Source organism: Mercurialis annua, linkage group LG2 (genome assembly GCF_937616625.2).
Source record: "Mercurialis annua linkage group LG2, ddMerAnnu1.2, whole genome shotgun sequence".
Classification (NCBI taxonomy): Eukaryota; Viridiplantae; Streptophyta; class Magnoliopsida; order Malpighiales; family Euphorbiaceae; genus Mercurialis; species Mercurialis annua.
Window position 1 is genome coordinate 49,767,742 of NC_065571.1, and position 137,466 is coordinate 49,905,207.

The 137,466-nt window shown below is 31.6% G+C and overlaps 5 protein-coding genes and 1 long non-coding RNA gene across 9 annotated transcripts; 2 read left to right on the plus strand and 4 right to left on the minus strand.

Annotated features, from left to right (window-relative positions):
• Positions 1-7,981: 7,981 nt before the first annotated feature.
• Positions 7,982-16,621, plus strand: LOC126667979 (formin-like protein 18). 4 transcript variants are annotated; one of them, XM_050361137.2, is made up of 19 exons: positions 7,984-8,463; positions 9,079-9,779; positions 10,323-10,544; positions 10,643-12,162; positions 12,269-12,398; positions 12,558-12,629; positions 12,915-13,013; positions 13,222-13,263; positions 13,357-13,437; positions 13,520-13,570; positions 13,667-13,748; positions 13,866-13,960; positions 14,073-14,144; positions 14,232-14,348; positions 15,237-15,305; positions 15,427-15,493; positions 15,853-16,023; positions 16,119-16,264; positions 16,341-16,621. In XM_050361137.2, the coding sequence occupies exons 1-18, from the start codon at positions 8,391-8,393 to the stop codon at positions 16,163-16,165; spliced, it is 3,711 nt and encodes a 1,236-aa protein (XP_050217094.1). In that variant the 5' UTR covers positions 7,984-8,390; the 3' UTR covers positions 16,166-16,264; positions 16,341-16,621. The 4 variants fall into 4 exon arrangements, with proteins under 4 accessions (XP_050217092.1, XP_050217093.1, XP_050217094.1 ...); XM_050361135.2 differs by having other exon boundaries at positions 7,982-8,463; positions 13,667-13,960; XM_050361136.2 differs by having other exon boundaries at positions 7,982-8,463; positions 13,667-13,960; positions 16,368-16,621.
• A 277-nt stretch (positions 16,622-16,898) lies between these two features.
• Positions 16,899-18,860, minus strand: LOC126667980 (probable WRKY transcription factor 40). The gene is made up of 4 exons (XM_050361140.1): positions 18,775-18,860; positions 18,449-18,676; positions 17,712-17,828; positions 16,899-17,310 (listed from the first exon to the last, which is right to left on the minus strand). Exons 2-4 carry the CDS (start codon positions 18,674-18,676, stop codon positions 16,936-16,938), a joined length of 720 nt encoding a protein of 239 aa, XP_050217097.1. The 5' UTR covers positions 18,775-18,860; the 3' UTR covers positions 16,899-16,935.
• Positions 18,861-39,343: 20,483 nt separating this feature from the next.
• LOC126666631 (probable WRKY transcription factor 40) lies at positions 39,344-41,196 on the minus strand. Its single transcript, XM_050359459.2, has 4 exons — positions 40,917-41,196; positions 40,333-40,755; positions 39,922-40,038; positions 39,344-39,813 (listed from the first exon to the last, which is right to left on the minus strand). Exons 1-4 carry the CDS (start codon positions 40,989-40,991, stop codon positions 39,475-39,477), a joined length of 954 nt encoding a protein of 317 aa, XP_050215416.1. The 5' UTR covers positions 40,992-41,196; the 3' UTR covers positions 39,344-39,474.
• Positions 41,197-82,141: 40,945 nt separating this feature from the next.
• Positions 82,142-83,865, minus strand: LOC126670237 (CBL-interacting serine/threonine-protein kinase 25). Its single transcript, XM_050363918.2, has one exon. It carries the CDS (start codon positions 83,589-83,591, stop codon positions 82,263-82,265), a length of 1,329 nt encoding a protein of 442 aa, XP_050219875.1. The 5' UTR covers positions 83,592-83,865; the 3' UTR covers positions 82,142-82,262.
• A 34,595-nt stretch (positions 83,866-118,460) lies between these two features.
• Positions 118,461-124,685, plus strand: LOC126670343 (transcription initiation factor TFIID subunit 5). Its single transcript, XM_050364047.2, has 19 exons — positions 118,461-118,686; positions 118,929-119,010; positions 119,105-119,183; positions 119,307-119,404; positions 119,486-119,542; positions 119,771-119,858; positions 119,955-120,064; positions 120,142-120,249; positions 120,362-120,504; positions 121,058-121,168; positions 121,277-121,346; positions 121,421-121,460; positions 121,893-122,051; positions 122,160-122,236; positions 122,344-122,460; positions 122,870-123,135; positions 124,019-124,114; positions 124,205-124,280; positions 124,385-124,685. The coding sequence occupies exons 1-19, from the start codon at positions 118,517-118,519 to the stop codon at positions 124,454-124,456; spliced, it is 2,019 nt and encodes a 672-aa protein (XP_050220004.1). The 5' UTR covers positions 118,461-118,516; the 3' UTR covers positions 124,457-124,685.
• Positions 124,686-125,001: 316 nt separating this feature from the next.
• LOC126667024 (uncharacterized) lies at positions 125,002-129,872 on the minus strand. The gene is made up of 3 exons (XR_007638046.1): positions 129,538-129,872; positions 127,299-127,378; positions 125,002-125,462 (listed from the first exon to the last, which is right to left on the minus strand). It is a non-coding gene; the product is annotated as an uncharacterized LOC126667024 (long non-coding RNA).
• Positions 129,873-137,466: the final 7,594 nt, after the last annotated feature.

Genomic DNA, 137,466 nt, shown 5'->3' on the forward strand with positions numbered 1-137,466 from the left:
ATAAGATTTACATTTTCCTTAATTTTTTTTAATAAAAATATAAAACTTGATTATAAACATAAATGAGCATTACAATTCAAGTATATAACTCGTATCGAAATGAATGAAATAAGAATTTCTGATGATATCAATATGATATTGATAATTGCAAATTGTTAATTGAGTATCACAACGTCTTGTGTAAACAACGAATTTATTTTTCGCCAACTGGACATCGAATTCAACATGTATGTTATTAAAAATACAATCTGTAGCTATAACAATTTCAATCTTAATTGATTATGAAAATTTGTATTTGTTATTTTTCAATTATTTAGACGAAGTTTTTTTTAATGAGCATTCTACTTGATAGTTTTTGTAAACCGCACATCAATATTTTCACTTTTAGATAGATACAATTGAAAAGCTAAAAATAAAAATTCAACTATAAACGATTCAGACACAGTATAAAAAGATTCATAAAAAAACATTTTTTTGGTATAGAAAGGAGGTAAAAGCTTAAGAAAATTTAGTAGGGAACTTTATAAGCATAGAAAATTCCTTGCAAGTCATGAACTAGCCAAGGAATAATACTGGCCCGCGGCGACTCATGCCAATCAATACCCCTCACATTATCAGAAAACATAAAAGCCAGATGGTCTGCTGCCGCATCAATTCCCTGTAGACATGCAAGATTTTGAATTCTCAATCTTGATTCAAGAGACCTTTGATGGCTGCAAGCAGATTCGAGCAACCTGCAGGCTCAACATCGTAATTGATTATATCGACGACTAACTTATTGTCCACCTCCATCATGGCTCCCAACTTCCAACCCAGCAGAATGCCATAGTGAACTCCTCTGAATTCAGCTCAAATAACGGCTTAATACATAGTTTGACCCCTGAACTTGTACCCTTTTACCCATTTAATCTCTAAACTTAACGTCTCACCTATCGAACCTCTGAACTTGTTAAATAATTTGATTTGACCCCTGAACTTGATAAATATGTAAATATTGAACCCTTCGTGTCCACCTGTCACTTGAAACATTCTAGAAGAAATTATGTACGGAGGGGTTCAATGTTTACGTATTTATCAAGTTCGGGGGTCAAATCGGGTTATTTAACAAGTTCAGGGGTTCGATGGGTGAGACGCTAAATTTGAGGGTTAGATAGGTAAAAGGGTACAAGGTCAGGGGTCAAACTATGTATTAAGCCCTCAAATAACCGAATCACTACCAATAATGCCCATAGCATAACTCCCCAACCACTTATCAAACTCATCCCTGGCTAACCCACTTGCCTTAGCAAAAATCATGGTCTGATTGAAACCTCCATCCGTGTTAATCTTGATCCATCCATAGGGTGGTCTTAACTAGCTAATAGTAGCATTCTTTATGAACTTGCACTTCACATATATTAATTGTACATGTTTAAAATTTATTTAGATTTAGTTAAATTAATTATAAATTTGAATTAGTTTTAATTTGATTATGGTTTTTAGTTAGTTTTTAAAAATATTTGTACTTTTTGAATGAAAACAAATTTAATTTGGAAACGGCTGCTAATATCCCGTAGGTTGAGGAGCAAAAGGAGAAATCCGCCCGAGGAGTGATGCGCTATCCGGTCTAGTTCAACTGATATACGATAGTCGGGTCCTTTAATGTGCAAGCCCTCTTTCGAGAACAAGAAGAGGGCATTCTCATCTTTAAACATGGTTAATTGAATCATTCATCATTTAAATAAAAAAATTGGCAAAATTTAAAAATTAGGGTACAATTGAAACAATAAAACACGAAATAAGGTAAAGTTGATAAGTTTTCAACGTCACGATAGGATCGAAAAGGGACTATAAGGTCGAAATTTTTTTAAGGCGTTAGACCTTTATTTAAAGGTTAATGGCAAAAAAAAACCCAAACCTTTACGACTTGTTGCAATTATATCCAAACCTTTTAATTTTTACAATAATATCCAAGTTGCATTATTTTGTTGCAATAATATCCAAATTGCACTTTTTATGTGATTTTTTTTTGAGTTTTTTGTCATTTTTTGGGACATTTACTATATTATTATACATCAAAACATAATAATAGTCTAATATTTTAATTAAAAACAACAAGTCTAGCCATCAATTTGACTATTATTGCTACAAAAAATACAATTTGGATATTATTGAAACCAAAAAATGCAATTTGGATATTATTGCAAAAATTAAAAGGTCTGGATATAATTGCAACAAGTCGTAAAGGTTTGGGTTTTTTTTGCCATTAGACCTTATTTAAATGGTACAAACACTCAATGTATGAATTTAAATGATTTAAATGTAAATTATATAAGCATAATTTATAGACCGTGATTATTTAACTAGTCCATATCTAGTTAATAAATTATTCATGTATATATAATATATATATAAATAGTTACTTTAGTTTAGTTTTAAAATCGTAAAAATGATACTTGGATCGAGTCGGTTCACCAAGACACAAAATGAAAATATTATCAAATGAGTTGAATGTTTTTCTATGTCCATCTGCACATGATATAATTTTAAGTTAAGCCATAAACGGATTGATCCATTTGTAGTACGAACATAATTAATTTCAATACTGTTTATATTATTTATGAATCTATTCATTTTTTTATATTATATACATTGCGTTCGCATATGTAATGATTAATTTTGACAATCTTAACAAAAGTTAAGCAGAGGCGGAACTACTTTAAGGTAAGAGTAGGTTTTTGTTCCAGTTGCGACCAATTTTTTTAAACGTAGGGGTAAGTTTATAATAAATTTAAGGTTAAATTAGGGTTAATTTTAAACTGCCGGAAAATTACATGTGAATTTAAAGGTTAAACCCGGACTAAAAAAAGAAAATATGATTCAGCCACTGAAGTTAAGGTTAATGATCTCAAGATACAATGATTAGAATATTGTTGGATATGGCTCATTTTAGACTTGTCCCACATTGTTTAGAAAAGGGACTTGTAATTGTTGAGCTATATACATATAGTGTAGAAATCCCACATTGCTTAGGAGTGGAGGGGTGAGGACTTCCTTAGCCTATAAAAGGGAGTCTCCTCTACCCATTGAAACTCATCCCACAACAAGTCTTATTAACTCCTAAGGCTTAGTTGGTTCTCTCTCGAGTTTGTATTTTGTTACAAACAATTAGTGGAGTATTTTGGGCAGTGCCCGAGGATGTAAGCCGGTCATTTCTGGCTGAACCTCGTTAAAAGGTTGGTGTTCTCTTTATTGTTTATTTATTAGCTATCGCTCAGGTTAGTTGGAGTTATATATTGTGAAGTTATTTATATCGTGTAAAATTCTGTCTAAGGAGTTTGGTACTTAAGTGGTCCGCCTGTGACCCACCATTCTTTCCTGGGAATTTTCCGGTATAATTATTTAGCACAATACGTGATTCGCTAGCGTAATCGATTGAGCTTCCGCAACAATTGGTATCAGAGCTAAGGTTCTATCCTTGGCATATCGGTTAGCTATTAAATAAAAGTTGGAGCAGAAATGTCTGGAAGCAAAAGTCTATCCACGTTGATAGCTTCCTCTTCGGGAAGAATGGCAATGTCAAATGCAAGAATTGCGGTGGAGATTTTTGATGGTACAGGACATTTCGGCATGTGGCAAAGTGAGCTTCTAGACGCTTTATTTCAGCAAGGTCTAGATGTCGCTATTGAAAAAGAGAAACCAGCAGATGTTGATGAGAGAGAATGGAGTAGCATCAATCGTTTAGCATGTGGTACCATTCGGTCATGTCTTTCCAGAGAGCAGAAATATCCTTTTTCAAAGGAAACATCTGCAAGTAGTTTGTGGAAAGCATTGGAGGAGAAATTCTTGAAAAAGAACAGTCAGAATAAGCTTCACATGAAGAAAAGGCTGTTTCGGTTCACGTATCTCCCAGGTACTACTATGAATGAGCACATCACAAATTTCAACCAATTAGTAGCCGATTTGTTGAATTTGGATGTGACGTTTGATGATGAAGATTTGGCTTTGATGTTGTTGGGATCACTTCCTGAAGAGTTTGAGTTTCTTGAAACTACTCTACTTCATGGGAAGGTTGGTGTGTCTCTTAGCGAAGTTTGCGCTGCATTATATAGTTATGAATTGAGAAGAAAAGATAAGAAAGAAAATACTAGTAGTGCAGCAGAAGCTTTGATTGTTAGAGGCCGTTTGAAAAGCCAAACAATTGGAAAGGAAGGGAGATCAAAGTCCCGACCAGAGAAAGATGAATGTGCCTTTTGTCGAGAGAAAGGGCATTGGAAAAAGGATTGTCCCAAATTGAAGAATAAAGGTAAGACTAATAAAGAAAAAGCTGAGTTTGCTTCGAATGTAGCTGAGTGTGACGACGAAGATTCAGATCTTTCATTGGTTGTTGTGTCATCGGTAAATACTCCTATTGAATGGCTTCTAGATTCGGGTTGTTGTCATCATATGTGTCCCAATCGGGAATTGTTTGTTGACTTCAAAGAGCTAGAAGGTGGAGTTGTTTACACAGCAAGTGGCAATCCTTGTTTGACCAAAGGAATTGGTTCAATTCACTTGAGGAACCATGATGGGTCAATAAGGATTCTGGAAGATGTTCGCTATGTACCGAGTTTGACGAAGAAGCTCATTTCTGTAGGAGTCCTAGAATCAAAGGGCTTTGTTGTGACTACAGTAAATGGAGTTATGAAGGTATTCTCGGGTGCACAGGTTGTCATGAAAGGAATTCGGAAGAACAATAACTTGTATTACTATCAGGGTAATGCAATTATTGGGTCAGCTATAGTTGCTTCTAGTGATGATAATGAGCTAGAAGAAATCAGTCTTTGGCATTGGCGTTTGGGGCATGATGGTGGAAAATTCTTGACGGTTCTTGCAACTCAAGGATTATTGGAGGGACTACGTCCCTGTAATTGGATATATGAAGAAGGATTTCCGAACAAGAATGATATTGGCTATAAGGCAAAGTTGGTAGCTAAAAGCTACGTTTGGACGGAAGGAATTGAGGCTATCTCTCGAGTATTTAAACATTCTTCCATTAGAATTTTGTTGGCCTTAGTAGCAAATTTGAATATGGAACTAGTTCAATTGGACGTAAAAACAGTGTTTTTACATGGATTCTTGGATGGGGAAATCAATTCGACTCAGCCAGATGGACTCAAGGTGGCTGGAGATGAAAATTGGATTCTACAGTATACTTTGAATACTGTGGATATTGGTCTAATATTTGGGCAGGACAAGAAAGATGGTCAATATGTAGTTGGGTATAATGATTCGGACTACGTTGATAAACGACGATCGACTATGGGCTATGTGTTTACACTAGCAAAGGCGTCGTTTAGTTGGAAGTCTACCTTGCAGTCAATAGTTGCTTTGTCTACCACGGAGGTAGAGTACATGGCAAGTGCAAAAGCTGTTAAGGAAGCAATTTGGCTTCATGGGTTGCTTGGTAAATTGGAAATTAAAGAGAATGACCAAGTTTACTATGCAAGGACGAAGCACATTGATGTTCGATATCATTTGGTGCCAGAGGTTATTGAAGAAGGTGGAGTCCTACTTCGGAAAATTTGGACCATGAAAATTCCTGCTGATATGATGACAAAGATTGTGAAAGCAGTCAAGTTCAAACATTGTTTGAATTTGATTAGTGTTCTCAGTATTTGAGATTTGAATGTGGCCCGGCCCACGCGATGCGTGAGGGGGGATTGGTTGCTCTGCTCGGTCATGCTATGCGTGAGGGAGAGCGTTGAAGTGGGAGCATCCCACATTGGTACTTGACTGTTACAGTTGAGAGTTGGCGCTTTTGAAGCGCAGTTGAAGGTACTATTGAAGATAGTCCAAGATGGTAGAGAGAATATTCGCCAAGGTGGAGATTTGTTGGATATGGCTCATTTTAGACTTGTCCCACATTGTTTAGAAAAGGGACTTGTAATTGTTGAGCTATATACATATAGTGTAGAAATCCCACATTGCTTAGGAGTGGAGGGGTGAGGACTTCCTTAGCCTATAAAAGGGAGTCTCCTCTACCCATTGAAACTCATCCCACAACAAGCCTTATTAACTCCTAAGGCTTAGTTGGTTCTCTCTCGAGTTTGTATTTTGTTACAAACAATTAGTGGAGTATTTTGGGCAGTGCCCGAGGATGTAAGCCGGTCATTTCTGGCTGAACCTCGTTAAAAGGTTGGTGTTCTCTTTATTGTTTATTTATTAGCTATCGCTCAGGTTAGTTGGAGTTATATATTGTGAAGTTATTTATATCGTGTGAAATTCTGTCTAAGGAGTTTGGTACTTAAGTGGTCCGCCTGTGACCCACCATTCTTTCCTGGGAATTTTCCGGTATAATTATTTAGCACAATACGTGATTCGCTAGCGTAATCGATTGAGCTTCCGCAACAAATATAACATGTTGAAAGAAAGAAATCCTCAAAACAACCAAAGATGAAAATGGAATTTTGAACGTTGAATTTTGGAATAATTATACAATGTAACGGTTATGCCATATTATTCATACAATAAAACAATGAAGCGTTAACCATGTGCAAATATTTAATGATAAAAAAAATAATAAATAAAAATTTTCTATCGTAAATTTTTACTAGTTTATTATAAAAATAACGTGACACATCCGTTGTGTGGGATAAACACTTTGAATTTTGTTGGTAAAGTTAGAAGAATGACATGTGAAGTGCAAGCTCCATGGACCGACCGACTTGCATGTTCTCCAAATTTCCAACTACAACCATATAATTCACAACCGCAACCAATACATACTTTTTTAGAATATACTCCATATACAAATTTAATTCAAATGCCCATTTTGCTTATAAGCATCTCTCACCCATGTCACTCTTGCTAAAACTCCATAAAATAATCTATTTTCCCTCCAATTATAAGATGGACCTACACAATTATATAAAATGTTACAATACTTTACATAAAGATATATTTATTTACTTATCTTTTTAAACATTTAACTATATAATTAACTAAATTAGAACTTTATGATCATTTATTTATTAATTATAATTTACAAATAGAGAAAGATATACCTATTTAGTTGTTTTATATATTTATTTATTGATGATTATAAAATGATCATACAACATTTCTAACATGTCACGTATAAAAGTCAATTGGGTTATAAAATATAAAAACATAAAAAGTTATAATTTAATAAATAATATTTCTTCGAAAGTCATTTTTTATGCGAAAGCTTTGAGTTCCGGTCTTTTTACCATTTTTTGCGATTTTAATATACTCACAAAAAAATATGTTTTATTTAAAGGTTAATGTCAAAAAAAATCACGAACTTTATACGTTTTCTCATTTTAATCACGTAGTTTAAATTCTCTCATTTTCATGCACGAACTACCACTTTTTCCCAAATTCATGCACGATGCTAACGTGACACTCATTCATTGGTGTAAAATGACCTCCACCTCAGCGAATTACACCAATGGAGTCGTGACACCTCAGCACCGTGCATGAATTTGAGAAAAAGTGGCAGTTCATGCATGAATCAGCTAGTTTAGCCCATTAACGAATTGATTTTTTAGCATAATCAATAAAAATCAGCTAGTTTAGCCCATTAACGAATGACATTTATTTTGATTTTTTTCGCGAATGGCTAAAAAAGGTTCTAAATATCAAAAATGGCTAAACTAGACAATTTTAAAAGTTTTGGATATAACTGACAAAACTCGCAAACGTTTGGTATTTTATTGAGATTAACCCAAGATAATATTACAAGGTCATTAAAATGAGTTTAGTTTTACTTTGAGATTGATTGAAGCACTTCATTTACATTAACACATCTAAAAATATAGATGATCTCATTAAAAATTTCCAACTAAAACATTAATATAACTTTAATGTTCATCCACGATGCACACACGTGAGAACAATTAGCATTAACCAACATAAAAAAAAAGGAATTAAAATTGCCAAAATTGTTAATTCGTTATAATAATCATAAATCATAATCATGCATTGCCTCCTTAACGACATTCTTTTTCAACAGACAGACAGCAACAAAACAAGAAAACGACATTAAAAAAACCCACAAAGAGACAGACAAACCCCAGATCCTCGGATTAGATCCTTAACCTTAAAAATTCTACCTAAATCAAATCTTTTTTCCGGAAAAAATATTTAGAGTAACGTAAATAATTTTAGTATTTTTTTGTCTGTTTTTTATTTCCGTGAGTATATGAAGGTGTAGGTGTTGATTGAAAGCTAAGTTTCTGAGATAAAGAGGGAACAATAGTGTGCAAAGGAAGACAATGACAATGACAATTCCCATAATGAGTACCTTAAATTCTCAGCAAAATTTATGCTTTTCTTGAACCCTTCAATGCAGCTTTGTTTATGAGCTAGAATTTGCAATTTGTAATTGTGTTTAGATCTCTTTTGCAATGGCTCTTTTTAAGAAATTCTTCTACCGGAAACCACCTGATGGGCTTTTGGAAATCTCTGAAAGGGTTTATGGTATGTTTTCTCTTTTATGAATTTGCTTTCTTGTTGTTTATCAGATTATTTGATTTTGGTATGTATACATTTGAATATTTGTAGTGCATTTGTGCACTTATTGTTTTCTTTTCATTATTGCAGTGTGTTTTGAATTTTAACTTGCATTGTTGTTTTAATTAGATTGTCAAGGTAAGCTTTGTCTGCAAAGAATGTGTCAATGTCATTAGTTTCAACTATTAAGGTAAAACTTTGGTTGATACAGCTGTTGATATTACAGCTTTTGGGTTGTAGTCTATTTGCATTATAACGAGTTGTAGTATCTCTGGGTAAATGAAGTCGTTTTTGAGTAGGCATTGAGAGCTTGTATGATTTACCGAGTTTTATAAAGTTTGACATGCAGATATGTATTTTAATTACTTATTATGATACTCTTATGGGTAATAGGAAGATAAGTTATAGTTATTTAATGGTAGTTCACATAATTTGTTGCTGTTGAAGTTTGAGTATTTTGTGTTAGAAGGGAAATTTTCTTTAGATCTTGATGTAAAAATAGTTTCTCTATTATTTCGTGTAATTAGCTCTGCGTTCTTGTGTATGTATCACTGATAAACAGTATTTTATTGGGCTATGCAGTCTTTGATTGCTGCTTTACTACGGACGTTTCGGAAGATGATGAATATAAAGTCTACATTGGAGGCATAGTGAGTCAACTTCGTGATCAATTACCGGATTCTTCCTTCATGGTGTTTAACTTCCGGGAGGGAGAGCGCCAAAGCATGATCGCGAATGTATTATCCGAGTATGATATGACTGTGATGGACTATCCCCGTCATTATGAAGGTTGTCCATTGCTTACTATGGAGATGATCCACCATTTTCTTAGATCAAGTGAAAGCTGGCTGTCACTCATGAAGCAAAATGTGATCTTAATGCATTGTGAACGAGGTGGCTGGCCAGTTTTAGCATTCATGCTTGCTTCACTCTTGATTTATAGGAAACAATTCACAGGCGAGCAGAAAACGCTAGACATGATTTATAAACAAGCACCTCGCGAGCTTTTGCAGCTGATGTCACCCCTTAATCCGCTGCCTTCACAACTGAGGTACCTGCAGTATATATCAAGACGAAATGTGGGCTCCCAGTGGCCTCCATTGGATAGGGCACTTAACCTGGACTGTGTTATTCTTAGAGCTATTCCCAATATGGATGGAGAGGGGGGTTGCCGTCCAATATTTAGGATTTATGGTCAGGATCCTCTAATGGTTGCTGATCGGACTCCCAAAGTTCTTTTCTCAACGCCAAAAAGAAGTAAACTTGTTCGACATTACAAGCAGGTAGCTCCGGGCTATGTTTATGTTTTTTAGATGCTTTGAATACTTGTGCAGCTGATGTGTGTTTGATTCAAAATTTGGTTTGTCTAACTTGCTGCATGAAAGATCTTTTTTTCCCTTAATTACTTGTATGATTTTCTTTTCAGAATTGTTCTTTATGTTTGATAATTGTTAGCCGAGGGTAACTCTCCCTTGATGCTAAGGTTTAATTTGTGACGCATATGGCATCTTATCGCAAAATCTGTTTAAGCCAGATTTGCATACCTCCTCAAAAATATTTTTGTTGCATTTTGTGAATCTTGCGCTATATAGTTTAATGTGATCAAAATGTACTTGGGCACGTAGAGAACTTCATGCGCACAATGTTTTTTATTCACTAAATGCATTTGTCTAGTCTTCTAAGTTCTAACATGTTTCTCAATGCTTTACTAGTTTACTTATTAGCATCTGATAGATTACAATCTGGTTACTTTTGGAGGGTATTCATACTTTTAAGACTTCCTGTTGAGATTGTTATGTTTTTCAATTCTTCACGTATTGCTGCAGGCAGTTTCCGATTTAATTAAAATAGACATTCATTGTCATATTCAAGGTGATGTTGTGATGGAGTGCGTTCATGTGGAGAATGATCTGGAAAGGGAACAGATGATGTTCCGTGTCATGTTCAATACAGCCTTTATAAGATCAAATATTTTGATGCTGAACCGCGAGGAAATTGACATGTTGTGGAATGTTAGAGATCAATTTCCAAAGGACTTCAGAGCAGAGGTATCCGGTTATCTTCCTTGTTATTGGATGTGTGTGTTTATTGCTATATCAGATTTAATCTGTTCCGGAGCCACTAATTTTTTTTACCATGGACGCAGGCTCTCTTTTCGGAGATGAATTCTACTTCATCTCTTGCTACAGTTGATTTGGTGCGTTTGGAGGAAAAAGGTGGCCTTTCTGAGGATGCATTTGCTAAAGTTCAAGAGTTCTTTGACTGTGTGGACTTGCTACCAGGATCTGATATGACACTAAATATTCTTCAACAACTCAATGGTAATCAAAAGAATTTAGAAACTAATTCTCTGAGAACAGAAATGGACAATATGATGCTAGAGTCAACTATTGAAAAAGTTCAAAAGGAATCAAAAAACAACATTAGTCTCTTGAGCAATTCATCTCCAGATGCAAGTTCAACTAGGGAGAAGGTTGAACCTCTGCAAGAACTGCAAGTTGCTGTCCAACGACCACCTCAGTCTAAGATCATATCTCCACGAGTACAAAAGGCTCTACGTTCTTCTCCATTTGGAACGCCCTCAACCTTTGGCATTTCTGCTTTGTTGATTGATCATGCTGCAGCTAATAGTGAAGATATTATGCGTCAAGTGACAATATCTCCCTCAGCAATTTCATCTCCTATCACCAATGTCCAGAAACCTATGCATCATGTGTCTAGTATAGGGCTGGCACCATCACCATCACCATCGCCATCGCCCCCGCCACCGCCACCCTTACCACCGTCTTCTACTTCATTGAATTCAGAAAGGTTCTCTGCTATCAGTTCTTCTCCTTCTCAGCAAACCTCAAAATCAACATATACTCATCTTAGTCATTGTTCTGAGAAGTTTTCAGAAACTAGTAAGCCATTACTTGGGCCCGCTTGCTCTCAAATATTCACCTCTTCTCCTGGACCATCTCCGGCTCTTGCACCTGATAGTTCATCTTCAACTCTCCCTCCTCCTCCACCCCCTATTTCTCCAGTCAGATCATCATTGCCCACAATTGATAGATCAGTCTCAATGCCTCCTCTTTCTTCACCCATTTCCTTTCATGGAACACCTCCATCCTTTACAGTTAAGCATCCTGCTCCGCCACCTCCCCCTGAAGTATCTTCACAGCAGTTCATGACCAACTCAAAAATTATACCCGGACCTCCTCCACCACCTCCTCCGCCTCCTCTATCTTCTCAGTCTTCATTGGGGCCTGTTAGTGTTACTTCTGTGCCATCACCACCCCCTCCTCCCGGTTCTGCTGCTAGTATTACTGCAGTACCACCATCCCTGACACCTAGATCTGCTCGTACAGATTTCTCATCTAATGATTCTGCAAAAATCCCTCCTGTGCCACCGCCACCTGCTCCTTTTGGCAAAGGGTTATCAAAACCCTGTTGTCCCCCTCTACCATCTCATATTGGAGTTGGAAATGGAAATGTGCCTCCGGTTCCTGGACCGCCTTCTAGTGCTCTATTCAGTGCAAAGGGACGGGGTATATCACGTCTAACTCCAAGAAGTCAGGCTCAACCTAAAAAAGCCAACTTGAAGCCCTATCACTGGTTAAAATTAACAAGAGCTATGCAGGGAAGTCTATGGGCTGAGACACAAAAATCTGATGAAGCTTCCAAGTCAGTGTCATTATTTTGATACTCTGTTTGTTAAAGAAACATGTTCGGCTAATATTACTCTTTAGGTATTGCTTGATATATTCTCTCTTTGTTTTCCCTGTGGCAGGGCTCCAGAATTCGACTTATCAGAACTTGAGAGTCTGTTCTCAGCAGCTGCTCCAAGTACTGGTCCTGGAAGCAATGGGGAAAAATCATCTCGCCGCTTGTTGGGGCCTAAATCTGATAGAGTGCATCTGGTAATTAGTGTATTTATGGATTGAAGCTTATCATCAATTTAATTTAATAGCATAAGTTGCAGTTTTTCCATCATTTGTACGGAGTGGTTGCATACTTAATAATTTTTCAAATAACTACCTTTTACTTCGTATTCATAATTTATGTAATTAATTCCACAGATTGAGCTCAGACGTGCATATAACTGTGAGATCATGCTTTCGAAGGTTAAAATTCCTCTGTCAGACCTAATGGTATGCTGAACATTGTTGCAGCTCTGTTTCATGTAAATACTTCTTTAAACATGTTAAAAAATGTAGCTTTAACCAATAGTTGATGTTTCTAATCTTCTAGATACAATCTCATTATTATTTCATTTAAAAAAGGTTATGCAATTGCATGCAAGACTTGTTAAATGTTTGTGATAGTGCTGTTTATTAAGAATTTTATATTCCTGCAGTATTATTTCAGTGCAGAAATTCTTACCATCATTTATTTATCGACTCTTTGGCATTCTTTCCACTGCTGATGTCTTACAGGGTGCAATTCTTGCCATGGATGATTCAGTTCTAGATGTTGATCAGGTTGATAATCTTATAAAGTTCTGTCCAACTAAAGAAGAGATGGAATTGCTTAAGGTATGAGAATGTTTTCCACGATTTTAATTTATTGTTCGACATATACTTCACCACCTCATTAATTGATAAGAATTTTATTATGCTACAGCCACTTATTCATTTCTAGCTTATAATAAGAAGTAATATGATTAGTTTTATAAATATATTTTATTCTTCTTATGTTCCTGAGTAACAACTAGGTAACCTTTTCTGGGATAATAATGTTCAGGGTTATAGTGGAGATAAGGAAAATTTGGGGAAGTGCGAACAGGTTTGTAGAGTATTGAATTTTCTCATTTTTTTACTGTATTTACCATGCTTTAGTTACTACTCCAATTAAATGACTGATGCACTTTTATTGCAGTTTTTCTTAGAATTGATGAAAGTACCGCGGGTAGAGTCGAAGCTAAGAGTTTTTTCATTCAAATTACAATTCCATCATCAGGTTGGAGGACGTTTTACTTGATTGTGGTGGTCTTCTGACATACTTTATGGATATTAATTTTTGAGCTGTTTTGCACCTTCAGGTCTCTGATCTACGAAAGAACTTACATATTGTTAATTCAGCTGCTGAAGAGGCAAGCCTGGTCTTTTAACTTCCTAGCTTTTTCCAGAAAAAGATGTTTTCTATAATTTTCATTTGTTGCCCCAATTTTAATAATGTTGTTCATCAGGTCAGGAGCTCACTCAAGTTGAAAAGGGTCATGCAGGCTATTCTCTCCCTGGGTAACGCTTTGAACCATGGAACAGCAAGAGGTAGTTGCAACTCGGTTGGTTTCGTAATAGTTATTTGTCACATAAAAACCAGAGTGATCTGTCACTTATTCTCTCCTAATATACTGGCATTAACTATTCATAATCACATTCTTTTAGGTTCTGCTGTTGGATTTCGATTGGATAGTCTCCTCAAACTCACAGATACACGAGCTATAAATAACAAGATGACTCTCATGCATTATCTTTGTAAGGTAGAACGCTAACCTACTTTACTGAGTGCAATGTATTTGCTAATTGCAGAATATAAGACTTTGAGCTTCTTAGCTCCGTAGATATGTAATAATCTGGTTTTTTGAGTTGTAGGTTCTTGCAGAAAAGCTTCCAGAGCTTCTGGATTTTAAGAAAGATCTCCAAAGTTTGGAGGCTGCGACAAAAGTACTCTTCATTTTTCCCATTTGTATTATGAAAACGCTAGTCTGTAGATTACAACAATCATTAACCAAATTAGTAATATCTATGTAGATACAATTGAAATATTTGGCTGAAGAAATGCAAGCCATTAGCAAAGGGCTGGAAAAGGTTTTGCAGGAATTAGCTGCCACGGAGAATGATGGTCCCGTGTCTGAATACTTTTGCAAGGTATGTCTGCAATAACAGCTGCTGAATTTTTATCTGAGGATCAGGTCTCAACTAAGAAGCACGGAAACTTCGATAAAGTTGCGTTTCCCGTTTCGGAAACGTTTCGAGAACCGGAAACTCTTGGACACCCGTACGAAACGTTTCGGGCCGTTTCTGTAAATAATAAAAATTAAAATTTGTAAAAAATTTAAAATTATTACCCACAAATAAAAAAATCTAACTAGTTACCCATAAATTTTATATTCGCATTGCCCACAATACAACAAATATACTTATTTGTGTTGAATTGTATTATATTTTTTATATATTTATAAAATTTTAAATATTTAGTACATTAAATTGAATTATTTTGTTAATTATCATAAATATTTAAATAATATTTTTATAAATATATCCCTAAATTTTTGTTATTTACACGTTTCCCCCACGTTTCGTGTCCTTCATTTTGAAAAACTTTCGTTTCCCCGTGTCCGTTTCGTATCGTTTCCGTTTCCCGTTTCCGTTTCCGTGCTACTTAGGGTCTCAAGAGTGTATTCTTAGGTAACTCCTGTAGATAAATGGATGCTTGAAGGCCTAATACATTTTTTAAGGAGAGTTGCTTTTTGTAGATTCTGCATTCTTGAATACCCAGTCTCTCTCCGTAGGGTAGGTTAAAGGGTTGGTCTGACATCAGAAGGACCAATTTTGAAACTTCACCTATATTTGAAACTCCGAGATCGAGTATTTTTTTATAGTCTTGACAGTCTCGTTTTGTAATTTAAATAGTCTTGCAGTGTATAGAATTTTTATTAAAATGCTCTGAAATCTCAGGCCTAATAATTGCTTCAAACTTCTGTGAACTGCATAAAATTGCTGATCATTTTCGTTTTCTCTTTTGGTTCGGCTCAGATCCTAAAGGCATTCCTTAGTTCCGCTGAAAGTGAAGTAAGGTGTTTGGCTTCTCTCTATTCCACTGTGGTACACATTGCCTCCTCCTTTCCCCTGCCTTTTTTTTTATTATTTCTGAAGGTGCACGGGCTTGTAACATTTTTACAATACAGTCAATAGTAGACTCATATCTAAATATGGATGTTTTCAGGGTAGAAATGCAGATGCTTTGGCCCTTTACTTTGGAGAAGATCCTGCACGTTGTCCGTTTGAACAAGGTATTTTACACATTTTAGATATCAGTTACTCTATTACAACAGAATAATATGAAAGGATTTTGGAAGAATTTTTACGTGTTTTGTTTTCCAAACAAATGTGTGCTAGCTTAATCATGGACTGGAATCCTGGCTGTCTTCTTTGTAGACATCATAAAAACGTGTATAGTTAGTGAATTTATAAGACATTGCCCTAAAAAAATGAAAATAAGGTGTATCCCACTTTTTCTTACTAATATAATATTTTTTACAATGTGGACGCCAAAATAATATATATTGTGATGTCTATATCGGTAATTTTTATTCCTCGGTGCGAGTTTCCAAATCTGTTAATGTACTACTTCTGTTTCTTTACTATACAGTTGTTTCTACTCTTCTGAATTTTGTGAAGATGTTAATCCGAGCACACGACGAAAATTGCAAGCAGATGGAATTGGATAGGAAAAGGGCAGCGAAGGAAGCAGAAATCGAAAAGTCGAAGATGGAACCTTCCAAAAAGGACTCTGAAACCTTGATGAGAACGCCAATGAAGAGTGGGATTTTCAGATAATCAAGTGTTATTATCTTTATTAACTTTAGTCTACCAATCAAAAACAGAAGTGGTACTCATGTAAATAATCACTTTCAGTTATCAAATGGTTCAAGACGCAACAAAACAACCAGGTGCAGCCTTAAAGATGCAAGGGAACAGGAAAAGGCATTCGTCTTGCAGCAAGAATAGATCGTGAAGGACGTTAAAATGCGTATAATAACGAGAAATGCTCATCTTAAGCAGTATGCCTACTTATACCTCTTTACCTTTTGCTTTCTATTGTTGTTTCGGTGAATTTATAACTTGTTAACGCCATAGGTTACATGTATGATGCTTTTGGAGCAGAGATCACGGCACCAAGTCCCATTCAACAAGCTACTTGCAAGGTATATCTGGAATTTTCTGTAAAAATACATACTTGGTTCTCTGTAAGTTATGCAGCAGAAGCAGTAGGTCCATTTTTGGCTAATTTTTTTAAGAATTCTGTATATTTGTAGTTATAGTGACGTAGATGTTTACTTGTAGCCCGCTTGTACAAGTATGAACAGTGTAACTTGTTTTTAACAAATAGTGAGTTTCTCAATAGGTTATTAGTTCTATATATCTGGCTACTGAACTGATAAATGTATGATTACGGTAGCTTGACGCATAAGCAACACATTGCTGCAGCTAGCATTGAGTTGAACCAAATCGTACCACAATAGAATTGAACCAGGCGGTTAGGTTGATTTTTTTGGTTCGGCTTGATTTGTACTGATATTGGACTGAATCGAAAAATTGCATTTTTTTTTACAATTTTAAACCGAACCGAATTTGTCTGTTTGGTTTGGTAATTGCACACCCCTAAATGCAGCATTTGGGGCAAAGAGAAGCCAATTGATGATATATATTTATCAATAAAGTTGAATCCTAATTAAATAAAGCAGCTATGGGTTGATAATTGGCTACTGATAGAGGTAGCAACAGCAGCAGCCAAATTGACAGTAAAGTTGGGATCTTTAGTGAGTGATGCTATATACTCTTCCAACTTGCTACTACTATTCCAATTTTTGCTTTCTCTAAAACTTTGACAATGAATAGGAGTTGAGAGAGTCAGATCAAGGCCCACGGCTGCGGCGGCCGGTTCAAAAGAAGTAGCGGCGGCCGCCGGAGAAGAATTCATGGAATCTCTTGATGGAGTATCAGGAGAATGTAAAGAGTATCTAGGTGAAGAGTTACAAGGATCATGATTGTGTTCACCCTCATAAGTTGCAATTACTATTGACTTGTCTTCTACACATCTTTGTACCTAATCAAAACCACAACAAAACTATGAATCTTGAAACTAGAAATGACAAAAATAAATAAATAACAAGTGATAGTTAAATGCAAATAAAATTATGAACTACAACATATTTTGCAATTTCGACATACATTTTAACTTTTGTAATTAGAAACACGAACTTTTATCTTTTTTATATTCAAATTACCAATTGAAAATTTGATCAGAACTCATCTTATCACATCCTTTATTTTTGGATTTCGGCATTTCACATCAGCATCGAACTGATCGAATGCTCAATTGGTGATTCGAATTGTAAGAAAAATAGAAATTCGTATATTGAACAGCAAAAACTAAAAATATGCGGTGGAATTGTAAAACACGTTATAATTCATTATTTTATTTTCATTTAAGACTATATATTATACCTTCTTTTTGACAGGACAAGTAGGAGCCATGGAGCACCTAAAGTAAGCTCTGGGTGATGGATTATCTTTAGTAACCTTCTGTCCATACTTTCTCCATTGATATCCATCTCTCACTATCTGCAACAAAATTAAAAAAACAAATCTCATATATACAACTATATTGCATGAAAATAGAAACAGAAACAGCAAAACAACTTCTTTCGTAAATATAAGAAACGAAAATGTGTACATAATAAAAATACAGAGATATATTATAAATATTAAAAATTAGAATATTTTAGATATATCAATTTTTTTAATAAAATACTAATTTTTCATGCACATAAATTACTATGTATTCATGATCATTAACAAAATTAATATTTGAATATAATTAAAATTTAAATTCATGATGATTAATAATAAAAAAAAATACTCCTATGAGTTGTGTTTTTAAGAAGAAGATGCATAATAAGATTTTTTTAGTAACTAAAAAGATGCATAATAAGGTTTTTGAGTAACTAATTAGATTCTTTTGTTGATAACTTTTAAAAGAAATTCGTAGGAAACAGATATTTAATTTTATTATTTATAGAAACGGCCTTGAAATATTTCCTATTCTGAGAATTTCAAAAACGGAAACGTTTTCCAAACAGAAAAACGCAAATTCCTCAAATTTTATGTGCACTAAAGTTATATATCACTTGCTGAAACATCACGATTAATTTTTAGAGCAAAAATGAACTAAAAATACTTACAAGGCTGTGGTCTTTTGAGTCAGTTCTAACAAAGATTTGTGATGGTTTGGAAATAGGAATAACACTCTCAGTTCTTGATCTTTTATTGCAGTCAGAGATGAAAAATGAAGAATTTATTTTGTTTTCTTGCTGAAGAAGGTTCAACTTGCTGCTCATAACTTCAACCATTAATCTCAGCCCTTCGTTTTCTTTCCGAATACGTTCCAATTCATCTCGAAGAATTTCCATCTGATCGTAAATTAATAATCACATCATCGATATCATTATACAGTGATAAAAAAAAATTAAATATAAGGAAAAATGATTATTAAGTATGCTTTAATTACCTTGTGTTTGATAGCTTGCTATGAAGGGTGTTCTTAGAAAACTAAAGCTATATTTATAATACAACAAAAAAAAAATTGAGTTCAATTCTATTTATTGTATGACCAAGAAATTTAGTGGCTGCTTTCTATTCTATTAAGTGTAATTCTCATTAGAAAAGACAAGTCAATTTTAGATTAATGAGTGAAAAGTTGTTAGAAAAATCCATGTGATTTAGAAAAATTTTAGATTAATGACTAAGATTTTGGAATTGGGTATGACAAAAATATTGTGAGGTCAGCCTTATGACATCAGTTGTGTGATGTAAGGGTCTTCTTATAAGCAGTGTATTTACAAAAATTATGACATCATCCCATCCGGAATATAACTAGACGGAAACAAATACATCGAAAAAATTCTTTCCCGGTGATATGATCCTCAAAAATGCGGAAAATTTTGGTAGTGCGGCCAATAATTTATGGTTTAACTGACTGAACAACTAATTGAACCTGCCGAATAAAATTTAAAATTATTAATATGATAAAATTTAGTATGTACACAATCATACTCTAACTACTAAATAAAAAACTGGTCGTTTTTTTTTTTGGTATAAACCCGAGATTATATTAAGCTCAAACAAACCACAAAACAAGACAAATCAAGTCCTACAAGCCAGGACTGGTCGTTTTTTATGGTTTAACTAGTTTAATTTTTATCGCTTTTTTTTTTGTATAAAGAGATTGAACCGAGATTTTGATTTAGAAAATATCAAACAAAATGATTTTTTATTTGCAGTCGAATTGGCTGATCACCAATCGGTTCGGTTTGATTCTTAATACAATGCTTTTAACTTCTAAGTTGTTATATCTTTTCGTGTGATGCAACAACAAAAATAATTGTCAAGTCTACTTTTGTTTTTTTTATATAAATACACCTAAAGTCTCCTAAGTCTTTCTTTAACTCATTTCTGATCTTAATTTCTTTAAAAGTTCCAAATTTAATAATATTAATTGTTGCATACTTTTGTATTTTTAGAATAAGTTAGTAAGTTTCCTTTATTTTGAGGACTATTTTCTACTCAAAACTTTCTATACCTAACATTTGGTTGGATGGTTACCCCTACAACATATATTATGTGCAATACGACTAATTAGGGGTGGCAACCGGGCCACGATGGTAATATGTAAATCGGTTTATAGTAGTTCGGTTTTTAAAATTAAAAATCTAAACCTGAAATTTTAAACGGTTAACCATTAAATCGATTAACCATTTAAAACGGTTCAGTTTTTCGGTTTTGCGGTTTTTAACCATGTAACCATTAAAAAATTAGATATAAAAAAGAATTTTTTAAAATATAGTCTAATAATTAAACTTTAATTTTCATTCTATTTAATTATTAAAATATAAATGTTATTTATTCCTATTTCACTTAGGTATATAAATATTTTATTAAGAAAAATAAAGTTCTTTATATATATATATACTCCTAAAATAAAAATATATTGATAAATAAACTATTTTTTAAATTTTTTTTTGTTAGAATTTTTATATGTGTAGATTATAAAAGATATTTTATTTGAATAATTAAAAACATATGTATGTATATATATATATAATTTATAAAAATATATATTATTTATAAACCGGTTAACCGTGGTTTTTAAAATTCCAAAACCTAAACCTAAACCATTAACCATAAAAATCAAAAATCAAAACCTAAACCTAAACTCTTGGACCGGTTAACTATATTTTCCGGTTCTGTTTTACGGTTTCGGTTCGGTTTTGCGGTTTGACAAGTTTTTTTGCCAACCTTACGACTAATGTATTTATTTATAATGAATTAATATGAACTATTTGATTTTTGAAATTATTAAATATCACCTTATTTTATTATTTTATTTGTGTTCAAATTTTAATTTATTTTATTTTAGAATTAAATTTTAATGTTATTTCAAGAGAAAATTTTGAAGCAGAAAATACAAACGTGAAAATACATTTTTATGTCAAAATTCATACCTATAATTGAATTTTGATAATTTTTACCTAAAAACTTGTCATATTTACATAAAATAGCAAAAGTGATCAAAAATCGATGACTAACTGACTAAATAACTAAAAAACTATTGGCCTATCTGCATTTTTGGTTAGCTACATTCATCTTAAAGTCATTATACTATTAATTTTTATTTCACTTGATCCGTAATAAATATTTACACTTAAATAGTTTTTTAACTATTTACTGTATATATCCAGTCGTTTAAGTATAAAATACTGCCATTTCATGCCAACTAAACTGATGGTATTTTTTATAATTTTATCCACATAAATACTATATGTATACAAAATAAATAGTTAAAAAACTATTTAAATATAAAATATTTATTAAGGACCGAATAAAATAAAAACTAATAATATAAAAAATTTACACTTACTTAAATAAAATAATTAAATCTAGTCATTAGAATAATCTAAAATAATAGTTTGATAATTCTAAAAATCAATTATCCAATAACATGAGTATTTAGAGTTTAGTGGTCGTTATTAAAGTTATTGGATATAAAATCTAATCATTTTGAACTTTTTGTCATTTAAAGTTCAAACCATTTAATCAGTGTTTTAAAAACCAAACCGGTGGCCTTACCGGTTCGGCCACCAGTTTTCGGTTCAACCGGTTTAATAAATTTAAAAAATTTAAAAAATTCTGGTTAACTGGTTTTTTTACCAGTTTAATCCGGTTCAACATCCGTTTTTTACTGGTCCAACATCCGTTTTTTACCGGTCCAACCCGGTTGAACCAAAAGATTCGATTTTTTACAGGTTTATATCGGACCACTTACCAGTTCGTGGTTTTAACGATCCGACCGGCCGATCAGGTCCGATTTTTAAATGACATGCAAATTTTTACAGGGTGCAAATGTTTCCTGAAATGACATGCAAATTTTCACTATTAGTAGCCCAAAAAATTTAGTAATCTCATAAATATAATTTTATAGTAGTTTTTAAAAATTAATTATTCTTACATTTTTTTTTTGAGGTTCCAATATCACATCATGCAATGTTTGTAGCATTTTATCATTTTATATTGGTTTAATTATTAAAAAAATATATTTTCAAATGATGGTCATTTTTTTAAAATGCTAATTAGTCATAGTATGTCTCGGTTATAGTCGACTATTCAATTTTCTTTGAAAAAACAAAACTTTTTTGATTTTTTTCAAGATCAAACCTGTTTTGTCAATTATAGTCTAATTTTGATAAATATCTATTAATTGAAAATATATTTTTTCCTAATAATATGCTCACTTGATTGCTATTGAACTTTACTTATTGAAATTAGATAAAAATTGATATTTTTAAAATATTGGATCGTATAAATTAAAAAAGGGTTAGTGTTCTTGCGTACGTTATTAGGCTTTTTATATTTGAATAAGTTTTGTGATACCTAAGCCTAGTAATGAAATGCAGAAAAATATTTTACTAATTAATCAGGGAAAAAGATTGAAGTCTATCAAGACTGAAGTTAGTCATATTTTTATAATCGACTTAAGTAACAATTTGCCCCTCAACTTGTAAGCAACGGACAATTAATATATAAATTAATTTTAAAGGCAAATTAGTCATGAATTTCCTGATTATGGCCAATTAGTTCCATTTTGAAAAAATAGCTTAAAATTTGATGGGGTAAATTGGCAATTGAGAGACAAATAACTTACAAGTTTAGGGAGCAAATTGTCAAATTGGGGCTAGTTTACCATAATATACAAGTTCATGACTAATTTGCCCACAAAATTAATTTATGTGTTAATTGCCATTGTTTATAAGTTGAGGGGGCAAATTGATACTTAAATCTTTTTTATAATCTGATAATATAATGTTTTTTACAAATATTAATTTTGACAAGTAGCACTGCTCAAAAGAGAAACAAAACTTGAAGATAATACTTCTATTTCTTTTCCAAACCTTATCTGGATAAGAAGAAAGTAATCAAACACTCAAATTTGGTGTTTTAATTTTATTTAAAATAAATAATCGAATTTGAATATTAAAATATTCTTTTGAGTAGAGATAGCTGAACACTAACTCTAATAAGCCCGTGAAGCTGACTTATGGAAATTAAGAATATACTTAGTAGATTATTTTTTGACGAATACTTAGTAGATTATTTAAGAGCAAATTACATTGACATTTCTGAAGTATACCATAATTAAAAATTTAATTTTTTTATTTTAAAAATTTACTTAATAATTTTTCAGTTTTATTTCTGTTAACTGAAAGATCCTTCCGTTAATTAGAGGGACTAATCATTTAAAAATGAGTTATCAAATTGTTTAATAAAATTAAAAATGAGAGACTAAACCGTTCACGAAATTAAAATTGAGATATCAAATCGTTTAATAAATATTAAAATTAACAGAAGGGTCGGATAGTTAACGGAATTAAAATTAAAGGACCATTAAATAGACTTTTAAAATAAAAAGTACTAAAATATTAATTATAATACACCTCAGAATCTTCAAAGTTATTTTCTCATTATTTAATAAGAGATTAACTAATTAATTAATCTAAACATGGTGGGAACAACAAAGTAATTAGTCTTTGTTTAACAGAAGAAAAAGAAAAAGGTTTTAGTCAATGGTACGTAGAAGTCGTGCACTCAAAACTAAAGGAAGTATTCAAATGCAATCCATGCACGACATCTATAAGACTCGCATATACGGCTTATAGTTTAACCCCTGAATTTATACCTTTTTACCCATCTAACTCCTAAATTTAACGTCTCATCTATCGAATTTCTGAATTCGTTAAATAAGCCAATTAAACCCCTGAATTCGATAAATATGTAAATGTTGAACCTTTTCGTGTCCACCTGTCACTTGAAATATTTTAGAAAAAATTATATATGGAAGGGTTCAATGTTTACGTATTCATCAATTTCAGGGATCAAATCAAATTATTTAACAAGTTTAAAGATTCGATAGATGAGACGTTAAATTTAGAAGTTAGATGGGTAAAAGGTTACAAGTTCAGAGGTCAAACTATGTATTCAGACTACAATCCATATAAAAATAGGCCAAACTCATTTTTAGATCTCTGTATTTCTAAATTTTACTTATCTAATCCTTTTTCAAATTTTTGCTTTTGTCATGTCCCTATACTCAATTTATTTTGAATTTTTAGGTCGTTTTTTGGACAAACAATGAGCGTGCACTACACTCACTGTGAAATGCGCGTGAAATAAAGTTTAAAACTCCATCTAATTTGACGGATTGATAAAATAAATCACATCAACAAACTTAAAAAGATAACATATAAATCAAAATATGTAAGTATAAGAGCCTATGCTTAAATAAAAGATCAAACAAATAAAAACTTAAAAATATAGGGTTCACTATTGACATGAATTTTTTTAACCACTCAACGACGACGACTTAATACACACATAATCTCCGTCTTAAAAAAATAGCAAAGAGATCTAATGAATTTCTAAACTTTTTTTTTTTATGAATAAAAAAAAAGTTTAGAAATTCATTAGAAAATAAATAAAAACTTAAAAATACAAAAATCTTTTGATAAGCTTATAAAAAATAGAAAATATTGAAAAATGTAGTATATATAAACTCCCGATACTGTTAAAAATACGACTCAACAGCATGAAGTTAAACAAGTTTATATTTAATAGTATAATATTTTATATTATTAATTGGATCAATTTTTACAATACAATTAATTTTATGTCTAAACAAGTATACTAGCTAATCCATTTAAACATATTTAAATGTAATTTTAATATTATTAAATTTTTGTTATGCTTATATTTTTATATTTATATATAATTAAAATGTGATTAGAAAGGTCCATTATTAAAAATGAAAGAATGTATGTAAGGCAAAATCAAACTAGTGGCTGGTTGAGTCAAGAATATACGGCTATTACGCGTATCCCACTAATTCCATACACACATGCTGGAGGATACGCAAATAGCTCGAATTCTTTGTTCAATAATTTTTTTTTAGTAAGTATTTAGCTATTATTTGCTATTTTTTTATAAATATATATAAAACATAAAGATACTTGATGGATACCGAATCCTACTGTAAGTACAATGGAGCCGAGTTGCAGGAGATCTACTCTCAGGTGACACCGGACTCCCCCTGAAGACCGAAAAGGTACGAAGGAGATGCCGAATCTCTAAGATTCGGTAACACGCTAATAAAGACCGAATCCCACATGATCCGCCAAGAGCGCGTCAGGCCCGGGATTCGGGTAAACGACTAAATATGGAAATCTTGTCCTATTTGGACACAAATACTACATATGGAAGGATAAACTCTACTTTAGGAAGATAAGACTATTTAGGAAGACGTTCCTAAATAGGACTCTTATCAGATTACGGTAGATCCCGACAAATCAGGAGAATCTCTACGATACGGCCGAATCCCTACAAAGTAGGATTCACCTGCCTAATACAACTCTACTAGGTATATTCGACTACTATAAAAGGAGCACGAGGTATGCCTAGAATCACAATTACATTCATATACTCAAAACGCTGCTCAAAGCTCTAGACTGACTTTAGCATCGGAGAGTTAATCGGACAACCACCGTCCGGTTAGCTTCTACCCTGTTTTGCAGGTTCACTCACCGGTTCAGAAGGCAGACTCCATCAATTGGCGCCGTCTGTGGGAAAAGCTTAACTAAACTTCAAAAGAAGGAGCTTTTCTGAACTCAAAAACAAATCTCATTGAAGAAGATGACTTCTGAAAGAGTAAACCTGAAGGATCAAACGTCACAGAGAAAACGAAAAGCAACAGAACTCTCAACTCCTCCTCCAGTAACTTTTGACGGGGAGGACTTCGGGAGAATAGCTGAAGAGCACAACGAAGCTCTGGTAGTGGCCATGATCATCGAACACTGGAACGTTGAGAGAATCCTGATCGATGAAGGAAGCGCAATAAACCTAATAACAAGAAAGGCCTACGAAAGCCTAGGAGGAGACCTAGCGGAACTAAAAAGAAATGCCACGCCTGTGGTAGGATTTGGGGGCTTGCCAATTAAGCCCAACGGAACAATTACCCTCGACGTCAAGCTAGGAAGGACAAGGAAAAGCGAGGAATTACCTACACGGTTTAGCGTCGTAGAAATCGACCTGCCATACAACGCAATACTGGGGAGACCATTCCTCCACGACTCAGCTGCCGTGACAAGCATAAAGGCACTAACCATGAAGATACCGACGAAACAAGGAATTATCACGATACAAGGAAACCGAGCCGAGGCGAAAAAGTGCTACGAGCAAGCAATAAAAGAATCAGGCGAAGCAATGGCAATAGAAGAAATCCTTAATCACGACATCGAAGAAAAAGAAACAGCACCAGAAGGCGAAACAAAGAAACTCCAACTCGACAAGGAGAAAAGAGTAAATCTCGGCGCAAACATGAACCCAAAGATCGAAAGCGAAATCACGGCCATGCTGAAAAACAACGTCAAAACCTTCGCTGCTAACGCATCAGAAATAGTCGGAATAGACCCCCAAGTCATTACTCATGATCTAAATGTAGCAGAAGCGGCGAACCCAGTGAAGCAAAAGAAAAGGAAGTTCTCGGAAGAAAAACAGAAAATAATCGCTGAAGAAGTAGAAAAACTGGAGAAAGCAGGATTCATACGAGAAGTCCACTACCCCGAATGGGTAGCTAACGTAGTTATCGTAAAGAAAGCCAACGGAAAAAATAGAATGTGTGTGGATTACACCGATCTAAACAAAGCGTGCCCTAAAGATAGCTACCCTCTCCCAGATATCGATCAACTCGTGGACTCTACTGCTGGACACGCGATGTATAGCCTAGCCGACGCAGCTCAAGGCTACCACCAAATTCAGATGAAGGAGCAAGACCAGGAAAAGACTTCATTCATCACGGAGGGAGGAACTTACTGCTACACGGCAATGCCTTTCGGCTTGAAAAATGCTGGAGCAACATACCAAAGACTTATGAATTTCATGTTCAAAGACGAGATAGGAAAACGAGTCCAGGTGTATGTAGACGACCTGATCATCAAGAGCGAGAAGGAAGAAACCCATGCAAAAGATCTTGAAGAAACATTCAACATACTGAATAAGTTTGGAATGAAGCTGAACCCTGACAAATGCACGTTCGGCGTACAAGGCGGGAAATTCTTGGGATTTATGATATCTCAAAGAGGAATAGAGGCGAACCCCGAAAAGATCAAGGCAATCATGGACATGAAGGCACCAAAAAGCATAAATGAAGTTCAAAAACTCAACGGGCGAATCACAGCACTCGGTAGATTCATGTCTTGCTCAGCAAAAAGATGCTTGCCTTTCTTCAAAGCCCTCAAAGGAACACAAAAATTTGAATGGAATGAAGACTGCGAGAACGCTTTTGAAGAAATAAAGAAGTTCCTTGTCACCCCTCCATTGCTAAGCAGACCGCTGAAAGGGGAGACACTATACCTATACATCAGCACCACGCACGAGACCATCGGGACGGTGCTGGTAAGGGAAGAAGATAACGAGATGAAGCCAATCTACTACATTAGTCGAGTCCTGAAGGGCGCGGAGACACGATACCCCGAGATCGAAAAAATGGCACTTGCCGTATTGACCACGGCTAAAAAGCTGAGATACTACTTCCAAAGTCACAACGTTGTGGTAAGAACAAATCAACCATTGCGAAAGGCGATCCAACGACCAGAAACTTCCGGAAGATTAGTCCACTGGTCCATCCAACTCAGCGAACACGACATAAGATACGAACCTCGTCCGACTCTAAAAGCACAAGCTTTGGCGGACTTCGTAGCAGAAATAACTCCAACCGAGACTGGCCAACCCAAACCAGCCTTGGTATGGGAACTCCACGTAGATGGAGCGTCGAATGAAAAAGGAGCTGGAGCAGGAGCCATCCTCAGAGGACCCGAAAAAATCAGAATCGAATATGGAGTAAACATCCAATTCGCCGCCAGCAACAATGTAGCTGAGTATGAAGCCCTAATCGCAGGCCTCGGCCTCGCATTAGAAATAAGAACGGAAATCCTAAAAATCTATAGCGACTCCCAGCTGGTGGTAAATCAGGTCAAGGGAGAATATCAAGCCAAAGAAACAGGGATGATCGAATACCTGAGTCAAGTCAAAACACAGCTCCAACAGCTGGAAGCACAAGGAGGACAATGGGAAATCATTCAAATCCCGAGAGAGGAAAACACCGAAGCCGACGCCATCGCCAAATCAGCGTCAGAACTCGGAGATCTATTCGCTAAAATGCAGTTAAAGGAAATTCTCGAATCGCCAAGCACCAGAAAAACAGAAGTCATGGCAATCGAGGAGGCCGACTCCTGGATGACTCCACTGATCAAATATCTAGACTGCGGCGAGTTACCAACAGACAAAGTCGAATCCATTCGCACCATCAGAAAATCTGCCAACTACTCTTTTCACAACGGAGTTCTTTACCGAACCTCATTAACTCATCCATGGTCTAGGTGCGTCTCGCCTCAGACAGGAGAATCCATCTTAAAGGAAATCCACGAAGGAATATGCGGCGCGCACGAAGGAGCAGTCACCATAGCAAGAAAAACAATACTCCAGGGATACTACTGGCCGACCATCAAAGAAGACGCAAAAGCATTAGTCAAGAAATGTGATAAATGCCAAAGACACGACAACATCAGTCGTGTACCAGCAGTGCCTCAAGGATCAATGGAAAGCCCATGGCCGTTCGCCACTTGGGGGATTGACATAGTTGGACCGTTCGAAACGGGAAAACATCAAGTGAAATTCCTAATCGTCGCAATAGAGCACTTCACAAAATGGGTAGAGGTAGCGCCTGTCGCAACCATCACCGCAGCCAAAGTAGAGGAATTCTTCAAGAACGAAGTAATATGCCGATTCGGCATACCCCACACTGTAATAGCAGACAACGGCAAACAATTCAATTGCAAGCGGTTCAAGGCATTTTGCAAAGGACTAATGATCAATTTGAAATTTACTTCGGTGGCGCACCCTCAGACAAACGGAATGACAGAAGTCACCAACCGAACCATAGCACAAGGAATAAAAAAGAGACTTTCTCAGTATAAGGAGAACTGGGCAGAAGAATTATACAGCGTCCTATGGGCATACAGAACAACTCCTAGAAAAGGAACTGGCGAAACACCTTTCAGGCTCGCCTACGGTACTGAAGCAATAATTCCAGTAGAAATTGGAATACCCAGCATCAGAGTAAACTATCTAGAAGAAGAAACTAACGAGGCTAGAACAAGGCTATGTCTAGACCTACTAGAGGAAAGAAGGGATGAAGCGGCAGCCCGAGCCGCTACATACAAGAAGCAAGCTGCAAGATACCATAACAAAAGAATGAATTTTAGAGAATTTCAAAGAGGCGACCTGGTCTTACGAAACGCGGAAGTTGGCAGAGGAAACGCAGGAGTGAAGAAAATGCAGGCTAATTGGGAAGGCCCCTATATTATAGAAGAAGCTACTGGCAAGGGCGCATATAGACTAAAGACAATAACTGGATCCATGGTACCCAGATATTGGAATATAGAGCACCTGAGAAAGTATTATCAATAGATTAATTCATGGCATGTACTTATTTCCATTTTTGAAATAAAAAGGCGATTTGGCGATAAGAAGCAAAATTTTATAGGCTCGCTCGAGACCTAATAAATACAATTTAACAAGAGTCGTTTGAATCTTAGTTAAAAAATAATTTAGACTCGTCCGAGTCAAATAAATAAAAGGATCCATTCGGACCTACAAATAAATTACACCAGCAGAAGTTTAGATTAACTTCTCAAAATAACAAACGAGTTTAGATTTACTCTACAAATAAAGAAAAGCAATGGTCAAAAGATCATTATATTCACAGAAGCAAAATTACAAAGGATCCGCCCACGATCCAATACAAAAAAAGGCGAAAGCAAAAAATACTAAAAAGCAAAAAATACAAAAAGGAGAAAATAAAAACTAAGCCTTATTCAAAGCGTCTTGCTTCTGCTTATCAAGCTTCGCCTTCACCTCCTTCGCCAAAGAAGCAGGATCCAACTGATTGACTCCAGAAAGATCGACGCCACGATTCTGCTCCCGCAGCTTTGCCCCGATCGCCAACCGGTATTGAGTCATGACTTGGGAATAAAAGCTCCCAGAGTCACCCAATCGCCGGCGGAGACGCCCCTCTTCTTTCTTCAGATCATCCCTCTCCTTAGTGAGAGCACCTGAAGAAGACTGTAGAGACTCGACTTCCTCGGACAAAGTTCGAACCCGAGCCTCTAAAGCGGAAATCTCCCGAGTCTTGGTAGATACGGAGGACCTCAGCTGTTGGATCAGACCAGTCGCCTCGCCAGCCTCCTCCTCCATCTTTTGTTTCTCGGAGAGCCAGGATTCGGAATCTCTCTGGAGCTTCTTCAATTGATCCACCGCATCCCTTCGGCGGCGCTCCAAAACAGCGATGGACTGGACCACCTGCGAAAGAAAACAACAAATAAGAAAAACAAAAGAAAAAAGGAGAAGCAAATCATAATATAAAAAAGAAAGAAGCATACCGAAAAACCGCCGAGACAGGCGAACTCAGCCAAATTATCGCCATGTTCGCGATCAATGGACTCAATGTCCTCTTTTATCATAATATTCTCCATGCAAGCATGAAGAATGGCGACATTTGAAAGACGAGGCGGATTTTGCGCGTCCGCCCAAGCAGCAAACCGAGGTGCCTCCTCAATAGACACCCCAGAAGATTTCTTCTTCTTGGGACGCTTGGTAGAAGCTCCAGCCTGGTCCTCAGCAGGACGCTTCTGGCCGGCGGTAGGCAACCCCTTCAGAGAAGGACCTGACTCCTTCGAAGGAAGCAGAGGTGACTCGGAAGTCGCAACAGGAACTTGATCGCCAGAAGCAGGATCAAGATCAGGATTCACCGAATCAGGCGTCGGATTCGGCACGGCGATTGTAGAGGGATTAGGAACGCCGCTAGTCACCTCGCCCATATCTACAGTCATATCGACATGAAAATTGTCAAGCAAATGTTCAAGAGAAGTCGACATCCTACAAAACAAAAACATAACAACAAAAGATTAGAATAATACCTTCTAAAGGAAGACCCGCCAAAAGTATTTCACGGCGACTCAAATACTGTTCTAAAAGAACGCTGTACTTGGGCTTATCAAAACGACAATCCGACAGCAAAGACAGGGCGAAGTCCTTCTCCCCATCATCCAAATCAGGTACATTAGTAAGCGAAACCTTACTAGAAGTAAAACTCCGCGAAAAAGAGGAGAAAGAAGAGTGCTGAACCAAGAAAAACTTAGGGGTCCAACCCTTCAAAGAAGAAGGAAGACTAAAAAGAGATCGATTCGGTCGACCACCAGCAAAAATAAATTCCTCACCCTTTCGGCGGGAGAAAACATAAAAATAATTAAAAAGAGCAAGCGAAGGCTCCTGCATCCGAACCCTACACGATTCCATAAAAGAACAAAGAAGGCGAATCGCGTTCGGATGCAGTTGACCCAAAGGAACACCTAAATTATGACAGACCTCTACGATTAAAGACTAAGGGAAACCTAAGACCCGCTAAAAGCTGTTCATGAAAAATTACTATCTTGGAAGGCGAATCGGTGCTATGATTCGCCCGATACGATTTTGCCGGCCTCAGAATAACATACGACTCGGGAAAGCTAAATTCCTCGGCATAACCGAGTATCTGCTCTCTTGACAAGGAGCTCCGGGTATATTCTAGCTCGTCACGAGCACCCTTCGCCCCCTCAGTTACTTCTGACATTTTAAAATTTTTAAAATGGGGGGGAAACACGGAATGATGATGAAATTAAAACTCTAAAAGATCAAAAGAAAGGAAAAGAAGAAGAACAAGACGAAGAACAAGAAGAACAGAAGGAATAAAATGAAAACTGAAAAACTACCAAGAAATTAAATTAGAGAAAAGGTAAAATACCTCGCAAGCAAATACGCAGGATCAAAAGAAAGATAAGGAGCAACTTGAAAACGAGGAATCTTGACAGCAGAAGAAGAAAACCCACAGAAAGCTTGAAGAAATCGAAGGTTTAAGCAGTTGCAGAGAAAGCAAAGGTTAAAGAAGAAAGAAAATTGAAGAAAATGAACAATTATATAGCCTAAACCAAAGAAACTGAAAAGACGAGATCCCATAATTACAAATAAGGACCAACTAATAGCGCACGAAGACACTTGTCCTTCATCCAGTCATAACCCTCTACTGATGGACAACACGTGGCAACGCAGAATCTTACTAAAGATGAAACGTCGCCCACAAACATATGAAACGACTCGCCCGGAATACAAAACGACTCGTCCGTATAAAAGAACTCAGCTCCAAAAGAGCTAAAATCCACTAAGGCATAAATGCCAAACTACTTCAGCTCACTTGCGGGGGGGCTAATGATGGATACCGAATCCTACTGTAAGTACAATGGAGCCGAGTTGCAGGAGATCTACTCTCAGGTGACACCGGACTCCCCCTGAAGACCGAAAAGGTACGAAGGAGATGCCGAATCTCTAAGATTCGGTAACACGCTAATAAAGACCGAATCCCACATGATCCGCCAAGAGCGCGTCAGGCCCGGGATTCGGGTAAACGACTAAATATGGAAATCTTGTCCTATTTGGACACAAATACTACATATGGAAGGATAAACTCTACTTTAGGAAGATAAGACTATTTAGGAAGACGTTCCTAAATAGGACTCTTATCAGATTACGGTAGATCCCGACAAATCAGGAGAATCTCTACGATACGGCCGAATCCCTACAAAGTAGGATTCACCTGCCTAATACAACTCTACTAGGTATATTCGACTACTATAAAAGGAGCACGAGGTATGCCTAGAATCACAATTACATTCATATACTCAAAACGCTGCTCAAAGCTCTAGACTGACTTTAGCATCGGAGAGTTAATCGGACAACCACCGTCCGGTTAGCTTCTACCCTGTTTTGCAGGTTCACTCACCGGTTCAGAAGGCAGACTCCATCAATACTCATAAAAAGTAATTTACTTTGTTTTCATAAAAAAACTCATTTTTCTAAAATATTTACACAAAAATGATACTTTTAATTTTTTATATATATTTTATATATAAACAAATTAATATAGTATTCATACATGCCGTCTAAATAATATTAAAATAACATATCAATATTAATCAAAAATATATATCACTTAATAACAATAATATCTTTCATTTTTTTTATAATTAAAAAGAAATAAATATATAAAGAAATTCTCATAGTTTCTTAAAAAATATACACAAACCTTTAAATAGATTTTGGGCACAGTTAAGTCCCTTTTGTTTTAAAATAGAATAAATAATCCCTTTAGTTCAGGGACGGAAGCAAATTTACGGCTGAAGTTTCAATTACCTTCTCAAATCTTTTGAAAAGTAAAATTTAGTACTTCAACTTTGAAGCATTTTTAAAATATATAGTTATTATAGTTTTATTTTTATACAATTCGCACTCTCAAAATAAATCTGTACCAACTAGCCATCCCATATTAAATTTTTTTAGTTCTGCCCCTACTTTCGTCCACCACCATTAGGAATACTCGTTAATTGCTGACATGTCTCTCATAACCATGTAGGAATAAAATTTAAAAATAATCTCAATATTTAAAATATTTATCAAATACTTGAGAGGCTAAGTGTCCAAAAATTAAATTAAAAGGTTTAAATGTTCTTTCCAAAAAATTATAAGAGTTTTTTGCACAAGACTTAAGTGACCCAGAAAAAACTAAAATAGATTATGTGTTCTTTTTGAATAACTTAAAGGGCTCTTTTATATCATTTCTCTTAAAAAATAGGATTAATTCCATAAAAAAATCACGACCTTTACACGGAGTTGTATTTTAATCACAACCTTTAAAAATTGGCATTTAAATGCACGACCTTTCATTTTATTTCAAATCTATCATTAAAATAAAATTTGGTGTATTTTTTCTGATAAAAAATTACTAATTCTACATAATCTAGCCGAAAGATAATAATATTTGGTGTCGATTTATAATTTGGGTCTTTAACTAATGATTTAATGAAGAACTTAGTAAAAAAATACATTAAAATGATAGTTCTGAAAAAAAGGTCATGATTTTATATGACAATTTTAAAGATCGTGATTAAAATGAAATTTCGTATAAAAATCGTGATATTTTATGGAATTAACCTTAAAAAATATGCATTACAAGAAACATAAAAAAAGAGAAGGTGGTCGTAGGTCGCTCTTCTAGACGCTTTTTTTACAAACATATCTTTGTAAAAATACGCTATGATCTTTTTTTTTTGTAAAATACGCTCTTTGATAGAATATTGATAGATCATTGGTCTATTCTTGTTATACGATGCATTTTTATAAAAAAAATTACAAAAAAAATATTTTACAACAGTAAAAAGTTAGAGCATATTGTTATAAATTTTTTAAAAAATATGCGAAACGTAATTTCCTCCTTCTAAAAAGCAATTCAGCCACTGAAATTATTTTTCAAAACTTTTGTGCGACGAAAGAAGCGGCATCTATCCTCGCTTCCTAGCTCGCTTCTGGGGTTTTTGATATTTGGGTGCCTCAAAGGCACCCAAATTTCTAGTCCTGTGCCTCTTTTGGAATTAATTCCAAAAGAGTGCCAGGGACCACATGTTCCGCATTCTGGGAATGCGGAACATGTGGTGTTCCGCATTCCTAGAATACGGAACATACTAATCAGATTCCTAGAGCTGGTCTCCCAACGGTAAATTAAATGCGTTCCGCATTCAAGAAATGCGGAACGCATTTAAGACCGTTGGGAGACCAGCTCCCAACGGTTGCCTATAAAAGAGGGGGGGGGGGAGTTTACTCAATTAAAAAAAACATATTAAAGGAAAGAAAAAAAAATAAGAGTATAGGGGAGAAAAAAATTAATTTCGAGGTTATATTTTGAAGAATATTTCGGGAAAAAGTTGGAAGAAGTTATATTTCGGAGCTAAACGGATCTCTTCGTGAAGTGTTATATTTTTTATTCGATACTTATTTATTTTAAAGGACTACAAGAGGTTAGTACGTGTAATTTTTTAATTATTGTATTAAATAATTTTAGTGTTTATAAATGTTAGAAATTTAATAATATGTAAAATTGTTATAAAATTAATTTTAATATAGCAAAATATTAGACTTTAATTGTAACTTAGAAATGCATGTATAATATAAAAAAATTAGGATATGTTTAATATAATTATATTAGAATATAATTAGAACATATATAATTAAAAATTTCATGTAATAAGCAAGTGTATAATTAGAAATTTCATACAATTATATTAGGATATGTTTAATTTATTTTTATTTGAAAAAAATATTAGAAATAAAGTAATAGTAATTACGATTGTTATGTTAACGCTATAAATTTAAGATTACAGACAGACGAGGGGAGTACTATGGCCCGACTCAGTACTACGGTTCCACTTCCACTTCAGCATCACAACCTTCGTGGCATCAGACCTCTTTCCCACAGGTTTCATGTCATTTATTAATTATTTTATTGCTTTTTTAACTCGTAGTTAAATATATAATTTAAATGTTGCGTTTTTAACTTTGTATTTTAGGGACCCCAGGTATCATCGTATCAGGTCCCGCCTTCGTCGATGCCGTTTTTTGAGCCGTCGTACGGACAGACAGCATATACGACTCCTCTGGGCACGCCGCCGTCTCAGTTCCACCAGGGCACACCACCGGCGTCTCAGTTCCAGCAGGCCACACCACCGGCGTCTCAGTTCCGGCAGGCCACACCACCGGCGTCTCCATTTCAGCAGACCACACCACCGCCGTTTGCTGCATCAGATCAGTATTACCGTCCAGCGCCATATACAGATGCTCAACCGTTCACGTCTTTCGATCAGTGTTACCGTCCCACGATGCCTTCGGATGATCAGTCGTCGACGTCACATTCGCGGCCATCTTCTTCTCACCAGGCTCAGGATCCATCACAACTACATTTTACACTGTCAGAGTCATGGTTATTCGGTCCGAAGATCGGTTCAGAGGCGTACGAGGAGCTTTTATCACGACCGGATCTCATAACTCCATCTTTTAGACTCCTACCGCCCACACAGGAGGAGACTGGTACTGCACCACCAGCAGCAGACGTTGAGCATTCAGTTCAGGACGAGGACGCCCACGACAGCGGCGAGAGCCCTCCGTTACCCCGACAGTTTCACTCGATTACAGACAGCTCGCGGCACCGTCGAGAGACTCACGATTTGAGGATACAGAGACCGAGGACTCGTAGATATGAGGATTAGATTTCATATTTTTGTTCACTTATCGATTTTTGTATTTTAGTATATGATGTATGTTTACTATATTCTGTATATTATAATCGTTTGTTAAAATTGTTATTTTTTTATAAGCGTCTGTTAAAATCATTAGTTAAATAAAATAAATATTTAAATCGTCTGTTAATTTTTTAATTTTTTTTATAAGTGTTTGCTAAAATCAATAGTTAAATCAAACAAGCATTTAAATCGATTATTAATATATCGTTATTATTTTAAATTGTTTTTAGTTTATAGTGTATATTAAAAAAATTAACATAATATTTTTTCTTTTTTAAATTAAAATTCTACAATGATTGGGCACTAAATGCCCAATCATTGCAGCCCCAATGATTGGGGAGACAAAACTATCTCCCCAATCATTGGGGAAGCACGTTCCGCATTCCTAGAATGCGGAACGTGCTTAAGCAGCTGATTAACAGAAGTTAATCAGCTGCTTAACCGTTCCGCATTCTAGAATTGCGGAACCCCATCTGTTCCGCATTCCTAGAATGCGGAACAGGTGGGACCAGACACTCTTTCGGAATCAATTCCGAAAAAGGCACTGATTTAGAAATTTGGGTGCCTTTGAGGCACCCAAATATCAAAAACCCTCGCTTCTGCCTGTGCCCATATATGCTATTAAAAATCAGGAGAGAGTCTAAAAATTGACTGATTCAATTTTTGTGAATATAAAATTAAGTAAAATAATTTGTCAAAATGAGTTATATTTACAAGGCCTAATGTTTTAAAAAACCCCGACCTTTTATCCCCTTTTCAATCATACCCTGACGTTGCAAATTTGTCAATTTTACCCTATTTTGCATTTTTGTGTTTCAATTGTACCCTGAAAAATTAAATTAACGTCTTTTGCGTTTGGAAATTTGTTTAAAACATTTTACATGTCTCGCATATATTAATTGTATATTTTTTAAATTTATTTAAATTAATTAAGAATTTAAATTAGTGTTAATTTGATTATGGTTTTTAGTTAGTTTTTAAAAATAAAGGATTTATTTGTACTCTTTTGAATAAAAAAGAATTTAATTTCATGTTTAGACTTAATTAATTGAATGATTTCATCATTTAAGTAAAAAAATTAACAAAAATTTAAATATTGGGGTACAATTGAAAACAGAAAATTCAAAAGTGGGTAAAATTGACAAATTTTCAACGTCGGGGTAGAATTGAAAAAAAGTTTAAAGGTGAGGGGTTTTTGAGTGATTAGGCCTATTTACAAATCTTAAAATAACTGACAAAAATTATAAATATTTGGTATTTTTTTTAGAGTTTAACCTACTTTTTTTGTCAACCTCCTTCACGGTACATTTATATAACAGTCTTTCTTCAAGCTGCAGAGTTCAGAATTTTAATTTTGATTTTAAAAGGTGCACATAACTAGAGCATAATTTTAATTTGCATGGTGCAGGGTGTGCAATTTGTATTTGAGTTGTAATAAGATGGATGAGTCAAAGTGAAGTGGAGCATAATGATTTTGACTCACATTTTGGCAATATTTCAACTCCTAATTAAATCCACTACCAAACAACTAGAAGCTTGCTACCATTCGGACCCGCGTAGAGTTCGTGTGTAAAATTTCTCACTTTAACAGATCGAACAAAAATTCAATGCAGCTTTTAAATTTGTGTCTCGGATTAAATAAATTTATTTTAAGTTTTTTAATCAGTTAGACTTAAATTTATATTTTCAGAGTCAAATAAGTCACTTGAATTAATGAAACTCCCAAGTTTATGTCTCAGGGTTAAATAAATGTACATTTGAGATGTATAATTTTAATTGGCTTAATTTAAATTAAAAAAGTTTTAGGTCTAATTGATTCAAAAAATTAAAATAGACTTATTTGATCATGCAAATATAAATTTTGGGTCTAATTAATTCAAAAAATTAAATAATTCCGAAATATAAATTTGAGGGCGCTTAACCCTTTATTCTTAATAGATCCTATCCGGCTAAATTTAATTTAGTTGGAGTAATGACTTCAAACATCAGACAATACATGCAACACAACTAATTTATCTTGCATTTCTCAAAATTAAACTGTCTTGCTATGATTTTCTTTCATACAAGGGAGTAGCAATATCAAATTCATCCGATCAAATATATTGGAGGCTGCTAAATTTTTAGGTATTTTTAAAATATATTAAATTTTAATTTATCTTTTTAAAATTATTAAACTTCAATTTTTATTTTAAAAAAATATTCCAATTTAATTTTAGGCCATCCAAATTAGAATATTAAACCATCAACAATTCAGTTACACGCCCTGTAAGTTAGTATTTATCTATTAAAATAAAATATATAATATGCTAATATTTGCCGGCGTGAAAAATATTTTTAAATTAGATGGCCACATAAATAAAATAAAATCAGAAATATTTTTACAAAATAAAAATAAAAATTTAAAAACTTTAATGAAACAAATTAATATCTAATATTATTTTTTTAAAAAAATTAAAGTTCACTTACCCAGAAAGTATTTGACCCCAATTTTCTCTCATATTTGTAAAGTCCTTCAACTTTCATTTGTAGATAATATTAGACCTTGTGTTTACACTTATCGGATTATGAACAACAAAATCTATATTTTATTGCTTTCAACTTTTTATAATTTTTAATTTATTTATTTTTAGTTAATGAACTATAATTTTATTTTACGATGAAAAGTTATTTTCAGTTCAAAATCAAATTTTGTTTACTTGATAGTTGAAATGGATATATTTACAATTATATCACATCATATCACATCTACAATTTTTATCAACCCCCGACTAAGTAAAATTGGATCTCAATTAATAAAACAATTAACTGCAAAATAGATTATGAATCTTAGTATTTTTGCAATTACGATACAAATTTAAAAATTTGACAAAGTCAGCCGCAAACTTTGAGCTTTTAGAAAATCGGAACATCGATCTATTTTCCATTGAAATAATATTGATGTAATTACCAGAACAGTGAATATTATGATGTTATATCAGCGCTTTTCTATTGAAATAGAACTTGGTGTTCTGATTTGCCAGAACATGAAAATTAGTGAATGAATTGATCAAATTTTCAAAATTCGTGTTATAATTACAAATTGCGCTAAAAGTCAGAATTCAATGTGCACTTAACCCTTGATAAAATTACTTCCAATTGAAGTTTAGTTGATTGTTGATAATCAGATTTAATTAAAATGAGAGTTCAGTGAGTTGTGCAGCTTAATCAGTATCCCTTCGTTTCCCTTGCAAATGATCAAAACTTGTCTGGCCCAATTAATGAAGCTTCTGAAGAGAAATATAAAACTATATAGTATAATGTTTGTTTTAATCATTTTAGCACTAGCTAATCTCCGACATTTATATACATAATATTAATATATCTATGAAAATCTTCATTCTACATTAATTTCACCAATTTTGCATCCGGGTCGGGTTATATCTTCCGGAAATAGCCGCTGCAAGTGCCGCCGTGAAATTTGGATCTTTCGTCAAAGAAGAAGCCATTTGTTGAACCAAAAGCTGTTGAATTGCCGGAGCTTGATCGTCAGTTTCTTGAATTCTCGGCTTCTTAGCATTACTATTCTCTTGCATTTCTCCAGTTTTGATCAGTTCAAGCGTTATTGCACTATTATGTGAAGCCGGAGCTTTCGCCGGAGGTGACATCTCCGGCTGAGCTGGTTGCATATGGTTGTGCTCTCCTTCGTAAGTTGCCACTACGATTGATGGATCTTCTGCATTTCTTTGCACCTGAATTTGAAAAAAATGGCAAATTTGCTTAGTTAGTTAATTACTAAATCAATTAATAATTAGTGAAATTTGATGAGATTTGATTGGTTGTTGTTTTTAATTAATTACCTTCTTTTTGACTGGGCAGCCCGGGGCAAATGAACACTTGAAGTAAGCTCTAGGGCATGGGTTATCTCTAGTAACCTTTTGCCCGTATTTCCTCCATTGATATCCATCTTTTACTACCTGAAAATAATCAACCAAAAACAAAAGTTAAATTAGTATAAAATTAAATTTTAGTCTAGTTTATAATTTTAACACAGGATTTTTAATTTTTTATGATTCAAAACACTATCCGATCAATTATATTGATATAGAAACTAGAATCCATCTTGTTGTGCTTTTCAATTTTAGATTCCGACATTCCACATCAGCACGGATTGATCAGATTTTTAATCGGTAACTAGAATACGATGTATGATTTTATCTATATTTTAGTCTAAGAAAATAATGAAAATATTATGGAACTTGATTAATTACCAAAGTAGTATCAGAAGGATCAGTGCGAAGATAAACATTTGAAATCTTCGTTTTGGTGTTATCTTTATCAGACTTTTTAGTAGCGGATTCCAATTCGTCGCTAGAGCTACTTTCCGTCGGTCGATTACTATTATTATTAATAATAATATTACTATAATCTTCACTCTCCGCCTTCCTTTTCCTCGCCGTCATCGACGTATCAGAATTCTTGTTCGTCGTCATCAAATCCGCCAAATGATTTTGCAAAGCATTGTAATTTTCACATAGAACACTCAACATTTCCGTCAGTTTCTTATTCTCCGAGCTTATCCTGCTCAGCTCTCGTATCAGAACGCCGGTGGACGGCATAGTTTGCTCTTCTTCCTTTATCGGTAATTGTATCCGTTCAAACCTAGAAGTTTCCGGGTCGAATCGTTCATTCTTCTGATTCATTTAAAAAATTCTTGATCAGTCGGACAATTAGATGAACTTTTTAGCAGAATCCGTTTACAGAATCCTGCTAAGCGTTATACCGTTTGAGCTATAACTCATTAGCGATTCGGATGAAAATAAAAATAAAGAAAAGAAAATGACTCAGAACTCACCGGAGTTGCGTCGATGTGGTTAGTGAAAGTGTTGATGTTGAGACCGAGAGAAGTGTTGACCCAGTTAGACTCCATGGATTGTAAGGTTTGTAATTGAATATTAAGAGAATGGGAAAAAAGGGAGGAAGAGAAGTGGAATATATAGGAGGAAGGAGAGAATGAGAGCGGCGGCAAAGCAAGTGGCGGAGGAGGAAAGTCACAAGAAGGAGCGGATAAAAGATTAGTCAAATTGCTGGCCTCAAACCGATAGATAGCTACATTTTTCAATTCTTGATTTTTAAAGTAACATCACATTTCCTACATATTTGACCCTCCAAATTTTTTTCTATACTTTAATAATAATGAATTCTGAATTAAATTATGGACCATGGAGTTTTTTTTTTCAATTCTTTTATAATTTCAAATATCATTTTCATTTTTTTTACAACTGGAGCTGATTGAAAATTTGTCACTCAATGTAGGTAAAATTTGACATTATTTTCATTAGTTAATTATGTGATACAAATAAAAAATTAAATACCATGAAATTTAATATATATTTGGTTATAAAAAAAACTGAAATAAAAATGACTTTTCTAATAATCGGCATGGAAAACGCTTATAAAATTAATTGGGCTCACGATTATTGGTGAATACAATTCCGCGCTTACACCATTAGAGTTACGATCGATTGATATAGTGATGATTAAGATAATGTCGAAATGCATGAAAAAGTCGGCAAAGAATGTTGAATTCTTGAGCGTGTCAAGGTCAAGGGAAAAGAAAGAAGAAAGTGCCCAGCTAATTAACAAACAAAAACAAGTAACGAAGACAAAAGTTGTTTCTTGTTGACCTTTTTTGTTATCTCCTACACTTTATGTCCTTCCACGATGCTTCATTTTTGCTATTAGTACTATAAATGTGTTCTTCATGCCGGACATATATATTATATTATCTTTTACTTTTTTTAATAATATATGTCAAATTTTATTAATTTAAATTATTAAAATGTCAATTAATTTAGATCCATCAATAGTATTTTTTTATATGTAAATTTAATCTTAAATAAATAAAGTACTTTAAAGACATTCAAAATACAAAAAAAAAAATTAGAATTCTAAGAGGGATGGGATATATAATTAATGTTGCATACTTAAATTCTACTGACTATGTCGACAGAGATTTGAAAAAAAATGGAGATTCCAGCTCCTCATTGATTTTAAAGACTATTGAGACGAATTCACATGTTTAAGTCGCCTACAACTTAATTTCTACTCATTTTTTATTTTTATAAAAAATAAGTTTATATTTTAAGAAATTATTGTACGAAAAGAAAAGAAATCTCATATTGTTAGAGTTTATAAGTGTGAGAGTTTAACCACCTATTAAATATTATTAATTATTTATAAGGCTTAATGTATCTTTTGACTTCTAATTTTTTCAATTAAAGATGGATATATCCTATGTTAGTTGTTAGTAGGAGTTAGCAAAAATTAATTTAAATCAGAAAAATTATGGTTTGAGGAGAATCCGGCGACCGAACTCTCGATCTCACACATATTGAATGACTTAACATCAGGTCAAGCTTTCAAATGCTACTCCTAAATTTGTATTCATTCACCCATTTAATCTCTTATCTTCAAATTAATCTATTTGACATCTCTATTTTACCTGTTTATCTTTTAAAATTGTTATTTTGGCAAGTGTTTGGCTGCGGAGTTGTATAATTTCACTCAACTACTCATCTTTCAGTTTAACATTTTTAACATTTTATTTTATTTTATGTAATATTAATATAAAAAGACTAACTCTCTATTTTATATTTAATTGTGAATTTTTAACTTTTAAAATAATTATTTTAAAAATAACTTTCACTATAAGAAATTCTGTTTTTGCAGCTAATTTTTTTTACTGCTAAATAACATTTTGTAGCATTATTTTTGAAATTTGATGCCATTAGCTAAGTTATAGCAGCAATTTACAGCAAATTTTGTTACCAATAATTTAAGGCAACGTTTTATTAGCAGCAACATGCCATAATTTTTTTTGGTTGCTATATGTTAATAGTAACAATTTTAGGATTATTAGCAGCAAAAATGTTTGCTGCTAATTTTAGTATTTCTTGTAGTGTTTTTTTATCTTTTGCAAAAGGAAAAGAAGAAAAATAAAAAATATGAAAATAAATTAATATATTAAAATAGTAATTAAAACTAAAAACTTAAATTTTTTTAAACTTAAATTTCACTTTTATTTTTATATATAAACAAATAAAATAAAGCACTCAATATTTTTTTTTTTTATATTTTACATCTCTTCATCCATTTGATCTTTCTATTTTTCAGTTTAACCTATGTATCTTTCATCCTTCTATTTTGATGAGGTATCAAATTAGTTGGTGGTCCAATTAATATTTTTTAGACACATTAGTGCGTTTGTGCCTTGCTCTTTATTTCAGAATTAAACATGCAAAATTCAAAATTTAAGATGTCAGATAGATTAAACTAAAATATGAGGGGTTTAGATAGTGAACTGATATAAGTTATGGGAGTCAACATATACATTAAGCCAATATTATAGTCAAGACTAGACTTAAACATATTCGTATGCATGTGAATTCTTACATTCTAACTCATATAGAATCAAATATTTATATCTATTAACTCAATAAAATTTTAATTCATTTTGCTTAATACTTTTAAAACGAGTTTATATAAGTTGAATTTAGCTCATGATAGTTCGTTCATAATTTTTTAAATATGATAAATCGATCATGCATTATGCAAGAAACAACTGTAAATATATTAAAATTTATATAAATCTGTATTTATTTATGTTTATATCTTTAATATTGTCGTTTTATGCATGCTCTAAAAATGTAAGAATGAGCCTGAGAGAATTTATTTCTGAAGGTTGGACTAAATAATTGAAATAAATTAAATTTAACTTAGATAAGTTCAACTATTATAAGTTTAAAGATCCAACTGACTTTTTATACACTAGTTTTATTTTTATGAATTTCTTATACACTAGTTTAATAAGAACAATAGAAAATAGGACTCGCCATTTAGATATTAAAAAAATACTTCAAAAAGGTCGTTGAGATTACAAGTGTTGGGAAAACGTTCAAATGAAATTATGGTTTAACTTCATAAAAATTGAAATCATTTTCTTGATGGGTAAACAAACCAACATAATGAGAATTGAGTTTTGGACAAGAAATTCAGTTATTGAATAATAATTAAGAGTAAACTTTTCTCAATAGAGTTGCGTTCAGGTTAATTAATCATATCATTATGTTATATAGTATAAAATTATGCACACATAAGTCAGTCCAATATAGATAGATTGATTGAGCAAATGGAAAAATATTGTGCAATTTTTAAGAATATATGGAGGATGTTCCCACCAACTACATCACTCGTCTGTATGCAGATTTTTCAATTCCTCGCATTAAGTAAATTGCTTATTCCAATAGTGTTTAGTAAGATATTTTGAATACTTTTGCTTAAACCATTAATATTACTAATAATTTTTATATGAATCATCCAATTATAGACTTCTTTACACTTTTTATTTTATTGTCAGTTAGCTAATTGATTATTGAATATATTGTGAAATTACAATTGTAAAGTTGTAAGATTTGCGAGGTCATCTAATATTTTGAATTTGAGTTTCTTCATATAGTGATAATTGTAAAATCTAGGACAGAGAATAGGGAAGAAAAAGAAGAATTGAGAAAGAAAGTTTTATGTATATTGATTCTAATAACCGTTTTGTACAAGATATGCTATATATACAGAGTAAAGTAATGCCAGATAGACTAACTAACTAAACACACATGAGGTGTGTGTTGCCAACTAAGCTAACTAATCAGTAATCATAATTATATCCAGAAACATTAGTCAACATCCCCCCAACAAGTTGAAACTTGATGAAAAACAAGGTGCAAACTGGACAAAAGGAATTGATGAGGAGCAGACCCAAAAGCTTTGGTCATAATATCAGCTAATTGAAACTTAGAAGGCATAAAGGTTGGAGCAATAAAACCTTCCTTGTATTGTTCACAAACAAGATGACGGTCTCCAAATGTTTCGTTCTCTCATGGAAAATAGGATTAGCGGCAATATGCAGGGCTGCTTTGTTATCGCAGTGAAGCACAATTGGAGAAGAAACAAAAACATGAAGGCCTCGCAATAAATATTGAAGCCAGAGAAGTTCACAAGTAGTGGCTTCCATTTACCTATACTTTGCTTCAGTAGAGGACCTAGAGATGGTAACCTACTTCTTGCTCTTCTAGGATATAAGAGAGTCCTTAAGAGATATGCAAAAACCTATCACTGACCTTCGAAGATCAAAACAAGAAGCCCAGTCTGAATCACAATACGCCTGAAGAGTCAAATCAGAAATAGCAGAATAAAACAAGCCTAAATCTTGACAACTTTTTAGGTAACGAAGTACATGGAGAGCTGATTCGCAATGTGGTAGGCGTGGAGAGCTTAGAAATTGACTTAGCACATGAACTGAAAAACTAATGTCAGGTCTTGTGATATTGAGGTAAAGTAAACGTCCAACAAATCTTTAATAAGAATTGGGATCAGGTAGAAGTTCACATTCAGTAGCAGACAACTTCAAGTGAGATTGTAGAGGAAATGAAATGGGTTTTGCACCAGTCAAACCAGAATCATCAAGTATGTCAAGGATATATCTCTTCTGATTGAGGGATATACCCTTTGAAGTACGATATCTCTAAACCAAGAAAGAACTTTAAAGGACCGATATCCTTGATTGTAAACTTGGAATGGAAAAATTGCTTAACTGCATTTAGCTGTTGTATGTCATCTCCTGCAAGTAGAACATCATCCACATACACAACACGAGCAACAAAATGACCATTTTGATGTTTAGTGAAAAGATAATTGTCATGAACTGATTGAATAAAATCCATGTCAAGAAGAGATTGGGTGAAAGCAATATTCCATTGTCTTGAGGCCTGCTTCAGGCCATATAAGGACTTGACCAACTTATAAACCTGATGAATTTTTTGCTTTAGTGTAACCTTGTGGAGGAACCATATAAACATCATCATCTAGAGTACCATGCAGAAATGCCTTATTAACATCTAATTGTCCCAGAAACCAACCACGAGAAGCAGCTAAAGAAATAAGAAGTCTAAATGTTACAAGTTTAGCAATAGGAGAAAAACTATCAGCGAAATCTAATCCTTCTATCTGATTATAGCCTTTAGCAACAAGACGGGCTGTTAATCTTTCAACTTACCATCAGGATTATGCTTAATTTTGTAAACCCATTTGGATCCTATAGCCTTCTTATTAGGAGGCAAATCAGTTAGAATCCAAGTGCCATTTTGTTCAAAAGCAAGTAATTCTTGTTGTATTGCATTAACCCATTTAATATCTTTAGTAGCTTTGTTATAAGAAAAAAGTTCTGTTATAATAGAAGTAGAGTCAACAGGATCATTAATAATGGATGAAGTTTTAGTAAGGAGGGAATAAGAAGGCAAAGGATATTGTTACCCACTAGCTAGAGTAAAAGAAAAGGCGGAATTAGATGAAGTTCTAGGATTGATAGTAGTTTCATAATCTTTGAGCCAATAGGGTAAGATTCTTGGTCTGGAGGATCTTCTTAGGATTGTTGTATTGGTTGTAGGAATAGTATGACCTGAGTTAGAAGGAAAAGAGAGACGTGGTGAATCTATAGGTTCTCGAAGAATTGGATTAAGAGGGATAGAGGACATGACTGTATCTGAATCAGAAGTAGGATTAATAGTAAGGACATCATTAATAGCAAGATAGAATTTTGCATTTGCATATAGGAAAGTGAACTCTAGAAAATGAACATCTCTGCTAGCAAAAATACTAATTGGTGGATAAGTTCATAAGTTTATATGCTTTTTGATTAGAACAATATCCAAGAAAAAGAGATATGATGCTTCTAGAATCAAACTTATCAGTAGCAGGAGATAGATTTTCAGCAAAACATAAGCATCCAACAATTCTTAGATGATTATAATCAGGACTCTTTGAATAGAATTTTTCATATGGTGATTTCTAGGATAGTAATTTCATTGGCATTCAATTAATCAAATAGGTAGCTGTCAAAAGACAATCTCCCTAAAAGTGTTTAGGAAGATTAGCATGAAGTCATAGGGCTCTAACAACTTCAAGAAAATGCATGTGTTTTCTCTCAACAACACCATTTTGTTACGGTGTGTAAGGACATGTGTGTTGGTGGATAATACCATTTTCTTGCAAGAATGAGGAAACAGTTTGGTTAAGGAATTCAAGACCATTATCAGTCCTAATGGTTTTAACTTGAGTTTAATATTAAGTAAAACCATTTTCAGAAAAGTTATCAGTACTTTAGCACAAAGTACTTTATGTGCCAATAAGAAAGTTCAAGTGACTCTAGTACAATCATCTACTATGGTAAGAAAATAATGAGAGCCTTGATTAGATGGTATTTTGTAGGGACCCAACATATCTATGTGTAGAAGGTCAAAAGATTTTGAACTTTTAATTTCAAAAATAGGAAATGATAATCTTGTTGTTCAGCTTGTGGACAAATTTCACAACAAGAAGAATGAGATGGATGATAATGAAAAGAAGGGATATGAATCATAGTAGATGTGCTAGCATGTCCTAACATAGCATGCAAAGTTGAGAAATTAACTGTGTTATGTGCAACATTCACATAAGAACAAGAAAGTGGCTCATTAATGACCTTTTTATTGATTTTGAACTGACAAATAAAATCGTTATGTTGTGAAAAAGAAGTACTTATAGAAGATTTATGAAAGGAACAACTTGAATCGAGTTTGTACAGTCCAACAATCTGTTGACCCTGAGCCGAATGACATTAGTCCTCAGGTCCTATATAAGGAAACATTTACAGAGAAATATTACCTTGAGAGGATTGGTTTGTACCAACTTGCTAACTGATAGCATATTGTATTTGAAATTTGGCATAAATAAAACATTTTTAAGAGTGAAATAAGGGGTTAGAGTAACATGACTTGATTTGTGTACAGAATTCAGTGTTCCATTAGGTAAACAGACTTTTATAGCTTTATTGAGAGTTTTTAGGTTTGAATGTAGGCTAGGATTGAAAGTCATATGGTATGAGGCTCCAGTATCTATTATCCAAGAATCTTTATCACATAAACCAAAACTACTAAAAGCATAAGATGAAATAATACCTGCAAAGCTCAAAGAATCACCATAAACTCTCTCCAGTCCCTGCAAATTTTCCAGAAAAACTAGCATTTTCTATTGTTGTTTTCTGTTTGATGAATCTCAGCATTCATGCAAGAGTATTTCCCATATGTTCATAGTTACTAAAGTTAGCTGGGTAAGTCCCATTTCTCTGTATGGTTTTCTGAAGTGTCATTATTGGTTTAATTATCATGAACAGTGTATGTCTGAGCTGTCATTCTTATGCCCTGTTGTTGTTGTCCCCTTCCTTTATTCCCTTTAAACCATTAAGGGTATCTAACAAGTTTGAAACAGCCCGACCTGATGTGGCCATCTCTATTACAGTAATCACAGTGCCCCTTTCTTTATTATCTCTTTTGTATTCTTGTCCATATTTCTTCTTGTTGTCCCAAGTTCCTCTGCCATAACCTTGTGGAGTAGCTAACAGGGTTGTGTTATCAACCATTGGGGTGTTGTTACCACTAATTTGTTTATGTTTCTCCACAGACAAAATCATAAAATAAGCTTTATTTTCATTAGGCAAGAGATTCAGAAGTAGTATTTGGTTTCTGGTGTATTCATAATCTGCATTTAACCCTATTAAAAATCATACCAGTTTATCTTGAGAGTTACATTCAGCAATTCTTTTTCCCAATTCACAAGTACATTGTTCAATTGCTCCACAAGTACAAGTAGGTAATACAATCATACAAGCTAATTCATCCCACAATTGTTTAAGCTTGGTAAAATAAACTAATATCTCATCACTGCCTTGAGTAATTAGGGTTAAATCTCGCTTCAATTGATATAATGTTGGACCATTGCTTTGGCCAAATCTTTGTTTCAAATCATCCCAAGGTTACTTAGCAGATGAAGCATAAAGAAAAGCTCCAGATAATTGTTTTGAAATTGAATTAAGTAACCAAGAGATTACCATGCAATCCACTTTAATCCACTGTTCATAGGCATCAGATTCTTCATTATGCATTTTACATTTTCCATTTATAAACCCTAATTTTGTTTTAGCTCCCGATGCTATCTTAACAGATCGACTCCAGCTGAAGTAGTTGTTAACAGTAAGTAAAGTACTCACCAGTGTTATGTTTGGATGATCCGATGATTGTAGAAGAAGAGGATCGCCATTGTAGAGGTTCGAGTTCCTCACATTGTTTCGATTCAATCCAGCATCCATAACACTGTTATCTGTTCCTTCCTCCATGAGTTCTGAAGTAGACTAGATCTATATTGTTTGTTGATTATTGTTCTTCGTTTTGAAGAATTTTCTCTCTAGGATTGAATTTTTTTCTAGAGCTCTAATACCATGTAGAATCTGGTACAAGGAATAGGGAAGAAGAAGAAGAAGAATTGAGAAAGAAAGTTTTATGTATATTGATTCTAATAACCGTTCTGTACAAGATATGCTATAAAGTAAAGTAATGTCAGCTAGAGTACCTAACTAAATACACATGAATTTTGTGTTGCCAACTAAGCTAACTAATCAGCAAATGAATCTATTCATAATTACATCCAGATACATTAGTCAATATATTTTATTTATTTCATAAATTTAACAATTAACTGTGGATTTCATTAGCTCCATCTTAATATATTTTTTCAAATTGTTCGCGTATGTATTTTCTTATTTGATAAATTTAACTTATAAATTTTAAATATAAAAAGAATATCTAGACATATAAGAATCTTATTTCATTCCCATATTTTTTTCCAAAAGTTTATTTTATAATAATAATGCCATTTCTCCGGAAAAAAAATTCAAGTAAGAATATTAGCAGCATTAGCATATCTACAAATATAAATTAAACTTTTAAAAGAATTATTTATTGATTTTTATTTTATATTTTTATTTAAAAGTTTAAGAAATGATATGTTAAATATTAAAATTAATGCTGTTCACAACAATATGAGAACGATGGAAGACTATGTGCACATTTGACCTGATTCAAATGAAAAGCTTAAAGACCAAGAATCACTTCACTTAATGCATGCCATGTCGGTAATCACATCCGATCATCTATTGCTGCCACTTGGCATGTACACGGAATAAGGAGATGAATTTAATTGGACTGACAACATTGTATACTTATTGATCTGAGAAAATACCAATACATTCATTTATGGCTAAAGAATTATCCTTCGAGAAAAAAAAATCCACTTTTAATCCTAATTCACTCACACTCTCAAAAATTATCAATTTTATTTAAATTATAATTTTCTGTTTCAATTGCACCTCCAATTATCAAATTTACCTCTTTTTATTTAAAAAAATTAAATCAATACTTTATATTTTATCATATATTCTAAACAGAGTTTAACGTTATATTTAAAATAAAAAAATTTATTCTTTCTAAAAATTATAAAATTTATTAATAATTCTTTTAAATAAATATATTTATTTTATAAAAAATCACATCCACAACCACACCGCATTGATTCCACAAGATTATTAATAATATTCCGATATTTGAACGATTCTGTCGTCACTATCCGACCCACCGGAGAAATATATCATTAAATAATTTTAAAAAATAAAACAATAAAACAATAAATTATTTTAATATAAAACATTTTTTTAAAAATAAAATAAGTAAAATTCGTTTGTCTTCCTCTGAGAAAGGCGAACAATTTTAATTATTTTAATTTTTAAATTTTTAAATTGATTATTTTCTAAAATTATTTAATTATATATTGAATTGAATTGTAGTATTTAATAAAAATTATTATTAACTTTTGAAATTTTAGGAAATATGTTTTTATTTTATTTTAATTATAACAATGAGGACTATTTAAAATATTTGTTAAAATTTAAAATATTAAAAAAAGATCAGTTTGATGCTTGAGGGTGTAATTAAAACCTAAAGGTGCGGATTTTGATGATTAAGGGTGCTATTGAAACCAAAAGATCATAATTTGAATAAAATTGGTGATTTTCAACATGAAAGTGTAAATGAATTGTGGCTAAAAGATGATTGAGTTTTTTTAAAAAATTAGCCATAGCTAAAAGTAAAAAAAAGTGCAGCTGTCTAGTACTGCGAATTAAAAAGTACATATCTATTCATAAAAAAAAGTACATATCCCGTTTTTATTTTTTTATATTAAAAGTTTAATCTATTATTTTAGTATCATTTTATATAATTTTTTTTAATTTATTCTTTCTGCTCTTTATAAAATTAATGACTATAACTCTAAACATAATTTACAAAACAACTATTTATGAAAAAAAAAATATTTTAATTTATATTCAAATAAAAATATCTCCCTAAACAAGATGGAGAAAATTTATACTTTAATTTCAATTTATAGCTCTAAATACTTGTTAATAATACAAATGGACTTAACGAATAAACACATATCAAAAATCAATTAAATGCTCAGTTACGTGAATGGATGAGAATAATTTATTTTGATTTTGTTTAATTTAATAACATCTAAAAAGAATATTATTTTTATATGGCTACTATAGACGAAACAATCATTACTGTTTTGGTAAAAGAGGATCATGGAAAAGGCATGTTTACTATATGAGCAAAGTCCTAAAAGGCCACAAGACTGGCTAATAATCATGGGTTTTTTACATAAATCCCTCAAAAGTATTATAGTGTTTCATTTTTCTCTCAACATTTTAATTTTAGCAAAAATCACTCAAAAAAAAAGAAAAGTTTTCAAAAATCTCCCATAACCCAAAATAAAAGAAAATGAGACAATATTGTCCTTACTATTTGTTAATATCTTATTGGTCTATATTTGGGTCAATAAAATGTTGACATGTGGCAAATATGAGTTTGGTTAGACTAACCAACCGATTGCAACCGACCACCGGCCGATTCCGGTCCAACCACACAGTCAACGGCGGCGGTCAACGGCCGTGGTCAACGGCGGCGGTCAACGGTGGTGGTCAACAACGGTCAACGGAGGTCGGCGGCGGCGGTCAACGCCGGTCAGCACCCGGTCAATGGCGGTCAACTATAGTGGTGAGATTTTAAAAAAATTAATAAAACACAAATTTGCTCTTGGTAGAGTTTGAACCCATGACCTCTCACTCTTTGTCTAAGTGCCTAACCACCAAGGCAAGACATGCTTGTTGTCTTTATTTACTCTTTAATAATATGCATGTTCTCTTTAATAATATATAAAAGGGTTAATTACATATAAAATCACCACCTTTACACGAATTTTCAAAAATAACACGACTTTTAAAACGTGTCAATTCAGGGCATCACCTTTCATTTCTTTTCAAAAACAACATGGGCACGTTTTTTGATAAAATTTTGCTGACTTGGACAGCCGATGAGAGTGCCACGTGTCACGCCACGTCAGCAAAAATGCCACTAAAAATGTGTCCGTGTTATTTTTGAAAAGAAATGAAAGGTGGTGCCCTGAATTGCCACGTTTTAAAGGTCGTGTTATTTTTGCAATTTCGTGTAAAGGTGGTGATTTTATATGTAATTAACCCTATATAAAAAAGCATATAAACTAAATATCAACCTATTAAAATGGTTAATTATAAATAATATATTATTATATAACACTAATAAGATATTACGCTTGTCAAAATTTAAAATAATTTATTCTAATTAAATATTAACTTAAAGTAAACTAAGTTAAAATAGATTTTATAAATTAATGTATTTAAAAACACAATCAACTTAATATCAACTCGACATAAATTCAAAAAATATATAATCTGTTAATTGAGTTGATATTAAGTTAATTTTTAAAATTATTATAATTTACTAAAAAATTTACTTTGAATTGACATGTAATTTACATTGAGTTGACATTGAGTCGACATTAGGTTTACATTGAGTTGACATTGAGTCGACATTAGTTTGACATTGAGTCGACGTTCAGTTATTAAGTTTGCATTGAGTTGATATTAATTTACATTTCAAAATTAAAATAATTTACTAAAAAATTACTTTGGATTGACATTAAGTTTACATTGAGTTGACATTGAGTCGGCATTAGGTTTACATTGAGTTAACATAAAGTCGCCATTAGGTTTACATTGAGTTGACGTTAAGTTATGAAGTTTAAATTAAGTTGATATTAATTTAGATTTAAAAATTAAATAATTTACTAAAACATTACTTCAGATTGACATTAGGTTTACATTGAGTTGACATTGAGTCGATATTAGGTTTACATTGAGTTGACATTGAGTCGACGTTGAGTTATTAAGTTTACATTGAGTTGATATTAATTTACATTTTAAAATTAAAATAATTTACTAAAAAAGTACTTCGGATTTACATTAGGTTTACATTGAGTTAATATTAGGATTACATTGAGTTGACATTGAATTGACGTTGAGTTGATATTAAATTGGCATTGAGATGATATTAAGTTAATTTTTAAAATTATACTTACTAAAATACATTAAGTTTATTGAGTTGACATTAGGTTTACATTGAGTTAATATTGGGTCGCCATTGAGTTGACATTGAGTCGATATTGAGTTGACATTAAATTTACACAAATTACTGTAATAATAATTTAAATAATTTACTTTCAATCTATTATATTTTATTTTTGAAAGTATAAATTATAGAAAAAAAAATTATATAATAATAAAAAAAATTCATATTAAATTTATAATTATTTATCAAAACAAATACTTTGAGTTAACATTCAGATTATATTGAGTTCACATTAAGTTTACTTTGAGTTTATATTGAGTTGATATTGAGTTAATATTAAGTTTATATTCAGTTCACTTATATTAAAATTACTTTCGGTTTATTTTATTTTAATAAAAGTTTAAATAATTTACTTTAAAATTGCTATTAGTTTATTTGTAATATTATAAATTATTTTTAATAGTATACATAATGAAGTTGACAGTAAGTTATCATTGATTTAACATTAAGTCGTCATTGAGTTTATATTGAGTTTTTATTGAGTTTTTGCACACTACGGGGGTCCCACTACCACATATCCGATCACGACCACTAAACCATTATATTTTTCAATTTTAAAAAGTGAAATATTTTTACTAGTTTTACTTATGTATTAATAAATTGTATATAAATATATGTATATTTTATTTTTTTATTGTATAAATATTTAATAAATAAATAAATCTACTTAGACTAATTTAATATTAAATTTATAATAAATTTAATTTAAGTTGATATTTAGTTGATATTTAATTTGTATTATAAATTAATTTCATTCTAATAAGTTAATCTAAATTTATAGTCAGTTATATATATATATTATAGAGTAAATGAAGACAACAATTAGCCTTTGCCTCAATAGCAAAGCACAAACACTCCCTTATAAGAGGTCAAGGGTTCAAATCCCCTCACCCACAAAAAGTTGTTTTATTTAATTTTTAATTATATAACTAAAATTGGTCCAACCATTAAAAATGGTTAGACCACAAACCAGTAATGGTCCAACTGTCGTTGACCGCGGTGGTCCGGCCGTTGACCGGCGTTGACCGCGGTGGTCCGGCCGTTAACCGGTCAATAATGGTCCGACCGGTGGTGGTTCGGTTAGAAGTGGCCCGGTTTATGTAAAATGAGGAGAAATTATTAGGTGTAATGAAAACACAATAGGTAAAATACACCATAAGGATAAAATAGTAATCACAACTATTAAAAGGTAGAGATGAAAAGAATCTTTTAAAATTGAGGGATTTTTGCAAAAAAAAAAAATTGGGTGATTTATACAAACTTTTGAGTTTTTGGGCGATTTGGTGTAATTTTCTCAATAATCATCGACGGTCCTCGATCTTTGCCCTAATCTTGCGTAAACCCTCTATACTTTCAAAAGCTTCCCTAAACCCCCAACCTTTATGGCGGCGCTCATTCACGGTTTTTATGGACGAAAGTACCCCTAAGCGCCGTCTTTTTTGGCGGCTACAATTCTAAAAAAAAAGACGGCGCCACGTGTCATCTGACATGTGGCAAAATATCTAAAAAAAATTGAAAAACCCAAAACACCCTTACAACTATTAAAATTTAATTAAAATAAAAATAAAAAATCAAAGCAAATCAACCCATTCAAACCACTGAATTATCGAAACCGAACCGCCACAACCGAACCCGCCTCCGGTCATCTTCTCAGGTGAGAAAACGACCAACCTCGTCGTCTTCTCACCTAGAAGACGACCGTCTTGTTGTAGGTCGGTTTAAGTAGGTCGGTTTTGAGAAAGTAATGATGCGAAAATTAATGTTATATTTCAATTCTAAATTTGGAATTGGAATTAAAAGGAAAATTGTTAAAAAAAGTCCCAAAATGAAGTTCAGGGACTAAAGTGGTAATTTAGCCACTACATCTCAAAAATGGAAATCTATAAATTTTGACGGAAAAATATTAAGATTGGGATTCATATTGTTAATTGGATATAAATAATACGTATACGAATCGATTAAAGAATTAGTCGATTAATTGATCGATTTAATTAAAGAAAAAGAAAGTTTAATAAATAATTGGTAACAAATAAAGAAAACAAGGATTAAAGTGTTCCTTTATCCATGACATATAAGGATTTCATTTGAAATGAAGAAATCAGAAGAAGGAGGAAGAAGGATCCAGACATTTCATCTCTATCACGATCATCACCGTCGTTCTTTCACGGTTTCGCCGTTCGGCGTCCGTTTCGGACGATTCTCGCAGCAAACTCTTCGGAATTGAAAGCTCTATCAATCCTAACATCTGTTTCAAGGTAAAAGGTTTGATGTTAAATTCGAAGAATAAGGGGCTGTTTTACCGTTAACGTATTTATGTTGAATTCGACGTTTTGGAGCGTTAGGGTTGATTTCGAAGTGAAAAAGTGTGTATAATGTGTTTAAATGAATTTGGTATGAGTTTTGGGAGTTTTGGAGCCCCGGAAATGGTCCGGAGGCGCCGGAAAAACGTCGCACACGTCGGTGCACGACGTGCTGCACTTCAGCACGTCGTGCTGGTGCGCGACATGCGCCATAAGGGTGCACGACGTGCACCAGTGAAGGGCACGATGTGCCAAACTGGCACGACGTGTTCTACTTCGACGCCGACCTCCGGGGGACTTCCGTGAGCGGAAAATTGGCATCTGATAGCTTGATTTGGATGTGAAACTCAGTCAAATATTTTGAAATAGATATGAGACATTATAGAAATGAACATTAACATGATGAATCATCAATATAAGTACATCGATTGAGTAAGAATCCGATTAAGAAGTTATCGAAATTGAGAAAAACGAATACGAAACGAAATGGTGATAACCTAAATCTATAACCTAGGGTTTTAGGTTTACGAGGTTCACGTTTATGTACTAAACGTGTATTTGATCTATATATGTATCAGACGTGTTAGCAAGCAGTGAGGGCATCAGACGTGGAGTAGTAAGAGCATATCATTTCATCGACCACGTCATAGGTTGGATAGCGGTTTCTGTGAGTAGCACTTTACTTTTGTGTATTGTTATTTAAAAGTTATTATTTTTATATATTACGAATAAACACATCGCATAGTATATGATTTGATATATCGCTTATCGAATTGCTTTTATCGATTATCATTTATCGTTATTATCGATTGTTATATCGTTTATCGAGTTATTATAGTTTTGAAACCAGTGTGTGATCCGAGGAAACGTGCTGCCTATTGGGCGTCAATAAGACTGTGTGATCACCGGTAAGTGTGTCAGTCTAACGTGTCTAGATTGTTATCGTGTCATAGAATTATATCGAATATCGAATATTGAACATCGTTTATCATATCGTATCGTATCGTATCGAAGTTGGAATATATATATATATATATATATATATATATATATATATATATATATATATATATATATATATATATATATATATATATATATATATATATATATATATCGAAACAAATACGAGGTTTAGCTCGGTCGAACTATCTCGGGACCTGTATCAAGTGGGTTTAACTCGGTTGAACTATCTCGGGACCCACACCTTGGGATTAAGCGATGGTAGAGGTTTAACTCGGTTGAACTATCTCGGGACCCTACCAAATGGATCGATCGATTTGATATTTATCGTTATGAATCGTATGAAACTATAGATCGTATTGAGTATCGTGAATAGGGTTTCAATCGGATCTAATACTTGGATTATATAATAGCATGTTACGTTATATTTTGATATCGAATATTGATTTTATTTATATGTTTTATCGTATGCGATGTTATGTTTTAGCAATACTGTTTGTCTCGGTCACTCATTCATAATGAAAACAGATGACTAAGGTTATCAACAGGGCAATCCTGAAGGGTTTGAAAACAAGACTTGATAATGTAAAAGGAAGATGGATGAATGAACTTTATATTTATGGTCCTATAGAACTACACAAAGAGCGGAAACCAGTTAAACACCTTTCGAGCTAACCTATGGCCGTGAGGTAGTATTCCTTGTCAAGATTGGAATGTCGACCTTGAAAGTACGTTATTTTGATAAAAAAAAACAACAACAAAAAGAGTTGGAAAATTTGCGTGGATCTCCTACAAGAGAGGAGAGAGTAAGTAGAGCGGAAACCAGTTAAACACCTTTCGAGCTAACCTATGGCCGTGAGGTAGTATTCCTTGTCAAGATTGGAATGTCGACCTTGAAAGTACATTATTTTGATTAAAAAACAACAAAAAGAGTTGGAAAATTTGCGTGGATCTCCTACAAGAGAGGAGAGAGTAAGTAGTAGTAAGAATTGAGGCGTATAAACAAAGGATGGAAGAATACCATAATCAGAGTTTTACTTATGCTCATTCCACATGGGTTTATGCCGCTTATGCTTATTTTAGCAGGGCTTATGCCACTTACAGAGAAAATAAAGGAAAAATAAACGTTTATCATCTAGAAATGCAATGATATGTGCCCAAATAGTGTTAGCCCAATCAAACAAAATTCTCACATCTCAGCCTATGAATACAAGTCGCAAACGTAATGAAGATAGTATTATAAGAAACAAGACAACATTGGACATAAATGACTGATAAACTTGGGTGGATAGAACTAGTGATAATATATTAGGGGTGAAGCAACTTCAACAGGTCATAAATATGACTAAGTCCAAAAAATGCTAATCTCGACATTAGAGGACCAAAAAACCCCACATTAAGAATATTCACAATAATAAACCTCTATCTCTAAGACATATAAGGATAATTCTGGATCAACTAATCAAGGAAGACATAAGAATAGCAGTTACAGAAGGATGAGACATAAACTAGAGCGGTATCCGCATAATAAAGGAAAACTTCAAGACTGGGCTTACATCATACTAGACATTATTTTGAAGGTAAGTTAAGCTATACACGCAGGCAAAAGAGTATAGAAAGATACTCTTAACACTAAATAGGCGTACTCTTATAACACTCGCACCTAATAATAATCGTAATAGAAAGGCAGTTCAGCTTGCGATCACGAAGAACCACCTCCTATGAAAGAAAGATTTAATGGTTGAAAAATTACCTATATAAACCATCTTATATTCAATCCCTAATATACCTTCTTTTTAATCTCATTTTACACTTATCTTTTTTTTTTCCTTTTTTTTCAGCAAATATACTTATTGATCATCAAAATAGCTCTCGAAAATCCCCTTCCAGCGTTTCTTTTACCATCATTCTCTATTTCCAGGTTCTTAGGTTGGACCATGTCAATCTTACCATTTGATTGTTGAGAAAATTACACCAAATCACCCAAAAACTCAAAAGTTTGTATAAATCACCCAACTTTTTTTTTTTTGCAAAAATCTCTCAATTTTAAAAGAATTTTTTCATCTCTACCTTTTAATAGTTGTGATTACTATTTTATCTCTATGGTGTATTTTACCTATTGTGTTTCCATTACACCTAATAATTTCTCCTCATTTTACATAAACCGGGCCAATTCAAACCGAACCACCACCGGCCAGACCATTATTGGCCGGTCAACGGCCGGACCACCGCGGTCAACGCCGGTCAACGGCCGGACCACCGCGGTCAACGCCGGTCAACGGACGGACCACCGCGGTCAACGCCGGTCAACGGCCGGACCACCGCGGTCAACGCCGGTCAACAGCCGGACCACCGCGGTCAACGCCGGTCAACGGCCGGACCACCGCGGTTAACGGCCGGACCACCGCGGTCAATGCCCAGACCACCACCATTAATGGTTTGTGGTCTAACCATTTTTAATGGTTGGACCAATTTTAGTTAGATAATTAAAAATTAAATAAAACACCATTTTGGGATTGTGGGGATTTGAACCCTTGACCTTTTATAAGAGAGAGGTTGTGCTTTGCCATTAAAGCAAAGGCTAATTGTTGTCAACATTTACTCTATAATATATATGTATAACTGATTATAAATTTAAATTAACTTATTAGAATGAAATTAATTTATAATGTAAATTAAATATCAACTAAATATCAACTTAAATTAAATTTATTATAAGTTTAATATTAAATTAGTCTAATTAAATTTATTTATTTATTAAATATTTATACAATAAAAAAATAAAATATACATATATTTATATTTTATACAATTTATTAATATATAAGTAAAACTAGTAAAAATATTTCACTTTTTAAAATTGAAAAATATAATGTTTTAGTGGTCGTAGTCGGATATGTGGTAGTGGGACCCCCGTGGTGTGCGTAAACTCAATAAGAACTCAATATAAACTCAATGACGACTTAATGTCAATTCAATGATAACTTAATGTCAACTTCATTATGTATATTATTAAAAGTAATTTATAATATAACAAATAAACTAATAGTAATTTGAAAGTAAATTATTTAAGGTTTTATTAAAATAAAATAAACCGAAAGTAATTTTAATATAAGTGAACTGAATATAAACTTAATATTAACTCAATGTGAACTCAATATAAACTCAAAGTAAACTTAATGTGAACTCAATATAAATTCAATATAAATTTAATGTTCACTGAATGTTAATTCAAAGTAAATGTTTTGATAAATAATTATAAATTTAAAATGAAATTATTTTATATTATTATATAAAATTATTTTTCTATAATTTATACTTTCAAAAACAAACTATAGTAGATTGAAAGTAAATTATTTAAGTTTTTATTACAGTAATTTGTGTGAATTTAATGTCAACTCAATATGGACTTAATGTCAACTTAATGACGACCCAATATCAACTCAATGTAAACCTAATGTCAACTCAATGTAAATTTAATGTATTTTAGTAAGTATACTTTTAAAAATTAACTTAATATCAGCTCAATGTAAATTTAATATCAACTCAATGTCAACTCAATGTAATCCTAATATCAACTCAATGTAAACCTAATGTAAATCCGAAGTAATTTTTTAGTAAATTATTTTAATTTTAAAATGTAAATTAATATCAACTCAAAGTAAACTTAATAACTCAATGTCAACTCAATGTAAACCTAATATCGACTCAATGTCAACTCAATATCAACTCAGTGTAAACCTAATGTCAATCCGAAGTAATGTTTTAGTAAATTATTTTAATTTTCAAATGTAAATTAATATCAACTCAATGTAAACTTAATAACTCAACGTCAAATCAATGTAAGCCTAATGGCGACTCTATGTCAACTCAATGTAAACCTAATGCCGACTCAATGTCAACTCAATGTAAACCTAATTTCAATCCAAAGTAATTTTTTAGTAAATTATTTTAATTTTGAAATGTAAATTAATATCAACTGAATGCAAACTTAAGAACTGAACGTCGACTCAATGTCAAACTAATGTCGACTCAATGTCAACTCAATGTAAAGCTAATGTCGACTCAATGATGACTCAATGTCAACTCAATATAAACCTAATATCAACTCAATTTAAACTTAATATAAATTAAATTTAATATCAACTCAACGTCGACTCAATGTCAAGTGAATGTAAATCTAATATAAACTCAATGTAAAATTGATGTAAACTACATGTCAATTCAAAGTAAATGTTTTAGTAAATTATTATAATTTTAAACATTAACTTAATATCAACTCAACGTCGACTTAATATCAATTTAATGACAGCTCAATGTCAACTCAATGTAAATCTAATGCCAATTCAATGTAATCCTAATGTCAACTCAGTGTAAATCTCATGTCAATGCATGCAAATCTAATGTCAACTCAGTATAAATTTAATGTCAATCCGAAATAGTAAATTATTTTAATTTTGAAATGTAACTTAATATCAACTCAACGTAAACCTAATGTCAACTCGATATAAATCTAATGTCAACTCAATGTAAACTTGATGAAGGTTACATGTCAATTTAAAGCTATTTTTTTAGTAATTTATTATAATTTTAAAAACTAACTTTATATCAACTAAATTAACTTATATAATTTATTTTGAGTTTATATCGAGTTGACATTAAGTTAATTGTGTTTCTAATACATTAATTTATAAATTTATTTTAACTTAATTTATTTTAAGTTAATATTTAATTTACACTAGTATTAATTTAATTAGAATAAATTAATTTAAATTTTAACAAGCATAATATTTTATTAGTATTTTATAATAATATATAATTTATAATCAACCATTTTAATATGTTTACATTTAGTTTAAATGCTTCCTTATACATTATTAAAGAGTATATGTATATATATTAAAGAGTAATTAAAGACAACAAACATGTCTTGCCTTGATGGTTAGACACATGGACAAAGTGTGAGAGGTCATGGGTTCTATTCCTACTAATAGCAAATTTATATTTTATTTAATTCTTTTAAAATCTCACCACTATAGTTGACTGCCGTTGACCGCGAGTTGACCGCTGTTGACCGCGGTGGTCCGGCCGTTGACCGGCGTTGACCGCGGTGGTCCGGCCGTTGACCGGCGTTGACCGCAGTGGTCCGGGCGTTGACCGGCGTTGACCGCGGTGGTCCGGCCGTTGACCGGCGTTGGCCGCGGTGGTCCGTCCGGCCGGTCGGACCGGAATTTGGCCGGTGGTCGGTGGCGGTTGGTTAGATTGTCTAACCAAATCTAGATTTGCCACGTGTCATCATTTGATTGACTCAAACATAGACCAATGAAATGTTGACAAATATCAAGGACAATATTGTCTCATTTTCTTTTATTTTGGGTTATGAGGGATTTTTGTAAACTTTTTATTTTGTTTGAGAGATTTTTGCCAAAATCAAAATGGTGAGGGAAAAGTGAAACACCATAGCATTTTTAGGGGATTTGTGTAAAAAACCCTTGATTGTTTGATTTTCAAATAGGAGGGATAAAAGTATAAATTATAATATATGCAGGAGTCCCGGAGTAATTTATTCTTTATTATGTCAATTATAAAAAAATTATAATACTTGATGATCTAACACAAAAGAACTTTGCTATATTAAAACAATACAGAAATTTGTCGAACAAATCGTTTTTTAGCAAGGAATCAACTTACAATCCTGAAAAATAATTATTACTAACTGCATGAGTAAAATAATTTTATATTGGCAAATGTTATCCACAACTTTAACTATATTTCCATATATATCATACTTGAAAAATTGTGTCATATCTTATAGGATATAAATATTGGACAACAAACTGTTGAAATCCCACAAGCGTTCTCCCTTTCTAGTTAGTAAAAAAAATAAAAAAAACAAAGAGACATAAATTTGAATACAAGCCCCAATTTTTAAATTACAAAAAAAATAAAAAATTGTGTCATATATATCATCATTTTTTCGACCTTTGCTAAGTATATATTTTCAATCGATTTGGAAATTATGTGAGATTAATTTTATACTCATAGATATATAGTATCGCACTACATCAGATTTAAACTGATTGTATGTGTATCTGATAAAAATAAAAAAAAATTGTAATATGATATGATTTGAAAACATATTATATTTAATAAACAAATTAAAGCCGTTGATAGATATAAATATTTTGTTTTTAGGTTTTTAAATGATTTGCACCATATAAACTTGATAATCCTAAGATTTCATCAAGTAATTTTAAAGGCCGGAAAATCATCCCTTTTAGTTTAAAAATTCAAATTCATGTTTAAACTTTAGTATAGAGATAATATTAGAATCATTTCGAATCAATAATTATAATCCTCCATTTATTTTTAGTTGTTACTTTAAACAAATATATTTGCCCATTAATAATTGGCCTAATTCCTTAAAAAAACCCTGATCTTTAGCCCCTTTTCAATCCTACCCTAACGTTAAAAACTGGTCAATTTTACCCTATGTTATATTTTTGTGTTTCAATTATACCCTGAAATATTAAATTGATGTTTTTTTTATTTGGAAAAAATTAAAAAATATTCTCCATGTCTAGCATATATTAATTGTATATGTTGAAAATTTATTTAAATTTAGTTAAATTAATTAAGAATTTAAATTAGTTTTAATTTGATTATGATTTTTAGTTAGTTTTTAGAAATAAAACACTTATTTGTACTTTTTTTAATGGAAATAAATTTAAATTTATCTTTAAAATTAGTTAATTAAATGATTTTATCATTTAAATAAAAAAATTATGAAAAATAAAAAAATTATGGTACAATTGAAACGAAAAAATGCGAAATATGGTAAAATTAACCGGTTTTCAACGTCAGAGTAGAATTGAAAAGGGACTAAAAGGTCGGGGGTTTTGAGGTATTAGACCTTAATAATTTTCATATTTATATGCAATTAGTCATTGCTCGATTCTGAGTAATTGATTAGTCATATTTATATGCAATTAAAATTTTACCTACCCAATAAACAAATTATGGGCGATGGTGATGCTAGCATAATTTGCATAATTCTCTTACAATTTCATATATAGATTAAACTGAAAAATATTAGACTTATAGAGGAAAAAAAATTGGCCAAACCAAAATTAATGTCTTTTCAAATAATTTCAAGTCAAAAGTCATATCAGAAGCATACAAAATGGTTGGTTTAGTGATATGTGGTAATTCATGAGATCAACACTCATTACGTGGTTATGATGATGCATGCAATGCAATACAATTTCTAGATGAAACTTTTTCAAAATAATACAACTAATTAATGATGTTTTTATTATTTATTTTCTCACTTTTGGTATTCTTCAAGAGTCGAGAACAAACCCCCGCTTATAGTCCTTAGGTCAATGTTGTTTTTATGATCATTAGACTTTATTTTTAAGTAATACTAATAATATTACAATAATTTACTATAGCACCATATAAATGAAAATATATGTCAATAGGATAGCTGATGAAATTAAATTAAACCGTCTTTAATTATACATTTTTGTAAAATAATTCTAAAATTACTTTTTAGAAGAATCTTGTGATACTTAAAATATCATAATCTAATGGTGTTAAAAAATTATCATAATATTGTAAATGTTGGAAATATATCCTGATTTAACTGATTTGCTAATAACATCTATTCAACTCTTTAGAATTATTTAATTGTACTCCCAACCAATAGCGTAGATTTCAATTTGTCCCTCTTATTTTTTTCAAAAATATGTATTTGTTAAGTATTTTTTTTAAATTTATCATGTTATTTGTACAATAATTATATATTGACCCCTTTAATTTAAATAAATTTTAGATTGCATATATTATATGATTTTTGTTTCGTCCTCCTTAATTTTGATTTCTGGCTACGTCCTGTGTCTAACATGGCAATTGAACATGTAGGTTTAACTAAAAAATTGAAAAGAACGAGTTTTTTTATATATGGTTCAGATAAATTAATTTTAAAAAGTAGTAAACCGATTTCAAAATATAGGATAAATTTTTAGCAAATTGGAAAAACTGAAATAGATTTATCATTAATATCTGAGATATGCAAAGAAATACTAGAAATGCACTCCACATCCTCCAAAGAAATTCAATAAATCCAAATTCCATTGATCCTTCCGAAACATAAGGTCTTTATTAATCAGGATAGGTTTATAAGGCCTAATTATTTAAAAACCACCTTGTAATTTTTTTTGTTTATACCATAATCTAGTAAAAAATTCAAATATATCCTATTTTAGATTTTTATGTTTCATCTTTATCCCGAAATATTAAATTGATCTCTTTTCGGGTGAAAAAAAATTTAAAATAATCTTTCATTTTTAATTTATATTCTAATTAGACGTTAATATTGTTACACGCGAGGAAAATGATGAACAGACCCAGGTCTGTTCATCTTGTCTGTAAGAAAATGAACAGGCCCTGTGTCTGTTCATCTTCTCAGGCGATGAGGAGGACGTCCTTCTCGTCGCCTGAAAAAAAAAATTAAATTTTGAAAAAGATAATTAGGTTCCGGCGGCGGCGGGTTCATAAATCGGAAAAGTACGTGATGAATTGGAACCGTTTTTTTAATTTATTTAATTTTTAATATATTTTTTAAAAAATAAATAATTACTAGGACTTATTTAATCATTTTTAAAACTTAAGGACTTGTTTGTGTGTCTTCAAATGGAAAAAGATAAGGATATAATCCTTCTATTTAGTACTTTTTAATATTTTCATCCTTAGATTAATTAAATTGTCAATTGAATCCCTTTTTAGGGTAAAGATGAAACATAAAACCCAAAAGAGGGTACAATTGAACTTTTTCCTAGATCATAGTATAAACGAAAAAAAAGTTATAAGGTGGGTGTTTTTTAAGTAATTAGGCCGATTTATAATATTTGAATGGTGTAAATAAATTTTTAAAAAGTTAGATTTTTGATAATTGGATCAAAAATAAAATAATAATACCTAACTGCCGCATGTTAATTTCTTTTTTCATCTTTTATCCTGCCTTATCTTATATAATTAATGTTTAATTTTCTTTTAAATTTACAAACCCGCATTATTTAAAATTTTCTAAAAGAAATTGTCAGTACATTTTTTTATTTCCATTCGCTCTTTCTTTTTTCTCTCTCTAATTTCTTAATTTATTGTTATTGTAATATATTTTTTTTCCGCTTCTCCTCTCAATTATACGAACAATAAATATTACTCAAATTAAAAGATATTTGAGACAAAAACAATAAATGGTGACGATAAAATGAAATTTTTGTTCGTTCTTTTATAATAGTAATAATTTACTAGCGATGAAGATGTTAATGAAATTTTTATATATACTATTTTGATTAGTTTTGTTGTTTGTATGTCTTTATTCTATTATTTTTTTCATTTGATTGAAAAAGTTACACACCACATGCTTAATAATGTAACTCACAGTTCACATAGATTTTGATTTGGTTTCAATAATATTTTTTAATATATCAGTAAGCTTCAATGGAGTATTACTAGATTTCCAGTAGTTCTGAACTTGAAATTTAATAGGTATTTCATTATGTTTTCAATACGTAATAAAAGTTTTACAGTAGTTTTGGCACAATTCCAGTAAAGTTTCAGTAAATTAATTTCAAAAAATATCAGCTAAATTTCAGTAAATTTAAATTAAGTTAACTATGAGTTAATTAATTTCAATTAAATATCTGTTAATTTATCAAAAAAAAATATCTATTAAATTAAATTAAAATAATATTTAAAGTAAATTTCAATCGAGTATTGTCTGAATATTTGGTAAATTTCTATGAGTCCCAAACATATATAGATTAAATATCAATTAAATTTAGAAAAAATTGCATCAATGACCCACATTTTTCAAGTTATACGTTAGCGACTGACAAGATTATTTTGTGCAAAATTATCTTTTTTTTAATGTTTGCAAACCTCATTATAATTTAGTCCTATTTTACCCCTTATCAAGAGTTAAGGAGTGGAAAATTAGGTGACAGTTGGACCAAAAGTGGTCTGACAGGTCGGGATGATCGTACTGTGCAGTGGTCGGTTGCCGGTCAACTACGGTAATCGGTCGGTCGACTTTAGCTATCAAAATTTAAAATAATTAAATAAAATATTCTTTTGCTTCCAATGTGATCAATTATCAATGTGACTTGCCATCAAGTCAAGACTTATTTGTTGTTATTATTTACATACTCATTTTTATATATAAATTGGGGGGGGGGGGAGAATCTTGTGGAAGAAATTGAAAACATGACCTAACAGTTTACTGCTTGATGTTTATACCATTTTAGCTATACCTTGTTGGTATACATCACTACTAGAAAATACAAATTTAGCGACGGATTCGAAATCCGCCCCTAAAATTAACGACAAAGTTTGAAATTTTCCGTGAAATTGTTGCTAAAAATAATTATTCAAAAATTATTTATGAAAAAAATTATTTAAAAACATAATTATTTAAAAAAATTATTAAAACGGTTTATTTGTTTTAAAAAAAATATTTTTTAAATTAAATATTTTTTAAATAATTATTATGCAAAACCAATCATATTAGAATGCAGGAGAAAATTCTGGGAGTAAATAAGGTTTTTTAGTTATATTTAAATATGATATACATAAATATGTAATAAAAATCTGAGTTTGTTAAAATGGAGTTACGCATGAGAAAATTTCACGATTAAAGAATTTTAGATGGGAGCAATGGAAGGATGAGTGACCTACTGGGAAGTATGTGAAGATTCTAAGTGGGTGGCGGTTTGTGACCTATCGTGGGTGAGTGGGTGATGGTGGGCGACAGATAAAATAATAATTTTTAACTAAGATTAATTTTTTTATTTAAAAAATTGAATCCACTAAATAATTTAGCGACCGAGAATTTGCCACAAATTTAAATGGTAGAAATCGAGTAGTGCATGTACTCTTAATAATGTATAATTGTCAATAAATTGTGAATAAGCTTAATCATTTTTTTTTCCGGGAAAAACCCTAACCGTCTATAGCTCTTTTTTCAATTTTTCTTCGGCTGCCGTCAATGGTTTAGGTAATGATTTTGACGGTAGCCATCTTTTCTTTTAGGGTTAATTCCTAAAAAAATCACGAACTTTACACGAAGTTTCATTTTAATCATGAACTTTAAAAGTTGTCATTTAAAGGCACGAACTTTCATTTTGTTTCAAATCTATCGCCAAAGTAAAATCCGATGTATTTTATCGAACAAAAAATTCCTAATCCTATATACTCTAACTAAAAGATAATAAGATTTAATGTCGATTTATAATTTGGGTCTTTCATTAATGGTTTATTTAAGAATTTAGTCAACAAAAATACACTGAAATGATAGATTTGAAACAAAATGAAAGTTCGCGCCTTTAAATGACAACTTTTAAAGATCATGATTAAAATGAAACTTCGTGTAAAGTTCATGATTTTTTTAGGAATTAACCCTTTCTTTTATGTTATTTTAATTTCAAATAGTATAATAAGTAGCCAAATATTTTTTATTTTTTTCTTGAGGGATTAACATTTATCGACGAAGCGCAAATCCAATTCAAATTTTCATAAATCAAGAATCGAAGATAGATGGAAATCATTCAACAATAAAGATGAAATCGTTCATGGACTATAATAGTTTTTTTATTGTTTTAGTATTGTATTTTGTTTTGAGAATTCTATTTTGTCCTTTCTATATGAAGGGTTTGTTGTCCTTTTTATGTGAAAGGTTGTTGTCCCTTTTTTTACGAAGGGTGTTCATGTGTTGGTTGTATTCGCTGTCACAGCTGTGGTTTCTGATTTCATAAATCAGTTTGCGGGTGATGGTGAAGATTGAGCGAAGACGGCACTTTATTGGCGAAACAGTTAGATAATTTATTTTTTATTTTCATAAGTAGATCTGCGAATTAGACAGCATGTTGTCTGTTCCATGTCAGGTCATCGGGTTTAATTTTTGAATTTTCCCGAATTTCTTACAAATGTAACTGTTTCATATTCAATTAATGAAGTTTGATGAATTCTCAAAAAAAAAAGCTTAATCATTTTTTATGAACAAAGGGTCAACGCGCCCCTTGAACTTGTGACACGGGATCATCTAACCTAATTTATACTTTTGAGCAACTAACCCAAAATTTTTCATTTTTGGGTCATATAACCCCATAATTTATAATTATTTTAAAAAATAGATTTAGGATAATTATATTGCAACAATTAGGGAAGTTTTAATTAATTTTTTACATCCCTCACCTCTGATTTGTAGTTTATGCATTTTAAAAATACAATTATTGCGTTTGACCTAAAAATGAAGAGTTTTGGGGTTAATTGACCCTGTGTCACAAGTTCAAGGGGCGCGTTGACCCTTTTTTCATTTTTTTATGCACTGATTATAAATTTTTTTAAAAATTAATTTACTTAAAATTAATATAAACTCGATATAAAAATGTGTATGTATTTTTTATATGATGAAAATTAATAACAACAAGCTTCTATATTTGTGGTGAAACATATGGTAATAAACATTAGAGGTCATGAATTCTAGTAATCAGTGTTTTAAAAATTGAACCGGTGGTCGAACCGGTGAGACCACTGGTTTCCGGTTCAACCAGTTTAACCAGTTCAATGATCGGTTCAACCGGTTTAATAAATTTAAAAAAAATTGAAAAAAATTCAGGTTCACCAGTTTTTTACCGGTTCAATATGGTTCAACATCCGGTTTTTTACCGCTTCATACAGGTCCAATCCGGTCCAACCCAATTCAACCAAAAGATCCGGTTTTTTATCTTTTTGAACCGGACCACTGACCGGTTCGTAGTCCAACCGGTCCGGTTTTTAAAACACTGCTTGTAACAGAAGCAGTAAAATCTTTTATAAAAATAAAAAAAATATTATGGTATATGAAAATAATTTCTTTTTTAAGCCCATTGATAGCTCATAAGGAGGTATTTAAGCCAATAATGTTGAGTTGGATATGGAGAAGGACAAGATTTTGTAGTCATTGCGATGTTCAATGTTATGAGATTTATGGGCTCAGAAACTTGAAAATAATATGGGCTTCACAATTGCATCATGGAGAGTGAATTTGCATTGAGAAAATTACACCAAATCACCCAAAAACTCAAAAGTTTGTATAAATCACACAACTTTTTTTTTTTTGCAAATAAATCTCTCAATTTTAAAAGATTTTTTTCATCTCTACCTTTTAATAGTTGTGATTACTATTTTATCCCTATGGTGTATTTTACCTATTGTGTTTCCATTACACCTAATAATTTCTCCTCATTTTACATAAACCGGGCCAATTCAAACCGAACCACCACCGGCCAGACCATTATTGGCCGGTCAACGGCCGGACCACCGCGGTCAACGGCCGGACCACCGCGGTCAACGCCGGTCAACGGCCGGACCACCGCGGTCAATGCCCAGACCACCACCATTAATGATTTGTGGTCTAACCATTTTTAATGGTTGGACCAATTTTAGTTAGATAATTAAAAATTAAATAAAACACCATTTTGGGATTGAGGGGATTTGAACCCTTGACCTTTTATAAGAGAGAGGTTGTGCTTTGCCATTAAAGCAAAGGCTAATTGTTGTCAACATTTACTCTATAATATATATGTATAACTGATTATAAATTTAAATTAACTTATTAGAATGAAATTAATTTATAGTGTAAATTAAATATCAACTAAATATCAACTTAAATTAAATTTATTATAAGTTTAATATTAAATTAGTGTAATTAAATTTATTTATTTATTAAATATTTATACAATAAAAAAATAAAATATACATATATTTATATTTTATACAATTTATTAATATATAAGTAAAACTAGTAAAAATATTTCACTTTTTAAAATTGAAAAATATAATGGTTTAGTGGTCGTAGTCGGATATGTGGTAGTGGGACCCCCGTGGTGTGCGTAAACTCAATAAGAACTCAATATAAACTCAATGACGACTTAATGTCAATTCAATGATAACTTAATGTCAACTTCATTATGTATATTATTAAAAGTAATTTATAATATAACAAATAAACTAATAGTAATTTGAAAGTAAATTATTTAAGGTTTTATTAAAATAAAATAAACCGAAAGTAATTTTAATATAAGTGAACTGAATATAAATTTAATATTAACTCAATGTGAACTCAATATAAACTCAAAGTAAACTTAATGTGAACTCAATATAAATTCAATATAAATTTAATGTTCACTGAATGTTAATTCAAAGTAAATGTTTTGATAAATAATTATAAATTTAAAATGAAATTATTTTATATTATTATATAAAATTATTTTTCTATAATTTATACTTTCAAAAATAAACTATAGTAGATTGAAAGTAAATTATTTAAGTTTTTATTACAGTAATTTGTGTGAATTTAATGTCAACTCAATATGGACTTAATGTCAACTTAATGACGACCCAATATCAACTCAATGTAAACCTAATGTCAACTCAATGTAAATTTAATGTATTTTAGTAAGTATACTTTTAAAAATTAACTTAATATCAGCTCAATGTAAATTTAATATCAACTCAATGTCAACTCAATGTAATCCTAATATCAACTCAATGTAAACCTAATGTAAATCCGAAGTAATTTTTTAGTAAATTATTTTAATTTTAAAATGTAAATTAATATCAACTCAAAATAAACTTAATAACTCAATGTCAACTCAATGTAAACCTAATATCGACTCAATGTCAACTCAATATCAACTCAGTGTAAACCTAATGTCAATCTGAAGTAATGTTTTAGTAAATTATTTTAATTTTCAAATGTAAATTAATATCAACTCAATGTAAACTTAATAACTCAACGTCAAATCAATGTAAGCCTAATGGCGACTCTATGTCAACTCAATGTAAACCTAATGCCGACTCAATGTCAACTCAATGTAAACCTAATTTCAATCCAAAGTAATTTTTTAGTAAATTATTTTAATTTTGAAATGTAAATTAATATCAACTGAATGCAAACTTAAGAACTGAACGTCGACTCAATGTCAAACTAATGTCGACTCAATGTCAACTCAATGTAAAGCTAATGTCGACTCAATGATGACTCAATGTCAACTCAATATAAACCTAATATCAACTCAATTTAAACTTAATATAAATTAAATTTAATATCAACTCAACGTCGACTCAATGTCAAGTGAATGTAAATCTAATATAAACTCAATGTAAAATTGATGTAAACTACATGTCAATTCAAAGTAAATGTTTTAGTAAATTATTATAATTTTAAACATTAACTTAATATCAACTCAACGTCGACTTAATATCAATTTAATGACAGCTCAATGTCAACTCAATGTAAACCTAATGCCAATTCAATGTAATCCTAATGCCAACTCAGTGTAAATCTCATGTCAATGCATGCAAACCTAATGTCAACTCAGTATAAATTTAATGTCAATCCGAAATAGTAAATTATTTTAATTTTGAAATGTAACTTAATATCAACTCAACGTAAACCTAATGTCAACTCGATATAAATCTAATGTCAACTCAATGTAAACTTGATGAAGGTTACATGTCAATTTAAAGCTATTTTTTTAGTAATTTATTATAATTTTAAAAACTAACTTTATATCAACTAAATTAACTTATATAATTTATTTTGAGTTTATATCGAGTTGACATTAATTTAATTGTGTTTCTAATACATTAATTTATAAATTTATTTTAACTTAATTTATTTTAAGTTAATATTTAATTTACACTAGTATTAATTTAATTAGAATAAATTAATTTAAATTTTAACAAGCATAATATTTTATTAGTATTTTATAATAATATATAATTTATAATCAACCATTTTAATATGTTTACATTTAGTTTAAATGCTTCCTTATACATTATTAAAGAGTATATGTATATATATTAAAGAGTAATTAAAGACAACAAACATGTCTTGCCTTGATGGTTAGACACATGGACAAAGTGTGAGAGGTCATGGGTTCTATTCCTACTAATAGCAAATTTATATTTTATTTAATTCTTTTAAAATCTCACCACTATAGTTGACTGCCGTTGACCGCGAGTTGACCGCGGTGGCCCGGCCGTTGACCGCGGTGGTCCGGCCGTTGACCGGCGTTGACCGCGGTGGTCCGGCCGGTCGCCGGCGTTGACCGCGGTGGTCCGGCCGTTGACCGGCGTTGACCGCGGTGGTCCGGCCGTTGACCGGCGTTGACCGCGGTGGTCCGGCCGTTGACCGGCGTTGACCGCGGTGGTCCGGCCGGCCGGTCGGGCCGGAATTTGGCCGGTGGTCGGTGGCGGTTGGTTAGATTGTCTAACCAAATCTAGATTTGCCACGTGTCATCATTTGATTGACTCAAACATAGACCAATGAAATGTTGACAAATACTAAGGACAATATTGTCTCATTTTCTTTTATTTTGGGTTATGAGGGATTTTTGTAAACTTTTTATTTTTTTTGAGAGATTTTTGCCAAAATCAAAATGCTGAGGGAAAAGTGAAACACCATAGCATTTTTAGGGGATTTGTGTAAAAAACCCATTTGCATTTGGGGTGGTGGAAAAATTGGCCCAAAATGGACCGCCATTTGTATTGATGTATATAGATTCCAGGAAATGACGCTGTGTATTTGTTTTTGAATTTTTTATAAATTTTTTGATATTATAAATTTTTTTACTTTTTATTTTGTAAAAATATTTTTTTTTTCAATCTATTAATAATCCAATAATAATCTACCAATAATTTACCGATAATCTAATTTAAATAATTTTAAAGCAGGCAATGCATTATTTGTCATTTAGACAAGATATTTATCTCCATTACTAATTTATGAGCAAATTACTTTGAAACATTCATATATGCTATAGTTTATACGTTCGTCCCTCTCGTATGAAAAACAAATGATGGTCTTCCATTTTTATTTTCGTTATTTTTGACTATTTCTAGAGTTAGCCAACTGAATTAATTTAAATTTTTAATTTGTTTAAATAAAAATTACAGTACCACGAGATTTAGTGAACAAGTTTAATATAATTTTTAATATTTTAATATTTCTTAAAAATAAGTTTTTAAGTTTTAAAAACCAAACGAGTAAAAAAATTAAAGTAAAATTTTAAAATTTTAAAAATAAAAAAATAAAAAAATTAATTTTGTAAATTTACAATTTTTATTTTTATTTATATCAAAAATAGTTTTAAAATTAAATTTTAACTCACTTCACACAAGACAAAGAGACTATATTATTAAATATAAAAGTTGTATTATATATCATTAAATAGTATAGAGTTAAAATATATGTGAGGCCCTGGCTCACAGTATAATTAAACAATGAATCAAGTCACCCCTTCAACTTAGTACAAAATATTAAACCAGTCAATTTCGCGGTTTTTGGTACAAATAGATCCAAAACTTGCATTTTTATTTTAAAAACTCCGCTTGGAGTGTGAGTTTTTAAATTTAATTTAATTTCTAATTATACCCTCATTAATCAAAACTCTAATTATACCCTAATTAACCTAATAAAACGCTATTAATTCTAGTTAATTAAAATATTTAATCCCGTCACCACTCCGGCCACCACGATCTTCTTCCTCTCGCACTCCGGCTAGCCACCATATATTTCGAAATCAATTCACCCCGTCAAGGACAGATCAGTGTTCATCGCAATGAACAAATCGATGAAAACGGAAAAAAGGCGGCAGGGTGAAATTGACTGATGAAGACAAAGAAGCGAGGGGATGAAGTGAAGGTGGTGATAGGGTGGAGGCAAGGAAAAAAAAGTAGTGTGGCTTGATTCAACGGTTGTGGTGGCAGCTGGGCATTTTAATTTTAAGATTTGAATTTCTTAGGATTTTAGGGTACAAATTAAGAAAAGGGTAGTAATAGTTACTAAAATTTTAATTAAAAAATATTAGTCTCTAATTTTTTAAAAATTAAAAAATATTATTAAATTAAATATAATTAAGTGTCACTTTAAAAATAAATAAAATATTAAGAATTTTTTTAAATTTCTTGCCATTTTTTAAGTGGAGAGTGTAACACACACTAGAGTGCGATTGGAAAATGGATGAATGATGGATTTTTCATACGCAAATGCGAATTTAGAGTCTGTTTGTACTAAAAATTGCGAGATTGACCGATTTAATATTTTATACCAAGTTGAGGGGGCAGTTTGATTCCTTTGTTCTAGTTTATTTATTTATTTTTTGAGGAAATTTGTTCCCATATAATTTGTTCCTGTTTTATTACTAAAAATTTGGACCCACTTGTAAATCTATCTGGCTCCTAGAACTCTCTAACCAATCAAATTAGAAAACATAAATATCAAAATACCAATTCGTTTGTCCTTACTGCCAAAAGTTGTTGTCATGAGATAAGATAAGATAAGTTTTAGTGAAGGTGTAAAAAATATACTTATTTTCTTTCATCAATGGCTTATTCTTTATTATTTATTATTTTTCCATGAGATAAAGATCTATTAGTTGTTACCCAAGATTAACAGAAATTAATTAATTATCATGCAAATTTTAAACAGACAAACTATGACATGAGAGAATTGATAATCGAATCCCCTAATCTCATACAACAAGAAAGGATTTGTTCACTAATCAAGTTTTCAAGTGTTGTTTATTGTTTATCTCTTAGACTAGATATTAACAGTTTTCTTTTTCGTGGCATTATTATTGACTTCAGTTTAACTAAACCAATTAGATCTAATTGTTTAATTTCAAGCTAAATAAATTAGTTTTTTTATTAGTATTATTTTGGAAGTATGATCCCATTCCCAACCTTCATATATAGCATATGCGACTCCGGTTCTAGTATGTTAAAAATCTATGAGCAGAAATATTAATTCTAAAAAGATTAGACGATCTTTCTTTTTGAAAAGTTTGAGACAAACGTTAATATTGTTGGATCTAAAAAAAATTAAATAATATGTCGTTTGGTCTAAAAAGAATGTATCGCTTAGTCAAAAAAAGTTTAAAAATTGCCAAATAACGTAATGTTCGATAAAAAAAAATCACTTCACCGGAATACATTTCTTAATTCCGCCGGTGTATAGGATGGAAAACCAACATATCATGAAAGAGGAATAGTACTGGATCACTTATACAGCGTCGGAAAATTGTACTGCCACATTTGAGCATACAATTACTCATGGATTGGTGATATGTGGATTTTGTTGCTTACTTTTGTAATTCTTGATGAAGTTCCACGAAGAAGTAGGTTTTATGTCTTTTTCCTTGATGAGATGTGCCTATAATTATGTGACAAACAACCCAATATATCACTCTCTAGACCATACTGCAACCAGAATTATAGATCCATTGATTAGGGAATGTTTTATGTAATATATATGTTGTAAGATAGATATCGATTGTTGAATTTTGACACTAATTGCCGTCACCGGTTCGTGACGGATTGGTAAACGCGGCGAAATCAAAACTATTCAATAGGTATTTAATTATGAATTTGATAATATAACAAAATAAACAAATAACACAAGAGATTTATGTGGTTCTGTATTAAAGCGTATATTTACGGATGAAAGAATCGATCCTTCCACTAATCATCAAAAGGAGTACAAAATTGGCGGATAATCACCAAATAGAGAACATCTCTGGTAATATGCTCTTAAAATAAAAACTCACAAAATGTTTAACTCTCTACAAAAAATAACTCAAACGGTAAGAATTATTATATCCTCACATCACACACACCCACACACGCGCCTCTTTTTCCCTTTATTCAAATGAATGTCTACATTGTGTATTCGGTTTTTGATGTAAACTAAAAGGTGAACAAGGTAATGTATTTATAGAGAGCAAATAATCTATGTGGCATTAAATTAGTATTTTGACAATCTATAAGCTTATTAGAAGTTCTTTTTTAGTTACTAACGTATTATTTATCGTTTATGATGTTTTTCACATTAAAAAATAATTAAAAAATTTGTTTGATTTATTTTTGAAAGTTATTTTTAAAAAAAAAAATATAGACACTGTGTATAAATTAATCAAAACTGTCTTTTCTCTAGCAAGCAGAGTTAGAGAAAGACAGTTTATTTTTTTCTTCAGTTATTGATTTTTTTGTTATAAATTTCGTCTAGGCGGGGAAAGGCAATTTTCGATTTAAAACTAAAAATTTACTATTTCTTCATCACTTCATTTGTATATGTTTTACGGGTTTTTTTGAACAAATTTTGTTCATTTTGAAAATGAGTTTTAGTGATATTTTGTTATTTTTGTTTATGCTGATGTATTCTTAGGATTCGATCACAATTTTATTGTTCCGACAATCATTAATACCGACTCTTGATGAATATGGTTGTTTTAGTTTTCTTTTAATTTATTTCCAATTTGTTATGACAAATTTGTTTCTTGCAGCCTTTTGTTTTAACAATTTTTATTGATGATTCAAATTTGTGTGTTGTAGTGCAATTATATAATTTAGGCTTAATGGCAAAAAAAATCCAAACCTTTACGACTTGTTGCAATTATATCCAAATCTTTTAATTTTTGCAATAATATCCAAATTGCATTATTTTGTTGCAATAATATCTAAAATGCACTTTTATATGAATTTTTTTGAGTTTTTTGTCATTTTTTGGGACTTTTACTATATTATTATACATCAAAACATAATAATAGGCTAATATCTTAATTGAAAACAACAAGTTTAGCCATCAATTTGACTATTATTGCTACAAAAAATGCAATTTGGATATTATTGCAACAACAAAAATGTAATTTGGATATTATTATAAAAATTAAAAGGTTTGGATATAATTGCAACAAATAGTAAAGGTTTGGGTTTTTTTTTACCATTAGGCCTATAATTTAATAAAGATAATTATTCTACGACTAAAGTATTTGTATTGTGTCACTAGAATTGTTTGTAGCGTCGGGAGTTTGTTATTTTTATTGGTATATGGTCCATAGATTATATAAACAGATTTTAACTATCAAACGATACTTTTAAATTTCATATTCAAACTACTTCTGTTTTTTTTTTTGGCAAGACTATGACTTCGAATTTTAAACGGATGTGTATATATAAGTATGGGAGTTTGCTATTAATTCTGCACCACATCTCTACCGAGTGAGAAAAGAAAAACTATTAACCTGTTGTGAACACGCGTCGCTAATTGTCATCATGAGAGCTGGATTTTTTTTTTTTGAAATGTTATGAGAGCTGGATGTAAATACAAGGGAACCCAAAATGGGTTAAGAAATTTCCACTATTGGTGTGTTCGGCAGAATTTAATTTGGTGGGACTAATTTTAAGTAACTTTTGGGATTTTGATGTCTCAACTGACACTCCCCTTCATTGGGCCATGTACCCAACTCCAAGCTTCTCAATATGTGATTCACATTCACTTCTTCCAACTTTTAAAAATAGGACTCTTTTTTTATAAAAACATAATCAACTAAATATTTGTAAATATATGCTCTAAACGTTTTATTGTAAAAATACGCTCTTTAGTAAATTATTAATAAATAATTAATAAATAAAAAAATGTATTTTTATAAAATAAAAGATTAGAAAGGGTATTTTTACAACACTCCCAACTATTTTTATAAAAATTTCAAAAAACAAAAAACATACCGGGCATTAATTTTTCTTAAAAATATGGCTATTAGTAGTATGTTTGTAGGCAAGGACATATAAATCTATTTGATTTAAAAATAATAATAAATTATAATTAAAACTTTTAAATTCAATATAATATTATAATCTCTATTATCAAAAAGTATAGGGTTAGTCCTACCATATAGCACCACATGTAGTGTTTTTTGTAATTTAAATACGAACTACCATTTGTATCAAATATTAGCACATTCATTCAAATATTTTTATTTATTAGTCTAAGACTCATTTCCGGCTATTGGAATCTAACGTGACTCGTCAGATTGTTTTGTCATGCCAGCATGGCCTTTTCCATGCGGCGTCGTTTCGCTCCAGCACCTAATCCCCTCATTTTAACACACAACGGTATCATTTTTATTTAATTGAAACAGTGTCGTTTTCTCTAAAACTTGATTCCCCTCACCATTTCCTTCTTCCATCATTCCATTTCGACCTAATTTTCATTTTCTCTCTCAAAATCCCTAAGTCTCTCTGAAATCTCCAATTTGTCACTCTCATATCCTTATTTCTCACAACTTCGTTTCTTCTTCCCAACTTTCAATGACGAAGCATAATTACGAGACCAGTAGTAAAAGAAATTTCATTTACTCTGAAGCTACAAATTCGAAATTCAATGCGTTAAACATTGCAGTCATGGCCTTGTTGCTTATGTGTACACCTCATACACAAAATGGAATTTTGGAAGGAGGTTTTACCGGTGCTACTGTGCTAGCTTATAGAGTTGAGTTTTAATATTATGCCTTGAAATTTATAATTTTTGGGTGTTTCAATTTAAATATATTCTGCCATCTTATTTGACGGTATTTTTGTTAGGATTATTAATTTTTGGTTGTGATGTTAAGGTTGTAAATTTCCGACTGTTATTCTAGGATTGTGAATTTATGATACTGATGTTAGGCTTGGTTGTGATGTTAGGGTTGGCTCTGATTTAACCCAAATATTTGTTGTTATTTGGTCTAATTATTATGTATTTGGTTATCGTTTAAAGCACGATTTGAGTGGATCGACCCAGAGGTAACTGGTCATTAAAGAAAATTTATGACTAAGATAATTGAAAAGAGGGATGCACAAGAAGAGGCGTTGAAAGTGAAAACTACGGTGGAGGCCAAACTTAGATTTGAGCTGGAAAGTAATGCAGCTAGGATGACAGCTTCTCAAGGCCTTCTGGGTGTGCTGACATGAAAAATGAACAATGCTAATCATAAGAACCTTGAGCTGTAACAAACAATGAATAAAACGGCCGAGATGAACTTAGAGTTCGAAAGCAAGTTGATAAGTTTGGAGGGATCAAGTCTAAACTGTTGAATGAGAAGAAGAGTTCGCAAAAGAGAAATGAAGTGTTGCTGAGGATTACTTGGTTTATGGTTCTGCATTGTCAGTAGTAGTTTGTTTTTCTCCATCCACTTACACATCAATTTTATTATTCCCAAGCAAAACACATTTCATCATATTCAACACAGCTTTATCACACTCTAGTACTCTTAATCCATTTTTAACTACATTACAGGGGCTCGATAACTAAGTTTAGTTTCTTTGTACCCTCACTAGAAGAGGCGTTGAAAGTAACAATTGAGGCGGAGGCCAAACTTAGATTTGAGCTGGAAAGCAATGCAGCTAGGATGACAGCTTCTCAAGGCCTTCTGGGTGTGCTGACATGAAAAATGAACGATGCTAATCATAAGAACCTTGAGCTGTAACAAATAGTGAATAAAATGGCCGAGATGAACTTAGAGTTCGAAAGCAAGTTGATAAGTTTGGAGGGATCAAGTCTAAACCGTTGAATGAGAAGAAGAGTTTGCAAAAATGCAAAATGAAGTGTTGCGATTATTTTATTTATGGTTCTGCATCGTCAGTAGTAGCTTGCTTTTCTCCTTCCACTTACACATCAATTTTATCATTCTCAAGCAAAACACATTTCATCATATTCAACACATCTTTATCACACTCTAGTACTCTTAATCCATTTTTTAACTACATTACAGGGACTCGATAACTAAGTTTAGTTTTTTGGTACCCTAATCCTTTGGCAAACATGAGTCTAATACTTTAAAATTAAACTCAATCTGGACGGTAACCATAATCTGCCTTTATCTTTCCATCCATATAAACCATTTCACCACTGAAAGTGTAAAATTCTCCACCATAATGATACCACATAGAAGACCCAGAAACATATATTTGTTGTTGCATTGAATTTTTTTTATCAATTAAAACGATACAAGTCTAGGGTATTTTACTAAAAACGAAGCAAACAAAACAATTAATTGTCAATTAAGCAAAAACATACCTCAACTGATGATGGAGTGAGAGGATTTCCCCAGGAGGAACAACGACCTCCAATGAATTCCTCTTCTATAAGCGTTTAGGACTTCAAATAGGGGTTTCGGTTTTCAAAATTAGGTTGTCTGTTGGAATAGTGTTTTCATTTAATGTTCAGAGCTGGGATGCAAGTTGATTTAGGGATTATAATGGATGTTCGTTTTAGGGATTTTAATGGAAAATGAAAATTAGGTCGAAGGGATGAGAGAAAAGGGAAATGAGTGAGTGAAATTCAGCTGTTTAGAAAACAACACCGTTTTAATTAAAAAAAACGTAATGTTATATGTTAAAAATGAGGGGATTGGGGGCTGGAGCGAAATGACGCCGCATGGAGAAGGCTATAATGGCGATGAGAAAGCAGTCCGGTGAGTCACATTGAATGAATTCCTCTTCTATAAGCGTTTAGGACTTCAAATAGGGGTTTCGATTTTCAAAATTAGGTTGTCTGTTGGAATAGTGTTTTCATTTAATGTTCAGAGCTGGGATGCAAGTTGATTTAGGGATTATAATGGATGTTCGTTTTAGGGATTTTAATGGAAAATGAAAATTAGGTCGAAGGGATGAGAGAAAAGGGAAATGAGTGAGTGAAATTCAGCTGTTTAGAAAACAACACCGTTTTAATTAAAAAAAACGTAATGTTATATGTTAAAAATGAGGGGATTGGGGGCTGGAGCGAAATGACGCCGCATGGAGAAGGCTATAATGGCGATGAAAAAGCAGTCCGGTGAGTCACATTGGATTCCAATAGTGAAAACGGGCTTTATACTAATAAAGAAAAACATTTGAAAGATCGTGTTAATATTTGAGACAAATCGTATTTAAATTGTAAAATGCAAAAAGTTATGCTACATGGTAGAATCAATAACCCAAAAGTTTATAAGCTCTAAATATTTCCCTAAACTTCTCAATCATATTTTCACAAAAGTTTATAAGCTCTAAATATTTCCCTAAACTTCTCAATCATATTTTCACAAAAGTTTATAAGCTCTAAATATTTCCCTAAACTTCTCAATCATATTTTCAGGTAGTCGGTAGCCAACTTTTCCTAAATATTCTGCAATACTGCTATTGATTAAGACATTAACATTACTTGGCAGTAGTTGATACAACCCATTTATAAGTGCGAACCTATATACCACAAAACAATTGTCCATTTTATTTTTTCATGGGTATTTTAAAGATTCCAAAATACTATTATTTATAGTATTGTTATATTAAAAAAATACCATTTCGCGGCTTCTCATTTTGACATTTCTCGTTTCAGTATTTCTGTTTCCGTTACAAAACAACATACTACAAAAATATGCTAATTCTTGGAAGTAATTATGAAGATTCAATTCATCAAGCTAAGCTAAATATTGATTCAACTTTCTCTATTTTATATCCAAAACCCTGCTTTAAATCACTAATCACAACATAATTACAGAATAAGTAGAAAATGAATCCCTAATCAGGATTAAGAATTCATGATTAGTCTATCTATAACAACAACTGTTTTTCGTCACTAACGTTACAAACAGAGTCTCCTTGCCATGTCCACACAATATCTTTCAACGCAGGCCTTACATCTTCTTCACAAAATTTAGCATACTCCAAAGTATCACCCGACGATTTACACAGCTCAACAATAGCCACCTCCGGAGCCACCTCGAAAACCTCCGCCGTCACCAAAAGTGGCCCTTTTCTTCCCTCGTCTGGCCCTTGTAATTTCACTTTAAAATCTTTAATTTTCGCCGCCTTAAAATTCAATCCTTTAGCGACGCCTTCAATTTTCGTCATAATTGCTCCGGCTGAAAATTTTGAAGTGAACATGGACCCTGTTTTCCTCTTGTTCTCGAATAAATTTGATAAATCAAACCCGGAAGACATCGATGAAATGAATTCAAAAGCGTTGAAGAATTTCGGAGACGGAATTTTAGTAATCACTGATAAAGATTCATCTTCTTGCTCTTCTGTTTTCTCTAAATTTGATTGTAAATCAGGAAATGATAATGATCTTATGAAACCTTTACGAAACCAAGGATTTCGCATTATCGCGGGAATTGTAACTCTTCTCTCTGGATCAGCAACCAAAAGCCGAGAGATTAACCGTTTGGAATCTGTAGAAAACCAACCCGGACATTCAAATTCAGCTTTGAAAACTTTACTGTACATTCTCATCACATTCTCATCCTGAAACGGCAAAAAACCAGCAACAAGAACATAAAGAACAACACCACACGACCAAATATCAGCCTTTGATCCGTCGTACCCTTTTCGTCTAAGAACCTCCGGCGCAACATACGCCGGAGTTCCACACTGCGTGTGAAGCATTCCGTCGTTGCGTAATTGCTCAGGCAAAGCCGAGAGACCAAAATCAGAAATCTTTAAATTTTCATTTTCATCGAGTAACAGATTCTCCGGCTTTAAATCTCGATGAGAAACGCCTCTACTATGACAAAAATCAATTGCGCTGATTAATTGTTGAAAATATTTACGAGCAATATCTTCTTTAAGTTTACCTTTAGCGACCTTAGCGAAAAGTTCGCCGCCGCGAACGTATTCCATGATGAAAAAGATTTTAGTCTTGGTCGCTAAAACTTCTTTCAGCTCGACTACGTTTGGGTGACGAACTAATTTCATAACAGAAATTTCTCGCTTGATTTGCTCCATCATTCCTTCTTTTTTGACCTGATCTTTACTGATAACTTTAATCGCCACACTTTCTCCGGTGATTATATTTCTGCCGTAATAAACTTTGGCAAAAGTTCCTTTGCCTAGTAATCTCCCCATCTCATATTTCTCGAACACAACGTGCCTCTCTTCCATGGCTGAACAAAAAGAGAAGAAATTTGAGCTCAAAAATGGAAATTCAAGAATTAAAACTGAATGGGTTTTGTCTGCATTAAGAACAGAGTAGATATGTAATCCAAGAAAGAATATTGATAAGTAGGGTTTCCATGAAATGGATAGATCTTGATTTTTTTAGGGTTTTGAGTGAAACTGTGAGAAGATATAGAAGAGAAAGATTGTCCTGAAACTGTTGTGTTTAGTTTTTTCTTTGGGAGAGCCGCAAAGAGAGCACACAGAATGAAGAAAATAAATAGAGTTGTTTTATTAAATTTTAATTTATAGGAGAAAACTACAAATAAGGAGAGGACACGATGATGATTAGGGTTCAATAATAAACTAATAGTAATTTTTTAAATAACTATCTATCAATCTATGGATCATTTTGTACTCTTGTTCCAAAAAAATTAACTCTGTTTTATCACATTTTATTAGTCATAGTCTTAACAAATAAGTTAAAATACTTTGAAATTTTTTTATATATATTTTTTTTATAAGCGGGAAGGGGAGAACTTGTGAGATTAATTAAACTCACGACCTATCAGTTTGATACTCAGCGTTTATACTATTTGAGATATAGCTAATTGTAATTTTAAAAGTTATTATTCAACACATCTTTATATTATTTATTTTTTATTTGATGAATTTTTTTCAGGAACGGAAGTTACAAGCATGTTCGTCAGACACGATTAAGTGACATATAAAATGACAAAAGGTTCATATTTTTTATTTATCAGATCAATGTTTTTTAATTTTTTATTCAATAAATTCATGTACTTTCAAATTTTTTGTCTGATTAGTCTTTCAAGTTTGACGATGTAGCCTATTTTGCCAACACATTGAGTTATTAGGTGGACATTTAAATACGGGAAATATAATGCACGCACTTTCTTTCTCCAAAAGACTCTAAAATTCAAGATAAATTAAGTATCGAAATTCGATAAAAACATATTTATAAAAGGATTGAACAAACAAAAAAATATCAAATATTATGATATAATTAAATTTGAATTTTAAATCGATAGAGATAATATCAATTAAATATTTAATTATAAATATTCTTTATTATTTAGAGATTTTAGTCTACTTATAAATCATGTTTCACTAATAATCACAATTCTATATGTTTTCACTTATTGGCAAAAAAACATCACTTAATTTTATTTTACTTATGGACTATGGGTTAGTTAATGGGTTCGGTCTTTTGAAAGATGGTTGGTAGTCAGCCATAATTGGGTGCTGCTGAAATGGCTCAATCATGAGCCAAATGTGCATAGGTTTACCTGATTTGGGGTCCAAAATTAGTAATCTTCTGCAAAAATACACATTTCTTAAATTCATTCATATAATAATTACTTACCTTGATAGCAAATTTCTTTCATTTAATTATTTTGGTAAGTGAATAAATTTATTGCTTAAAAAACTATGTGAAAATGTCTTTTAGCAATTTTCTTACCTATGATATGAATTATGGCAGAATGATATGTGTCTTCATCATTGAACTGGAAGAATATAAAGATGGAATTTAAATGTTGTTTATAAAACTATTCATCTTTTGAAATTTGTTAAGAATTATAATCACAAATATTTTGAAAATTTTAGTTTCTCAAAAGTAATTGATGGCCGGACATTTCGACGATAGTTAAACATCAAAAGAAGGTAGATGGCTAATCGGACAATTGTCCGATCAGTTCTCTGATATTTAAGTCCGTTTAAATTTAAGAGAAAATTATTTATGAATTATAAATTTTGTGTTTAGGCAATACCTCAAATTTCTTATATAATAGTAGTGAGGGAAAATCTTGTAAATTTTAAATAAAAATGAGATTTATATTTAGCATAAAAAACCAAATAGAAAAAGGATTTGTACTTGACATGTATGTTTATTTAGTAATGAGTCTCCTATTAGGAATGAGATTAATAAAAATTAATAGAACTCTGTGAAAATACATACTGAAAAGTGAAAATTAAACTGATTAATTTCAAATTCAATTCTCACATAGTAAACTTGTATGATTAATAGAGAAAGATAATTGTGATGGTTAAATCTGTTATTTCAAGTTTTTAATTTCTATTCAAATAGTAAAGTCAAATTAGAAAAGAATAATTTGGGCAATATAAAACAAATTGCTCTAGCCCTAGTAGTTTTTACTCCGAAAATAGTGTTACCCAAAATAAATTGCATCATCTCAATGATTTGCAACGATTAATTTTAATTTCTAACAGAGAACAGTTACTAGTTCAATACAGTTTTCCTTTTTTTGAAAATATTATTTTTTTTTAATTTTTTTAGGATTAGCATTTGTAAAAAAATTTAATTCCACACCTTGAATAAAATGTTATTCAGTCATTTAAATCATAACTTATTAGTTAATTAATTGTTTTAGTTTTAGCAAACTGAAAAAAATGTCAAGATTTAAATAGTGTTGAATTATTGTGTTTGATGGTATACTTGTATAATATTGTGGTGGGTTAAGATATTTTGTATGATAATCTAATTTTCAAATCAGAGTGCCGCCAAAGGAATAAAACTTTAGTCTCCTGTATAAATGAAGCAGAATTTAATACAACATTTGAGACATGGATTTAATTATTTTTCTATTAAAGAAAAAGATACATGCACCGATAAAGACCGCATGCATATTTAAAAAAAATCGAATAAAACGAATTTAATTATTTGCAAAAATATTAAGGCCTGGCCTGCCACCAGCACCTGAAGTTTAATAATTTATTTTTTATTGATATTCAGAATATATATATTAAGTATATTTTACGTAATTAATTTATAAATTTATTTTTTTCTGGTACAATTTATAACGTTAGCCTTGGCTACTTGCTTTTAGCCAGAAGTCATGCATACTTGTGGTTTAAATTCCACCATATACAAGTTTTTTTTTTCGGCTGTATTTTCTTTACTAGTATGACCAATAAAAATTAGAAAAGTCGTAAATTGACTTGCTTCGTCTTAAATTGATTTCCAAGCAGTGCACCGTTTTGTACTTAATTAAAGTCATAGACTGATGATTAAAAGAAAAGTCATAAACCTATGGCTTCAAACAAAAAATGTCATAAACCGATGACCCAAAATAAAGTACTTTTTCCGTCTTTAAATATATGAAAAATTTATTTTAAAATGTATATATATATAAAAATTAATTGTATTTTAATTTAAAATATTTGTAAACATATTCTTACTTATTTTTATGGATATGATCAATTTAAAATTTATTAATATCCACAGTTTCAATAAATTTTTAATCATAGCAATTGAAATAGTTTAACATGTCTAAATTCATGTCAATTTTATAAATGCTATAAATCCTCTAGATTAAGTTTACAATTATTATTTAATAAACTATAATTTCTGTAATTTATTAATTTACAGAAATTATAGTAGTGTGGGACGAAGAAAATATCATTGATTCCTTTCATATCAATGAAATATTTGTCCGTATAACTTAAATCAGCCAAAAACCCTAGCCGTCTCTCTCTTTTGAGAAACTTCTCAAACCCTAATAAGTTTCTTCCTTTTTGTTCATTTGGGAGGTGGTTTTTGGTTCTTGGCCAAAAATCACCTCCCCTATCTCTCAAATTCAGTTCTTTAGCCTTTTTCATAGTTTTTATCTTTAATTTTGAATAAAGTTTATTTCTTGACCAATTTTGGTCTAGATCTAGAAATTATTTTCTATTTTAATATCTTAATTTTATTAGATCTGTTCTAATTGAAATTAAGAATAGTTTTTTTCATCGTTGGAGATGAAATTTTTTATTGCGATGCAAGCGGTTTGGATCTCTAAAACAATTAGAGCCACCATCTTACGACGGATTTCACCAAATATCGGTATATTTTGCGTCAGTATAGATGATGTCTTTAATGTTCAAGAGAAGAGATATGTCACAGAAGATGTGATTAGGGACTTTAACGATGAAGTTATAGCTGCTAGCTGTAGCGGTCGTGCGATTAAAGTTAATATTATCATGCCAAGCGAAACTAATCTAATTCCCTTTATTTCAAAGGTTGTAATGGATGCCTTCAACAACAACTATTTGCTTTGTAATATTATCAGTTTGATAGCACATGACTACTTTAACTTAATTGAGATGCATATATGTTGTTTTAATTACGATAGAAAATCTCATGTGATAGTATATGACTATTTTAGCTTATCTAATTGGTTGGGGCATGTCCCTCCGATTATCAAATTATATGTACTGGCTGATCAATCAGCTTTTGATTAATAGAACTTTTTATTTCTCTCAAAAAAAAAAATTGTCCGTTGAATTGGTTATATATATCGGATATTCGTCGGGGATTACATTAAAATTGTTCATGCTAATTAGTACAGACAAATCGGGCCACCGCTTTTGGACTCTAGTCAATTCAATATCTTTTTAATTTTGATTTTAACGATCAACAAAAAATGTTATAATCTTTAATTTTTGCAAGTGTGTGTAGGAATATTATGAAACACCTGAGAAGTTTATAACACCATTCTAATAAAAAGTCATTTTTTTTTAAATTCAAGAGGAGCAGTGTAAGTTCGCGGGCATGAACTCTAGAGATCATGGCGTGAACTAACTACTAAGGCATGCAGAGACTTTGCAAGGGCCTACCTGACTGTTGATGGAAGCAAACTAGTTTATGAGTGCGAACATAGTACTTCGCAGCGCAAAGTGTAGGGGACTCGATCGAAGACAAGCATAACGGGCAATTACTCCCAATGAGGTGTGGACACCTCAACAAATGTGGTTCGCTTATGCTTTTCTTGCTTATTGGTTCACCCAAAAAGAGCAAAAAGAAGAGCTATTTTAAAGGCCTAATCACTCAAAAACCCCTCACCTTTAAACTTTTTTTCAATTCCACCCCGACGTTGAAAATTTGTCAATTTTACCCACTTTTCAATTTTCCGTTTTCAATTGTACCCCAATATTTTAATTTTTGTTAATTTTTTTACTTAAATGATGAAATCATTCAATTAATTAAGTCTAAACATGAAATTAAATTCTTTTTTATTCAAAAAAGTACAAATAAGTCCTTTATTTTTAAAAACTAACTAAAAACCATAATCAAATTAACACTAATTTAAATTCTTAATTAATTTAACTAAATTTAAATAAATTTTAAAAATATACAATTAATATATGCGAGACATGGAGAATGTTTTAAACAAATTTCCAAACACAAAAGACGTTAATTTAATTTTTCAGGGTACAATTGAAACACAAAAATACAAAATAGGGTAAAATTGACAAATTTTCAACGTCAGGGTATGATTGAAAAGGGGCTAAAAGGTCGGGGTTTTTTAAGACATTAGGCCTATTTTAAATGATATATATTTATATATATATTATTTTTGTGTATGTATATAAGAAGGACGATTAGTGATGATTATTTAATTGAGTTTCATATTCATGAGTTTCCAAATGCTAGTTTGATGTGGTGGATCTTGCATAATCTTAATGGCATTTTTTTAGGGAATCTTTGCGATATTTTTACAACTAGTTTCGAATTACATGCTACGTGGCTTGTAATGTGACTCGTTAATATATATATATATATATATATATATATATTAAATTTATTATGAATATATAAATATATTTTATTTATAATTAATATTAAATTAATTGTAAATTTTATTTTAAATATATAATACTTTAATTTATTAATATTTAGTATGACGAAAAAATTCTTATATTAACATGTAATTTGGTATGAAATTAAAAAACAATTGAAATATAAATAAAATAAAACACAATATTACCACTATTTCAATATACTTAATTATTTTGCTTTTAATATATATTTTATACATTTTATAGCTTTATTAATATATATTTAGTATAAATTACCAAAATAAATAAATTAATGTAGTGATACTTTTTTTATAATTATTAATGTAGTGATACTTAGTATACAATAAATTGAATATATTGACCATAAATATTTAGTATATGATGCGCTCTACGGTATTGTATTAGTCATACTTAACTTAGTTTTGAATCCCATCTACTAATATTAAAGTAGAGGTATTAGTATTTCCATTGTACTCTTTCACTATACTAATTAATGGTAAATCATATTAGTAGTTTAGTTTATTTAATATTCTAACTAGTAATTAACCTTTATGTATATTATAAATTGATAATAACTTAAAAAGGGTTATAAGATAAAATTGTCTATCCTTCATCCGTATATTTATATATAGTATAGATATACATAACGATATTTAATTTTAGTTCTACTGAGACTTTTGCATGTTTTCCTTCTACTAAAAGACATACATTTATATTTTATCTCACTATAATATATTTGCTTTATTATTTATCAATAAAAGAATAGATAAAATTTTGTAAGACTGTACCTTGTCAGAATTATTGATAAAAGGGAAAGGGAAAGGGAAAGGGCAAGTTATGCCTCTAACATTTAGCCCTTGAGTCAAGTAAGCTTAACGTTAGTGAATCATATCACAAAACTCCTCGTTTTTAACATTGTTCCAACTTTCATCTATTTTTTCCAACGTGAACTCGATCATCAATTGTTAGCATAGACTTAGTAACATTTTTCGGGTCAGTTAAGCCCTAATCATTTGGTCACTGAGTCAAGTAAGCCCTTAATAGTCGAAAAGATATAATTTAATCCTTAACGCGAGTAAATCTCATCTTATAAGCTCTCGTTTTTAACATCATTCCAACCTCGTCTATTTTTACCAGCATGAACTTTCATAAAATTGTTTAAAAGTAAGTTATAGTACTACCAACAAAATCGTACATGAAAACTTATTTATCAAAAATTGTGTCATTCAATTAGTATAAAATTAAAAATTTAATTTTTTAAAATTAAAAATTAATCATACTAAACATAATAGTCGTTCAAATAATTATACCATTGCTAAAAAAGAACTTTCTGTATTAATGATTTCTAATAATTATTTTTCAGGAAATGATAATAATCTGCAAGTGACTAACTCATTTAAAATCATAGTTTTTTTTGTTTCATAATTTTTGTTCAGAAAAAAAATCTTTTCCTTTTTGAAGAACCCCATTTTCTTTAATAAGTCAAGCGTCCAGGAAGAACATAATAGAATCAAAAATCTCATGGCCTCATTGCTGAAAAGGCTCGGCTTCAAAACATGTCGACTATAATTAAAAACATTAAATTTTAGTTAAATTAAAATAAATGGGCCACTAAATGGTCCATCAAATGCTTAGGAATACACCATTTTATGAAGAAAAAAAGGAATACCATGATACCACATTTTTTGGAAAAACTCACTCATATTTTCAGTGTCCATCGATTTTGACACCATATAATTATAGTTCGGACACACACCTTTTTTTAGTATAATATGTAGATTTTTAAATTAATAGTAATATTATTTTTAATTTATTTAAATATATCTCTCAATTAATTACTATAATTATTAAAAATTACTTAAAATATTAATTAAATAAAACTAATTGAAATATTTATTATAAATTAAATTAATTCATTTTATTTAAATAAATAAATTAAATTTATAGTATTTATATTTGTTTGTAAATTGGCTATTATCTTTAAGACACATATTTATTAATGAGTCCACACTTGCAAAAATAGACGGAGGTTGGAATAGTGTTAAGAATGAGGACTTATATGATACGGTTTATTAACAGTAGCGGTTTAGTTGCACCTTTTTGAACGTTAGTGGCCTACTTGATCCAATGGTCAAACGTTAAGGTTTAACTGACCCTTTTTCACTGAGTCCATGTTGGCACTTTGTGAGTCCATGCTCAGTGGTGGAACTATAATTTTTTTCCAGCCTGGACTAATTACTATGTAAAAAAAAAAATAGTTTTAACATAAAAGAGCATATACTTATAATTTGAAAATAATTTCAATAAAAATTATTTTTCTTCTCCAATTTGAGATAAAAAATATTAAAAGAATTTAAATTTGTGATTTTAGATATAAAAAAAAACAAAATACTCATATATTTTTTTCTATATATCATTTTTACAATAATATATTTTTTTATGAAAATATAAATTTAATTATTTTAATTGTCTTAAATTAAAGGAATCAGATGAAATTTTATTGATTACTTTCCTTTAGTGCAAAGAATAACTCTTAGTAAAATAAAAGAAAAATTAAAAAATATATGTCAACAACAAGAATCGAACCAAAGACCGTTTCAAGAGAAAATGAAGCCTTCATCCACTGAGCAAAATTGGCTTTGCTGCTAATTATTACATAAACATTCATCTATATAAGTTCAGGCCGGGCTAAAGCCTACCCGAGCCTGAATGTAGTTTCGCCACTGTCCATGCTGGCAAAAATTGACAGAGGTTGGGATGGTGTTAAGAACGAGCGTTTATATGATATGATTTACTAACGTTGGGGACTCAGTTGCACCTTTACAAACGTTAAGGGTTTCTTTGGTATAATGTGCAAATTTTAGGCGCTTAATTGACTCTTTTCCCTTGAAAAATCTAATACTTTTATAGTAATTTTTTAACTGGTTAATTAATTCATAATAGTAATAATAATTAATTTAAACGAACTATATATTTAGATGTTTCATTATTTCGGTTAAAATTAAGTTCCACTTATATAAGCACTTGGCAACAATATAATAAATTATAATACTTTTTTTGAATCATAACTTTATTTTTAATAATCATTACAAAAATAAACACTAATCACATTATAATGCTAAATAAATTATTAAGAAAAGAAAGCTTAAACAGCAAACATTTTGATAGTGAACGTCCCATCAGAACACCCGTTGCTTAAGAAGATAAAAAGGGCACAATGTGATGACCATTAATTAAATAATTGAGTTTTGGGTCCCTTAAATAAGGTGGAGGTGGTAGGCATAATCATTTTTAGATATGTCCATCATCTAATCTAACTACTTCATCAACCAAAAATAAACTATATTTTATAAGATGACCCCATAACAATAACTCTAATTTGTTCCACAACTTAGTCACGCCATATTGGCCCATATTTGAGAGATGGCGGTAATCGATGAAATATATGTCATTTAGATATTAATTTATCTCTTAAATTTGTAGGTGTTAAAACAATTTAAGATTTAGTCATTTTTCAATTGTAAGATTATTAAGAATTTAAGATTAAGCTACAATTGGCGAAGTTAAATTATTCAAATAAATTAAAAAATCGGAAGATTTGATTTTTTTCCCGACAAATTATGGAATAGTTCACTACAATTATAACTGACTTATTAAAATTAGATTAAAATTAATGTTTTAAAAGATTAAACTATAAATGAAAAAAATAAACATTTGTAAGTGATCAAGTCCAATTTATGTCCGTTGATCCTAATTTAAAGCAATTGATGTAGAGTAATTAAATTTAAAAGTTTGATAAAATTAATTTTAATTTTAATTGTTTTTTTTAAATCAATACAGAGACTTTTGTTTTAAGTGTGGAACAAAAGCAATTATTGTATAAGATGTAAGGTAAATTTGTAGATCTGATACAATTATAAGCAACTTAATCGTGTATCTGTTTTACAAACCTATAAAAAGATAAATTAAATAAATGCGTTAGAGTTGAATACAAGTTTAATTCTTCGAGAAATCTGCAGCTGAAAATTGAAAGCATCGATAAAATTATTGAAACCAACATAAATCTGCAACAAAATAATCTGGAACCATTACAAAAATCTTAAAAAAATGAAGAAAATTTCATAAAACAAGATGCATCAAGAATCAAAATAGTTGTTCGCTTAGAATGATAAGATCTTGATTGAAGCCGAAAAACACTTAAGAAAAAACAAATATGCCAACTTGAAAGATACACTAAAGCCACACAAATATCTCCATAACGGAGCAATTTATTTAAAAAATACATAAAATATACATAAATGGTGGAGAGACGATGACTTTCAGATAAAAATCGGAGATCAGCGCCTCTCACCCACCAAATCCTATAATCAAATGCCTATTTCTCTTAAACAAATGTCTCTCTGGAAATCTAGTTAATTTTAAATGTTTATACCAACAAGTTGTAATTCAAATTGTATAAATGTTACGCAGCGAAATGCGAAGATCGTGGATTCAAATCTTTCCGCAAACATTCTTCTAATTAGATTGTTAAAAAAATTTAATAATTTTCATGTATAAATTCAAGAATATGACATTTAAGTCAAATATGTCCCTGGTCTGCCTATGAAAAGTTTCTTCATTATTGCCCAATGTTAACCAACCGGATATTAATCATGTAAACATTTGTCACATTTGTTGTTGTTGATAATTTTGTTTATCTTTTTATACTAGAAACCAAATATCACTTAATCATGTAAAACAAACTAAAGTTAACAATGATATCTTTGTTACTTATCGATAAATTATTTAAACTTATCTTACATCTATCCTCAATCATGAACTGCGGTTTATTAATTATTTTCAAAAATTATAAAATAGTGATCAAATTTCAAAACGTCATAAAATGGTCAGTCTCAAAACATAATAAAATAATTTTTTCGGTCATTTTTATCCCATATGATACCCGAATTTTACTTGCACTCTACATCACTTGACACATTATCCGAAAAAAGTTTAATCCATCTCTCAACTTTGCAGATTATTTTTAAAAATTCATTATCTTTTTACATCTTCAACATCTTTTACTTCCTTTATTACCGTTGCCGCCGTACCTATTATTCACCGCCCCCACTTTCTTATTTTGGGTTGAGTCGGACGAAGAGGAGCTTTGATGCTGGATAGGCATAGCGGCGAGTGGTGGTCGCGCGGAAGAAGTGGTGGCAGATGGTGGTAGGAAATAGTGAAAACTTATAATCTATCTATAACATATATAAAAGTGTATTAACAGAGGAACACTTCCATTTATGACAAAAATACTCTCTTCATAATTTATAGACTTAAATTATTAGAAATTTTTTCTAGTCCTAATTAACCACTAACACTTTCATACAAATAACTAATTTCTCTACATGACATCTCAACTTTAACTAATCAACCATTTAAAAATTTAAAAATCATGCTCAACAATCTCAGATATAAATAATAAAATACTAATTAACAAATTAAAAATATTTATTTATTCATAAAAATTTATATATTTAATCTGTCATATAAATTAAGAATTTATTTTTTTATATTTATTATTTATAAATAATACATTAGCGGATCACATTATTAATCACTATATTAATTAACCATGTGCATCACACCTACATTAAAAGTAGATAAAAATAAATTGTTACAAATAGGTTTACGACCATACATAGCTTAAATTTTGGAGGTTGCAAGAAATAGATCTAAAAAATCATATACAATTAATACATGTTATATATTGCCGTCTTTGTATGATTATAAGTATTAGCTTATCATATTATCATAAAATAAAATTATAAGTAATAATCTCAAATATAATCACGATACATATGTAGTTAAAAAAATTACATTTAACAATCTCAAATATAAATTATGATAAATAAAAAAATTATAAACCACATGCAACGCACGTACACAACAAACTAATATATATATATATATATATATATATATATATATATATATATATATATATATATATATATAAAAGGCTAACCCCTGAAAAACCCCCCACCTTTCAACCCCCCTTCGTTTGCAACCTCACCTTTCAAAATCTCCAATTTTACCCAAATTATCACATTTCATTTTCAATTGCACCCTAAAAGTATTAAATTGGGCTTTTGTCACTAGAAAAAAAGTTGAAATCGATACTTTATATTTTAATTCATGTTCTAAATAGTCCTTAATGTTTAAATTTCAACAACAAAACCATATTTAATGATATTTTTAATTGATTTTTATTTTGTATAAAAAAGTTAACTTTTAAAATTTTAAAAAATATGGTTTTATTATTGAAATTTAAACATTGAGGACTATTTAGAATATAAATTATAATATAAATTATCGATTTGAACTTTTTTATAGTGAAAAGGGGCTAATTTAATACTTTTAGGGTGCAATTGAAAATGAAAGGTGAGAATTTGTATAAAATTGGAGATTTTGAAAGGTGAGGATGCAAACGAATGGGGTTGAAAGGTGGGGTGTTTTTCAGGGGATTAGCCTATATAAAAATAAAATTATAAGCAAGTTGATGGATGAATTGTTTTTAAATGTTGATGTGGTTAGTTATGTCGGGTCAAATAAAATCCGACTATCACATAAAATAAAATTGACTGGATTTTATTAAAGAATTTTTAAGTGTAAGGGTTTGTTGAATAAAGTGAGATTTATTATGTTTTAAATCCGGCCACTAGTTTACAGTTTTTAGAAAACAGGATAACCCTAAAATCAATAACTCCATCCATGAACTACATTTACGATTACAAATTATTAAAGTAAATAAAATGGTATAGTAGCCTAATGCACCAATTTTGGCCACGCGTAATTCTTTGGGGCCATTAAACAACCAAAGGCCATTTTTTCGCTATGGTGGAGTTTCGGCTTTTGAGTTTTAATTCTTTCATCTGTTCAATTATTAAATATGTTTGTATGCAAATTAATACTCCCTCCATTCCTTATTATTTGACATTTTGCATTATGGCACACATATTAAAAGTGCAATCAATACATAAATTTTTTCCAAAACTGCCATAAATAAATGCATTGTTTAAATCATTTTTTTCACACTTTCATCCATGTCAACATATTTTGTTATCACCTTAAATCATTTTGTTTCAAATCGTATATCATTTTGTTTTAGATCTGAGGGTTTAGAAAGATGTGAAGTTATGTTTTTTAAAGAACAACGTTTTTTAGTTACTTCAATGGAGAAAAAGAAAGAAAGTTGAAGAATGTAGATAAATAGAGGAGATAACAATAGATATTTGAGATCTGAGAAACCCAAAAAAAAAAAACAGAGCTCAATCAAAGAAAGGTAGAAGAAAACAAGTCAGATGATTTCTTGGTGTAGAAAAATAAAAAAACGATGATATGGTTATACCCAGTTATTCAGTAAAATACTTCTTCCATTATCTTTCAAAATGATGATCTGGATTCTTTTTAGAGGTAAATTAGGTGGGGTGAAAGGAGAGGTTTTAAAGAAACTTACATGTTCAAAATGACACAACTTTTTGAAATGGGGTGAATACATAGACACGAATATGTGGAAGAAGACAAGAATTAAAAAGAAAAGTCTTCATTTGGAAAGAGAAAACCTCTTCTAATAGAAAGGTTAGTTTAGGTAGAAAGAAGGCTAAATGTCCATAACGTCATGTATTTGGGAATATTTTCAAAAGTCTAAAAGTAATAAAATGACAAATAATTACAAAATTTTAAAAATACAGAGTTTGTTAATTTGTCAACATTTACGAAAAAAGTAATCACATACACTTTAAAATAATACAAACAAATACATCAATACTCTAATAAAAAAATATGCAAACATATTTGATAAATTGTTAAAAGTAGAGAAAGAATATGGTACAGCTCAGAGAACACGTTTAGAAAGAATGCCAATCTTTTCTTCTTCACTCATATTTCTTGTGATGAGGTGTCTCTCTATACTATAGGTTGAACTGACTTTTTTGGAGCGCGGATGACACAATATGTGTATGTTCTCTTGTTAGAGAATCTTTAGTGATTCCCTTGACTAAAGTGACCTTTCTTTCTTCTTGTACAAGTTTATGTACTTTATACTTTAATCCCGATGATTCTTATAGTGAATGTGAATCGAGATGAGATAAAAGGCAACCACGAGATAGGAGAAGCTCCATTCAAGATTGGAATTCTCGTGGGCTATGGGCCTTGTTGTCTCTATTTTGCGATAATTGGTCACACATGTATTCTCGAAAGTAGCTTAACCCCTACTAGATTATCACTAGTCCCCCCCTAGAATCATGCAAATATTCATGTCCGGAGTAGATGATTTTCCTTCCTTTATTCCTATTCTCCGAGGTACAAGTTCACCAGATCTGGTGTTGTTGTCATATATTCCTCGTATTAGTAATTGATGTTTCAGATTCTTGGTAATCCGAGTTAGAATATGTAGAAAAATAATTCTTTCTCTAATTCTTCTTTTCTTTGATCTGTGAAAAGATATTGAATTTTCTCTTTAAGCTTTTCCTTATTGAGCTTTATATTAGAGTTAACATGCTTTTCCCTTACTGGGCTTTGATCTGTTAACATGCTTTTTTCTTCAAAAATAATTCTCTCTACTTCTTCTTTTCTTTGATCAGTTTACTTTTGGCCGTTTCATCTGCCTTCTCGCTTCCTCTACAAATAAATGGTCTTGTTTTCTCTCTTTGTATTCTATTTCAATTGAGTTATTCTGTTTTTTGTTTCTAGAAATTTGTTATTTAAGATCAATCAAATACAAGTTATTTTCCCCTCTTTCTTTTTCTTAAGTGTTGATTCTTTTTTTTTCTGGTGATTGCATATTTCCAATAGCATGTTGGGCTGTTTATGTGAGAACCATAACTTTTTGAAGAAACCAGATCGTGCTTGCTGTATTTTCAACTTTTACTCTTGGGGATTATTTTTCTTAGCATTGTTCGGCAGGAGATTCTATCTCCCTTAGCATATTCGTCTGGTATGGTGTTTTGCACATGTTATCCAGAACTACTTCTGGTTTCAATGGTGGGGGTCACTTGCCGTACTGGCGAAGGAAAAGGTGCATAATAAATCTCTTGTTATGGAACAATCTCGCTTTGTAGAGTGATCCTTTGGGTTTCATTCTCTGAGAGAGATTTGGAGGTGAGCCCATTCACGAGTTTATTTACCGATTTAGGGTTTCTCTATTTGTGTAAGGGATGGATTCCTGGCTTAAAGCATTTGTAATAAATCTTCCCATATATGAAATAACGTTTATGATGATATCTTATCTTATAAATGTATGCTTTTCTCCTTTCATGAGAAGGTCTCTATAAATATATATTTCCAAGTGTGTTTAATTCCGTTTATGTGAATATTCCGATGTAGCCTTTTTTTACTTCATATTTTGAAGTTGTATGCAATTCTTTTACGAGTGAGTGTTGTGTTTATTTGATTTCTTATTTGAGCATTGTTCTAGGACTTGTGCCCTTTGTGTTTTTTCTGTTTAATTTGGGCTTACGCCGTGGTATTTTCTGTTTATCTTGATTTCAAGTGTTTATATTTCTTCTGTTTGCTTTAGAGCTTGTACCTTTCACGACTTCCTTATGTATCCGAGCTTGCGCCTCGTAAGTTTTTATTTTAATATTTGTCGTTTTATCGTATAAGGTTGTTTCGCCCCTAGTAGCTTTTTTTCCTTAAGTTAGGTTCCAGTGAGGTTTTTGTTTGTTATAATGTGGCCGGCGTTGCGGCTTTATAATGTTTGCACCTTAAATGAATTTGCCTTTCTCATTTTCCATATGAAGGAATTTTCCCGTTTGTTAGTTTGATAAAGATCACACTTTTGCAACATGGTTCTTGAGAAATATATGCTTCTTAGGCTGTTATATGGTGTTCCATTTTAGTAGCCGGGTTAGCGCCTCTTATGACATTTTTGTGGTTAGATGCCATTTTTTTCATAAATATCGAATTTATGTTTCTCGTACTTCGTTATTTCGGGCTTGCGCCACTTTGATGCTTGATGTTGGGCATGCACCTTTAATTCTTTATGTCGGTCTTACGCTTCTTAACGTTTTATGTCGGGTTGCCGCCCTTTAGTGTTCATGTGTTGGATTACGCCTTTTAGGCTTCTATTATCGTGCCTCTTATGTTTTCATTGTCAGGTTTACGCCTCTTACGCTTCCATAACCAGGCTTAAACCTCTTACGCTTCCATTTTGGCTAAGTTATAATGTATAAGTAAAGTTTAAACTTTTTGTTTAATTCTCAAAAGATTATTGTTGGTAAAAATCCGCAAGCATACGTATGCCAACTTGTAATACAGACTGTGAAGTCCAGATATCACCCACAAGGAAAGCTACTAAAGACAACAAGTTAGGAGACTCGATTTGAATAGTTGAAAAAATATTTTTGTTTTGCTGTGTAAATTAAAAGACAAAATTAAACTAGTATAAATTAAATAAACTAAAACTGTAATTAAATTGGTGTTTAACAATAATGGTTAAAGCAGGAATTATTAACTTTTCATTATGCTGTTCAATCAGATTGGAATATGGATTTGGTTGTTTTACTAAAGTTCAGGCTAATCGTAAGCACCTAAAATTCTCTCTCGAGCAATTGCAGGCAAAAACATTCAACGAACTAAAACCAGACTAATTACTCACTCTCACACAATGATTATCCTAATTATTGAACAATTGATGTTTATGAAGCAAACCCTAGGAACACGTATTTGTCAATTCACTCTCGTGTAATGAACTCCTACGCTCTTAATTATATTGGTCTATTTCAGTTTTACTCTCTCAGGTTAAAATCAAAATACAGGACAATGAATAAATTGGCCAAATAAATTCAAGCGTTAAGAACAATAATTAAAACATAGTAACAATAACAACCCACAAATCCAATTTGTTTCAACAGATATAAATCACGTTAATAATCCCCAATGAAGGGTTTAGCTACACATATTGAGAGATAATTCAACAATAATGTAATAAGAATTCATGGCTGAATAAGAAACAATAATAATTAATCTCTTAATAGTTATCGTACCTTAATCGACAATAATCCCAAAACAATGATGAAGAAAATCCAGCATACAAGCTAAAACGATGAACGGTAATCAAAAGTTAAACTAAACTAATGTAAAACTAATGTCTAATGTGGCGAACTAAGCGAACCCTTCCTTCAATGTCTAATGCGGTATTTATATGTCTTTTGGCTCAGAGAATGACTTTGGGTCGAGTCAAAGTGAAAACCCGGAAGTGCCCTCGAGTTGTGTGGTGTTTGGAGCTGAACATGAACGTTTTTGTCTTTTTAAATCGTAGCATCAGCAAAGTGCACGAACGTGCAAAATGGTTCTTCAGCAAAGTGCACGAACGTGCACTCTCAGACTTAGCCAAATTTTCACTTTTTTCAGCTTTCACAAAAACAGCTTTTCCTTCGACAAAAGTGCACGAACGTGCACTTTTGTGCTTTATGGGAGTGCACGAACGTGCACACCCATACTTAGCCATTTTCTTCATCTTTTTAACTCAAAAACTCCATTTCGTTCGGCATTTTTGCACGTTCATGCACAAGAAAAATGCACGTTCGTGCAACCCAGAAAATAGCCTAAAATCGCCCTTTTTGCTCTCCAACTCCGTTCTGATTAGCTCCGATGTTTGGAAACCTCTGAATTACATCAAAATTGCTCCAATATACGCCATAAGTGCACATTCTATGTGAAATGCTCAAAATGATAATAAGTGTCTAAATAAGCATAAAAAACAGTATAAACATGCAATTACCGTATTGAAAACACACCTAAATATAGGAGTATTTCTACTCCTATCAATTATAATGGTGAACATTGTAGTTCTTTTATTTATATTATAATTCCAGCACAGACATTGTAAATATTTATGCTTACTGATAATATTTTCTCAAAACCTGAGCATTCCATGATATGGACAGATAGTTCCTCTCTTGATATGTAGGCTAGCTCGTAAGCCCTACCTTTCATTACTTTATATGGTCCTTTCTAGTTGGCCCCAAATTTTCCTACTCCGACTTCACCTTTTCCATTGTCAGCCCTCCTCCTAACTAGGTCACCTAATTAGAAACTCATTGCCTTGTCATTCTATATTTGTATGCCTTTATTCTGACTAAAGCTTGTTCCCTTCTTTCTTATAGTAGATCTAGACATATTCTATGGCCATCCTCATATTTTGCCTCATAAAAATATTGTATTATCAAGTTTGGCATTCCAATTTCCACAAGTATCAATGTTTACAACCATATGTAAGGCTAAAAGGTGTTTCCCTAATTTCCCCTCTCATGATGGTACGGTATGACCATAAGACACTATGAAATTCCTTTACCCAACTTCATTTGGCCTCACTGAGCCTTGTTTTTAATCCCTTTAGGATTGTCCTGTTCGACACTTTCGTCATTCCGTATTTATGGATGGGTTACCGAGATAAATCTCAGGTCAATCTTAAAAAAATCCAGAAGTTCTTGCAATCAAATTACTTTCCATTATCTGTAATCAGAACTTTGGGCACCATAAATCTGCATATGACCTTTTGAAAAATAAACCTTTACAACGGGCTTCAATGATATTTGAGAGTGCCTCCATCTCTACCCACTTCGTAAAGTGCTCAACTGTCATTATTATAAATTTTCTTTAGCCAAAGGTATTGGGGAATGTCCCAAGATATCCATTTCCCATATTGCAAACAACCATGGACTTATGAACGGGCACCGTTCTGAGGTTGGAGCATGACTATAATTTTAGTGCATTTGACATTTCTTACATTTTTGAACTAGATCAGTGGCTTGCTTAGCTATGGTAGGCTAGTGATAGCCTTCCAAATTGGCTTGTTAGTCAGCATTTTGCATAATATACGACTTCCGCATAAACCTTCATGAATTTCTTTCAAAATATATTCTCCTTCTTCCACTATCAAGCATCTTAACCATGAGTGAGTAAAAGATTTCATATATAGCACACTATCGATAAATGAATAATGTGGGGCTTGCCAAGTTATTTTATGTGCTGCAACTTTATCCTCATGTAAAGTTCCACCTGTGAGGTATTCTATTATTCCTTGTATCTGATAGGAGTATTTTACTCCTATTTAGAGTGTCGTTTCCGCATGCTTTTATTATGTTTTATCACCGTTTTATGGTATTCTGAATGCCTTATTACATGTTTTAGTATTTCAGGTACTTAGGAGCATTGCGTAAGCATTTTGGTGCAAAAGTTGGAAAAGTCGACAAAAGAGATGCGAAAGCTCATTTACAAGTCTGAAAAGCCGACCCCGCTGCACTAATTGGAAAATTGGAACCAGTTAGAAGCTTCAAATGAATTTGTGTTCTTCATGAAAGTTGAAGTAGACGTCCTAAGCTTTCCAACGGTTCAAGAACCGACTCAATCGGACATTTTTACACAAAGTTATGAAGTTTTGAAGATCGGAGCTCCAACCGCAAAGACAAGCTCGAATCGAGCTCACTTAGAGCTTAAGGGAGCTCGAATCGAGCTCCATCAAACTGAGTTTCAGAATGACAAGCTCGAATCGAGCTCCTCACTTAACCAAGGGAGCTCGAATCGAGCTTAGGCTTGCAAAAGGGGGAAAATCTGATTTCAAATGCAACAAGGCTTGATTTTAATTGCTTTTTTGGGCCAAACACTCTTGTAGTTGATGTTTTCATTTCCTCTTTTGTCTAGTACTATAAAAACAACATTATCTCCAAATTAGGGAGAGAATTGATAGACAACATTTTACATCATTTAGTTCTCTTTGTAGTTGTCTCTTTTAGTTAGGAGTAGAATAGTTTTAGGGTTTTGTGCCTCCATCTTTTCCACCATTATTGTGGTGTTGGAGCTTTATGATTTGTGTTGAACAAGAGTTATCTATTAATACAAGTCTTTATTGTTGATTCAATTCTTCCAAGTAAGTATTTATTCAATATGATTTCCATTTGCTTAGTGGTTATTAGTGATGTTTAGCATGTTTGGCTAAACCCCCATGTTTGGGGGTTGATATGAACTCTTAATTGTTGCTTTGAATGGATTTGTATGTATGACTTGAATAACAAGTTTTAATCATTGTTCTTAATGCTTGTTTTAGATTGATCTCCTAAAGCATGATTAGTGTTTGTTTAATGCATTGAGAGATGGTTAAATAGATAGACATATGTGATTAGAAGTCTAAGTCATAACACCGTGAGAGCGGGTTAGGGATTAGGTAGCCGTTGAGTTGGATTAATCATTGCTTGTTGTTTAATTGATTAGGTTTAGTATCACGAGAGTGAGTTAAGCTTTAATTGGTTGCTCGATAGGTGGTTTTGTTGTTCTTTGAGGCTCGAGAGAGCGGGAACGATGCTTTAGAAACAACTCGGTTCTTGTTGAATGCCATGATGCTCATTTTCATTTGTTGCAATGTTAATTAGCTAGTATCAACCCTCAAACACTTTAATCTTATTGTCTTTAATCCTTTTATCATTTAGTTGTTGATTGTTGTTTGCTTTTATAGTTGAATAGTTGATTGCTTAAGTTTAAATTCCGTAGTTGTTAATCGAGAAACCAATCACTCGTTTGCTATCCGAATTGGAGTTCAAAATCATATTTCATTCTCATTAAACCTCTCATCCCTGTGGGTTCGACAATCCGGACTTATAGTCCACTATATTACAAGTTGGTGAGTAAAATCCCCAACAAGTTTTTGGCGTCGTTGCCGGGGATGAGGTTGTGTTTAATTGATTGAAAGTATTTTGAAATTCGGTCGAGTTAGCCTTATTTTCTGTTTTTACTTTTCTTTTGTTAGTTTGTGTTTTCGTGAATTACGCTTGGTGTTCTTGTTTGTGGTTGTGCAGGAAATTTGTGTTGTGTTGGTTTATCTTCAATATTATTTTTTTATGGTGAATATATTTGGGCAAGAGTAATGGCTTGGAATCTAAATTGTGAGATTTGTGGGGATTTTAGTCATACCGGAGCCGAGTGTCCTACACTCTATTCAAATTGGAATGACCATGTCAATTATGTTGGTGATCAATGGCAAGCTAATGACCCTTATTCCGACATGTATGATCCGGGGTGGCACAACACTCCGAACTATGGTTGGAGCAACAATTGGGAGAACTTCAATGAAAACTTGAACTTCGACTCAAACTATCACCCACATCAAAATCAATGGGACCTCAATTCCAATTTTGGCAATGAAGCACAACAATCACATGGTTTTCAACAAGATGAAATGTTTGATGAATCTAGCAAAATCGACAAGATCATGGAGTTGTTAGATAGAATGGAGGTACATCATGAAATTCAATCTACACATCTTCATAACCTAGAGATACAAGTTGGTCGGTTAGCTAGTGATTTGAAAGAGACAAACCAAGAAGGATTACTAGCCGAAATTGAAGCTACTCCAACACAACACGTTATGGCCATAGATTTGAAAGATGATGGTGCTTTAGTAGAACATCCTCACACAATGGTTCACATAGAGATCGAAAGAGAAAAGTGTGAGGATGTTGAACTTGAAGCTCCAATTTCCAAGCCACTTACTTGTCCCAAGAGCTTAATTGATGAAAGTGGGGAGAAATTTGGTATTACGGTACTCTACGAGGAATTCAACAAATCCTTTGATTATAAAGATCCATTCTTAGAGGGGTTTGATTCCGAGTATGACGGAAATAATACCAAGTATATGAAGATGCTCCATACTCCTCATGTTCATTATTTTAGAGTACAAGCATACTTCATATCACACGAGCTTTATTTGAAAGAGCCAACACGGAAAAAAAGGGAGAAGATGCTACCAAGACGGCTTCCACATGCTAGGTTGTATTTTTAACAACCTTACGCGAAGAGTCTAGCTTTGGACTCCAACTAAAGCGCACTCGGGAGGCAATCCCGAGAGGTTTGATTTCTTTTCATGTCATTTATCTTTTGTTATTTATTTTTAGTGTTTCATTTAGGTTATTTTGCGTTGATTGAAAAAGATTTGATTCTCTAACCCAAACTCATACAATTTTCATATATGTTTAATTTCTTAGCATTGAGGACATTGCATCGAAATGTGTGAGGAGGGTTGGAAAATTGAATGTAGTTGCGTAGGATTGTTTGTTTTTAATGTTGTTTTCCTTTGTTTATTTGTAGTTTGTTTGTGTGCTTTTGATGTTTTCTTAGGAGAATTTTGGTCAAATCTTGAGCATACCCCTTAGCTTAATTTTGTAGCATGTTAACTAAGTTGATCAAGTACTTGCATTATATCAAATGTCATGTTCTAATTAATGAATAGTTGAATGGTGCTTCTTGTTTTAACAATTGTTGTTGATGCTTGCTTAGTGAAATGCCAATTATATGACATAGGTTGATAAGATTAGGGTGAAGTCACTTGTTAGCAACTTTTGACCCTAAATGCATGATCAATGAGCTTGATGCGGAAATATGGTGTGTATGTAGTAAAATTGTTGAATCCTAGGAAATTGGGCATACGTGGCATGATTGTTGTAGTTCTAGCATTGGTAAAAACACACCTAATTCTTGAATTTTCGAGCCTATATTTTTTGTTGTGTTTTGCATGTTTTAGTCCTAGAATTTGCTCCTATGTCCGGGCAAGATTGCATTGTTGAGTTTTTTTTGGCAATTAGGTGATAATGGCAATTAGGATTACACACTTCTTCAACCCACTCAAAAAGCCTACCCTTTTACCTTTAGATAATACAATTTGAGCCTTCACCAAAGTTTTTGTTTTAAACCACAATTTTCACACAAATCAACCTTTTTAAAATTTACCTCTTAAAAATCCCAAAATTTGACTTGATTAACTCACATAAAAATAGATGAAAACTCTAGCTTGATGAATCAATGGAGTTGTGAACTTAAGCTTACAAGAAGAAATGCCTTAGAAAAGAAAAACAAGAAAAAGAAAACAAAAGAAAAAGAGAAAAATTGAAGAAAAGAAAAGAAGGAAAAAGAATAAATAAAGGCATGAAAAAAGCTCTCATTTGTTAAAAAGTTCACTTGTATGTAAATTTCCAAGCTAGACCAAGTAAAAAAGAGTGAATTTGTTATTCAAGTCAAGGTTTTAGCCAAATCTATCTTTTTACCAACCCATAACCCTTAGCCCCGTTACAACCCTTAAAAGTCCATTTGATAATTGCCGGAAACCGAACTAAGTAGTGGAGTCCGGAATTTGAGCAAGCCTATGGTGACTATTGCATGTGTTCTTTGTACACCCTTTGTTATCTTGAGCGAGTGAAATCTAGTGAGGTATACGCCATTGCTCGAAGTAGAACATTTATGTCATGTTGTGCCCAACGTATCTTGAATCCGATTTGTATACACGTCCCGTATAAGATAGCGAGTTGTATTGTTGAATGGGTTGATAAGCATCTTTCCGTGATTGTAATCTTGATAATATCAACTTATGTCATTGACATTGAATTTCTCACTTGTTTGCATCACCCTTAGTTGTTAGGTCGGGAATCATTCATTAGGTTATTCATTAGTTGGAATATTGTGTGCGACATATATGCGGGTTTGAGGTTATTAGCTAGCATGCGTCTCCGAGTAAGATTCATTTCTTGCTTGAGGACAAGCAAAGGTTTGTGTGAGGAGGTTTGATAGGAGTATTTTACTCCTATTTAGAGTGTCGTTTCCGCATGCTTTTATTATGTTTTATCACCGTTTTATGGTATTCTGAATGCCTTATTACGTGTTTTAGTATTTCAGGTACTTAGGAGCATTGTGTAAGCATTTTGGTGCAAAAGTTGGAAAAGTCGACAAAAGAGATGCGAAAGCTCATTTACAAGTCTGAAAAGCCGACCCCGCTGCACTAATTGGAAAATTGGAACCAGTTAGAAGCTTCAAATGAATTTGTGTTCTTCATGAAAGTTGAAGTAGACGTCCTAAGCTTTCCAACGGTTCAAGAACCGACTCAATCGGACATTTTTACACAAAGTTATGAAGTTTTGAAGATCGGAGCTCCAACCGCAAAGACAAGCTCGAATCGAGCTCACTTAGAGCTTAAGGGAGCTCGAATCGAGCTCCATCAAACTGAGTTTCAGAATGACAAGCTCGAATCGAGCTCCTCACTTAACCAAGGGAGCTCGAATCGAGCTTAGGCTTGCAAAAGGGGGAAAATCTGATTTCAAATGCAACAAGGCTTGATTTTAATTGCTTTTTTGGGCCAAACACTCTTGTAGTTGATGTTTTCATTTCCTCTTTTGTCTAGTACTATAAAAACAACATTATCTCCAAATTAGGGAGAGAATTGATAGACAACATTTTACATCATTTAGTTCTCTTTGTAGTTGTCTCTTTTAGTTAGGAGTAGAATAGTTTTAGGGTTTTGTGCCTCCATCTTTTCCACCATTATTGTGGTGTTGGAGCTTTATGATTTGTGTTGAACAAGAGTTATCTATTAATACAAGTCTTTATTGTTGATTCAATTCTTCCAAGTAAGTATTTATTCAATATGATTTCCATTTGCTTAGTGGTTATTAGTGATGTTTAGCATGTTTGGCTAAACCCCCATGTTTGGGGGTTGATATGAACTCTTAATTGTTGCTTTGAATGGATTTGTATGTATGACTTGAATAACAAGTTTTAATCATTGTTCTTAATGCTTGTTTTAGATTGATCTCCTAAAGCATGATTAGTGTTTGTTTAATGCATTGAGAGATGGTTAAATAGATAGACATATGTGATTAGAAGTCTAAGTCATAACACCGTGAGAGCGGGTTAGGGATTAGGTAGCCGTTGAGTTGGATTAATCATTGCTTGTTGTTTAATTGATTAGGTTTAGTATCACGAGAGTGAGTTAAGCTTTAATTGGTTGCTCGATAGGTGGTTTTGTTGTTCTTTGAGGCTCGAGAGAGCAGGAACGATGCTTTAGAAACAACTCGGTTCTTGTTGAATGCCATGATGTTCATTTTCATTTGTTGCAATGTTAATTAGCTAGTATCAACCCTCAAACACTTTAATCTTATTGTCTTTAATCCTTTTATCATTTAGTTGTTGATTGTTGTTTGCTTTTATAGTTGAATAGTTGATTGCTTAAGTTTAAATTCCGTAGTTGTTAATCGAGAAACCAATCACTCGTTTGCTATCCGAATTGGAGTTCAAAATCATATTTCATTCTCATTAAACCTCTCATCCCTGTGGGTTCGACAACCCGGACTTATAGTCCACTCTATTACAAGTTGGTGAGTAAAATTGCCAACAGTATCCAATTATCCAAAGGCTGGAGTAAAAAGATAGTTCAGGTTGTCCACACTCGAAGTGGGTTATAAAGAGAATTATACCCCGGACAGACTTTCTCATGAGGTTGTTGCCTTAGCAAGAATATCTGCCTCGTCATTCTCACAACGATGATCTGCACTATTTCCTATTGCTTTATGCTTCCTCTACTTTATTCGAGAACTGATTTGCTCTATCCATATATTTCCTCATCTCAGCGTCTCTAATTTCATATACTCCCAAAATTTGGCTGTCCACAAAATGTGAATCACTTCTGATTGTAACAAATCTGTTCGTTACAATACTGATCATCCTCAAACTCGCCAATAGGCTTCGTACTCCGCGACATTATTGAACGCTGAGAAGCCAAATTTACAGAGCTTTTCAATTCAAGCCCATGTGGTCATCGCATGACTATTCTCGCTCCTGATCGTTCCAAATTGGACGCCCCATCGACACTTTAATTCCATCTTAGTAACTTCTCATCCCTTCCTCTGATTATTCATGGACTGTTGTTTCCACCAAAACGTCTGCCAACACATGAGATTTTAGTGTCGGTCTAGGTTCATTATCGAATATCAAATCCTCTCAACTGGACCGACCATGAAATAAGTCGACCATATATTTATGGCCTCTACAGAGCTTTCCTTAGTGGTTGGTTTGTGCGAACCACAATGACATGTGCTTCAAAATATCTCCTCAGTTTTTTCGATGCGGATTCCAAAGCTAGAGCAAACTTCTCAATCTTTGGGCATCTGGTTTCTGCACCTTTCAATACCTTGCCAGTGTAGTACACCGGCCTCTACTCTTTCTGATCTTCATTTACCAATATTATTGTACTAGTGTATGTTGTCATTGCCATGTACAAATACAAGTACTCTCCTGGTTCCAGTATGCTCAAAAGTGGTGCTGTTGCCAAATACAATTTCAGCTCCTCAAAAGCTTTTTGACATTCCTCAGTCTAATTGAAGTTCTTTGTGTTCTTTAGGATTTTGAAAAACGGTAAGCAACGCTTGGCTGAGCAGGACATAAAGCGTCCTAAAGCTGTAACCCCATTCAGCTTTTGTACGTCTCTAACGGTTTTTGGAGCTTGCATATTCATAATACCCTCAATCTTTCCAGATTTACTTCTATTCCCTTTTGAGATATCTTGTTCCCCAGAAACTTTCCAGCTATAACCTCGATAGCGCACTTCTCATTTTAACTTCTCAAAGACCTCAGCTAAATCCTGAGCATGATCTTCCATTCTCCTTAATTTTATCACTACGTCATTAATGTAAACTTCCACATTCTTTCTCAATTAATTAGCATATAAAATTTAACAATATCTGGTAAGTTGCACCAGCATTTTTCAAGCCAAAAGGCATTTGCGTGTAACAGTATGTTCCCAAATCAGTAATGAATGAGGTTTTCTCCTCGTCATCTTTGTGCATTGGTATTTGATGAAACCCTTGTGATGCATCTATAAATGCAAATACTTCTTAACTATTGTGGAGTACACCAATTAATCGATATTCAGTAGTGGATAACTATCTTTTGGTGTTGCTTTGTTCTAATCAGTAAAATTGATACACAACCTGAACTTTCCACTAGCCTTGGTTACCATAACCATGTTTGATAACCAATCTGGGTAAAGTACTTTCCTGATAAATCCTACTTCTAACAACTTTCCTACTTCATCATGTATTGTTATATGTTTCTCCGCAGAGAAAACTCTTTTCTTCTCCCTAGCAGACTTATAAGATAGATCAATATTCAGCTTATGAAAGTAATTTTGAGATCTATTCCCACAATCTCATTTGGGCGGCTAGCAAATTCCTTGCTATTTGTCTCTTGTTTGGTTATAATTGTTGCCCTGTATTTCTCTAGTATGCATGCCCCCAACTTTACTGTTTTAGGGTCATCCCCCCTCAAGATCACCAATTCCAGTTTTTCATGGGGTGTATATTTTGCATTAGTTTCCTCCTCATCCACAAATTCAGGCGATTTTGCTGTGAATATTTCCGTTAATTTCCAATCGAGACCAAATAACAAGATCAACCTTCTTCCTGCTTTCCTCTAATTATTCTTGTATCTATTTTAGTTGGTATTTTCATTACCAAATATTTTACACAAGTGACAGCTCTTGTCTCATATAACATTGGCCTACCCAAAATAGCATTGTAGGGTGGAAAAATATTAATAATGGTGAAAAACAAGTTTACCTTCTGTTTGATTCCTTCAAGGTTCCGATCGGATCTCCTAGTAATTTCCGCTCTTCCCCTAACTCCACAGTTAGTTCCATCTTTCCTCTAGGGTAAACATGTTTTCTATGATTCCCAAGATCGGAGTGTTCTTGGGTCGTAATCTTTTATGTGTTCCTCCAATTCCCACATAAACCTTCCAAGATAAGAGGTTAATCGAGCTACCTTAATCAACAAGGATTTTCCATACCCAAAAGTTTTCCATTGTAGCTAATATTACTAAAGCATCTTGATGTGGTTGTTTTATTTCTTTCCTTCCATTAATTGTGAAAGTTATTGTTTTTAACGTATCTGTGTGTGCCAAGTCTGCACAACACTCATGTTTCTTCCTTCTTTTCGCTCCATAATTTGTCCAAACAGAGCTTTCCAAAACATAGTAAATCCCATGTGATACATTATAGCCTTCTAAGTTTATCTTTTTAGTTCGCTCAACAAAATCAATTTCTTGAATATGATTTCCAAATTTGGATAAGTTCCGATAAGCATTCTTTCTAACTCTTTCCTTCTTGATAAAAATGGGTGTTTTCCAATCAAATAAGGAATAAATTTCCCACAGACAGCACAAGTGATAAATCAGTGAAAGTAAGGGGTTCCGGAACTTGAGAGCAAAGGACACGATTAGAAAGAACGTCGGAAGGGATTTTTCGGATGCTCACTTCGACGCTTAAATAAGTATTTGGCAAAGAAGAAAAGCATAGTAAGAAGAGAAAGATTAGAGATAAAAAGGAGTACCTTAGAATTTAAGGATAAACTGGTTTATATAATATATTCTTTTTCTTCATCGTGCTTCTTGTGGCGAGATGTCCTTCTATACTATATGATGATCTTGCTTTTTTTATTATTTTGATATTCAAAGTGCGGCTGGCGCGGAATGTATATTTTTTCTTGTCAGAAAATCTTAATAGTTCTCTTGACTAATCTGGTATTTCTTTCTCCTTATATTAATTTATGTCCTTTATACCTTAATCGCGGTGATCTTATAAGAAATGTGAATCGGGATGAGATAAAAGGCAATCACGGCATATATAGAAGAAGCTCCATTTGGGATGAACTTCTCGTGGGCCGTATGGGCCTGATTATTTCTATTTTACTATAGTTGGTCACATATGTATCCTCTGAGACTGCTTCGCATACTAAATTATCAATGTTTTAAAAGAAATTTAAATTGCCTAACGCTCAAGTACCAATAAAATCACACTAATGACTAGTTACAACTTGTTTCCTCTTATCATAAAAGAAAATAGAAATAACAATTCTAATTGTATTTATATATGAAGCAATTAATTAAATACAATTAGAATTGGTGTGATTTTTGTAAGAAGAGGCAACAAGTTATTTAACGATAATCGATTAAAAATAATTGATATTTTGCTTACATCACCTTCTGCCTTGCATGTTTTTCTTTTTGAAAAAAACTTTCCATGTTTTATTTAATTTGTTTCTCCACTTTCTGTTCTTCTAAATCAATTCTTAAATTTTATGTAAATTTTACAATTGGTCTCACGCGAAAATATTTCTTATATACATATTTATCATTAATATGACAATAACGAAATATGCATGTTTCTTTAATTAATTTTAATTTTTAAAATGTCTATTTTTCTTGTATAATATTTATATTCACTGCATCTTAAATACATTTATATTGTTGTTAGGCATTAGAGGTGTGCAATATTCAGATAAAACCGAATTAACCGAGCAAACCAAAATCAAAATCTTAAGTCGGTTTGATTTTCAGTTAATTCAGTCTGGTTATGATATGAATTTTAAAAATTTCAGTTATTTTGGTTAGGTTCGGTTTTCATAATGATTTTTTTTGAATTAATCAAACCGACCATATTAACCGAATTATATATATAAATCATGTTGTTTTTGCAGTTTAAAGAAAAATTGAGGTATTTTTATAATTTTTTAAGATTAGATAGTAATTATCTCTGAAGTTGTATAATAATTATAAATTAATACTAAAATTAATTTATTTTATTTTTAACAATTAATTGTAAAAAAGTTGATTATTCGGTCAATCAAACCGACCGAAAAAATGCTATTTCAGTCAGTTTCAGGATAATTTGATTTCAATTAAATTATAAAGATCATATATTTTTTATTTTAATTATTTTGATTTTTAGTTCAGTTTAGGACCGAACCGACTACTACACACTCCTAATAGAGATGTAAATAAGTATAGTTGAATTTTAACTGAGCTCGAACTTGAATTTATATGTGTTATATAAGCTTGAATTCGTGATCGAACTAGTTTAAATCACAAGCTGGGTCGGACAGGTATACATTCCTTTTTCTTCACTATTTTGACCGACATGAAAATGTCATTATTAATATAACATCATAAACAAAAATCATTAAAAGTATATAACTATCTCAAAATGAAAATGAAAATGAAATTTGTAGTGGCATAAAGAGATTATTCGGGTCCCTCAAATGCTTTACATCATTTCTCCAATAATTCGTTCCATAATCCCATAATGCAAAACTTGTTTGCCCATCATTTTCTCACAAGTTGACAACAACAGCAATGAATAAATTTAGGACAGGTCACAAGTGTAATTGTCTAAAATCTAAATGTCTGTCGATTGGGAAATACATTTCTACTCCCACATTCCATCTAAAATTAACAGTTTTAATAATAACCTATTAATTCATTTGTAATGATACTCTTTAAATTAAAAAAAATATTTAAAATATATATTTAAAATATTTCTTAATTTTATTTTATTTATAATTATTAAATAATATTAATTAATTACGAGTACTGGCAAAACGAATTTTAACGTTTCAACTTTTTAGCTATTTAATCTAAATTACAACCATTCTCTTTTTTGCATTTTCTAATTCATTTTTAATATGGCCATTTTTTGCATGTATGATTGCGGAAATTATCCTACATATCTCATATGGATTGAGATTCCCTTATGTTTATTTGAACATGAGGATCATGTTCACACACCATTCATTGTAAAATGAATGGTGTAAATTAGCTTGACCAAAATTGAACTTTTTTGATCCACACCATTTATTCTATAATGAATGGTGTGTTCAAATGAACATGAAGGACCTAATCCCACATATACAATGACAAATCAGTTGTTAATAAAGCCACATCACTCTTAAAAAAAGCCTCAATTAGCACCCTCCACTTTACAGCTAATCTTTAAAATAAAAAGTGTTTTTTTTTTCATTTTAGCCATCTTCCACCGGTTATATCTGTAAAATTTAAAAAAAAATGAAAATTAAACCCGATAACTTAACATGAATTGGCAATTTACGTTAACATGTGCTATTTGATTCACAAATTCACTTAAGAAAATAAAAATAAGTTATTAATTGTTTCGTCAATAAAATACAATGCTCGATCAAATTTTTTCAACACTCGCAAAATTATTTTTGACATCAGTAGCCATAACATCTCATTTTACCACAAGCTGACAAACCTTTCATAAAAAAAAGACCACATACTTTTTATAAGAAAAGGACAAGAAATTTTTCATAAATAATGGACAACAATAATAAAGAACAACATTAATAATTTATTATAGTCCATTAATTTTTATTGTTCAAAGGTCTTTAATATATTTTATTCTTAATTTGTGATAATTGGATTTGATATGCATTTTGTCGATAATTTAAGTCCAATAAAGAAAAAAATGAAAAACATTGATTATTTATTAAAATTTTATAAAACTAAAGCAATATAGAAAAAGAGATGACTACTGACACGATAATATTAAACCGTTAGCGGTGGTCAAAGAAGAATGAGGAAATTAGGCCCTGCACTGTGTCAACCCATTTTAATTTGACTAATACGGTTTGTTTAGTCCGTGTTGACAAATACTTTAACACTTTGCAGACATAATTTTATATTCTGAAATTACGGTTTCAATTTATTTTGCTCCACTGCTTAATTAATTAGATACATGAGAAGACATAGAACGCGCCGCGCTAGGAAGCCAAAGAAGGAAGCAGTTCCATCGCTGCTAAAAGTAGAAGACTTAGAGATTTTAGATCTGAGAGGATTTTGGTGAATGGCGCACGAAGAAATGGCGGTGGTGGTGCAAAGTTTGTTTCTTGAAAGTAAACAGGTGGTGGTGCAAAGTTTGGTTCTTGAAAATAAGCAGGTGGTGGCGGCGGTGGAAACTGATTCAAAAATCTATTTGCTTAATTTGATTAAGTTGTGAATGATGCAAGGGAGGAAGGGAAGTGTGGAAGATAATGAATTGTTCAATTATCTTTTTAATTTATAGGTTTCAAAATAATATTTATATGTAGCTATAAATAGGAATTATAATTGCAGTTATGTAATGTTTAAGTGCCTACAAATTGTTATGCTTGATAATGGACAATGTTATTTTGGATGATAATTTTCAACCTCGACTGAGATTTCCTATTTTTATTTTTCACAAATCGCCTTTATTAGCGATCAATGCATGAAGATCCCAACTTGGCTACATGTTTGACATTCAAATTAACTGAAGTTGTACATATTCAAAACGATATAAATTTTAAGAGTTGATATATAAATTTTTATATTATTAACTGAAGTTGTATATAGCGTTAAATTTTTATATTATTTTCTATTTATAAATTTTAAGAGTTGATTTATTTTTTAGTAAAACGATAGTAAACTGTTAGTCTATAGTTAGTAAATTAATCTATCTTTTAGTAAGCTGATAGAAAACTGTTAGTAAACGATTAATAAATTAACTATACTTTATATTTGATAGATTAACTATATTTTTTTAAAAAAAAACTAGTAAACTGTTAATAAACGTATGGTAAATTAACTTATTTTTTAGTAAACTGATAGTAAAGGGTTAATAAATTAACTATACGGTTAAAAAATAAATTAATAGTAAATTTAATTTTTAAGTAAACCGTTAGTAAACAGTTAGTAAATTGATAGCAAACTTTTTGTTGGTAAACCGATAGGAGATTTACCGCATTTTTATAAATAAAAACCGTTAGTAAACTGTTAGTAAACCGTTAGTAAATTTTTTGTTTGTAAACCGTTGGTAAACTGTTAGTAACCCGATAGTAAATTTACTGATTTTTTAAAATAAAAAACCGTATTTTTCAACTCAAAAAGTGTAATTTCGCAAATTTTAAAAGTCAAACCGTAAAAATCAACCTAAACTAGTCAAACCGTATTTTTCAAAATATTTATACACAGTATGGGTATTTTTGAAAAACTCTCAAGAAGAATTAGTAGGATAAATATAGCCCGTTGGATTTTTAGTTGATGTATGTGCTCTTTCAAGCCCAGCAGCCCAAGGATATTAGATCATAATGGGCTTAACGCTTTAAAGAATGAGAAAATTAGGAAAAATACTCTCTTTTTGAAAATAATATGATTTCCTACCTCAATAAGGAAAAGATAAAGAAAATACCTCACCCTTTTAATATATTTATTTTTTTACTCTAAAACATATTTATATTATAATTATACCTACTCCTTATTATTATTTTACTCTAAGCAACACCTGTCATTTTTCTTCTTTTTTTCTCTCTCCTTCTCTCTTTCTACTCTCCTTCTTCTCTCCTTCTTTCTTTCTTCTTCTTCTCTGGTTCATTTTTCTTCACCATTTTTTTCTTCTTCTTTTATTTATTTCTTCTTTTCTTTTCTATTTTTATTCTGTTTTCTTCGTTGTTTCTCTGTCGCCCCGCCATCGTTTCGTCGTCCTTTCATATTTGATTTTAGCGATTTTTTTCTTAATTCGTGGTGATAAATACGATTTATTTTAATTTTCAGATCTAAATAAATTAATCTTGAATTTTTTCAACTTTAGATCTAAAAATCTGCATAAGAAACAATGTTATGATGAAAATAATGAGTTTCTGCACCAAAAATAAACGATTTTTGCAAAAAAAAACAGCATCTGATTATCATATAATTATCACTGCATTATCATATAATTATCATAAAACTGAAGAGAAATAATTTTTTTTATAAAAAAAACGTCTGATTATCATATGATTATCACGTTGTTATCATAACATTATTATATAACACAACAGTATGATAAATAGATGATAATGAAGTATGATAAGGTTATGATAATTGGATGATAACGTACGTGAAAATATAATTACAAAAAAATTCATGATATCAGAGATAATCAGATGATAATTAAATAATGCAGTTATGATAATAGTATGATAATATGATATCTATATGAAAAAAAATACATAAACATTATGATAACGAGATGATAATGTGAAGATAATAGTATGATAAGATTCTTATTGATAATAAAATAATAATAGTATGATAATGTGATACTTGCTTGAAAAAAAATTATACAAAAATTATGATAACAATCTGCTATATATGATACTAATAATGACATAATAATAAGATGACAATGCAATATGATAAATTGATAATTATATGATACGGTGAAATTGTATAATCATGTGATAATGTAATATTGTGATAATTATATGATAATATGATACTAGACAATAATGAAGTATGATAAGATTATGATAATTGGATGATAACGTACGTGAAAATATAATTTCAAAATCAAGTCATGATATCAGTGATAACCAGATGATAATTAAATAATAAAGTTATGATAATATGATACCTATATAGAAAAATTACATAAAAATTATGATAACTAGATGATAATGAAGTATGATGAGGTTATGATAATTGGATGATAACGTACGTGATAATTACAAAAAAAAAATATGATAACGTACGTGATAATTACAAAAAAAACATGATATCAGTGATAACCAGATGATAATTAAATAATAAAGTTATGATAATAGTATGATAATATGATACATCTATGGGAAAAAATTACATAAAAATAATGATAACGAGATGATAATGTGAATTATGATAAGGTTCTTATTGATAATGAAATGATAATAATATGATAATATGATACTTGCATGAAAAAAATTATAAAAAAATTATGATAATGAGATGATAATAATCTGCTACATACGATACTGATAATGGCATAATAATAAGATTAAAATGCAATATGATACATTGATAATTACATTTTAGGTGAAGCTGTGATAATCATATGATAAACTGATACAATGATAATCATATGATAATGTGATACTGTACTTGTATCTTATATTATCCAGCAATATGATTACATTATCATATAATAATCTGCTATATATGATACTCGTAATAACATGATAATAAGATGGAAAATGGAAATAAAATAGATTTTTGACATTCATTTAATTTTCTGATAAGCTTGCTTTAAAATTTAATATTCATAGAAAATGGAAATGAAATTTGTAATCTCCAGTTAATTTAAAGAAAAAAAAATTGAATGAACAAAAATAAATTGAATGAAAAATAGTTCTGCATAATTATGGAAGACCTAAAGAAAATTGAATGAATAAAAAAGAATTGAATGTAAAGTGAATGAATAAAAGAGAAGTGAATGAAAAATGGTTCTGCATAATATTGTGGAAGACCTGTACACATGCAAAAAAGGAAAGAGAGAAAGGAAAAAAGAGAAAAAGAGAGAGAGAAAAAGAGAGCATGTGTCATGTGTGTGTGTGTCAGAGTAAAATAATAAATATTCAAACTTAAAGAGTAAAATCACAAAAAAGTCAAAACAGTGATGTATTTTCGCCATCTTTTCCGTGTTGAGGTATAAAGTCCTATTATTTTTTTATTTTAGGTAAATTCCAAATTTTCTCTTAAAGAATTGGGCTCAATAATGGTTCTTGTCGAAATAGAATTGGGTCAGAAGTGAAGCCTTAACTACGACGTCTGACGAACAGAAGAGGTGAAAATCGACGGCGAGTCTGAGCGAGGGTGGCAGCAAGCGGCGGAGAGTAACACGCCGAAGAAGAAGAAGAAGAAGATAAAGAATGGACGAAGAGGCGGTAGTGAAATTCGTGGAAACATACTTGAAAAAGAAAGGGTTTAAACAAGCCGAGCTCGCTTTTCACGACGAAGTTCACCGCAACAATTCAAATTCGAACTCAATCAGTATCCATTCCGATCCTGATCTTTCTCATCTCCTCCTTACTCTCTCACAGTAACACCTCCTCTCTTCCTTCCAATTGTTATTTTTTGTTGCTAATTTTGGATTTTAGGTTTTCTCATAAACTACGCCGTTCTGTACGTGTAAATTTTGTTTCTGAAGATTAACTGAGTGCTGTAGAAATAAGAAGTTAGTTTGCATTAATTCTGTTGAAATGTTGAATTAGGGTTAAATTTGTTCTATGCATGGCCTGCGTTTACTCACGTGCCAGTCATGTTTTGTTTTGTTTTTGTTAGGTCTGAGGATACTCCAGCACAATATAGTGATGAATATGGTAAATTACGGTCTTGGGCGAATAGTTCGCTTGATTTGTATAAGGTGACTAGTATTTGTTGTTATAAATTTTGTTTGGTGAATCCTCATTGATGTCATTATGGAGTTTGATTTTGGTTATTGTTATTGTACTGTGCAGCCCGAGCTGCTCCGTGTGCTTTATCCAGTGTTTGTCCATTGTTATATGGATCTTGTAGCAAAAGGCCATATCCAAGAGGGTATTAAACTGAATTTATGTTTCTCTCTGTGTTTCTTGTGTCTTGAATTGCATATCTTGAAGTGGTCATTATCAATGACAATTCTAATTGTTCTTTAGATGTTGTTATGGTCTATCTTTACAGCTAGAATTTTCTTCAATAATTTTCGTGAAGATCACGAGACATTGCACTCACGAGATCTTCAGAAGTTGGAAGGAGTACTTTCTCCCTCGCACTTGGAGGTTCATTTTATTGTAACTTGCTATGGTGCATTTCAATTTTCATATGCTCAAAAATCAAAATCTCACGATTCGAGTTTTTAGGAGATGGAATTTGCTCATACTCTTAGGCAGAGCAAAGTTAACATAAAGATATGTCAGGTAATTGCTTGCTCTTTTCAGTATGTTTAGCTTGAAAACTATTAGATTATGATTTGAGTTCATGACCGATGTATCTGATATGGTTGGTTCGTCGTTCATGATAATCTGCTTAGTTACTTTTTTAATTTGTCCGAGGCAAGTTATCTTTTGTGATGCAGCTTATTTTTGTTTACTTCAATATGTTTGCTCCTCTCTGTTTTTCTCTAACCCCTTTCAAATAATTTCTAGTACTCCAATGAGCTCCTGATGCAGTATCTACGTAATACTAAGTCCACTATGATGCTTGGGCTTGTTAATGAACATATTAACTTCCAAGGTAAATCCATCTACTTTTCATTTTGTTACATGTAAGTAATTTTTTTTTGATATTATTCCCTAAAGTAACCTTTAATGTGCTGTTCATTTGTGGCAGTTTCTCCTGGACAGCCTACCTTAATGTCTGATGATGCTGAGTTTGTAACACTAATTGGAAGCAGCCAGGATGTGGCGAATCTGGTAAATAAGAAAGAAATACATTGGGGGGTGAGTAATGAGGTGGTTGTTTACATAGCTTCTCTTGTTCCACATTTCGATGGTTGTTTAATCATATGTTTCTGTAGCTGCTTGAAGATTCTTTGGAGGAACGCTTGGAGAAGGCAGGAGGTTTGCTCTCAGATTCTGAAAAGACAGAAGGGGAAGCCAAAGAGGGGGACATGGATGAAAGCAAGGTGCAAATGCTCATAAATGGGTGCATATTGTTGTGATTGTTTATATCTTATTATAACAACTTAGGTGTTCTCATTTTTTTTTTCTTCCGTGTGCTATATGTTTGTATATCAGAAAAGATTAACAGAAGGTGGCAAGCAAGGCACTTCTAATAAAAAGTTGAAGAAGGACAAAGCTACTGGTGCAACTGCAAAAGTTGTGCGTCCTGAGACTATCACTGCACCACGCGTCAAACCAGAGCTTCCTTTGCCAGTAATGTATCATCTTGAAACCCATTTCACTATTTAGATTAATATCTTGTCAGCAGAATTTATGTTTTCTTTTGGAGTTAAATACTCCATCCGTCCTTTAGAAGTCTCACTTTCTATTTTGGGATGTCCCATTTCTATTTTTGGAATTATTTCATCTTAAATTTCCTTCTTTACCCTTTCCTTTTAATCATGTTAAAATAAATGCTACGAAAAACTCCACTATCATTAATAAGGTTAAAGTGGAAAATATAAATTTAACAAATGCTTTCTTAATCTTTGTGTAGAATGAAATGAGACTTCTAAAACGGGACGGAGGGAGTATATGTTTTTGGTGTAGGATCTATCAAATGTTTGCCAACATAATGTTTATTTCAAGTAATAGAAATATATGTATGTTGCTTTTATTGAAGACCTAAAAAAGTAAACAGATTGAGAAATAAGCTAGTTTCCGCAATAAGGCTCTTGTATATATTTCCTGTTCCATTTTACCAAGCAAATTAAGCTTTTAAAGCTAGTCACATAAGTGTTCTGTTAATTAATATCTTCATGATTGCTTCAGCCTGACAGAGGTAGAACAGTCTATTCTTGAGGACTTGAGGAACCGTGTACAGCTAAGTAGTGCAGCACTACCATCTGTTAGCTTTTATACATTTATCAACACACATAACAGGTGATACTTGCAACTTAATGTTCAGCCTTTATTTTTGTTTTATCAGTTTATGTCTGCCTTCTAATTTGTTATTAACTTGCTTATTATTTCTTCTTGTGATTTCTCCAGTTTGAATTGTTCTTCAATATCCCACGATGGATCTTTGGTCGCTGGGGGATTCTCAGACTCCTCACTGAAGGTTTGGTCTTATCATTTATATTCTAAGTTCAAATCATGATAGGCACATTCTTATTGGTAATTGTACCTTCACAGGTTTGGGATATGGCTAAACTGGGGCAACAAGGTGGCAGTTGTAAGTTTTAATAGTAGGAGTTATTTATAACTTGTTATTGCATTCCATGAAATGTCCTGTTGTCATTATAAGTATGCAATGCTGGTGCTTTATAAAATTTTCTTACCATTCTAAGAATTATAGCAGGTTGTAGAATATGGCTGGGAAAACTCTGATGTGTCTGCTTGTTCTTAGTTAATTCTGAAACTTCTCTTGTTGTAGTATTATAGCTTAGTTAATCACCAAATCTCTTTGTGGCTCAAGACTATAGCATCACATTTCCTAAGTTTTCAAGACCTTTCTCACCCCAAAAGTGACTTGTTATAGCTCATTTCTTTTAGTATTTGTCTTATATGATTATATGCACTCATTGTTATATGTCAATCTAATGCATGCCTACCTGGGCATTTTGGACAAGGATATTTGATATCAATCAAACAGTTCTATTATCAGCTGTTTTGCAGGGTGATAATGCTCCCAATGAACATGTCCTAGGCCCAAATGGTGCCAAAAGATCCTACACATTATTTCAGGGTCATTCAGGGCCTGTTTATTCAGCCACTTTTAGTCCTCTTGGAGATTTTATTCTTTCCTCTTCAGCAGACACAACGAGTATGCTATCATGCTCGTGCCTGTTTATTTGTTTCTTGTAAATTCTTCCGTGTATGCTCTTTAACGTTTTCTTTTCGTGTAATCCAATGTTACATCTCTTTGTTGCAGTTCGATTATGGAGCACAAAACTAAATGCGAATCTTGTTTGCTACAAGGGTCATAATTATCCTGTATGGGATGTTCAGGTACGCGTTTCATATTTAAATTTCTTGTTTAACATTACCCCTTGCCTTTTTGTTTAGTATAAATAGATGGTACAGTCCCACTTATTAAGCATTCTATGTTGGTGCAGTTTAGTCCTGTAGGGCACTATTTTGCCAGTGCTTCACATGATCGAACAGCAAGAATTTGGTCCATGGATAGAATACAGCCTTTAAGAATATTGGCAGGTCACCTGTCTGATGTTGATGTGAGTTTTGGGATACTGTCTCTCTATCTCTATCCCACTCTTTAATTTGGTGAATTAACTCTACAGTTAATAATTAATTTGCAAATAATTTAGGACACCGGGAATCAGTGAAACACTTGGCAGCAAATATGCATGAGACATTTACAGTAGGATAGGAATTCACTGAAGTAAAAGCCAGTTCCAATCTGATGTGATCTGGAAGTAATCGTGATGTTCACCTTATTTGCTCTATCAACTACTAAGCCACCCCTCTTAAGACGTCCTCTTCTTTGCAGTATCATCCGCTTTCATTAGATTTATTAATAGTTTAACACTAGATTCAGCATTTAAATAAAATGTGATACGAACTGCTACGTGTTTCCTACTCTGCAAAATCAATGATATTTACTTTGGTTGATGATGTATTTAGTGTGTACAATGGCATGCCAACTGCAACTACATTGCTACTGGATCCAGTGACAAAACAGTTAGACTCTGGGATGTACAAAGTGGGGAATGTGTGCGGATTTTCATTGGTCACAGGAGTATGATTATGTCATTGGCAATGTCTCCAGATGGCCGATATATGGCATCAGCTGATGAAGATGGCACAATTATGATGTGGGACCTTTCAAGTGGTCGCTGTGTTTCACCCTTGATGGGCCACAATTCATGCGTATGGACACTAGCTTTCAGGTACGAATGCTCTGTTCTCATCGATACTGGTTAGCTAAGTAGCACGGAAACGGAAACGGGAAACGGATACGACACGAAACGGACACGGGGAAACGGCATTTTAAAAAAATGAAGGACACGAAACGTGGGGGAAACGCGTAATTATTAAAAATATAGGGGTGTTTTTATAATTTATAATTTTTCATACTACACTACTAATCTTTATTTCTTTAGAATAATTAAGATTTTACTAGAATTAAAGTGACACAATTAATCATGGGCCCAAGCCCATAAAATTTTACAAAAATATAAGTGGCCAAACGGTGGAATTCAACAACCAAAGTAATTTTCTTCTTCTTCCTCCTACATGCAACAACATCTCCTGTTTCTATTTTTTTTCTTTCAACGGCAGCTTTATAATTAAAAACCTTCAACTAATTGAAATTTTTTATGTTCATCACTATATAAATCAATTAAAATCAGTTTCAATCAAACCTTATCTTCAATTCGAAGTTCGATGAGCGGTGAAGTCCCGGCACGGAAAATTTCAAAAGATCAGAGAATTCAGAAAAGAAATTAATTGAGAAAATTACTTAGTTAGATTGTTTGTTGAGAAGCTATTTGTTATACACAAGATGTTTTTTATACAAATCGAAACCGTATTTGATTAGGGGTAGGAAATTGGGGGCAAAAAGGAAACAATCTCTTACTTTTTCTAATTGCAAAATGACCCGGTACGTATTTGGCCAGGTTTCCCAACGTTCCCGTTTCAGAAACGTTGGGAAACGCGGAAACGTTGGGTTTGCAACGTTTCCGTGCTTCCTAGCTGGTTAGACGATGGGTTTGTGTTAACTGTAGAGTACTTGTAAATGTATGTTTAAATTTTTTTACTCGTCTTCATCAGTTGTGAAGGTTCACTGCTCGCATCTGGTTCTGCTGATTGTACTGTGAAACTATGGGATGTGACCACAAGCACAAAAGCTCCCAGGGCCGAAGAAATGTTAGTTTTTGCATATGCATGGAGCTTGTATATGTGTTTTTGTCCGACTGAGAACTCCTTTTTTGATATTAACTGGCCTTTTTTTTTCAGCAAAAGTGGAAGTGCAAACAGATTAAGATCACTCAAAACTCTTCCGACAAAATCAACCCCAGTATATTCCCTGAGGGTAATGTATAATCATCCAGATACTTCAAATATTTATATTACAATGCTTTTGATATATTTATCTGGTAGGTGTATAATGTTTTCTTTTTGTTACTGTGGTAGCAGTTCTCTCGGAGGAATCTTCTGTTTGCTGCCGGAGTCCTGTCAAAAGGTGGGCAAGGTACTCCTGTTTCATGAGAGCAAGACATATGTGCAACTAAAGAATGGAGTAGCGCTAGAGCAAAGGCCATGCTAATGTATTTTGGATCGGATCAATTGCTGTATAATCTTTACATGGCATTCAGGCGGGATCAAATTTTGTTTTTGATCAATCTATATATTGAGGAAACACAGGATTAAACATTAAATGTTGTATTATTTTGTATACTCAAAACTTTATATAATAGATTATCCATTTTTTTATCATTATAGAAGTGACAATTAGTTTCAGTATTATTTTTCAATTTCTGAAAAAATAAATTTTGAATTGTACATTACAAGTATAATTGCATGACTAATTTGATAGCTGAAACTACCTTATTGACGATTGTTTTTCTAGCAATCATCAATTAATTTTGTTTGTTATTGTTAAGAAATCAATTACCTTGATTTTGTTCATTTATTGCTTGAAGAATCGGTCGTTTTTTTTTATTATACAAATTTATAGATTTAAAGTTAGGTTATGACAAATTTATTTTTGAACTCCATTGTCAATAATAATTAAAATAATAAAGCCATGCCACTAACATAACATCAAGAGTATCGATTAAACATCCAAGTTAAACTGCCATGCAGTTATTTTGTTGAAACCAAATCTAAGATATATTGAAAGGAAGTTACCACATTACTAAGATGTGCATGAAGAAAATTACAAATATTCGATCACATAGTTAAATTTCCGGCGAGCATGGTGGACTGATGATTTCTGAAATTGATTCAACATATCCAAGTCTTAGCAATCTCCCCGTCTATTTATTTATCTTGCTCCGTCTCCCGCTACAGCCTTATAACTATCGCATCTCTTCCAAAAAATAAACTCACCACACTAGCTTGACACTATTCTGGATAAACACAGATTTTCCTTCTCCATCTCCTCAAAAAAGTTGCCAGAGATTACTACATACAATATAAAATCTAATGTTTCCACTGTTCTTTTGCTATAGCTTTCCAAGTAGCGACTTCATTTGATGCCGGTAATCCGATCCTGTAGAAAGGTAAAACAACTGCTGCTTCAGTTTCCTTTTAATTTATTCTGCTTAAGTTTTTTTCTTTACTATTTTATAGGTGAACAAACCCTAACCAACTTAAGAAAACACTCTGAATCAACAGTAGCTAAATCACAAGTACCTCATTATCGGTACAAAATTAACATATGTAAAAACATAATATAATAATAAACTGAATAAAAATTATCAAAAAGAAAATTAAATAATATCAACATTTGTATATCGCCCATTGACCGACTTCCACCGACATCTGTGCTTATTTCCGATCATCATACTCTCCACCACATCTACCAATTACTGTTTTCTATAAATATTATTTTCTGTTCATCTATATATTGAAATCCATTACATCGTGTTTCTATTTGAAACAAAATTCACTATGAAATCCTTAGAACTATTCCAAAGTAACAATATTTTTATCTTCTGTGACAATATCGTAATCCTAACTCTTATAAACTCTGTATAGCATATCTAATGAATGAATCGAGGACCCAATACATAAAATGAGCAACGTCTTCATAACAATAAGTGAAAAATGAGTGTCACATGGAAAAATCCGGCTGCCATGTGCATTTTTGGCCGGGAAATTTCCCTTGAAAAAAAATTGAAGTTCAATAAAAAAATGAAACGAATCGAAGTGTCACCTAAATGCAATAAAAAGATACTCCCATACTCCTATATATCCATATCTTTGACTTATATGACCAACATATTCTTGAATAAAATTTATGGCAATTTGATCTGCCAATTTTATAAATTGTGATAAATATATCGAACATTCAATTTGAACCTATTCTCGGATAGGTAGCCCTCCTTTTTAAACCCACATAACTCTTTCTAAACTAAAATAGGACATCAACAATGTATAGTACTCATTCATGGAATCAAAAACTAAAGACAGTTTGTATCTATCTGCCCACAACTTTGATATAGTTGTCATATATGATCTTTTAAGCTTATCATATCTACCATCATCTTTTCAACCTTATACCCACGATTTATTTAGAGCTTGTGCTGAGCGATCTATTTGTCTACATATACAAAACAATCCTACATGACATATATAATATCGCACCACATCAGCTCCAAAGGAATAATAGATATATCTGAAAAAAGTTCAAAAGATAATGGTATATATGATAAGATTTATAAATATTAAATATTCGACAAACAAGCTAAAGTTGCAGATAGATAAATACATTTTTCTAAAACTAAATCATCAACTATAAATATAAATTTTGAAAATGAGTTTAAATTGTGGATATAATCGTCACAAATCGTAAATTTGACGAATGTGATATTGTCACACGTTTTTAAGGATATATTTATCATTTTGATTAAAGAAATTAATATATGAATAATTTTGCCATAAAAGAAAAACTTATTTTGCAACAAGCAGCAGTAAAACAAGAGAAAGATAGCAATTGAATGAAATGTGGCACAAAAACTGGGTTAAAATTAATTGTGGTTAGTGAACAATACACTTCTATATTTGAGTTATCATCGTTTCATTTTCTACACTTTGATAACTCAAATTACATTTTTCCAACATCGGTGAAATCATTTGAATTATCTGTTATGCGACTGACGAAAAATTATATATGACACCCAACTTTTTTATCGGCACACAAGAAACTAATTAACGGTCGTATTTGCTATACCAAACTCATATTTGGTTTACCAAAATATAAAAAACTGAAACGATCTTAACCGAAGTGTAAAAGTGTTTAACAACCGCAAGAAAATGTAACCCATAAAAACTGATGCACCGTTAGCCTTTTATATTGCTCGAACTATTAAGTGCAGAAATATACCTTGTTAAACAATATATTACGAACTTCAGAGATCATTTCCATATGCTTTGTATATTCAGCTAAGGTACCTTGAGCAAAATCTGAAACAAAATTATAGCAATCATAGGTTATTCCTCACCATAATTTAAATGCTATAGCAGATCTAATATACATTACATATATTTGTTCCAACAAGATAAGATACACTTTCGAGATATACTCGAATGACAAAATTGTATTTATCTACACATAATTTTGACTTGTTTGCATTATGATCTTTAAATCTCGCCATGTATACCATCATCTTTTCACATTTTGTCAAATTTACTAAACTTGTTTGAAGTCGACGTGGCGCGATACTATTCGTAAACGTAAACAAAATCAATCCTACATGGCATATATCAAAGCGCACTACATCAGCTCTAAAAGGCTTGAGAGTCTATTTGACAAAGAACGAAAAACACTAAAGTTGTAGATAGATAAATACATTTTACCTAGCGGAATAGTCATTCCCGGTGATCAGAGTAGTACAATCCAAAAAAGATAAACTTATAATGATGCTGCAACATCAAACAAGTGTCTAATGATTCTAGGTCTATTATAAGTTGAGTTGTTCTAACTAGAAGAAATATCATAAAATGAGATTGATTTGACACAAAAATATAGTATTCTTATGAAATGGAAACCAAATTTCAATTTTTTTTCCGTTTGGTAACAAACTATCCTTTAATAAGGAAAGCTAACTTAATGATTTCTGATGATATATATTACTTAATAGAATAATGGGAAAGTGTGTTATCCGTTAAATTAAATAGAAATGCACCAAGAATCATTTAGAAACCTTTTGTTGCTGAAAAAATAGATGTTTAGTTAACCAAATGAAAAAAATTAAAATTCAGTTAACATTACGTAAAAACACAATAATTTGGTAACCGCAAAATTTCTTAACCTGAGATTAAAGTATGCAATAAACAAATGATATGTTTAAAAAAAATGTGGTCATCAAATTATAGTATTTTTATAGAATGGTTGTCGGTTTCTAAATTCTTATATACTTAACAAAGCTTCGATTTTACCAACAACGTGATGTCATGACTAAATGAATTCATACGAAAAATTACTTGCGTGATTGAAAAAAAATGCAAAAGTTGCACATCTTTCTATTATATTTTTGGTAAAATGCATTTATTTACTCACAACTTTAGGCATGTTGTCAAAGATACCGTGCTTTTAAAATCGTGTCATATATACCATCATTTTTTGACCTTTTCCATATAGCCAAAATCAATTTGGAACTGATATAGCTTGATGTTATATATGCCACATAAAATTAAGTTTCTACCAATAGATGTATAACATCGCGCCACAACATATCAAAACTGATTGTAGTATATCTGGCATTGGTCGAGTCGAAAATATGGCGGTAAAAATAACACGATTTTAAAAATATGTTATATTTAAGAAAGGCTTAATCACCAAAAAAAACCCTCCACCTTTCAACCCTTTTTCAATTGCACCCCAACATTGTCCAATCACCTAAATTCACACCTTTTGTTTTCAATTCCACCCTCAAAATTAAATTGGACTCTTTTCCACTCGGAAAAAATTCATAAAAATCCTTATAAAATACTAATTTGAGCTCTTTTCCACACAAAAAGTTAAAAATTAATGATTTATTTGAACTTTTTCGGAATGGAGAAGAAATCAATTTAGTACTTGAGGGTGGAATTAAACCCAAAAGTGCAAATTTAGGTGAATTGAACAAAATTGCAACGTCAGGGTGAGGGTGAGACTGAAAAAGAGCTAAAAGGTCAGGGGTTATGCTAAAATTATGAGTAGATATGAACATTTTACTTATATTTTTTTATCATAGGCTAAATTTCACTGGATGTGAATATTATAAAGTAAACTTCATTTCAAAATCAAATGATGATTAATGCAACAAAAACATATGATGAATGAATGCACGTTTTTCTAATTTTGCATATCATAATTTGGAAATAAAGTATACTTTGATAACATTAAAGTAAATAAAATAGTATATGGATATTTATAAAAACACTGAAATCTGATAATTGGCAAAAAAAAAATTATTACCAGAATAAGGTTAAACTAAAGAAAGAAAGAAGAATAGCAATTACAGCAAAGAAGTACAATCAAAGGAGTGAATTGAAAAGATCTGACATGAGTGAAATCTGTGTTAGAAATTGAAAGAATAAAAAGTGGTACGCAATACAAAATGAGTACTCAGATCACTGACCTGCAACTGCAAGATTAGATTTATCAAAACAGACTCTTCATTCATGAGTTGACCAATCCTTAATGAATCCATGCCTATCTGCAAAAACTGAATGCAATACGGAGAAAATTTCCAATTCTGGAAAACAAATTATCATTATTACCGTACATAATCTACATTTCTACCCAAAAACATCACATCAAATCATATTTCTTGAACCAAACAACACACAAAATGGACTACCCCCACTGCAGTAAAATGTTCAAAACACTAGGGTTTTTTAAATCCATTAAAAAAGAAAACACAGTAGATTTCTTTGCAGATTCAATCCAATGAGAGAAAAAAAAACTAGGGAAATGCAATATCAAGAAATGAAGATAGAGTTTTGAGAAGTGAGGACCATACTAATAAAACTTTGAATAACGTAGAGAAATGTCATGGTTAATAGTAATATTTAATTTGCCGCTAAATCTGTACAGTAATCACGCCTATTTCCTAAGCAAACTCATCAAAAACCACGCTTCTTAAGCTATTAAATATAAAGTATAGCACAAATTAATCGAATTTCAAACATATGACGATGACACATCTTCTTGTTCATCTCGTAAGGGAAAAAAACCAAAGGCATGCAAGTGTAGAGGTTAGAGTGACCGGAGCAATGAAATTCCGGCGGTGGAAGCTGACAGAAAGAGAAATGAGCACATAAAAGCAAGGGTATAGATTTATACAAATGCCTCTGTGTGCTCACTCTCTTCTGTCAATTTCCTTGTCCCAGAAAGAAGAAAGACGAGCAAAAGAAAACCTATGCATAACCAGAAATGGAGCAGCATAAAATGTTGACAAGAATGGAGTCAGATCTGAGACCGCCATTTTAGGAAAGTTACTAAAAATCCTTCTGCAACAACCAAACTGACTAATTTTCTTTAGGGTTTTGAAGGGGACACTAGAGCCACACACCAGTAAAAAGAAGTCAAGAAAACCCTCACTTTACTTTCTAAAAATGAAATAAAGAATCAAAACGACTACACATCTTATCTTTGCTTCCGATGTATATAATCTCTCTCTATCATGCAAGACATACAGGTGTCGGTGACACGTACCAAGTGTCCTTCATAATCTGAACAAATCAAACACTCTCATGAATAGATATGAACGGACCAAAATAGCTTCGATACTAATATTTTCTTTCGTTTTAAAATGTCCACATAATCAAGAAATCAAGAAAGAAGATCAAAGAATGAAAACAAACGTGTTAAACTGGTTTAGTAAGAAGATTAAGGACAAGACATGGTCTTGTTTTTTTGTTTCTTGGTCAAGTTTCAAGCTGATCTTAATACTAGTTGAGATGAGTGGTCATTTTCTTGAAAAATATGTATTTTCAAGAAAACAAATTACTATATTCAAGAAATGAAAACATGAAAAAAAAAGATAAGAAAGATGTTAGTATTACATGGTGCAGCAGTGAGGGCCTGTCTGTCCTGTTAGGATTGGTTGTTTGAATGTACTTTTCAATATGCGATTAATTTACGGCCGTATGATTGTTTGTCCTATTCCCTGCCGTTGGATGGTACTATTTCATGGTCATGGGAATTGAGCCTGATGGCGATGCCACTCCGTCACTCGTGATCACCGTTTGGGTGGTTTCTATACATGGCTAGGGCTAGTTTGAAACCTTGCTACCAACTGCAGCCTAGCTTTCCTTTAAACCCTAAATAATACGGATATGGACACAACGAAACGGTATTATTTTAAAAATTATAAATTTTGGTGTTCAAAACGAAAAAGATTTTAAAAAACGTTGATTTAATAAAGTGTATGTGTAACCTAACAATATTATCAGTAAGATAGAATAACAAAACAAGTTTAACAGTTGAAAACGGTAGTGATTGGTAGCCGAGAAAATGGAAGAAAAGAAGAAGATTAATATTAAAAAGTTTATGAGAAAGTGAAGTAATCAGTGGAGGAGGGAGAGACAGCAAGCTGTTGTTCTAGCTAGCTAAGGTGCGTGTATTTATTTTCTTATACAGTGTGGTCGGCGGGGACCGACCGTACACTTTTCTTTTTTTTCTTCAACAAAATTATTGAAATAATTTCCATTCAGATAAGTTCACCTCTTATAAAAGATTTGTTTGCTTTCTATAGTTATAATAAATAGTGAATATTATCCTCGAAAAATATTAGTGGATATTCTGTATATATTCAGTCTGTGTATGTTTCTGGAGTAATTATTTTTCTCTAGGAAATTTGATAAAATTAATCAGCTATTAATAATATTTTTAATTTATATATACGACAAGTTTCATCAGTTCTAGTGTTTGTTAATGATATAGACAAGTCATTCGTTATTTTACGTAATTAATTTTTTTTAAGAAATAATATACATATATATTTCTTATTCTTTATAGTAATATTAAAATATTTATTAGTTTTGCATTAAAATTATTTTTAAAATACTTTATTTTAAATATTTATAATAAATTTATTTATTTTTCATAATTTTCCACTTTACACTAATAATAAAAAAAATTATAAAAATATCTAATACATATATAAGTCTTATCTCATTTTAGGTTAAAATTTTAAATAGTCACATTTCTTCTTCTATTTCTTCTCTCTCTTTCTCTCAAATTTTCTTTTTTTTTCCGTTTGTCTCTTATAGTTGTATTTCCGTTCGTCTCTTCTTTTTGCATTATAGATTTTTCGACATTGTTTTTAGATTTCTTTATAATTTTTTAGGTTTTTGTGATGATTTAAACATATTACAAATAAATTGTTGTAGGTTTATGATTTTTTTGTTTATAAAATTATTTTATTATTCATTTATTATTTTATCTTTCTCTTATTCATAGATTTGCTTATTTATTTTAATGCTATTGATTTTGTAAAGAACGAATTGATTTATGGTGTATTTGCAATGTTTTATAATATATTTACGCTATATTGTAATTTTGGTATATTTATAGTATATTTATTGTGTTTTCGATTTATCTATATTTTTTTGGTGTAATTCTGCCATTTTTTTAGTATATCTATGGTGATTTGCAGTGTTTTTATGGTCTCATTCTTATTCGGTCCTTGGTCTACGCTCGTCGCTTCCGTGGGAGACATTGATGCACCGTCCCCCTCAGCGGGTAACACCATATTCGCAAGATAGGGTCCGACCCCTAAAAAAAACAAGTCTTCAAACTGTCTGTCTGAAAAAAATCAATGGAATCGAGTACCAGACAAAAACAATAGAATAGACAAACTATGGTTGAAATAGCAGTAGCTTTTATATCATAAAAATATTAAAAAAAAACCATAGATACACTATATATATACTATTGTTATACTATAAAAATATCATAGTTATATTAAAATAACACAATAAATACACTATGTTTTTTTTGGTGTATTTCTGCCATTTTCTAATATATCTATAATACATTTGCAGTGTTTATGATGATTTGCGGTGTTTTTTTATTATATATATCATAAGAACACGTAGATCCTTACACTATAAAGATATCATAATTTTCGAAAAAAAACACAATATATTATATTATAATATACCATAGTTATATCAAAAAAAAAACACAAAAAAATTATCAGAAAAAAAAATCTATAGAAAAGGAAAAAAATCATTAAAAAATAAAAAAAATTGTAATATTAAAAAAAATGTATGCTACTTTTATTTTAATAAAATATTGAGTATTTGTTATTAATTAATGAGTAATTACTTCATAGGTATAGAAATTATTTAAAAAAACTAATAAGTTATAGCTTAAATAATAGAGGTGCCGGAAAACATTCTACTAAGTTTGTAAGTTTAATTTTCCCCGCAAACATTTTTTTCTTTTTTGATTATTAATTTTTTTTTGAATTATTGTAATTGTAATAAATATTAAATAAAATGACATATGCATTCTTATATTTAAAAAATAGTTTTACAGTTTGATTTATGGGGAAGAGAGACCACGCCCTTGAAGACCAACCCCCTAATTTATATATATATATATGTATTTTTAGGAGTTGGACCACTCCATTTTCTTGCAATTAGCTTCATCCCAACCTCATGTTCAAGGGACAAATTATGCTCATTTTGATCCTTCAGAGTCCCATATTTATGCATGATATTTAAATTCATGCTAAAGGCTTTTTCTTTTAATATTTTATCATTATAATTAAGCCAGCAGTTTAGTGGTCCATTGTAATTGTTTTAGGCAGAAGACGATACCTTTACAGTATTATAATAGACTATAGTAACATAAACCTGCTCTTCGGTCCAAAATATTCATTTTGAAAAAAATTATATTTTCATTATACTTATTCTTTTATAATATTAAAGCATTTATTATTGATTTTTTAAAATTTATTTTTTATTAATCAATAATTTAATAAAACTAAAAAAATAATTAAATATAAAAATAATATTTTCTCATTCAAAAAGTAATTGTTCTTTCTATTTTTTTCAAACAGTTAGAAAACACAAAAATTTATCTTTATATTTATTATTATATTCTTTTAAATACTATGGTTAATTCATTTTTTAAATATATTGACGGTAATTAGTGGAGTTTAAAGTAAGCACAATATGAAAAGATTCATTTTAAAAATTGTAATTTATTAAAAAATGATAAGTATTTGGAGAAAAAAATATAATTATATTAAAACAAATGAGATAAATTGCATAGATAATTTAATGAAAATATTAATTAGATATATTTATTATTTTATATACACTAACGATTAATATTATGAACTAAAAGAGTAGTGGAATGTAAGTGTCTCAGTAGCAAAGACAAGAGTGGTTAGTGCTTCACTCTCACCCATCCCCACACTCCATGTCACTAGGAAACTTTGACTACAATATCAAGACATCTCAATCCCATGTGCTCTTTCATCCAAGTATTTCCATGTATCCCTATGAATAAGATATTTAAACAATTGACTTAATATATTTTTGGGTTATTTACTCATAAATTCATTATCTTCACACGAATTTTAAAACAACTCGACTTTTAAAACATGTCAATTAAAGACACTACCTTTTACTTTTTTTAAAATAAAATCGGCAATTTTTAGTGACATTTTTGCTAACGTGGCAGGACACATGCATATTGGCAGACCTATCGGGTGTCAAATCAGTGAAATTTTATCTAAAAATATGTCTGTGTTATTTTTGAAAAGAAATGAAAGGTGACGCCCTGAATTAACACGTTTTAGAAGTCGGTTTATTTTTGAAAAATCGTGTAAAGATAGTGATTTTATATGTAATTAACCTGTATTTTTTTACTTCTATATTTATATTTATTAACTCATCAGATCTCTTATTTTTCAGTTTAACCTATTTAATATTTCGACTTTTATAAATTTTACCTACTCAACCTTTAAATCTGTCATTTTTATAATTATATGTCTCCTTATTATCCGATTGGACCTAGCGTTTGATTATAACTAAAAAAACGTAATGGTTAAAGCATGTTTTTGCCGCTTAAGTTGTATTTATTTACCCATTGTTAAAATATATTATATTATATTGACTAAATCAATTACATTTAAGACTGAAATATATTATATTAATATAATATATTGACTAATTAATATAATATATTCTAACACCCATCTAATCGTTAAACTTATATTCTTTCATCAATTTGACCCTTTTATTGTCTGGTTTAGCCCATTTGAACTTTATTTTTTGTTATCCGTCGGGCGGCTCAATCAATATTTTTTTCCACATCAACGTATTTGTGCTTTATATCTTTTTCAAAGGTTAAATAAGTAATATTTTACAAGTTCAAACGTTAGATAGGTTAAAGTGAAAGATAAAGGTCAAACGGATTAATATGGACAAATAAAAAAATGAAAAGATATATTAAACCCAAATGATTTGGTATTCTCTCAGTTCTATAAAGAAAATCACATTTTTTTTATCTTCACATCAATTAAAAAATATCATTAATATTAATAATTTATAAATTTTTTTAACAAATAAATGTTAAATTTATTATAGTTAGTGTATTCTAAATGGCATAATGGTTAATATTTATAAAAGTAAGTAAGAATATTTTTATAAAAATATCTAAATAAAAACATTTAATGTATAAATAAAAAATAAATTTATGTATTATAAGATAATTTTAAATAAAAATTATATTATATTAACATAAACAAAGTTTCGACTACTAGAATTTTCAGAGTTAATGTTGGAAGTTTGTAAATCTGCAAAGTAGAATCTAAATTAACGAGCTTTTAATGCACTTTGAGAAATTATAATAATCAAGGTTATAGCGCAGTAGCTTTTTGTTACTTTGTAAAAATGTTAAAACCATATATATTCAAATTAATTATGAATATATCATTCCATTTAAGGATGGTCGCAGTTCACAAATATCAGTTCTGGTGCGAAACCATTGATTTTGTTGCCTCATAATTCTTTAATAGAATGGTGGAACGATTTGATGAATAATTTAAATCATACAGGTTGACCTAAAGAAGACTATGCTTTGTATGTGTGTTCATAATATGGCGTTTATGAAAAGTATGTTATTTCAACAAATTCAGTGGGCATCGTCGTTACTAATCACAAAAGAAAATACAGAACAACACGAGTATATTATGACAATCCAAAAAAGTTTTACAAATAATGGCAGCCAAGTATTTCATTCAGTATGCGTGTTAATACCACTGTGTGGATGCCACCACCAATAAGATTTTACAAAATTAGTTTTGATGGTACTTCAGATTTAAGTTCTAAAATAGGGGCAATTGGTCTTGTGGTCCCTGATATTATAGTTAAATTTATCTTGTCTGGGGTTCGGCGTTTTCTTGTTGTAGTAGATCTGTTTGTGGTAAAAGCATTGAGACTACGAACATCAATGGAGGAATTGTTGTTTATAGTTTATCGTTGCTTGACTTTTGAAGCTGATTATTAGATTTTTATTAATGCAATTAATTCTTTTTTTATTGATGATAGGAATGTTAGAGTAATTTTAGTGGATATTTATACGCTAACATCTCACTTCTAGAAAATCAGATTTCAATTTGTTAAATGAGATTGTAATTGGGTGGCTCATTTAGCGGCTAAAAAGCATGACCACTTTTACGGTAATCATCATTTAATTTTATCTATGATAATAAAACTCTTTATACATTTAATATATATAGTTATAAAAATAAAATGTACGGTTGATATTTAAAAGTATAAAAAATAAAAACGCGGTTGAGAGTTTGACCGGATTCAGGCTAAATTTGACCGGCCGATTTCGGACTATTTCTTTCAAACCGGCTCATTGCCACATCTAAGAGCATCTCCAAAGGACTCTCTAAACAAGTTAAACTCTTTAATTTAAAGAGTCAAATCAAAAATTAAAAGTCCAACCGACTCTTTATCACTTAAATTTAAAATAGAGAGTTGGTTTGACTCTCCACATGTAGAGAGCCAATCTCTACTCTCTATTCTATTTAAAATCAATTAATAATATATTTTATTTGATTTTCTTTAGTAACTGTCATTTTAGTATTATCTTTTATATATTCTATATTTACGAAAAGAAGAACAACGACGTATTTGCTTGTTGAGAAGAAGGTGTGAATTTTCAGTACACTGATAAAAAAATTATTAGTACTGATTTATTTACAAACTCTCAATTTTCAACCTAAAATTCAGTCTCTAATGATAAATCAATTTCTATGGAGTCATACTCTAGTAGGTATCGTGGCTGCTGGTGGAAGCCGTTTTTGCAGCTTAATTTATTTTTTCTGTTTCTCTTCATCTCAGTATTATTTTTCAACTTTATTTAAGACTTCTTTTTTGAATTCAAAAAGAAGACTTCTTTCCTGGGTGTTTGTAGTTTTTGAAAACTAAAAATTTCTGGCTGAGAACGATTTGTATGGCTATGGTATTCTTGCCTTTTTACTATCAGTATTGTTTTGCTGATGCAGATCCACTAGATTCTTTTGAATTTA

Bases quoted from the DNA above. Each gene is read 5' to 3' on its own strand.
- LOC126667979 (XM_050361135.2), top strand. From the start codon at position 8,391: ATGGCTCTTTTTAAGAAATTCTTCTACCGGAAACCACCTGATGGGCTT. The intron at 12,399-12,557 runs GTAATTAGTGTA...TTAATTCCACAG, and splicing joins AATCTGATAGAGTGCATCTG to ATTGAGCTCAGACGTGCATA. The intron at 14,145-14,231 runs GTACTCTTCATT...ATATCTATGTAG, and splicing joins GTTTGGAGGCTGCGACAAAA to ATACAATTGAAATATTTGGC.
- LOC126667980 (XM_050361140.1), bottom strand. From the start codon at position 18,676: ATGGAAATTCTTCGAGATGAATTGGAACGTATTCGGAAAGAAAACGAA. The intron at 17,829-18,448 runs GTAAGTATTTTT...ATTTTGTTGCAG, and splicing joins ACTCAAAAGACCACAGCCTT to ATAGTGAGAGATGGATATCA. The intron at 17,311-17,711 runs GTATAATATATA...GGTTTTGATTAG, and splicing joins CTTGTCCTGTCAAAAAGAAG to GTACAAAGATGTGTAGAAGA.
- LOC126666631 (XM_050359459.2), bottom strand. From the start codon at position 40,991: ATGGAGTCTAACTGGGTCAACACTTCTCTCGGTCTCAACATCAACACT. The intron at 40,039-40,332 runs GTAATTAATCAA...GATTATTTTCAG, and splicing joins ATCCTTCTGATACTACTTTG to GTAGTAAAAGATGGATATCA. The intron at 39,814-39,921 runs GTAATTAATTAA...TTTCAAATTCAG, and splicing joins GCTGCCCAGTCAAAAAGAAG to GTGCAAAGAAATGCAGAAGA.
- LOC126670237 (XM_050363918.2), bottom strand. From the start codon at position 83,591: ATGGAAGAGAGGCACGTTGTGTTCGAGAAATATGAGATGGGGAGATTA.
- LOC126670343 (XM_050364047.2), top strand. From the start codon at position 118,517: ATGGACGAAGAGGCGGTAGTGAAATTCGTGGAAACATACTTGAAAAAG. The intron at 122,461-122,869 runs GTGAGTTTTGGG...TGATGTATTTAG, and splicing joins GTCACCTGTCTGATGTTGAT to TGTGTACAATGGCATGCCAA. The intron at 124,281-124,384 runs GTAATGTATAAT...CTGTGGTAGCAG, and splicing joins CCCCAGTATATTCCCTGAGG to TTCTCTCGGAGGAATCTTCT.